This window comes from Protomyctophum bolini, assembly GCF_963924005.1.
Source record: "Protomyctophum bolini genome assembly, chromosome: 13".
In the NCBI taxonomy this organism is placed as follows: domain Eukaryota; kingdom Metazoa; phylum Chordata; class Actinopteri; order Myctophiformes; family Myctophidae; genus Protomyctophum; species Protomyctophum bolini.
The window spans coordinates 20,311,493-20,455,239 of NC_137874.1; the positions used below are offsets into that span (position 1 = coordinate 20,311,493).

At 41.9% G+C, this 143,747-nt stretch overlaps 9 protein-coding genes across 14 annotated transcripts; 5 read left to right on the top strand and 4 right to left on the bottom strand.

Annotated features, from left to right (window-relative positions):
* Nucleotides 1-4,177: 4,177 nt before the first annotated feature.
* Nucleotides 4,178-15,288, bottom strand: LOC308326789 (lysosomal proton-coupled steroid conjugate and bile acid symporter SLC46A3). Of its 3 annotated transcripts, none has more exons than XR_013965127.1 (7): nt 15,160-15,288; nt 14,457-14,677; nt 10,207-11,089; nt 9,028-9,111; nt 8,692-8,848; nt 5,947-6,547; nt 4,178-5,808 (listed from the first exon to the last, which is right to left on the bottom strand). XR_013965127.1 is itself a non-coding variant. In XM_080779818.1 (6 exons), exons 2-6 carry the CDS (start codon nt 14,649-14,651, stop codon nt 6,436-6,438), a joined length of 1,431 nt encoding a protein of 476 aa, XP_080635944.1. In that variant the 5' UTR covers nt 14,652-14,677; nt 15,160-15,288; the 3' UTR covers nt 4,179-6,435. The 3 variants fall into 3 exon arrangements, 1 of the variants encoding a protein (XP_080635944.1); XR_013965128.1 differs by having other exon boundaries at nt 4,179-5,993; nt 6,080-6,547; XM_080779818.1 differs by having other exon boundaries at nt 4,179-6,547.
* Nucleotides 15,289-16,141: 853 nt separating this feature from the next.
* Nucleotides 16,142-56,271, top strand: synj1 (synaptojanin 1). 4 transcript variants are annotated; one of them, XM_080780310.1, is made up of 29 exons: nt 16,142-16,207; nt 17,753-17,909; nt 18,482-18,568; nt 19,448-19,715; nt 20,121-20,346; nt 20,523-20,606; nt 26,619-26,680; nt 30,196-30,292; nt 31,358-31,533; nt 32,168-32,249; nt 33,841-33,993; nt 36,178-36,343; nt 38,524-38,715; nt 38,841-38,925; nt 39,054-39,194; nt 39,720-39,912; nt 40,566-40,724; nt 41,330-41,486; nt 42,366-42,483; nt 42,702-42,914; nt 43,682-43,760; nt 44,209-44,374; nt 45,094-45,276; nt 45,989-46,117; nt 47,425-47,474; nt 48,489-48,672; nt 49,661-50,007; nt 51,909-52,659; nt 52,705-56,271. In XM_080780310.1, the coding sequence occupies exons 2-29, from the start codon at nt 17,786-17,788 to the stop codon at nt 53,034-53,036; spliced, it is 5,004 nt and encodes a 1,667-aa protein (XP_080636436.1). In that variant the 5' UTR covers nt 16,142-16,207; nt 17,753-17,785; the 3' UTR covers nt 53,037-56,271. The 4 variants fall into 4 exon arrangements, with proteins under 4 accessions (XP_080636436.1, XP_080636433.1, XP_080636435.1 ...); XM_080780308.1 differs by adding an exon at nt 16,679-16,727 and having other exon boundaries at nt 16,156-16,207; nt 51,909-56,271; XM_080780307.1 differs by having other exon boundaries at nt 51,909-56,271.
* Nucleotides 56,272-56,484: 213 nt separating this feature from the next.
* cfap298 (cilia and flagella associated protein 298) lies at nt 56,485-59,638 on the top strand. The gene is made up of 8 exons (XM_080780737.1): nt 56,485-56,601; nt 56,995-57,168; nt 57,639-57,806; nt 58,014-58,081; nt 58,202-58,360; nt 58,992-59,123; nt 59,266-59,361; nt 59,505-59,638. The coding sequence occupies exons 2-8, from the start codon at nt 57,030-57,032 to the stop codon at nt 59,613-59,615; spliced, it is 873 nt and encodes a 290-aa protein (XP_080636863.1). The 5' UTR covers nt 56,485-56,601; nt 56,995-57,029; the 3' UTR covers nt 59,616-59,638.
* A 2,082-nt stretch (nt 59,639-61,720) lies between these two features.
* eva1c (eva-1 homolog C (C. elegans)) lies at nt 61,721-67,744 on the bottom strand. Its single transcript, XM_080779862.1, has 8 exons — nt 67,172-67,744; nt 66,402-66,604; nt 65,753-65,876; nt 64,956-65,102; nt 63,878-64,021; nt 62,877-62,954; nt 62,518-62,622; nt 61,721-62,131 (listed from the first exon to the last, which is right to left on the bottom strand). The coding sequence occupies exons 1-8, from the start codon at nt 67,287-67,289 to the stop codon at nt 61,722-61,724; spliced, it is 1,329 nt and encodes a 442-aa protein (XP_080635988.1). The 5' UTR covers nt 67,290-67,744; the 3' UTR covers nt 61,721.
* Nucleotides 67,745-70,059: 2,315 nt separating this feature from the next.
* On the bottom strand, nt 70,060-75,021 carry haus1 (HAUS augmin-like complex, subunit 1). Its single transcript, XM_080779858.1, has 9 exons — nt 74,905-75,021; nt 74,367-74,541; nt 73,150-73,285; nt 72,477-72,611; nt 72,063-72,186; nt 71,634-71,699; nt 71,342-71,413; nt 71,206-71,253; nt 70,060-70,509 (listed from the first exon to the last, which is right to left on the bottom strand). The coding sequence occupies exons 1-9, from the start codon at nt 74,923-74,925 to the stop codon at nt 70,459-70,461; spliced, it is 828 nt and encodes a 275-aa protein (XP_080635984.1). The 5' UTR covers nt 74,926-75,021; the 3' UTR covers nt 70,060-70,458.
* A 373-nt stretch (nt 75,022-75,394) lies between these two features.
* mis18a (MIS18 kinetochore protein A) lies at nt 75,395-88,154 on the top strand. Its single transcript, XM_080779710.1, has 5 exons — nt 75,395-75,841; nt 77,729-77,795; nt 78,786-78,908; nt 79,380-79,479; nt 87,570-88,154. The coding sequence occupies exons 1-5, from the start codon at nt 75,598-75,600 to the stop codon at nt 87,630-87,632; spliced, it is 597 nt and encodes a 198-aa protein (XP_080635836.1). The 5' UTR covers nt 75,395-75,597; the 3' UTR covers nt 87,633-88,154.
* A 5,480-nt stretch (nt 88,155-93,634) lies between these two features.
* On the bottom strand, nt 93,635-108,387 carry hunk (hormonally up-regulated Neu-associated kinase). Its single transcript, XM_080780020.1, has 9 exons — nt 107,807-108,387; nt 104,560-104,852; nt 102,901-102,956; nt 102,200-102,335; nt 101,695-101,822; nt 99,567-99,693; nt 98,641-98,809; nt 97,866-98,019; nt 93,635-95,921 (listed from the first exon to the last, which is right to left on the bottom strand). The coding sequence occupies exons 1-9, from the start codon at nt 108,026-108,028 to the stop codon at nt 95,137-95,139; spliced, it is 2,070 nt and encodes a 689-aa protein (XP_080636146.1). The 5' UTR covers nt 108,029-108,387; the 3' UTR covers nt 93,635-95,136.
* Nucleotides 108,388-111,986: 3,599 nt separating this feature from the next.
* scaf4a (SR-related CTD-associated factor 4a) lies at nt 111,987-132,871 on the top strand. The gene is made up of 20 exons (XM_080780954.1): nt 111,987-112,122; nt 116,034-116,117; nt 116,274-116,318; nt 117,011-117,172; nt 117,279-117,417; nt 117,602-117,738; nt 121,008-121,304; nt 121,723-121,811; nt 122,379-122,469; nt 122,876-123,052; nt 123,333-123,406; nt 123,794-123,984; nt 125,587-125,687; nt 126,070-126,180; nt 126,420-126,576; nt 126,987-127,105; nt 127,902-128,052; nt 128,264-128,410; nt 128,833-129,495; nt 129,760-132,871. Exons 1-20 carry the CDS (start codon nt 112,093-112,095, stop codon nt 130,197-130,199), a joined length of 3,405 nt encoding a protein of 1,134 aa, XP_080637080.1. The 5' UTR covers nt 111,987-112,092; the 3' UTR covers nt 130,200-132,871.
* Nucleotides 132,872-135,108: 2,237 nt separating this feature from the next.
* Nucleotides 135,109-140,582, top strand: sod1 (superoxide dismutase 1, soluble). Its single transcript, XM_080779478.1, has 5 exons — nt 135,109-135,267; nt 138,027-138,123; nt 138,202-138,271; nt 139,349-139,466; nt 140,135-140,582. Exons 1-5 carry the CDS (start codon nt 135,196-135,198, stop codon nt 140,240-140,242), a joined length of 465 nt encoding a protein of 154 aa, XP_080635604.1. The 5' UTR covers nt 135,109-135,195; the 3' UTR covers nt 140,243-140,582.
* Nucleotides 140,583-143,747: the final 3,165 nt, after the last annotated feature.

The window sequence follows — 143,747 nt, forward strand, 5'->3', positions numbered from 1 at the left end:
CACACACACACACACACACACACACACACACACACACACAGACAGACAGACACTTATTGCTCTGCTCACACTGTGCATCATCCACAACACATTGAGTTACATACTGTATAGTGTAGGTTATGGTGAAGAATGTTATGGTCGAGAATGTATACGTTTGAGGGATTGCACGCACACGCACGCACACACACACACACACACACACACACACACACACACACACACACACACACACACACACACACACACACACACACACACACACACACACACACACTCACACATCATTCATTACAAACCCACAAAATGGTACACAAAGGGTTCTGTGCCTGAGGACAGACACAGGCCAAGGTGTGGCACAGCAAACTTAGCCACGGTGTAAAGCTCTCACGGTCTAGGCCATAATCCACTTGCATTTGATGATCTGATTCAGGGTCAGTGTAGGCATTTGTTTAACCTTCTTGACCAGGACAGCCCTGCATGTGTCATCAGGCCTGTTTACAGGGAACACTGCAAATTAAAATGTAAAAATAAAACTCAAATGTATACAGACGATCTCCGGCAGAGAGCCCTGATCTAATTAAACCGCTTTCGTGTAACCAAATCAGTTGGCCGTGGGTGTTTCTTTTACTTGAACTCCGGCACAGAATCACGCAAAAGCCACGTCAAATGGGTTTATATAGATTATAGAGAATTACCCAGACCTATACGGAGCAGATGGGATGAGATAAAGACCCGAATTGTTACGGCTCCCTGGACCGACATCAGAGGAGGGGGGTACGGCTGATGTGATGTGGTGCAGCGAGGAGGATCGCTCGCTCTGCTGACTCAGCCTCTTTCGTAACCAAAGAAACTAAAGACCCCAATCTCTTGTCGCCATGCTGAACCCTGCTCACGCAGACTTCCCTTTTATCCTCAGAAACCCCCAGTGAGTCCCCCCCCCCCCCCCCCCCACACACACACACACACACACACACACACACACACCACTACCACCACCATTTCCATCTCCCCCATAGCCTGTTGCCTCTGGCAACTGTCTGAGTGTATAGCAACCTTTATCATCACTGCTCACCACACCCCAGTCTTATGTCTTTTCCTTTTTCTTTTTATAAACCAGAAACCTCATGTTCATTGCCAAGCGAGTCCTGCAACAAATTATCGTCCGTGTAACCTCCGGCACTATAGGTTCAATTCTAACTCCATATTGGCGTCACCTTACAATTATCTCACAGTCATGATTCTCCCCAGCTGAGGGTGGAAATCGAATAATTACATGCTACAAATGATCAGACATTATCTGGGTTTCTGTGCATCAAGACCGTCCACGCATGCAGGCATGACCTCCGCAAGCAGAAAAGGGGGATATTAGACCTACAGGCATTCTATGTCTGCAGACTCTGCACTTTTATGTCATGACATGTACTGTATGTCTATAGTTTTCTTTTCTTGCCCTGTCAGGACTAAGGTTTGTTCAAATAAGAGCTCGACATGTGAGTCCCGTAGCAGCACGAATGGCCCTGGCCCCATTCATTGGGTGTACATCCCGCTGAGCTCTTATCGGGTTTAGGGAACGAACCACGCTCTCGAATGTGGTCTTCGAATGCATATTTTGTCTCAGTCTATGTATGGACCTACAGAAGTATACAGCCAGTCCAAAGTAACACCACCAGTATCCATGGGGGGAAATAAACCAGGGTTCCTGGGGTGAGTACAGCACAAACACTAACAGTATAGGCCTAGTAGTTCTATCATAACATTGATATGTTATCTTAAATCTAAATCCATCACTGATTATATGTGTATAGACAAAAAACCCATCAGTAGTACTACTCTAGTTCCACCAGAAGAGAATTGAGAACCTGCTGATAATCCATGTTGTGTGATCTATCATTTGTAATCTGCAGTTGTGTATTGTGTCCGTGTTGTGGACGGTTTACTGGGTGCAGATCCACCCCTGTGTAAGGGAATTGGGTTCCAATGCATCACAATGCATCACAGTGGATCCCCTCTCAGCTCATCCATCTTCTGCAGTGATGCACAGTGGTTACATATTGTAGGCCCGAGTTTCACACAGATATATCCCATGGCCATGCTAACTAACCGGCCACGCAATCTGATTGGAGCTGCGCCAGGACTTGTGTGAACAGGGCAACATGGCTGCCATGCATTCATCATCCATACAACATGCACGCACCCATGCATGTGAACCAACGTGCATGTGAGTTGAGTATACAGTACACTATACAGACAAACGAACAAAAGTACACACTTGCCCAGATCTCAAATCTCTCTTCCAGACAGGGTGGTTCCAAGAATAATATGGTGATATACATACTGTATATGTGTACTGTGGCAAACCAGGGGAAACAGCCAGGCCTATTCCCCACAGAATGAGGCTGGGGGAGGTGATAGAGGGAGTATATCACCCGGTACAGGTATTGCAGCCAATGGGAGCCTGGACATGGACGCACCTGCAGCCAGTAAGGCAATCACCAGAAGCTGTTAAAGAGCCGACGCCCAAGCTGTCTGGTGAGTGAGTCTGAACTGCTGGAGGAGTGAGGAGGGAGGAATCGCTGTGCATGAGGAGGCTGGTATGAGGGAGATCTCTCAAGTGAGTACAAGACCTAACTACAAACTTTGGACCCACGTGGATGTGCTGTGCGTGTATTGTGGCTCACCTGGTATCGTTCTCTCTCCCTCCCTCCTAGGCCGACTGAACTCCTCAAGGGAGAGCCTACAGCACCCTCCCCCAACTAAGTCACTAGCTCTCTCTCTGCTCTACCCACAGGACTGCAAGTGAGAAGCCTAAGCCCCTGAGAAGAGGAACCTTTATGTTGATGTTTTGCCCCGTTTTCCCCTTTCCCTAAGACTTTAAATAAAAGACGATTTAAGTTTATGTTGCCTCTGACTCCGAGCCTCTTACTTTATTGTGAATCTGTACCTATTCTCCCCTGGGTTGCCACAGTACATACGAAAACAAACCTCCCTCTCTAGGACAATGATGAAAGATGGCAACTAAAGGTGAAGGGGACCATTACAAACCATAAGAGCAGAATTTAGACCATTAAAGTTGACTACAACATCAGCAGTCCTTCATTTTTACAGAACAGTACACTGGCATCAGTCTGTCGACTGTGGACATGAATGGATGCATGAAGTTATGTAGATGGCTCATCAGTCCACAATCTGCCTCTAAATGGAACAATTTCACGGTGGTGTTGGGACCATGACATTATGTGGAGACATTACTATAGTCATATGACCATTGGATATCATGATGTCTGCAACAACAACCTTTATGCTTTGAGGTCCTTACACACTAGGAGCATTTTTACGGCAAGGGTCTATCTGTCAGTGTGTCCAGAGTTAATTTCACAAAATGCTGGACCAATTACTAGTGACAGATACAGATTGCTTCTGCAAACCGCACACCATCCCTCTACTACAAAGCAAAAGTTTACCCACTGTCCACACTCCACTGCCCAAGTCACCGTCCCTCACGTGTGCTCCCAGAAGACCCTTTTGCCACTGTGACAGAAGTGAGCGGTCAAATTTCTAGTTTTATACATTTAAAAAGGTTATAATGGAAGTCAAAGGGGCTTGGATCTGGCTCAAATCCTGCCTACATTTGGCGTCGTATGACTGGCCACATGAAGTCTGAGATCTACATTAGAGCCGAACCTGAGATTACTTACTGTTACTTGAGATCCATATGATTTTTTTCATGCTATTGATTGACCCAAAAATATATTTTCTTCAAGTTCAAACTGATGTCTGTGTAATGAGTATCCACGCAGAACATGAACATTATGCTGTGATAAAGCGACCAAGGTCTATTTTTAACTGCAAATAAAGGCATCAACTTGCAAGAATGAGACATCAACTATATTGTTAATGTGCCATGATTTCCATCATCACGACCCTTCTTATTGTGTGTAAAGAGCATACTGCCTAACCCTGCCTGGTCTTTACTTCATAACACAACAGTGTTGTGAGCTTGTAGATCGGCTATCTTACAGTATAAAATAGGAATGATGTTCAAAGCAGGACCTCTTTTTATTTCCATGGAGAATAAATGACAGTTGCAATATGGGTACAAATAGGCCTACATATTGTATTTGAGGCAAAGTAATAGACTATTATATGGTGGAGACTGAGTAATGGGAAACAGGCATGAAGCGTTTTGAACCAATGGTTTCAAGAATAGGTGTGCGTAGTATGCCAGTGACTACTGTATATTGAATAATTGCACCAAGTTCTGTATTTTTGTTTTTTATTCAAAAAGAGACAGTCTCTAAACCAATGTGCATTCATTCATTCCTTCATGTTCACTCTCTAGTGCCTGCTGTGATGTTGCCCCATTATGTCTACTGCTAAAACCCTGGACCAGGATTGACCCCTAGTGGCCAATATGAAATTAACATCAGATGGTCTTCAGTTTTTCCCATCCATACTTTAAAGCAGTGGTGGACAAAGTACTCACATGTTTGACACCCATGCCCAGCTTGGAGTGTTTGTGTAAACACAAACATTGAAGACAAAAGTGTGTAATTGAGTTACTTCCCACCACTGCTTGTGAGTGTGTAACGTTTTTGTAAAAAAAGGTTTTCAAATGAGCCTCATGGTGACGCTATAACAGGCAAATACCTTGGCTCATAAAGCAACTCTCCATATAGGCCCTGCCCATTTCTGCCTGACAAGATTGTCCGGCATTAATATAATTTTCTGTAAAACAAACCTTATGCTGCTGTTTATAGAAATGTTGTCCAAACCTCACACAAATCATTACACATTATCTCTGGAGTCATGTGGTCAAGATGTACTACGAGTCACATGTTTCATATTCCATTCCAACTGGTTATGACTGACTTCAAAAGTTTACAAGACCTGGGTAGGCAACCTAGCATGGCCGTGACCTGCGCCCCGAGGGGAACACTTTTCTAATTGATTACTTTGATTAAACATTAACCATATAGTATGCAGTTGAAAGACAATTATTTAAAGAAGCTATTTGAAAATAGGGGGAAAATATTTTTCCAAAGATAGGTGAGCAAGTCTTGCTCTGCCACATCCCAGAGGCCTGGCAAGTCAACCCAGTTGTTATTTGCCATATAGCATACATTGTCTATGGAATGTCAAATTCTGCCGTGATGGCTTTACCATTATTATTTACTACTACAGTGGAAACGAGGTGTGTGTCTGTTGCATGTGTTTCTATTACTGTCTTGTCCGCCCCATTCTTAGCTCCCTAAAATTAAGTGGGTCTTTCTGGCAGGATATGGGGCTCCCAGAGACAGACAACCTGATTCAGAGATGTGGAACACCTGTGCCTGCCAGGGGACCTTGTTTAGAACATAATGCCAATAGTTATTTTCTTCCAGTTTTAGGTTCCCTCTTTTGTTTGGGTTTAGACCATGTTTGGACACTTAAGTGAGCACTCAGGTTGTCTATCTTTTTGAAGTTCTTTAAAAAGTTGCACAAATGTGTCTTTTAAAAGCCCTTATTAATTCCCCTTTCCTGTTTAAACATTCTACTAATATGCCATGAGAAGGATCACATACAACTTGACACCAGAGCAGTGGTAAGTAAGTACTAAGTAGATTATTAATGGATGAAACACATATAAATCTTCTATTGTATATCCAGTTAAAGGAATACGATTAAACATTTTAAAAAAAAGGTCAAGTGACTGTAATGTATATTTTAGAGATCTGTCGCTTTGGGGGTCTGTTGGTGCCTCAAACACAGGAAAAACATCCATCGTGACAAAGTGCAACTTATCTGAATTGATTCACAGAATGTGTAACCCTTTTAGGCCTGACGTCGAAATAATAATAAATCATGACAATTTTCTAAAAGATTTGAGGCACATTTTAACGATTTTTCAAAAATAGCAGACCTACAAGCTAACCACCAAAAGGGGTTCCCGGTCAAAATGGGTTAAACAAACAGTTTGAGATTATGGCACATTGTAAAAAACAAACACAAAAAACCTGCACGCACGCACACGTACACACACACACACACACACACACACACACACACACACACACACACACACACACACACACACACACACACACACACACACACACACACACACACACACATCTTTTTTTAAGTAAATACATCTGAGGTCAAATCAATAACCAAGAACTTGCACTAAATCTTTGACTCCTGATCTGTAACTGCTAAAACGTGGACCCTGGGTACCGGCATGTAACTTGCAACCTGAGTCAGTCAGTGACTTGAATTATTCTGTACAGTCTGTAAGGATTTGTAAAAAACACGATTGAGTCCTGTTGAGCTTTGAGTTCATCTATAAAAGTGCTTTGAATCAGTTGAATGTAAGACAAAGAGCTGTTTAAAAATAATACAAAAGAAGTATTACGAAAAACAAGTGCTGGAGAGCTTCCAGTTCTCCCTTTTTGTTCCTCAGCTCATGACTGGAGCGTTGTCATTCTGGTTTTCACCTGAGAGGAGTCTCTCTGTCTCTGAATCCTCCTTCTTCTCTAGGGAATGGTCTATTCCCAGTACACACACAACCCTGAAAGCAAAGACATATTCATGTGAAAATAGAAAAATAACAAATATCTCTGAATATATCCAAAAGAGGAAGTTTCACAGTGCAGTAGAGAGTGCACTGTGAAACTTCCTCTTTTATTTAACCATTAAGCATTATTTAAAACTTAAGTTCATGATAAATTGAGGCAAAGTTTACAGCGTTACAGAATAAATATACTGTATTTACCACACAGATGGTATATACGGTATAGCATTTAATGAACGCTTTAATTAGAAAGCAGATATCCGCTGATGGTTTTCAGTGCTTCTGTTGCAGACTGTATGACGGAAGCCTTTGAAAATTGTCGGAGTCAAAAGTCTGTATATCTGCTAACAAAGTAGCTAATTAATTAATATTTGATCTTGAACAGAATATAGCTATTTAAAATGTGTGAACGTTAATGTTGCTCTGAAATGTTATTGGACTCAGAACACAGACTGTTAGAGTGTAAGACCAACATATACCAACATTTGTAATTGTTCCTGTATGATCTATTCTCACAAGTCACAACTCTGCTACCCGCATTAATTTCCCCTGAAAGCCTGTGACCACCAACTACAGAGCATGCTTAAAGTGCACAACTTCCCAAGTCTAGTTTCCTCTTCATACAATCCTGATCTTTGTGTCGATTTTTGCTCTGCATAATGTTTATTTGTACACACCCATCATACAATACTGATACTGATCCAGTCCCAGGTAGAGATATGCATCAGATGTCACAAGGCCGCATTTGAAAACGTCACGTCGTGTTACAGTATGTCATGTGTCTTACTGTATGTATGCCCGAAATGGCTGAGCCATCTCATTTCTGTGTCCCACTTTGGCTAAGAAAAGGTATACTACTACAATATGTAATGTAATAAATAATGGTTGTAAAAAATAGTGCCTCCTTGAAACACAAAAACATACATGTTCCTCTACTAACCCTCTTGTAAAAGGAATTTTATCATTTCAGGACCAAGGAATTTGATTAGACAAAAGACATTCCATGAGTGCTGATACACAGCATAACGGCACTGGAATGTTTCACGGTCGGTAACGTACTGTAGTATCATGTGATGATCCGATCCGCACACTATAATGCTCCACAAACACCTGTGGCCACACTGGCCCTGCAACCAAATCACAGCTGTGCTGATCTACTGTAAGTGTAACAGTACTGTGATATTGCTTAATTCTACAGTATAGTAGTCTGCAAAGGACACTTGTACATTGACTGTAGTGACAGAGCGAGAATCAGCAAAGCAAGGGGGTCCTGTTATGTCAAACATAGTCTCGCATAGCTAGACAACTATTCCACAATCTCCGAATTCTATATAGAGTCTGGAACTACACCTCCCGAAATCCGAGTAAGGAAGCTACCATTTCATTAAAAAATATATATTTTAAAATATCTTTAGAGCTTATTTTTTTATTTCCTTTTCTGATAAGCAGCAAGCTATATATGCTTAGATGATTTCTATTCATATTAGGATAAATGTGCGCGACTGTAAAGACGAAAAGGAAGTGTTGAGGAGGCTCCACTGTATGATGAAAGCATTTGGAAATTGCGAGAGGCAACATTCTGGTAACGCGAGATGTCAAAGACTACCTTCCATGTAGCTGAGAGTGCATTGCATGTGACTGTGTTTTGTTAGTTCACTCAGACAGTTTCAAGTGTCACGCTATGCTGCCCCTGACTCAGCACTTTGACTAACACAACAACTCAAGATACAGCATGCCAGATGTAGGGATGTTCTTCATTTAGTGATATCTTCTTAGACCTTAGTGTTTTATGACCACCAGGCAGATAATATGGGAGATGCTTTAGTATGGCAAGTATGGCAAGTACACAGGAATGGATCATTACTTATTTGTTTGGTGTGGTCTCTATGGCAATTTTGCTCATAGACAGATTTATTTTACACTACAACCAAAGCAAATCATAATATGATACGGGAAAGTCCTATTAAAAGGACTAGTTTTCTGTGTGGGGTTTGCATATCCTCCCCTTGTCCCCTAAGGTAGGTACCCTCACAAAATAAATGAGGTATTCCTGGTTAACATGACACTGCTGTAGATATATTTGGGGCCTTTTGGCCAATTATTTTTGGACCATTAGCAATGTGATAACATGTTGAACTTACCCCAGCAGTACAATGGGAATGGAACAGAGTCCTGCAGCCAGTATAAAGCTGAAACCAGGGTACCACGACACAGTTGCTGCATAGATGGTAGTGAAAACAGTATATGCTAAATTGCTACTTAGGCTATCCACGAAGGCAACACAGGCAAACAGAGCTCCTGTAGAACAACACAGGAAGGGGAGAGAAACACACAATAAATTAGTAGTGACATAATGCACACAGGTATCATAGAAGGAGCATAGACCACTGACCAGAAAGGAAAAGTACAGTACTGTATGAAGCCAACAAGCAGGACTTGTTTGTTTTACTCCATTATATGTACTGTAGCTTGCTTACCTTGCTCTGTCTTTGAGACAAGCTTTGACATCATACCACGTAGAACTGGGAATGGCATGATAGCCAAGAGCATTGGTAGTCTCACTGTGGTCAGGAACAGACAAGAGTGGATGTTATTAGAGCACATTACTGTCTTGGAACAAGTTATCAACTTTATTTTAGCAATTCATAAAACATTTATTCCAGAGCTAACAGTATAACATGTTTTTCATTACCCGTATTTGTCCAAATAGTAGCCCGGTGTTTAATATGCTAAATCGATTTGGACCCTGGGCGTTTAACCCATTTTGAGCAGGAAACCCCTTTTGGTGTTAGCATTATGTTATGCTTTAGCTATTTTTGAAAAATCGAAGAACGACTGACATAGAAACATAGCTTTTTCAGAAAACTGTCTGGTTAAAAGGAACTGGTTAACTGGCTTTTTTTGCAGTAGGCTTTTATTTATTTTTGCACCAAACTGGTTACAGTTCCTGTTGAGCATGTTTTAGTGCAAAATTATAGGGTATGGTGAACATACATTGCAGGCAATGCTGCTAATATATCTCCGCTGTATCTGTATGGCAACTTTATTTAACTTTGAATGTGCCATAGAACACTGTGTAGGCTATCTATCGTTTAATGTTCTCTCATATACGATTACAAAGGACATTTTGTCTATAATTCATTGCATAATTAGGCTACCTGGTCTGAACATGGTTCAGAACCGTTTCACTCTCTCTCTCTCTCTCTCTCTCTCTCGCTGGGCATTATTATAACCCAACGTTCCCATCTCTCTCCGAGTCGGAAAGGCATATAAAACATGATGTATACACTCAATGATAATATACACTTCACGGAGTATAGCTCACTATGAATTATAACAATCGGTTGTGAATTGGCTGAGTATGGCGCGAGTTAAACCTACAACCTTTTTTGGGGGGGGGGGACGCAGAGCTTTGGTGTAGTGGTGTTCTATACTTGTGGTTGTGAGGACCTTTGCTAGATTCACGGTGAGTGGTGCACCAAAAATAGGAGAGCTGCGGACGCGACACTTGGAGACATGTAGATCTTCTATTTTCGGCGCAGGACACCGCCATTCAACAAAATATAAATGAGGCTGACTAACATAATAATCAGACCCCTGGCGTTTATTAGGTAGTGTATAACAATTTCGAAAATGTTAACTTGTAAACTTCTCACCCAGGAACATCAATGTAGTGGTGTTGGCGAAAGCCAAAAGGGTCATCCCTGCCATGACGGAGAGGATCCCTATGAGGACAATTAGCAGCGGTGGCACGCCACAGTACATCAACGCTGACACTCCCAGAAAGCTTGTCAGGAACACCGAAGTGGACAGGGCCGAGCCGTAGCCGATCAGAATCTCGCTCCAGCAGAGTGGCGCCTTGAGCTCGTACAACGTGATCATAGAGAGTCCACCCACATAGGCGAAAGAGAAGGTGGCGAAGATGAGGAGGATGAGGACTATAAGGACGTTTCGTCTGCACGTGGCCCCTGCGTACAGATGGTAGATCCCATAAAGCATCTGCTTCAGGTCAGAGCGGCGAGGGTGCCTGTTTACGGCGGCATCGTCTTCCGGGGGCTTTTTGACGGTCTCCTCCAGGATGAACACGGCATACAGGAGGCAGAAACACTGTAAAATGGCGCCGGTGAAGAAAGGCCAGTTGAAGCCTGCGGCCCTCAGGAAATAGCCGGAGGACAAGGAAGCCACCCCAGACACCAAACCGATCACCATGTCCACCCCGGCCATTCGCAGTGTCCTCCTCTGCCCGTCCTCGCACAGGTCAGCAACATAGGCGAAGCATCCGCCTAGGAACGTTCCCAGACCGCCAAACAGCGAGCTGAGCAGGGAGGCGCCGATCAGCAGGTAGACGTTGAGCTCAAAATAGGACAGGGCCAGGAAGGACAGGGTGTAGATCAGCGAGCCGATCAGAGGCAGGATAATTGTCATCTTGCGTCCTCGCTGGTCACTGTATGCCACCAGCAGGAGGGTGACGGTCAGGGATGGTATGATGCTAAAGAGCTCAGTGTAGAGGGAGAAAAGAGACGCCTGCCTCTGCACCTCCTGCAGAACACAGAAGACAGAGAATGCATCAGTGCCAACACAGGGATATAGGTTGCTGTAGTTGTCTTTTGCTGTTTTTGTGTATTCTAGACTAGAGCATTGGCATTGCCCAAGACACCAATGAATGGGCAAGTCAAAATCTCAAGATTGTATTCATAGCTAAAATAGCTGATCTACAGTACAAGCTTACAGGTCCAAAAGCTGGTAGATCTGCAATTTTTGTTGTTTTTGAAAATGTGTGTGGGGGGGGGGGGGGGGGGGGGGGGGGGGGGGAAGAAAAGAAACAATTCAACCCATTCTTTCATTTCAGTAATTAACCTCATTAAACCGCAGGAAAGCTTTTGAAATGTGTTTAGTGAAATACAATATGCTAGCCAAGACAATGAAATAAAGTAATGTTTTGTTCACAAGCAGAAGGAAAATACACGCTTTTCCAGATCAACGGCTCAGTTCTCAGTTCCCTCATTCAAAGCGCTTAACAATAAATTCACCTGGTCTACCCTGTCATACTTGCGTCACAATAACAACATAAGCCAACATGAAAAAGAGGAAATAAGCCAACATGGTGACACCTGACACCAGAACATCCAGCATAAATTCAAGACGTCTTTTCATATTCTATTGATTATGGCAACACAGCAGCTAACTGTGGTTACTGTACCTGTTTTGTTTCATTTCTTCTAACCCGCAATATGACCTGAGCTTTTGTAGGAAATGTTCCATGTGAACATACTGTGCAAAACAGAAGGAATTACCATGTATTATTATTTTTTTCCCCACACAAATAGATACTAAAAAGAAAAGTGTATTATATAGGCATGAGAGATAATGAAAAGTCACACCTGTGTGAAGTAAGTGGTGCAACTCTGTGTGGGGGTCCCCGGAACCAAATGCAATTTCCGTGCTCAGACACACCCAGCCACCCACCCAGCCACCCAGCCACAGGCACACACAAAGTTACTTAAAAATTAAGATGAAAAATTAACAAATTAACTTGATGACTTAAGCATGGCTTTCTTTGTACTGTATGTATTTTACTTGTGTGTTGAAAATCAGTGTGATTCTAAACCAAATTAAGTTTATCATGCTTTTTGCTTTCTTGTGTGTTTGTGAAACCAGGTAATCAATTAACCAAGGATAGTGGATTGACCCTGCCCATGACCGGCTTGCCACGTGGTTGTCTAAAATAAGCATGTATTAGTTCTTAATGTATTATAGTTATTATCTGTCACTTATCACTCAAGTGAGTTTGAAAGCATAAAAGTCTCCCATACCTACTGGGAGAAATACAAAAATCACACCCGTGTGAAGTGAGTGGTGCAACTCCGTGTGGGGGTTCCCGGGGGGAGGGTTCCAGACTCACAGGAACGCACCCAGGGTGCCGGCCCGGTTCCGGCGAGCCGCCCCGTGTCCGAAACGGTTGAGAAATGACAGAGTTACCGTGTGCCGGTCCCTCTACTGTATACCCTCTATTGTACTGTACTGTACTGTCACTGTGCGTGTGTGTTTGTGTGTGTGTTGTTGCACAGGTTGTGCACAGGTGGTGAAAAACAACCATGCTGTTTTCGTGCTCATACCCAGCCAGGCACCCAGCCAGCCAGCCAGCCACCCACACACATAGCTCCGTAAGGGAGTGGTTACACCACTAAAGAAATGGGCAAACACAGCAGCATGATTTGTGAACTGTTGCGATAAAAGGTTAACCGATGTTTCCTGCACAATCTGTACCGTGTGAACCCCTGCCATAGACCTACTGCACATATAAACAGCTGCTACCTTTAAATACATATTAAATTAGATTTGTTTGTAGACTTGCAATAGTTTGGGGGAAAATTCTGCTAATTGTCCCAAAAGTGACTGTAAATGATTGCTGCTATTTGTTTCAAAAATCTTTATACCCTGTATATACTGTATAACATGTATATAACATTGCAATGTGACATAGCTCTGTTTAACACAATGCTGTGTTATTATGTTTTGAGTGATTGATTGAAGTATTATTAACAGTTTGCAGAATTACAGTACATTTCAAGCACAACTCAATACAAAAACTGTTAACTGTGAGTGGACGACACCAGGCATAAAGCATTGTTTACAAGAGGGTTTACACTTGTTTACAAGAGGGTCTGTAAGAGGAGTTTTGAAATGAGAATACTATCCACCTGTTGGTTGTCTGTCAGAAGACCTATTCTTACAGGAGGCCAATGTCTGACCATGTTTGACCACTACTGACCACACCTTCAATGTATTCTCTGCTCTCATGTGTGTATAAAAGAGAGCAATGTAAAGTGCCCAGGAGGCTTGCATACGTGCAGTCTCCCTGGGCTGGTGAACCCTTGTATTAAAAAGTATCATTGTTTCAGTCCACTCTCTGCCCTGTGTAGTTCTTAATGACTCTGATATGAGTTCTAAAAATATCTACCACAGGTCCACCATTTTCATAATATTTAGAGACATACAAATATACACTTCTATAAAGCCAAAAACAGGAAATCATCATAAAGGAGATAAAAAGGCTTGTTTTGTTGCTGCTCTCATTTGCAATGGGTAAAGTAACTAAGTACATTTACTCAAGCACTAATGAGCATAGACACTTGTATGGCCCAATCAATCAACCCCTTTGAAGTTCAAAGGGATCAATTAAGAGCTTCTGCTGAACTTCCCTTCCCCCCTCCTCCCCCCACAGACAGACATGTCCCTGTCAACTGTGCCAAGGGATGCATGTCAACATAAACAGTGGAATGTCAACATAAACATTGGAACAAAACCAAAATACACCTAGAGGGATGTGTGTTACTTTTTTTTATATTTTTGAGGGACAGCCAGCCCTTCCTATATACAGGTTAAATGTTTTTTTTTGTTAAAAAACATCAAAAACGCCATGGACCATGGACAGAGTTTAATGTTTGTTTATTCACGAACACAAACTAACACTAACTAACTAACACAAACACACCATTAACAATAAAGAGAGTTTAATGTTTGTTTTGTCTGTGTTTGTTTTACATCACCATAGTACATCACCAGCAACATGAGTTAGACTTTAATATATTAGCGCCCCTCACTTCACAAGGGTGTGATTTTACTTAATTACATCTCAGAGGCAAATATTGTACTTTTACTCCAATTATTTGAAAACTTTAGTTACTAGATGCTTTGCACATATAAATTATTAGTTTATAAAAGGTACATAAACCATGCACTTTATCCATATTTTATACAAAAGGTCACAACATTTGAGTACTTTTTCTTTTGGTACTTTAAGTATATTTTAAGCCAATACTTTGAATTATATTGTGGTATTGCTACTTTTAAATAAGTAAAATATCAGTACTTCTTCTTCCACCACTGCTCATTTGTAACTTACCTCGTTTTGGTCTGTATGGTTGCTGCTGATGTTTGTTAATGCACATATGGAGGCATTGTCAGAGACAGGATAAGTGGTGTTGGTGATATCCTTCCAAAGTCTTCTGTATACATACTGCTGCACCAGAGGATACACCAAAAAACTGGCAAAGGCATATAGGCCAATGACAGGCTCTATGAGGAAAAGACGCTTCATCCTGATGGCTGTATCGAGAAAAGTCCCTAAAATAGCGAGGAAAAATGGAGAAAAAATGTTTTAGAGCTCGCTTGTTGTCAGGTGATAATCGGGTGAAGGTAGGACAACTGTATGTATTAAAGTTGATCATCCGCACGAGTCCACACACACAAATGTAATTATTCTACAGTAATGTGATTCAAACTGTGGATTAAAATGAACGACACCGAGAAATTACAGTTTGACGACAGGATCATAAAATAGATACTGTGGAATAACAACCTGGAATCATTTATAGCCTGTTATGACCCAGCTATTGTATTTGTTATATTATAGTCTAGTTCTCCAAACTAAAACTTTTTCTTGAGATGAGATCATGAGAGCGACCTTGTGATCAATCATCAAACACAGATATAGGTTCTCCCCAGTGACAGTGACGATCTGTAAACAAGGCAGCATGAAAGGTTGCCTTTGATCGTCAAACTTGACAAAATAAAAATGCACGCCCTGGAATAAATACGTTACGTACCTTTTAAATTGCAGTTTGCCTCATTGTGTTTTGGTCTCACTGACGCATAATAATGTCGGTCAACAAATGCATGTTTTATCTGTCGTTAACAATGAGGTCGTGTTTTGATCTCTGTCTGTTTAACTGCCGTGTCTTATGAAATTATGCTTTGCCGAGTCCCACCCCTGTTCTCCGATAGGACAGCGGTCCATCGTGATGATTTACAGTAGGCTACAGTCAATCGTGAGGACATTTTGTGACTTTCTGTGACAGGCTGTGAAAAGACTACATAAATGCACTATTCTTATGAAATGTGAGTAGGAGTAGGAACAAACACATTGTTTGTGCAGTGTTAATCAATGACTTGGCATAACAAGCAACGTTAGTTGTTTCGTACGGTTTTGGGTCAAGATCACATAGCCCGGAGGGACGGTCGCACTGTAATTTGCTGGTTTGGTTGTCTAGCAACCGCGTGGCTCTGGAAACCGCGCAGGTTGTCCGTGCCGTTAACTTATTAACTTACTGCGGTATTTAATTATTGTCCAAATGTGCAATCTACTTGTGAAAACTGATGTTTGTTCAGATAACACATCATAATCATAAACGTATATGTTTAAAGCAGAGTTATACGTTTATCATAACGAAAGGGACTGTAAATCCTGTAGTAAAAGCAAGTCTATAAAAATGTGTTATTATAATAAAGTATTTACACTGAAGTGCGCGCGCACGCACGCACGCACGCACGCACACACACACACACACACACACACAAACACACACACACACACACACGCACACACGCACACACACGCACTGACTGTAACCGTCCCACGTGCACGGCTGTCCACAGTCTATGGTCCAGTCCACACTCCACAGTAGCCAATCTCACCATCCGGACGATGGGATCATGTCCAGAGAGGGCGTGTTTTGTGGCGGACTGTACCATTGATCGTATGGAACGTACCATTGGCGATGAGACGGGAGGGGTTTTGTTGTGACAGGACAGTCCACACACAGCAGCAGCCTGTGTGAAAAAGAACCCGATACACCGGCGGCGGCGGGGGAGACGGTAAGGCGAAGCACCAGTGCCCTTCCTCACTGTTTCTTTAGGCAAATGAGACAGAGCTTTCATTTAGGAACACATTGAAAATGCGTTATGGGTTTACAATGCTGCTGGTTTTACCAGTGCAGTGAGTGCACGGCTTGCTGTACAATCCAGAATGATAAGCTAACCTCGAGCTAACAGGAACAGCATCATAATAATGCTAGGAAAGGAAGCTAGCGAATGTTAGCTAAGCTATATTTTCCTGTTGTGCTGGTGAACATTGATAGATGCCATTAGACAGCAGCTTATGTTCATATTCGTAGCATGTGGTTTGTTCAACTGTCCATAATAAACATGTACACAGATGCGGTGTGGTTCACGTTAGCTCTTCTGTATTCTGTCGCTGTGTAAAGTCGTGACTACCAGTGGCAGGTACGTACTATGCTATGGGATCCAGTCCAGTCCTTTGGCCTAACCATTAATCTCCACCTGCAGAACTGGTCTTCAATAACGTTGATCTGAGCAAGCAGCGCCGACGTGTTGGGTCTGTGATTATTACAGCATAATGACAAATGTTTTGCTACCGTTGAATCAATGTATTGCATATTAGAGATCCGATCAGAGACCTATGACATACACAGTCAGTAATATCATAACAGCATCACCAATACACTGTAATGCAACGATTAGTTGTGGCAATAATAATGCTAAAAGACTGCTTTGAATTGTTTTAATCATACTGATATTTTTTGAATTATAGAATCACATATAATTTACAATTTAGGCATTTAGCAACACACACTTATCCAGACAGACCAACACATGAGAAATCAGAGTAAGTGGCACGAACCTTAGTCAACAAACGCAACGTCACACAAGTTGAGTGCAAAGAAAGTTGAGTGATTCAAATAAGAAACTATAGGACAGGTCGACAGGATAAAAACCTTAGCATTTGTCAAAACATGGCTCTAACATTCTTAGCATTTGTGCTCAGGCAAAAACTAATTTAAATGATAAAACATGTGTGAACAAGTAACCAGCTATATCATAGAATATAACTACTAGCATCTATCAAAACTAGGCTATACTTTTATCCATGATCTATCTTGTATGTTTTTTTATTAATTTTTCAGTAATAACTTCCCTTAACTTCCCTTTTAAAATATTTGCCATATCAAAACTGTCCCATTACTATAATACTTACTGATTAATAATTTATACTGAATTACTAATAATTGAACTACATTTTGAACTAGTAGTAGCCTGCAGTTTGGTATTGCAGTGTTTGTTTTGTACTACTTTGTGAGACCTGTGAAAGGTGCTATATAAATATGTACTTACTTATTATTGTGTAATTCAATGGTGACATTGCTCCATAGTAGTAACTCTCAAACTGAAACTACAGAAATGTATTGCATCATAGAGAGTAGGGATGCACCCAATGAGAAATTATTGGCCGAATATAGGAAATGGTTTGTAGCTGTATCTTTAATTGTTGCATAATAATGGCAAAAGACATGATTACATGTTCTGTATCATCATGACCATGGTCTGCTAATTGGTTTTCAGGTGTGACGTTGGTTATTTCACCTAGGATCAACAATGGCCTTCAGCAAGGGATATCGAATTTACCACAAGTTGGACCCACCTCCCTACAGTGTCATAGTGGAAACCAGGAACAGAGATGAATGTCTCATGTTTGAATCAGGAGCCGTTGCCGTTCTGTGTAAGTCACTTTGATTGGTTGGACTGCCACAGTGTTTGTATAGTAGATTCAAAACACATTGACTTCCTTGATGAGATTTGGTTCCATTTCACACAGTCCTACACAAAAACTGAACACAACAGGAAAACATACACTTTTTGTATTAGAGGTATGGCTTTAATCTATCAATAGACTAGTATGAAACTATGAATTGTGTTCTATTAATAATGCAGTTCTACTGTATATATGTACTTGAAAAGGTTTGAGAATACTGCTTTATAGAGATACTCAGTGAATGCTGCTGCCTAGGTGGAAGTGGAAGAGTGGTGGTTAGTCGTTACTGTCCTACAACAAGTAAAATGTCACAAGTTCAGTCCCAACTACAGCCAATGCCATGTGGTCTGTCCTGCCATAGAGTACTTAGACAAGACAGTGCCACTGAGCTATTAACATGCTTGCTTATTGTGAGTTGCTAGTACTGATTCAAGATAGACAGATAAAATATGTATCTGTTGGACTAGTATCGCAGTGATGGACTGGACAAGCATCTAAAGCATGATCTGATCTATTCCATTTCCTCTTCTGACTTATAGCGGCAGCAGAGAAGGAAGCAATTAAAACCACATACACCAAGATGATCGATGCCTATGGGATTCTGGGCGTCCTTCGTCTTAACCTGGGTAAGTCACTAAAACCTCTCCTGCTTACCTGCAGTACACTGCGATGAGGGGAAGATACTCCACAGACCCCACAAGAAGAGCCTAGGCAATGACATGACCACCTTGTTCCATGAAGGCCCCTTTGACTGCTTACCAGTAAGCTGCTTTCTCTTGCCCTCCACGTGACCTTAAGGGACTTCGTTATCACAACAGGGAGAACGCCGTCCAAAAGATTACAGCTCTCTCTCTGAGATCTGGCTGGCCTGTATTTTTCAAATAATATATAGGAAAGAAATAATTTATAGGAAAAACAGCAAAGCTGTATCAACCATTACAAAAATACAACTATAAAAATATACCGGTAGTCTGGTTGGTCGCTTTTCAGATGTATTTGAAACATTGTACAATAATAGACAGACAAGACATACAGTAATAGACAAGTTTAAAAAAGTCCATGCACAACACTTTAACAAGTTTAGTAGTGGTTGGCATTCAGTGCTGAAACCTGCCAATGGGTAAAGCAATACACTCATTGTCTGGATAATCCTATCAGTTTGCCTGAAGATTCTCACAGGTTTTCTAGTCAATAGAATGGAGCTCTAAACCAACAATTTAGCTTGTTGATTTAACAACGAACACAATGCAGTCTTGTCTTCATGTGTGGCCTTCCCATACCATGAAAGGAAGGAGAATTAGGATACTTTCAACCATAGACCGCAGCTTGAAAACATTATGCACTATATCCAAAAAAGATTATTTAGAGGCAGTTTCATTTATGTGCGGGAACTCCTTCATTTTGGTAAAGCCTGAGAGACATCTTAGAAAAGCTGGGACATTATTGTTTGAATCATGCAGTGCAGTGATATGGGCTTGAGCACCTCCTGTGTTTCTCCCTGGCAGGAGACTCCATGCTTCACAGTCTAGTGGTGGTGACGGGGTGCAGCTCAGTGGGGAAAGTCCAGGACTCTGAGGTGTTCCGGGTCACACAGACGGATTTTGTGTCCCTGAAGAATGACCCGGGAGATGAGGACCGTATCTCTGAGGTGCGAAAGGTGTTGAACTCTGGACACTTCTACTTCGCCTGGTCTTCCACCGGGGTCAGCATGGACCTGAGTCTCAATGCTCACCGCAGAATCCTAGAGGACATGACAGACAACCGCTTCTTTTGGTAGGAAGCACCATGGCTTTTTCCATTTTAGGTTCAGCTATTGTTTTTTTTGTATATTCTTTTCTTTAGAAAGCAATTGTCACTGTCAATTAGATTGACATTTTGGAGACAGGAAGGAGAAATTGGATTTGGAGAGACAGAATGACACCGTCAAAACTGGAATCTTGAGATTTGTGCTTATGTGGTATGCAGTTTGTTTTGGTCAGAATATGTTGATTTCATGCGTCACATTTTAATCATGAAGCTGGCTGAAAAATCTGATTGAATTGCATAGATAAGCCTGCTTAAGCTTGTTGGTACATGTTTCTGTAGGTGTGTGGGCTGATTGATTTGTGGTTTTGTTGTATTGTCATTGTTTGTCCTGTCTTTCTTGATTTCTAAATCATCTCACTGTTGACTGAACAGGAACCAGTCTCTTCACCTGCACCTGAAGCACTATGGGGTGAACTGTGACGACTGGCTGCTGAGGCTGATGTGTGGAGGGGTGGAGATTAGGACCATCTACGCAGGACACAAGCAGGCCAAGGCCTGCATCATCGCCCGCCTCAGCTCAGAGAGGGCGGGCACCAGGTTCAACGTACGGGGAACCAATGACGATGGACAGGTAGCCAACTTCGTAGAAACGGAACAGGTGGGTCAGAGCTCTACACACGGTTCCTGTGCGGGGGGGGGGGGGGGGGGCAAATGTGTATGTTGTTTTCTAATTAAATAAATGTATCGGTCGGGTTGGAGGCAGCATTAATATGCAGCCATAGATCAATTACAATTGTCCCCAGATAAGCATTGCCATCTGTCTGCTTCCAACAGGTGATTTTCCTGGATGATAAAGTCTCGTCATTCATCCAGATCCGTGGATCCATTCCTTTGTTCTGGGAACAGCCTGGAATTCAGGTAATGGGAAAATACTTAACAGTGCGATCAGTTTGATCACTTAAATGATTAATTAGAATGATGTACATTACAAAACACTTTGTTAATATAGTGTAGTACTCATTATATGGAAACTGTTTTTCTAACATCAACAATAAATATTATGTTGCAGCGGAGGCTTGTTCATTAATTTAGTCTTGAACCCTAGCGTCCCTGTTATGGGTCGTCATAGCCATAGCTGAGAATTGAAAAATATATTGGAAAAAAGCCAATCTACACAGTGTTCCATTGGAATATGAGCTTGTATACTGTATATAGGGCTTAAGTGGTTAAAACATCTTCAATGTGTATATATACAGATGCACAAATGGATCGTACAGAGCATTCATCAGCTATTTCAAAACGTTTCTAAAAGGAGACCTGAATGTTATCTAAGAAATGTTTGGCATGTCGATGTGTGCCTGTTTAGGCAGTGTAAACAATGGTCTGCATTGCTTAGGGCAGGGTACAGTAGGTGCAGGAAACATGCAGGAAATGGGCCAGTGGCTATCAGCACCACTGTGTCTCTGCTAGAAGTAGTAGTTCCAAACACTTAGCCCTCGTTTTCGTTTTAACAACCTGTTTGTTCATGCTGTGTGTTCAGAAAAAGTCCATTAAGGGTGTTTTGTTGCACCTGAATGAGAACCGACACCCTAAGCCTAAAGGAACGGATGAGAACCCCCACCTGGTATAACAAATCCCATATTTATATTGTTCTTTGCTCTGCAACTCTGCTGGTGATGGCTTCTCATACTGCCAGAAACGGATCCCCCTCTGTGCTTTGCCAAAGGTCAATGGGGGTCAAGGTCAAAGCTCTCTGTCACCCAATTCCCAAATGACTTTTCACTTTCACAATACCTACCTCCCTCCTCCAAATTGCTCAACCACATTCAATACAATTCTGGTGGCGGTGTGCGTGTAAATTACCCACTCCTAATGTCCTGTTAGTCGGCCCCACTTTCTCCTGGCATGGCACAGACTGGTTGGAACACACCTGATAATGGGAGAGGGTGACACTAGACGTAGCATTTGGTAAAGGGCCTTTTCTCTGTTTTCCTCAGCTCCCCGACTTCATGGGTCAGGTAGGAGTCAGAATTATTCTAGTTTAGATTTTAGAATTTGATATAATAGCATAGTTTAATTTTTTTGTTCAATTCAGTCTTTATTTCCCCTGAGTGGGCTTGCTCATTTCAGTTTAGTTAAAATGTAATTATTATAATATTTGGCAGGGACCATATTTAAGAAATTCAGAATAGTTATTACAATACTGTAGCTATTGGCTCACAATCATGTAGTCGTCCCAGTCTCAATAAACAATGCTCCTCGGGAGAAGACATACAGTACACACTATTGTCTCAGTTAACTTGAATATTTCAGTTAACTGTTTAGTTTCAGTTAAATATTTTATCACACCTAGTAGTATTAGTTTAGTGTAGCATTAGTGTAGTTTAGTTTTCGTTAACGATAATAACTTTGGTGAGAGCCAGGTCGGAAAGCATCCCCCTAAAGGCTCATTCATAGTCTGGATTTTCGGTGGTGAGGTGAAATAACGTTGAGCGGTGGTGAGTAAAAACAGAGAGAAGGGCTGGGGCGGTGGCGGTGGTTTGCTCTTCACCGCGCCTCGTGACGTCTGTTGTAGTTCGGTGGTCACCTCACCACCGAAAATCCAGACTATGAATAACGCTTAACAAACTTTCCCTGAATCATTTATACCATTGAGTTTCTGTAAGTGTGGACTTGTGCTTTTCACAGCCATTACCTGAGGATCCACTATACTGCTGGCTTCTATTCTAGATGTCTAGATTGGCAGTATTTTAAGTAATGAGGTGCACCAGGTGAAGTGAATGCATAACTAATTGGTAGAAAAGAATACTAGAAGTAGTGTTGAACTCCAGGATCAGAGTTTAGTACCACAGGCCCAACGTGTGTTTTAAGACCTGTTCTGTCCTTCAGGCCTTTTGGGTTAGGTCTCTAAACACACAACAGTAGACTTGGGGGGATGTTTTCAGATAGGGAACAGCAGCTCTTCTGCTTTCACAGTATTGTTCTCTAGTCCCTAAAAACCCTCACCACTAGTCGCTCCATATGGTAGGATTATTTTTCTCCTCTCCGTCTGTCCATTTCATGGTTGAGTAGGTTGTGGAGCCTGCAGCCTGTTAGTTTTCTGTGCTCAACAGAACGGCCTGTACCTGATGTGAATGGATTTACAAATTAAACCTCATTAGACTACAGTAGCTGCCAAAGTAGCTGGGGAAGACACGCAGCAAAGGTCGTCGGGATCTGGACTCGAACCCACGACACGGTGTCAAGCTGGTTTACCAGCCTAGGTGCCTGGACCGCTCGGCCGGCCCAGGCCGCATAGAATTATTTGACACAGCTGAAGATCATGGCCATAAAAAATGATGACGTAAAGAGCAATGCAGTCATAAAATCCTGTGAATGCTTGAAAAGATAAGTTGCATTGGCAGATATAAAATGGCCTGGGTCATTCTGTCAATTAGCAGTAGGGTTGGGTAATATTGATATTAGATCGATATTGTGATATGAGTCTAGATCATCTGGGTGTTTGAATATTGTAATATTGTGATATATTGCATACCTTGCATTTCTTGGTTTTAATCACATAAGCACTATTTTTATACCTTTTTTATGGCAAAAATACCTGATCTACAAGCTCACAATGCATCACATAACATATTGTGAACTTGAAGATGGACTTGTCTTGCTATTTTAGAAAATGTGCAGGAATACAATTATACATATTGTCACGATATCGATATAGAGGTATTTCGTCAAAAATATCATTTGATTTTGTCCATATTGCCCAGCCCTAAGTTAAGTGTTAGCCTCTCCATTGTCAGAAACGTGATCTGTAGCATCGTTAGCTAGCTCAGCACCTCATGAAGAATGGCTCGGCAGAGTTTGGCTGTAACCTGAGCAGAAGTCATCCTGGGAAGTTATTAAATATGCATGGAACAGACCTGGGGGGGGGGACAAAATGGCAGCAGCATGGAGCTAAATGTCTGGCCCTTGAAAGAACAGGAATGGCTACTGTAGCTTATATACAGTATTTAACTGTATACTCTTACTCCAGCCAATGAATACAAATCGGGTTGAGAGAGAGAGAGAGAGAGAGAGAGAGAGAGAGAAAGATACAGTAGGAGTGTGAGATGCAGAGAGACATACAGTGAGAGGATGATGCAAGGAGAGCAGGGATAGTCCAGCTGGCCAGGAGTACTATTTTGACTCTCCAGGCCACAAGAACACACCTTGCCCACTTGGGCCAGTAAAATTAATGCCTAACCCAAGTTCACATTATTTTCCTGTGGTACTGGTGTTTTCCAGAATTGTCTGGTTCATTACAACAAAGCGTTCTGTGGGGTCAATTCTTGACTGTTATTTGTCGATTCAAAAATAATGTTCCTGGCCCAGTAGCTACAATGGTGAGGCAGTGAGAGGGTGAGATGCAGAGAGAGACATGAACCCGGTCTCACCCACTGTGAAATAACATGGATTGGCAAAACTACTAGAAACCTTACACTGAAATCCTCCCTATAGACCGAGACGGAGGTGCGCTGTGTCTGACGAACTTGAGCCACGAGAGACGCCACAAGTGCGTTAAAGCGTGCAAGTTGCCGTGTCGAACGTTGCGAAGTTCGGTAGAGCCGACTCAGCCCCGTCCGAGTTGTAACCCAATAGCACAGAATCGTAAATAATGTCAAACCCGATCTCACCCAAAATAAAAAATAGCACGGATTGGCAATTCCGTCCATACAGTACTATTGAAAGCCACACCTCCTTCTCGGTCAAAACAGTAGTAGTATAATATGTACAGATTTTGGTGTTTTCTGGGCGAGTGGGCGTGTATGTATGGAATTGCCAATCCGTGCTATTTCACCGTGTTTGGGTGAGACAATGAGACATGCAGTGTAAGGAGGTAAGATGCAGAGAGACATACAGTTGGAGAGGGTGAGATGCAGAGAGAGATAGATGTACTGTGAGAGAGAGGGAGAAACAGAGACATGCAGTGTGAGGGGTGGGATGCAGAGGCGTGCAATTCGAAAGGGTGATATGCAGAGAGAGATGGATGTACTGTGTGTGTGACTGTGTGTGTGAGAGAGAGACACAGTGTGAGTGTGTAAGATGCAGAGAGAGGCGTACAGTTAAGCCAAATTCCAATACCCAACATTTCGGCCACTTGCTCACTCACACTCGGTCACTCCAGCATGGTGGTGTTACGGTGAAATTGGTGACCTGCAGAAATATGTGACAATCGTGTAGACAATCATATAATGTCAGTGTCTGAATGTAATTCTTTGTTTATTAGCAGAGTTCAATGTAGCGCTATGGGCCACGTATTTAAATACCTTCTTGTGAAGTCCACAATATGTTCACAAATTTCGGCAGGTCACCAATTTCACCATAACACCACACACCTTGCTGGAGTGACTGACTAGTGAGTGAGCGAGTGGCCGAGATATTGGGTTATGGAATTTGACTATCGTATAGAACCTCAGAAGGTGACAGAAATATTCCCATAGGAACCGCAGTGATGATGATAATGATGATGCATGACTGGTTGGAAAAACAAAATGGATGTTTGTTGTTTATGGCCCATCTAACCTGAGTGACCGAGAGGGACAGTAGAGAGATGCAGACGGTTAATGTATGACTTTCAGCTGAAAACAACATAGGTCACTGTTAGAGGAGTGAAGGGAAGAAGGGGAGGTGTGTGTGTATGATGGCACAGAGGAAGGACAGACTCAAGTAGAGACCTGCCCTTTCTTTGTTCTGGGAAATACGCAGTGAGCCGGCCCCACCCCAAGGCCTGTTGGTTTCATTATCACCAAGCTCAAAATATTTGGGAAAATGTTTGTGTGCTTTTCTTTTACTAGCAAGAAACATTTTCACAAATATATTTATGTTTGATATATTTTAGGTACATTCCCTCCCACTCTTGAGTATATTTTCTCCACTACATGTCTGTCTTTTTCTGTATGGGTAGGGTGGTTGCGTACTGTACGTATGTGTGCGCATGCTTGCAACACCGTGGCCCTGAGTCCTGACTTGACCAATGTGTTCAGAAGATGAGAGGTAGCTGAAATGTCTGGCTAAAAGGGCCTATTAAGAGAGATATAGAGTTGTTCGATACCAATACTAGTATCAGAAAATCTGCCTAAAACGCTGATATCGGTGAGTGAGTATGCCAGTCCGATACCATATAATTTGTCACACGATATGTAATTTACAGTCATGAATTATTTTGTGTTGTGAATGCTTCAGTTGATGTAGCACTACTGTTTACATGATCTTTTTACTAACTTGTAGCTGCACTTTAACCAATAATGGGATTTTAATTTATTCCTAGATCAGTGGTTCTCAGACTTATTAATATTAAGGACCCCCATAACTCTATTTATACACTCAGAGAGTATCTGTAAGGGTACATTTGGAACCCCCATTGTGAGAGCTACTGTCCTAGATGTTTGTTTATCTTTTATGACACACTGGTATCGGATCGGCACTCTGTATCTCGGTATCGGGAAGGACAAAATGGTATCGGTACATCTCATGAGAGATCAATAAAGCAAAGGCACTGTCATTGCTTTATTGATCTCTTAATTGGCTTTTCCCCCCAGATCAGCTACCTACAGTATAAAGAAACGGGTGTCAGATAGGACAATCAGACATCTGTCTCCCTACTGTCTTTGTCTCTGTGTGGTTAGACGTTCCATTGCTGCCCCCCCCTGTTTATTGCTTTTGGTCACATGAAATGACTTCTGTTGTTATGAAGGTCTGTGTTCCTCCGACATGCAAATCCCGTCCTAAATTAATCTTTAATTTTCTTTGGGTCACCACACCAGATTCTTTGTCCCGCTGCAATGTGTGTGTGTGTGTGTGTGTGTGCTTGCGTGTGTTGAAAAGAGAAATGGTGAAGAACAACATTGTGACTTCTCCGTTTGTCTCTCTGTCCATGTCATGTTCCTCCTGCAGGTTGGCTCTCATCGTGTCAAGCTGTCCCGTGGCTTTGAGGCCAATGCACCAGCGTTTGAAAGGTAATTACCAATGTATCTGTCTGTTTCGCACCTCTCGGCGGGGAGAAACTGCAGTATAAATCAGAGCGATAAACATTGAGTGCAGCAAAGTGGCGCTGTTCTGCCAGCTACCTCTTGATCTTATAACGTCACTGTGTGTGTGTGTGTGCGCGCGCGCGCGGGTGCGTATTTCCATCTGCTTTGACTGCCCTTCAACAGAAAGCTACTGTATCCTAGCCTTCATCACCAGGCTATAACCAACCAGGGCCCAGTATTCATCACCAGGCTATAACCAACCAGGGCCCAGTATTCATCACCAGGCTATAACCAACCAGAGCCCAGTATTCATCACCAGGCTATAACCAACCAGGGCCCAGTATTCATCACCAGGCTATAACCAACCAGGGCCCAGTATTCATCACCAGGCTATAACCAACCAGAGCCCAGTATTCATCACCAGGCTATAACCAACCAGGGCCCAGTATTCATCACCAGGCTATAACCAACCAGGGCCCAGTATTCATCACCAGGCTATAACCAACCAGGGCCCAGTATTCATCACCAGGCTATAACCAACCAGAGCCCAGTATTCATCACCAGGCTCTAACCAACCAGAGCCCAGTATTCATCACCAGGCTATAACCAACCAGGGCCCAGTATTCACCAGGCTATAACCAACCAGGGCCCAGTATTCATCACCAGGCTATAACCAACCAGAGCCCAGCCTTCATCACCAGGCTATAACCAACCAGAGCCCAGTATTCACCAGGCTATAACCAACCAGAGCCCAGTATTCATCACCAGGCTATAACCAACCAGAGCCCAGTATTCATCACCAGGCTATAACCAACCAGAGCCCAGTATTCACCAGGCTATAACCAACCAGAGCCCAGTATTCATCACCAGGCTATAACCAACCAGAGCACAGTATTCATCACCAGGCTATAACCAACCAGAGCCCAGCCTTCATCACCAGGCTATAACCAACCAGAGCCCAGTATTCATCACCAGGCTATAACCAACCAGAGCCCAGTATTCATCACCAGGCTATAACCAACCAGGGCCCAGTATTCATCACCAGGCTATAACCAACCAGAGCCCAGTATTCATCACCAGGCTCTAACCAACCAGAGCCCAGTATTCATCACCAGGCTATAACCAACCAGGGCCCAGTATTCATCACCAGGCTATAACCAACCAGAGCCCAGTATTCATCACCAGGCTATAACCAACCAGAGCCCAGTATTCATCACCAGGCTCTAACCAACCAGAGCCCAGTATTCAATATGAGGCGGACATTGCAACAAAAAAAATCTAATACTGAGAGGAACATAACTAATATCAATGCAGTGAACTGTATCCTACTTGGAGAAGAATAAATAGTAGAATAGATGATAGACTGTGACCTAAACTGTGCTTGAGAGAGAGAGAATCCCAGTAGTCTGTGTATTTGTGTAGAATAGGATTGCATGACTATGGCTACAATTTTAATCCAGATTATTTTGTTTAATATCATAATAATCACGCTCATTGTGCTTCTTTATACTATGAGATTATTGTGTTTGTGAGCCTGGTGGCTGGAGAGATGAGTTGTACAATGTTTTGGTATTTGTGTAGGATAGGATTGCATGATTAAGGCTCCAATTTTAATCCAGATTATTTTGTTTAATATCATAATAATAATAATAATATTGTGTTTGTGAACCTGGTGGCTGGAGAGATGAGTTGTACAATGTTTTGGTTATCTACGCTTGTGTAATGGTGAGGAGAGGTGCGTGCAACCACTGACCAAATATTACAGCCAAGTTTTATAATTGCATGAAGCTGTGTCATGTTTTTTAATTGTGCAGCAGTAGCTCAGAGGAGGTTTATACTAGTTGAGAACACAAGGGATTACAACACAATACAGGCATTTAGCAAACTTTTATGCAAAGTGACTTGCTTTGTTGCTTTGTTTGCAAAAAGTCAACAAATGAGGGTACAGTATGTTCTCATGTAAATAGAGTGCAAAGATAAACAAACAATTGTGGAAAAGTGCTATTAAGTAACTACTAGGATAGCAGGTAAACATCAAACCTAGAATAACTAGCTGAATAATATTCTAGTATTTGTGGACAAGCAAACAGTATGTCTATCTAAATAACTTACATAATATTATGTGAACATGTAACCAACCTATTATAGTATACTATAACTAGTATCTATAAAAAATAGGCAACAAGAAGTGATAAAAGGAACGTGCTAGGCCCTAGCACATTGCTTTTATCACCCTCACCCCGGTGCGGTGGAAATTATGGAGTGAGTCTGCAATCCTGACTGGGGGGGGGGGGGGGGGGCTTGGGAGCCAGAAAGGAGAAGACGAGTCTAGGACGCTTGGAGTGTTGGCCAGCCTGAGGGTGTCAAACGACACTGGAGGGGAAAGTCATTTTGCTTCACTGTAAAATATAAACAGAAATACATTCAAAATACAAATGTAGCTTGTGGTCAATTATGAAGAAATAGCAGCTCTAAATTGGATTAGCCTGGGCCCTCATTTATCAGCATGACTGATGTTGAGGTGAACTACAACACCTACAGTACGTGTAAAAATCCTCACAAACGGATGAAATAGCTGTGCATTTAGCAAGACATTGCATTTTGACACATTGATATGGATATTGATAGCAGAGAACAGGGTGTGAAAATAGACAGCGGTACTGTACTGCTGTTTGAGAGGGAAAGGTGAACAGTCATTCTCATTGCAGTACAGCGCAGAGGCTGACAGTGGAGCTTCCATCACATTCTACCAGGTTGAGTTATGACACAAGTGGTAGTTAATGAGATGCCCAGTCATGTCTGCAACATTCCAATACCCTATCTGCTTTCCCTGTGTGCTTTTGCAATGCTAGTCTATAGTACCTTGTTTAAACGCGTTTATCTTTTCTGCATCTCAGTTACAAAAAGACCTGCCGAACATCCCCTTCTGCCCTTCTGTGCACACGGAACTGCTTCACCCCTAGTGTCACATTCCAGGAGGACGGCTCTGGCAGGCTTTTCTCTGTGGTGAGAAATGGTGATCGGCACTGGCACTGCCTGGGGAGGGCGATAATTTACGATTATGTCCCTATCCGTACATAACTGGAACTACGCTGAGTTGGCTCTAGCGACTTTGCTCGCCAAACGGCTCGATCGGCAGTGCCTCGTTGCTCAACCCCGCCAGAGACGGCGTAACAGGCCCAATTACTGCTGTATGTAGTCTTTTCTCACCAAGTGGGCCGAGTGGTTTGCCTCACAGGGGGCGACAAAAACTATGCCTAAACCATAAACCTAACCTTAATCCCTATAAAATAATGTGCGACAGATTTAAGATAAGATAAATAAGCGAGTTATTTCACATGATCCGCTGTGAGAGGCAGTTCCACGCGCGTCACAGAAGGGCGCGCGCCAAGTTGTTGACAAGGCAACGAGCCTATATGGTGAAAACAGCCCTACAACACTAGGCTAGGATATTGCTTTACTTTACACCTGTGTCATGCGTGTTTGTTGTTGTTTTCCAGGCACTTCATTGCTCTGCGGAGGCTGTATGGTAAACAGGTGATCCTCAACCTGTTGGGGAGTAAAGAGGGAGAGAACATGCTCAGTAAAGCATTCCAGGTGAGAGGAGACATTTTGGATGTAAAACAACACATCTGGTTTTGCCTAAAGCAGATTTTGACAGGACATATGGTAGGCGTGAACGATGCTACCATCCAAGCATTGTCGCAAAGAATGCAATGATAGGTTCGGTCCAAATGGATTGACTTTGAAAACACCATGACCGTCAGAGGTTGTTAGCTGTCACATAAAACTTACATTTCATCCATGTTGGAAGACCTTTGTTTTCTTGGAAGGCACTTGGTTGTCCTAGTGCCTTCCAACAAAACACAAGTCTGTTCCAGATGCGTTCGCTGGTGTTGTTAATGCTCCAAACACCATAAAACAATTACAGTAGACAGTTGGCTGCTTTCCACCTCGTGAAAGAAACAACACTTAACTGTTGTTGATAAGGAGGGTGTTAATGCAATTGCAACACTGCTATAAGTGTAATGTAAGATAATATCTTGTAATGTCCTGAATCCCGTCGAGACACTTGTATTCATTCACAAATGATACACCCAAGCAAAGCAACATCATTAATATCCTGTTGGATATAATGGACTTGACTGTTCTAAATGGTAAATGGTGCATTTATATAGCGCCTTTATCCAAGGCAGAGATTGTGCATTACATTCACCCATTCACAAACACATTCACACACCGATGACGGAGTAAACCATGCAAGGCACCAACCTGCACATCGGGAGTCTTGCTCAAGGACACTTCGACACTAACTCTGGGGGAGTCAGTCCGGGTTCAAACTGGGAACGTTGCGGTTCCCATCCGGTCACTCTACCCCTGAGCCACTGCCGCTGTTCTCTCAGGCCTTGGCTAATAAAATAATTACAATACATTTACATGTATGGTTAAGCCCAATAATATATAACATTTTTATTTCGTTTGTCATTCTGCAATGATGCTGACTGCCTGCAGTATTTTTTGCACGGCCACAACATTTGATATTGTGTTGTGTGTACTACGGTTACCCAATCCCTCTAAATTAATATGATCATTTCTCACCAAGTATTAAGTCACACGTAAAAAGCAGCTCACTGTGTGTTCTCTCTCACCACCCCTCCTCAGAGTCACCTGAAGGCGTCAGAGCACTCCAGTGCCGTGAAGATGATAAACTTTGACTACCATCAAATGGTGAAGGGAGGCAAGGCGGACAAGCTCCACAGCGTCCTGAAACCCCAGGTCAGCAAGTTCCTGGACGACTGTGGCTTCTTCTACTACTCGGCAGAGACCGGCATCGCCAGGTGATCACCTCCAGTCCACACACCCCAAAACCTGTTGAACCCACACACTGGTCCAGTGGTCCAGTTGACGTTCACTGCATTGCAATGAACCATCACCAGCGATCGCTTCCACACACCACAAAATCCATTACATTTCTCTGTTTTGGGATAAAAGTGCAGACTTGCATCATAGAGCGCTCCTTCCGGTCTAATGGCAGTGACTGGATGTGGTTTTGCAAGTATTATACATTTCAAGAGTGAGAGATCACGGTAAAAATCCAGACATTCTTCTTCCATACTGGGAGAACAGCAGCAATTTTACACCCGAGTGCAGTGGCAACTTTTCCATTGCATCTTATGAGCGGCCGGGTTCTTTTGGTGCCGGCCTGGCCCCGCATACTAACAGGATCTTATCAATGTGAACTTGTCTGATAAGGGGTCTATACAGTTTCAAAATAAGTGACTACTCAGAAGCTTAATGTGCTACAGCTCAACTTAATTTGTATCGCCAATAATGGTCATTTAGTTAGTCTAGACAAATTGTTTCAATCCACATAGTAACAGATTACATTTTTACATGGGTTACATTTGTACACTCAGATTTAGTCTATGCACACACTCGGCTCACTGTGAGACCTCTGGTTTGTCTTTTCAGGACTCAGAGTGGAACCCTCAGAACCAACTGTCTGGACTGTCTAGATCGAACCAACAGTGTCCAGTCCTTCTTTGCCTTGGAGGTAACACCACCTGTCACGTTTTAATATAATGTATTTATAAACATTGTAGACAATTTTTTTTATTTAATTTCAACAATCAAAGTATATTCATATGTAAACGGCAACATATTGTGTCGTTTGACTTTGTATCGTATCGAATTGTTTTTCAATGCAAATAATCAATTCTATCATCATCATAACTTTTATTACAATAAGTACAATTGAGGGGCAGGCCCTCATTTTCAACATAGCCGAATACAGAAACAAAATCAGCTAAATACAACAAATAAGAAAATTTAATATGCATCGGAATACTGAAAACTAGAACTATAAAAGATAGAGAATTAATTAAAACAGTTACAATGTTGAACTAAAATCCTGGAAATCATTTCCCTGAATTTACCCAAGGAGGGCAGAGATTTAATTTTGAAGGATTTCTGGAGCTCATTCCAATCAGATGGAGCACAGAGAAATCTGCCTTGCCCCACTTTGTGTTAGCAAAAGGAACCTTGAGGGTCAAGAAGTCACTCGAGTGGGTCTGATAGGCACCCGCTATCAATATACTTGAGCAATCTCTAGTGTATTTATATCTTTAGTGATTTATCTGCCCAAACAGGCTTTCCATCTCAGCTCAGCAGTAGACATTTAAGATCTCTGGAGACCTGAGCTCACATCCCGGAAAAGGCATAAATCTTACAGCAGCTTTGAATACTCCTTTACAATCACATAGTAGCCTGTCTATTATAACAGTATTTTACAGTGAATTATGATCATGAATGCTCATCATTTTCAGTCTTTGCTAATTGACACAGTGTGGGGTTTTAAAATACACTTTAGTTAAAAACATACCATTTCATTTTCATTCCAGAAAGTTGATGTTGATCGTTTTTTAATTAAATAACTTGTACATGCTCTCACATGCACTTTCTGACATTGAAGGTTCAATCGTAAGTCCTTTTTAGAATACAAAGTTGACATTTTATACTGCGTCTATAATGTTCTTTTAATTTTGTTGGGGACCTATAAACATTGTTCCAAAATAGGCAAATAGTACTATTTTGATATACTAAAACCTTTTGACCTCTTGTCTTGTTTGATCTCTTTACAGCCTGTTTGTGTTCTTATATTTATGCTCTTTATTAATGTTTCTCTATAATTTTCCTATATATTTTTTTTATCTTCGAGTGCTTTGTAATGAATCCCTGCATTGGAGTCCAGTGGGAGCTGACACAAATCTTGCGTGGGCAGGTGGTTTTTAAATAATTGCGGGCAGGAATGAGTAGTCAAAAGTTTTTATTAATGCATTTCTGTAATGGCTAAATGCAGATGAAGACGTCATTTCAAAACCTATGTGCATAATGCATCTATTTAATAACCTACTGTCAAGCCGTAAGTCTAGCCGAGCCGACTGTGTCTCTGACCTTGTTGCTGTAATGGCCGTATCTCTGGCTCTCTGTTTTATAATTATATAAACATGTTTATTACCTGTTTGTTACACCTGCAACAAACACGTTGACATTGAGCGTATGGTGCAACCACTAATGCACAGATGTACTGTTGTCATTCATAGCCCCCATGTAATTCATTGTTATCTTTCTTCCCTTCTTTTTAGATGTTGCCAAAGCAGTTGGAAATAATGGGTCTGACCGAGAAGCCCCAGCTGGTGGCCAGGTTCCAGGAAGTGTTCAGGACCATGTGGTCTAGCAACGGAGACTCTGTCAGCAAGATCTACGCTGGCACTGGGGCTCTGGATGGCAAGGCCAAGGTATGCACTGAACACCAGGCTTAACACACCAGAGACCTTTGTCTCTCTGTGTGGCAGACCGTGACCAGCCTGATTCTGAACAATAACTTTAACATTAAATAATAACAATAACATTAAATGCATGGCATTTGCTGTGTGAAATTGCTCCTCTGTATTTCTTACCACCTGAATGTTTTATTTAATAACCGTGTATTAATTGTTTTGGACGCCAGTCGAAGCAGTTTGAAATTCAGCAGGGCCAGTCTGCCTATTCGATAGATAACTGGAGGGAATCCTGCACGCACGCACGCACACACGCACGCACACACAGACACGCACACATAAACACTAGCTTTGGTCAGATTGGTGTTATCGTAGTACAGTATATCAATATCCACATATGGGACTATGTCGGTCTTTTTACTTTATTAGAAAATCTCTGCATGCCTAGTGGGGATTAATCACAAACATTTGCGTCAACTCTCCTTTCCATGGTTCAGCCATCTCAGTTCTCCATATGCCTTAAAAAAAACATTGCTCTACGCTCCATAGGTTATGACTAGTTAATGTTATGCTTATGATTTGTGATATTAAAGCTAATATAATGTTAAATGGGACATGATCCTGTGATAAGCACAGACAGACAAATGGGAGTCTGAATATAGTCAGATTTCTCAATAAAGAAAGTATTTTTGTACCTGTGGTGTGCGGGCTCCATCCATCATCTGCAGTCTGAATAGAGCCGACATCATTATTAAAACGATGATTTTGTCATCTCGGTAAAACCCATAACAAAAAGTGATGGTTTCGTTTTCCTTTGACATTTAAAGATCGTCCATGCTAAATTCCTCTGAGCTCAGAGGACCTCCTGTAAAAGACAATGGAGGCGTATTAACTCCAATAATGGTCTTTTATTAAAGTCTCTAACAGGTTCACTTCCAAGTCTCAAATTAATCTCCCGGTGTCCCGCAATTACTCTAAGCTTGTGATCTTTACTGTATATCACACCCCCTACTCTTGTCGCCCCCTGACAAGTTGATCATTTATCACTGATGTCTAATGCCACAAATCACAATATGAAAACACACACACAAAAAAACCGCGCACACACACACACACACACACACACACACACGCGCGCACGTGTGTGCGTAATTGTTGTGTGTCCTACCAATTCATCCACAGGCAAACACCCAGAGACCTAAAAGCCTTTTCGCATTCACACTTAACCTAACCCTCGTTAAATATTCCATTAACAGTTGTGCGTGAGTTCTTAGTGTGCAGAAGTGTGTATCTCTGTTTCTGAACTGTCACTGTGTGCTATTTCTTCTCCGCTGTCCTCTGGACCTCTCTCTTCCTGTGTGGTAAGTCAACCAAACAGTTCATGTCGTATTTGTTGCCGAGCGTTTCTGCTGCTCTGTTGATCCCCTGTGGTTGAGGGTATTGTTTGGGTTTGCGTGTGTCTGTGTGCACGCACGTGTCGGTCTGTGTGTGTGGATATGTGTGTGTGCACGTGCAGCGCACACGTGTTTTCCGCACGTGTGTGTGCGCGTGCGCACACTGGTAGAATTAGGTACAGTCTGTCGCCGCTGATTTGGGTTCTCCTAATGAGGGACAGCCCTGGGAGAAAATGGAAGGTCTCTCTTCTGAAATACTGTATTAAATGAAAAAAAGAAAAACTGTCAAAACCTATATCACACTCTGTGAAGTACACGTTTGTACAGGGTCACTAATTCATCAGTTCCTTAAAAACAAAACAAAAAGAAAACCTGTTAATTTCTATGACATTGTAGACACTTGTAGGTAAACAGATATAACATTCATTAGTGTTTACAGTATAACCCATAACGTGTACATCATTGACTGTGTTGACCAAGCCAGACCGTCATTGTTATTTCAGTATTCTGCCCATTTCCTTACTGCAGCACCATATCAATGATGGAAAATGAACATTTATGATATGATTTATCTTTTATATAAAGTGATGAATCGAACCAAACCGCTCCATGCACCAGTCATGTCATTTAACTGGTCTATCACACATCGTGTACTGTATTCATCAGCTCTCATGAATGAAATGGGCCAAAAACTGTCATCTTTTACTTCTTTTTCTCCTCCTTTGTGTTCATTTTGTGGGAACGGTACAGACTTTACTTTGTACTCCTCCACACATGAGTACAACTGATTTTTGTTCTCTTCTCTTAGGCGGGGAAGCTAAAAGACGGCGCTCGCTCAGTGACCAGAACAATCCAGAACAACTTCTTTGACAGCTCCAAGCAAGAGGCCATAGACATCCTAAGGCTGGGCTCTACGCTCAACAGTGACCTGGCAGACAAAGCCAGGGCACTGCTCACCACCTCCAGTCTTTACGGTAAATCCCACACAGGGTGCAGATCTACACACGACACGACACGTCGGTGCGTTGTTGTGTATTTAGATCGGATCAAAAGAGATTTGGTGTAGAGGGGAAAATAGCAGGGGGCCTAGCCCAAACCCTGGGGGATTTTATTTAAATAGAGTAGTGTAGTCAAAATTAATTTCATGGTTTGTCACACATGAGTGAGGTTTTTACACATTGAGTGCCGCCTGCTGGACGAAGGTGGTATGGCGTTTCAGTGCCGGGGATTTCTGGCCATTCCACTATAATGCGCTTCCATCTTAGATGCTAAAGCATAGCGTCAATGCTACCGATCTAAAATGAGGTCCATACTACTCTAGAAAAACTCTAAAACAGAAGCCAGTGTGGTTGAGTGAAAACAAACGGTGCGTGCGGGGCCCTAGCAACGGTGCATTTAGCAACTGGAGCGGTTGAAACACAGCGAGGCAATGTTCTAGCGATATTAAACGCCTTAAGACGAGCCTGCTCGTCATGCGTACCCAGCGCATGGCGCAAAATGAATTACTCAGGACGAGTATACCTGTCATACGATCCCGACGTGTTAATAGCATAGTGTTAAAAGACAAGTATGAGTTAATATTATTGAATGCTCATCACCTACAATCTTTATGGTAATTTATAGTATGAGTGGGGTTTTTAAATGGCACATTATACAATTTGTATAGTTGTGTGTATATATAGTATTAATTTTATAGTATATGTTGACTGCCTTCCATTGTATATTCACAATATTGTAAATCACTGAGCTTCTACATAATTGTGTAAAACAAGTGTTATTTCTAATATAGTTCATAGTTGTGGGATACGCTGTGCTGTGGCACTCCTGTTTGAAGCCAGAGTTGTAATCTCTTATGAGTCAGCAGTCTGTCCTGGATAGATTAATGCTGACTCACCTCTGCAGGCATTATCTGTTTAACACGCCCTTCTCTTCCTTCTCCCTTATGCTGTCGTTCACAATCTTAGTCACTGAGCCTGTCTTGCAATCAGGTATAGTAATCACCAGAACTGTCCCCAACACACAGATGGCTGTAGTGTTTTCATCCCATGACTTAAGGCTAATTTATGCTTCTTTACTTGCAAAAGTGTAATTCAAATGTTTGGCGAGCAACACTTGTCGAGAGTTGACGAAGCATACATTTGCATAAAAGTTCCTCCAGACCCAAACTGTGTTCCCTTTTCCTGGATGTTTTTTCATGTCAAATATTGAAGTTTTCTCTCTGTTTCGGTTCATCCTTTTTGATAGTGTTTCACTTGTTGTGTTTTGTCCCCCTTTCCACACATTAGTTCATTAATGTTTTTGTTGGTTTTGGTAATGGTTTAATTGTATTGTGTAATGCCCCTCACAACGTAGGGCACTCGGGTTGTTACATTTTAGAAAGACACTGGGTAATGCAAATGTGCTCTGATGTTTACTCCACTACTTTACTTGTATGTAAAAATGCAGGCATAACTATATTGTGGCTTTAATTCATAAATTGAACCATTACCATCACATCAAAATTTCTGTTATTTTTATCGTGTTTTTTTTTTTTACGACATTTGACCCCCAACACCCACAGTTATTTGATGTCTCTCTCATTGGTTTCATTCTGCTTGCTACATGCACACCATTGGTTTTAGTCCTCACTAGGCCTGTCAAAATGATCACGTAGTCAAAATTATCACATAATCGCCTAATCGCAATAATTTGAGATAATCGCAATTATCTTAGCATAATAATTGAATACAAATTATTGAAAAATAGCAAATCTACAAGCTCACTATGAGTCGTGATGCAACACTTGTAGAGCTTGTAGATTGGTTGTAGATTGGCTGTTTGTAAAATAAAGTATACAATTATTAAAGTCATTTCTTTATATATACTTTTTTATTCCTTAAATGTGCCCTTTGCAGGTTTATAAAGCCTAAAAGGCAAACAGAAATGCAATTTTTATTCATATGTTCCAATGTTCAATGTTCAAAAACACAATTAAATCATTAATTGCAATTATTTGTGTGACAATAAATCGTCACGTAAAATATCATGATCTTGACAGGCCTACCCTACACACACACACACACACACACACACACACACACACACACACACACACACACACACACACACACACCTAGTTGAATGCAACTCACCCTCCTATCTCCTTATCCTGCAGCCTCTCCCAGAGTGTTGCTAGGGATGTGTCAGAGTCATCGTAGATACACCCGGCCCAAACAGATCAGGGTGGCTGTTGGCACCTGGAACGTCAACGGAGGAAAACAGTTCCGCAGCATCGCCTTCCGCAACCAGACGCTCAACGACTGGCTACTGGATGCTCCAAAGAAGGCAGGATACGTAGAGTTCCAGGGTAAGACACTGCGAAAATACAGCTTGGATTTAAAAAATGTCAACCTAAAGTGTCTTGTCACTGGTAAATATGTCTGATTCAAACCATATTTATTTGTTTCACTTTTTTTTTAAATCCCCTCACAGACAGCAAAGCCAATCCCATAGATATCTTTGCCATCGGCTTTGAGGAGATGGTGGAGCTGAATGCAGGGAACATTGTCAATGCCAGGTATGAGGTTTTTTTGTAACACGTTGTAAATTGTTTTGACAAGTAAATTAAAATATGACACATTGCCTTTCTATCAGACATCTTCTGATATCATGTTGCCATTCTAATTCTCTCTCTATCTCTCTCAGTACCACCAACCAAAAGCTGTGGGCTGCTGAGCTACAGAAGAATATTTCTCGAGACCATAAGTATGTGCTGCTGGCCTCGGAGCAGTTGGTGGGAGTGTGTCTGTTTGTATTCATCCGCCCACAGCACGCCCCCTTCATCAGGTACGAATAATAATTACGTTTTATTTGTTTTCTGTGACCCGGGCTCTCCTCCGGACAATACACACATCTTTGATTCAGATTGAGCTCCAGGCATTGGTATTGTCAGTACCAGTACCACTGAATGTTGACGACGGTACACCTCTGTAGTGTACTCTACAGCAGGTGTACCTTATTAAATTGTAACACTGGTGGTGATTTGAGACCAGCTTTTCAGTCACTGCCTGAAATCTGCCCAAAAATATATTTCTTCAGACAATTGTGTGTTACAAGCGCATCCACACAGAGTGTCTATATGAAGTGATGTAAATTGTATTGCGAACGAGATCTATTTTTCACCACTAATAAAAGGAACCGTGTAGTTGAGGCATGAACTACACTCCGGTGTGTAAAACCCTTTAGTGTTGAAAAGCATTTTCATGTTGAAGAAGGTACAGATAAGGTTGACTGAAATCAGCTCACCAATATACTTACACAACGTAAAGGTGCACTGTATCATATATGTATGCGCGTGTGTGTGTGTGGCAGGGATGTTGCTGTGGATGTGGTGAAAACTGGAATGGGCGGGGCTACAGGCAACAAAGGGGGCGTGGCCATCCGCCTGTTGTTCCACACCACCAGTATTTGTTTCCTCTGCTCCCACTTCGCTGCCGGACAGTCTCAAGTCAAAGAGAGGAATGACGACTACAACGAGATCACACGCAGACTCACCTTCCCCATGGTAAGAAGAACACTTACTGCACCCACCGTAACATTAACGTAAGTCGGATTGGGAACAGTCGGCAACCGAACGGAGATTTAAAAAAATCACACCCGTGTGAAGTGAGGGGCGCTCTTATCATCATAGATCATCTCATTCCTCCCAATCACAATTTGCGTCCTCACTTTTCCATCCTCACTTTTCTGTCTTCACTTTTCTGTCCTCATTTTTCGTCCTCAATACGTACTTTGCTCAGCCAATCAAATAATCGCTATTCGCTATGGGGTGCTGCTCAGCCAATCAAATCATCGCTATGGTGTTTGCTACACACAAACAGACAAAGCTAGGCATAGGAGGGGCTAGCGGCCCTCAAAACAGCACGGACATGTGCCATTTCTCTCCCCCTCTGTTTTGTCCACTCCCTACGGATCTTTTGTAATTGAATGGCCGAATATGTATGGATCTTTACAGATGCTCCCTTTATGGGTATCAAAAAATATGTTAATTAATCTTTCTGAAACATTTTATACTATAAAAAGAAAAAGCTGATTCATTCGTGCTCTGTTGATCAGGATGATTTAAAATATTTTCAGTTGTGATATGTATTAGCGATATACTGTACCAAGCAGCACCAGTGAACACTGGCTCAATGTTTTCTCCTGCCCTGCTCACAGGGTCGTCTGATGGACTCTCATGATTATGTCTTCTGGTGTGGAGACTTCAACTATCGCATCAGCCAACCCAATGAGGAGGTCAAGGAGCTAATCAGACAACAGGACTGGGAGGCCCTGACCACAGGAGACCAGTTAGTGGAACAGAAGAACGCTGGACTGGTATGACTGACACACACACCACACACACACACACACACACACACACACACACACACACACACACACACACACACCACACACACCACACACACACACACACACACACACACACACACACACACACACACACACACACACACACACCACACCACACCACACCACACCACACACACACCACACTGTCACACACACAGACCAATGTGTTTTGTAGTAACGCCACCTTCACTCGACTACCAACAACGGTTACGCAGTGTAACAGGCCTTAATATAAACATGCAACTAGGATGTTGACAGCTAAGACATTTCTGTACTATAGATGGCGTTCATAACTTCATATGCATTACATACAGAATAATTTTGCATAGCAGTGGATGTAGCAGTAATGCTCTTGCTATATAGTGCTAAATAGCACCACCATTAGTTCTTTGGCTCATAATCATAGAGAACAAATATTTTTGTGTGTTTATGGCTGCATGCTAGTAATTTTTGCTAGTAATCTGCTGCACTCTTCTGCGTTTAATCCATCATAGTCCATCCTTCAAACATCATGATTTGAACAGATTTAGTAAATGTCTCATTGTAAACGTCCCGTTTTGTCTCCACAGGTCTTCAAAGATTACATTGAAGGGAAGCTGGACTTTGCCCCCACCTATAAGTATGACCTGTTCTCAGACGACTATGACACCAGCGAGAAGTGTCGGACCCCGGCCTGGACCGACCGCGTGCTCTGGAAGAGGAGGAAGTGGAACTTTGACAAGACCGGTGAGGCTGGCGCCGGTAGACCGATGCGTCTGTTGATCCCGTTACTGTGAAACATCAGGAGTGAAACATCTTCACATCTGTGCTGCATGTCAACCCTCTTTAACACCCTCGCTTTCCTGCCAACCTCCATCCTGTCTCAATTAGAAACTGAGGAAACGTACCAGATTTAGTCCACAGAAACATATACGACTGGCGAGAGGTATAAGAAGTCAATAACTTGAGGATGAGTAATGTCTGAATCTAGATCCAGGTTTTTCATAGTGTTCCTTTGTTCAAGTTGTTCTTTGGGCAATGACCTGTGAGAACATCTGGTGGCTTTCTAGGGTCCTGCAACTCTGGTTGAGAAACGTTTCCCTAGAGTCTGCCAAACATTCATTAATGCATGCTTTCATGCTTTCTTCATTGTTTTGTTAACGCTTGAGTTTAGGGGTAAACATGCTCACCAATACCCAGGTTCTCTATCCAAAACCAGCATCTATTATACAAAATAGATAGTGATTCATACACTGTTGAATGAATAGTTTATGAATGAATAGTTTATTTCGATGTTTCTTACAGGTATTTAATCTGACATCATTTTGAAACTGCATGGGCTCTTTGTCAGACACAGACTTCAGATGTTTCAATCTGACCAGATGCACAACCACTTGTCACCCCCCCTGTCCTGACTCCTGCATTTCCTGTCTGTCTCTCATTGTATCTGCCTGAAATAAAGCATCATATGTAAAAAAAAAAACCTTTTTATACACATTTTATAACCTACACCTTCCATTTTCCTAACTGGATTTCTCCTGGGATGAAGAAAATCTTGTGTGAACGTACAATGCCTTACCTTAACTTGTCTTATGCTAACCCTGCATATACCTGTGTGTTTGACAGCTGAGGAGATGAATGTAGTTGGGGTAGCTCCTGAGAGCGAGGGCCACCCTGAATGGCCCTGGACCCCTGGCACCCTGAAGTACTATGGCAGAGCCGAACTCAAGACTTCAGATCATAGGTACAGTACAGTAGACTGGATTGATGTTAGAACCATAGAGAATGGCTATAAGAGTAGTCCCATTATCTGTTCACATACAACAATAATGCAAATACTGTATATTTCACACACAAACAATGTGAAAGAAAACATATTTTATTGTGATATATTTTGAAAAAACATTTCCACGGTCCGAAATCTACGTTGTATTTTTGAGTTGTCTCCGATGCTTTTCCCAGGCCTGTGGTGGCCATAATAGACGTGGACATCCTGGAGGTGGACCCCGACGCCAGGCACCAGGTGTATAAGGACGTCATCAACCACCAGGGGCCTCCAGACGGAACCATCCTGGTGTCCCTCTGTTCCTCCGGGCCCGAGGACTACTTTGATGATGCACTCATCGACGAGCTACTCGACAAGTTCACCGAATTCGGAGAGGTCATCCTCATCAGGTCATCATCTTATGGAGTATTGGAGTATTATGAAAACCGCTCTATGTAGAACTATTCAAATCTAAAAACAACTAGATAACATTTCTACTACTTCATGGGCTACTGAGGGACCATTGATTATAGAAACCTCCAAATACAGGTGTGAAACATTATGAAAAGAAACAATACAGGGATAAAAGCTGGATGCTTTTTTTTAAGGTGGTGACAGTGATATCTTGGCAGTTGGAATGACTTTCAAAAGGGCTACCTCGGGCATATGGATATTGATCACGTTGGAAATGTTACATAATTTTGAGCAAGCACACTTTAAACAATAACAAGCGTGATTTATCAGGAGATAATAGCACTGGTATTCTACAGTTATAGGCATGACACATAAGATCAGCATACCAGTGATTTATCTCATGGTATAGCATGACCTGTCCTAGATTGAATTGTTACAATTATACCACAGTTTTCACACTGTCTTTCTATGTTTTGTGTTGGGACTGCGGATAAAATTAGCATCTTTGCTAAATCAGGTGTATTTACGTTGCATTCATAATATGTAATGCCCATTAATATGCAATATCTCGTCCAAATAAACTAAGTAAAGTTTAATCAATAATATTTATGATTAGAATGCAAGAAAGGTGGATGTGTGTGGAGTGATGCTATCGTGCGATATTGGTGCTCATTAAGTGACGTATAGCCTCTGAGACCACAGGTGTTAAGTGAGGTATAATGCTCATCAAACTATATCTATCATATTGTCCTCGTCTTTTCAGGTTTCTTGAGGAGAAGATGTGGGTGACGTTCCTGGAGGGTTACTCTGCTCTGGCAGCTCTCACTCTCAGCGCCTCCACTGTGAGTCATCACAGACTATACAATACTACTAAGTACTAACACACTAACATTCCAACACTACACTGGGTAACTTGGCTAATTACAGTTGCATGCCTTCGGCTTTTTAGCTTGTAGCTCTTGTAAAGTGAATTCAGCTATTTTAGACAGTGTCCAGTTTCAATGGGCACACTATGTCCTCCATGGACACATAATTGAATACCACTGGTTTAGACTCTTACTATAACCTTTTATTGCCTGTTTTTACACTAAGAGTCCATATAATAGTCATAAATGCAGTATTATAACTTAAATATCATAATGCAGATATTTGCAGCATGCAGAGCAGTCTGTTGGGGAAACTACTTTTACAAAAGATACCGGTAACCGTCCGGAGCAATCTGTTGGGGAAAATACTTTTCATCTTAGATGGATTAAATCCTGGTCTTCTCTCTCTGGTTTTGTACTGCAGGTCCTTGGTAAGGTGATAGACGTCCGTCTGAAGAGTCCTGGGTGGACAAAGAGCCTGGAGGAGGAGATGAGCGTGGACTGGATCTGTGGCAGCATCCCCACCTCAGTCAGCTCCACCCTGCTAGCCGAGGACACGGACATGGGTGATGACGACTACGATATGGAAGGTGAAGTGAAAGTGACTATAATAAAGATCTCATTTGAATCCTGTCGTTCTATTTTGAGGAGGACATCTGACACTGAGCTTCCTCTCTGGAGCTGTTGGAAAACGTAAAGGTTACACAGTACATTTAACAGCAGGCGACAGCCTGGCGTATTTTCCGGAAGTACGTCATTTGTCTATGGGACAACTACTGGCGATAGTAGGCGAAGAGGCTGTAGTCGAAAAGTGGGCGGAGGAATGTCATTCAAAAACATGTAAATATTGGATATCGTCCGGCGATTGCCAATCAAATTAACAGGTTGCTTTGTTTACCCTCCACGCAGAACAGTGATACGTTTACATTAGGTAATGACACTCTTATCGCCCAGAGTTGCCGCTGATTGCCCGCTGTTAAAACGTAGGGTTATGTAAAATGAGTGGGTGGAGAATGCAGACAACATTGAAATGTTATGTAGGCTGGTGGAGTTTACCCACAGTTACCTACCCTCCAAAAACTATTATTTACCCTTTCTAGTGGTCTTTGGTGAAAACCTCTGACTGGACAGTAACAGGAGGTTTCACACATCATAATGTATAGTATAATATTTAGAATGTCTTCGTGTAATTCAGGGCAGGAAACAACCTTTTTTCTGTCCACAATGGCTGAAGGATTCCACTATTTCAACTCTATTTTAATCTCAATCTTTTATCATTTGTCGCCATACACCCATTCTCCTGTACCAGGTGATGTGGATGAGGAGGTGGAGGAGATTCTGCCCCAACACCTGCAGCCCGGATTCGGCCTCGATATTGGTTCCTCCCCCCTCCCCTCTCCGGGGACCAGCCCTTGCCACTCTCCCACGCATGGAGAACCCTCTGCCCCCTACAGACACACCCGGGGACCGCAACCCTCCCGACCACAGCAAGGTAATGACATGCTTTAATACACACACATTTGAAGAAGTAATGTCCTACCTTTCTCAAAGCACAGTACTGTAATCCTCTCAAGCAAAGCTCCTACACCCCCTTTTGGGGAATCTAAACCCCAATTTTGCTTTCTTCAACATAATGCATGACAGGAGGTTTAAGCCCATTACCAAGTAGAAAAGCAAGTGATGATGCAGGTAACGTGTGGGTGTGGTGGTTTGCCCTATTCTAGTTATTTGTGACCTGTAATTAGCTGTTGTGGTGTTTTTTTATGGTGAGTGTGTGTGTGTGTGTAGTGTTGAAACATTATGCATTATGTACAGCACTGACAAAGTACCGGGGAATAAGGCACTGATGCTGACACAGCAGTATTAAGAAGAATGTTGAGAGAGAGGAAAGCAAGCTCTCAAAATATTTGTCTCAATGCTGTGTCAGCCTCTTGATGCTCATAACCACATGAACCCTAGCGTCGCTATTCTGGGCATGTCACAAGACAAGAGGCAAACATTCGGCCCAAATAGCTGACCATGTCTACAATGTGTTGTGATTCAGATTTGTCAGAGTGCAAAATAACAATCCTACAGAGGTGAATTTGCGTTCTCACTCATTTGTGTGGACAGACTCACCAATGTGTGATTTTACTCCAGAAATCCGGTTTCTGCCTCTGAAACTGTACTTGTTTTAATAATGTACACGCTCCCATCTCTCATAGGACCTCCTGTTGACTTCCAGCCCGGTGCACCCCCGTTAACAGGCATGGAGGCCAAACGCCCGCCTCCCCCCCGTCCTGGCGCCCCGCCAGCCAGACCTGCACCCCCCCAGCGCCCTCCACCTCCTTCAGGTGAGGCACACGATCACCCTCTGCCCTCTGAACAGATGACCAGTGTCTGTTTTTCTAAATGCTGAAATCACTCGGATGGTGCTGAAAGGTTTAACTATATGCACTCTAAGATTTACATATATTTTTGCACTTAAATTGGAGATATCGATTCGAAAGGTAATAAATACATTAAATATATACATTGAAGCTGACAGTCTTAACTGAGATAAAGCCATAGACAGACTTAACATTGGTACCTTAATGTCACTCCACCCCATCGTACCTGAAGGAGGGGGGAGTCCTCTAACGGGTAGAAAGGATATGGGAGGTAATGTGATCATTGTCAACATATATGCATGTGTGCGCACGGCACATGGCTGATGTATGGTTTGCTTACACATGTACATTAAGTGTAGCATGTGCCAGTAGGAGACGCCATTTTCCACAGAAATACTTCTTTGAAAGGAATGCTTTATGGCCGTCAACAGCAAACCCAGGGCCTGCTCGCTAATGGGTTTTGCTTTTTGCTTTTAAGTCAAATAAAAACCATGAATTACTTTAAAAGCCTATTCTCCATTCTAGAATCTAGTGATGCTTTGCTGCCCCCTTACCACCATAGCATCTTAGTTGCAGTGCTGTCCCTTTTAGGCATACAGTAAATTATTAAATGGAATGTGGTTTATTTTGTGCTGCGAAGGACCAAAAAGCCCTGCCCTCTCCCGACCAGACAGTGCTGCAGGTGAGTAGTATCACCAGCGATGACAGAGCTGCAAACTGGACTGTACATCAGTCAGTGTACAGAGCAGAATGTGACTGGTCCTTGGTTGGCAAGCTGGGTTATCATGCTTGGCTGAGTCGACAGGTCATGTGTAAAGTTGAAAAGGTTGAGCTAGAGGCTGTAGTGAAAGCATAGACCGTCTGTCTGTCTGTCTGTCTGTCTGTCTGTCTGTCTGGGTGGGTGGGTGGGTGGGGTGGGGTCTTGCAGAACAAATTCTGCTTATTTTCCAGACCTCTCCTTCAGTTCAGGAATAGATGAGTCATTGTTCATAATGCAGCCAGCTGGTGGCTCAGCCAGTGCACGGACCAGATGAGTCATCATGACTCCCGATATGTCTTGCATGACTCTCTTCTCTCTGACCTCTACACTCTACTATCCAATAAAACAATATCACAAAGATAATACAGTATATAAATAATGCAGCCAACCTTGCAAAATCTCGGTTGTGTTTCTGTGAGGTGTGAAACATGAGAATGGTCTCCTATGAATCTTATTTTATTTTATGAGTGCGATTAGTCGTGCTGATGTCTTCCATGCATCTTTGTTCCAGGTCGCGGCCAATCAGCTGCAGGTGCTGGACCTGGGGCCGTTCCCAGACCGGTGAGTTTACAATTTTGATGCAATTTCTCTGTTTCTCATCTTACTAGATTGAATTATCTCTCCTTTTTTTACTATCTCCATAGTTTACCTTTTTATCTAGTTGTTTGAAGCCTTTTATAGAAAAATCTTTCTTTTTTTTATACCATTTCTAAAAATGTTATAGGCATGTGCAATGTCAGCTTTTATTTGACTGTTGAACGTCTTTGTAAGCTGCTATAAAAAGTGCTACACAAATACATGTTTTATAATTTAAAATATAACGAGACAAGGTGGTTTTATTTGTCACTCACACATACAGGTGCAAGCAGTGGAATGTTGGTGTGGCATGACTGCAAGACTGTACAACAACAATATAGTATACACGCAAAATAAGAACAACAAAATAAACATAATATCAACGATAGAAACAAGGTTGTGGGGGGGGGGGGGTAATTTAGTATAAGATCTATAGAATGTGCTGTAAGATGTGTACATCTACAGTATATAGAAGATATGTACATCTATACGTTACAGTCTTAAGTAGTATTATGCATTCCAGGTGTTGCTTCCATTAAGGTACTCCAGTCAGTGGAACACAAACGCGTGAGAAGTATATACAGTAGCGCCCTTGGATTTTACCATTTCCCCCCCTGTCATACAGCAAACATTACTCGTGAGTCTCCACCGTTCTGTCCATAGTTGATGAGTTAATTTAGTCTCATGTCTCATTCCGCGCTCGTATTAATCTGAAATCATCGCCCTCGTTTTGATATGGATTGATTGGATATTTTCCAGCGTTATGCTGTGCGCTCAATGTGGATTTGACTTAAGCCAATATTCATTGGTCCGTTCAATGTCTGACACAATCCTATATCCAAAGTGTACAACGGTCACGTGTAATTATTTCTGATGCTGCAAGGCTTAAAAAACAAGTACAAAGACAAAAACACAGCCTATCATACCAACCGCAATGACAAACAGCACGTGCCTCACCGGAGGTGGAAGTCTATATTATTGTCTACCTTTGTCTTACAGAATATCCCTCCTCGAGCCGGGGTGATCAGTATGCCCCCCACCCAGGCTCGCCCGCCGCCCCCCTCCCACCCCGGAGCCCCGCGGCCCACTCCAGAGGTACATCCTGGGGCACCGCGACCAATTCCTGACAACCACCCTGGAGCTCCACGACCGGCTCAGGGCAAACCCCCTGACCTGCCTCTCGGTGAGCAGATCCACACATACTGTATTCACACACCACATACTGGTAGAGTAATAGTCAGTCATACTGAACTAACTATGCTATGGCTCAAATGAGCTGTTTGATATGCTCTCCAATCGTACATCCCATTGGAGCTGAGTCCCCTTCCCCATTGTCTGCCATGTTTTGCTTACAGCATTAAAAGTGCTTCCTGTCTTGAATCTTTCTTTGTAGTTATTAGACCTGACCTCGATTAGTCAACTAATTGATCGAGGGAATCTGATTCGACTGCCAATCTCTCAGTCAAATCATGCAGCAGCATTATTCAACTGAGAGATTGGCCTAATTTGTTATGTTAATTACTGTAGCTAATAGTTTACCAAAAATAAGATATATGATTTTTGGAAGAAACCAAGCAAGTGTATGTTAAATCAGACATTAAGCACCCCCCACAGCCTGGTGCATGCAATGATCCTAGTCTATTCCATAAAAAAATAACAAAGTGACAATTATTTAAAAAAAGAAAAACAGTTGAATTCGGCTAAACAGTTGACTATAGGCAACATTTGGCCAATCAGATTCAACTATATAAATTCTTAGTCGAGGACAAGCCTAGTAGTTTTGTTTGCAAACTTTGCGTATACAAATATATATTTCTAAGTGAATCTCTTAGTTAGACCAGCATTGATGTAACCAGCACCGTTGTAGTAGCAGTTTGTTTATGTTTAATGATTAAACTAAGAATCCTTGCAGCAAATCCGCAGGCGAAAGTCAGGAGCTCTTACCGCAGTTTTTAAATCCTTAAAAAAAAGCAGCCCAGCCACAAAAACAAGTTATTTTCTGAAAAAGGCTCAGAACATGCAAAGAGAAAAAAATAATATAAATTGTTTTATAACACGTTCAATCGACCTTAACAGATGTAATATATTTTAGTAAAACTGCATAAAAATGTCCTTTATAAAAGGTACCATAAGAATGATGAATAACCCAGATTGTTGTGTTCTCTGTACAGGTCCTCCACCATCCGGCCCCCCTCCCACTGCACCTCCTCCAGGGTCTGGCCCTCCAACTCCCATGGGCCAAGCTTCTGTCAGAGCCCCCCAGGTCTCGTCCCCCATGCAGGCCCCCATGCAGCCACACCCCGCCCCCTCCGTCCAGTCCCAGCTGCCAGCGCCCATGCTGCCCAACTTTGCCGCCCCTCTCCAGCCACAGCCAGCCGCCGCCCCGTCTCCCCCGGCACCTGCTGCTACCGCTGTGCCCCCACAGGCCCTGGCCTCCCCCAAACCCCCCCCTCGCTCCCGCTCCTCTCATGCCCTCCCCCCCGACGCTGCCAAATCTGAGACGGACCCAGTCACAGAGGTTGGTGCCACGCTCACATTGTCAAAGTCAAAGTCATACGATTTGTCACAAACGTTACCGCAGTGAAATTTGTTCTCCGCATTTGACCCATCTCTTGGAGGAGTGAGCCGCAGCCAAGGAGCGGTGAGCTGCAGCCGTGCCGCGCTCGGGAATCATTTGATTAGTAGATTTGACCCCCCAATCCAACCCTTTGATGCTGAGTGCCAAGCAGGGAGGCATTGGGTCCCATTTTTACAGTCTTTGGTATGACCCGGCCGGGGATCGAACAGGGCAGACACTCTAACCACAAGGCCACTGTCTGACTCCAGCTGTTGAACCTACAGCGATAGTGATGTTGTGCCTGATTTATATTGGCTGTGCGTCATGCCGTGCATCAAAAATAGCAGATCTACAGTACACAGAGTACATGCTCAGTCACACCGCATTGTGAGCTTGTAGATCTGCTAATTGCAATGCGCAATACGACTTAAGTATGAAACGGGCCTTAGAGTACAGATCCATGTACATTCAGAACTCTCTTCCTGGTTGGTTCTTGCAAAGTCGTACTCTAATTATTCATACTCACATTGTTTTACCTCTTTGTTTTAAGACAATCGACTACGGAATGTAATGGAGTATGATATGTAAAGTTTAGGAGGTAGAGAGACGGTCCGATAGGATAGCATGTCTCTCTCTCTGTCTCTTCTACTGCTTTATCTCGCATCAGACCAGTCTGTAGCTATCTGTGTTATTCTTTCTGCTGCTCTCGTGTCTCTGATGCATTTGTCTCTCCCTCACAAGCCGGAGAAGCCCTCAGGGTGACAGGTATTTTATTTATTTAAAAAAACCACGTTCTCTTTCTCCCTCTCCATAGCACCGATGTATGACCCACTCTCATTCATACATGACATCCAGTAACCTCTGCCCACTCCCGCTTTCCCATGTTTCTAGTTGATTTATCCTCCTTTCTACTTGTTTCTATTCCTCTCCATTTGGATGTCATTAGTTCACTGCACGCCTGTTAATGGTGTGTTGTTTTGTGCTAGGCTCATAAAATGGTGTATTATATTCGTTTTGTTAGTTCTTCATTCTATTTGTTGGTCAGCATACCCAGACCACATGTTCATATTACATGACTATAGTAATGTGATGTTAATTGTTAGTCATTCTTGCGGTTATTCTGCAGTCCTTTCATATCTGCGAGATCAGCGAGCACATATGCAACGACTGAGGCCTGAATTCAGAGTTGTTTCACAATATAATCCAAAAGATATTTGGGGGAAAGGATCCTAATATTCCAACCAGTGATGTGCAGATGCTTAATTCTTTATTGCTCAGGACTAGTCATTTTTCAAATTGCTAATTTAGTTTTTTAACAATTGCCAAATTGTTTTATTTATTTATTATTATTTGTGCAGATAACCATACAGTAGAGAAACTGTTAACATCTGGCAGACGTGTTACTTTTAGCAAACCCCACTCTGCATTTGTATATCCCTGGAATGTGAAGATATTAACCAAAGTCTGAATTGCAGAGAGCTGCACTTATATGCTATGGTATTAACTGCCGTCCATGTGTGCGTTTATCTGAACTCTGAATCCAGCCCTTCATGATTTTACTTCACAAGACATCTACATTCTGTGTCATTATATGTGTTAGTTCAGTGTTTTACATTTAATCAGTGGCTTATGTGGGTTATTGTTCAACTGTCATGCATTAGTATCATAAAATGCTTTTGAAATGCAAAGCAGATTTTTCAGTTTTAAAGAAAATGTTACAACTAAAAACAACAATGTGTTGTAATGTGTCCAATTAAACTATTTGTTCAGTTGAGTAAACCTGTAGATTGTGGAGCTAGACTGGATTAGGTATTACTACTGTACCTCTGATTGGTCAATTCCTTATTGTCTTTCCTCCTCAGACCAATGGGATGAATGGAATCCAGAGAGAAGCACAATGGAAGCCTGACCCCTTTGACACGCTCACACCTGACCTCCTCTCCTCCTCCTCTTCAACATCCTGGCACAACACCCAGTCCCTGAACAGAGGCTCGTCCCTGCGCGCGCCTCCCTCCGTTCCCTCTCGTGTGTTCTCCTCCTCAAACACGCTCCCTTCATCCCTCCCCTCCTCCGCTCTGTCTGCCCTGCGAGGTCTCGACTCGTCATCTTCCTCGTCCTCCCTCTCCACTCCCTCCCCCCTAGCCTCAGCCTTGCTCCCGCCTCCTCCTCCGGTCTCGTCCTCTCGCAGCCATTCCCAGGAGATCTTGCGTTCCTCTCCCAACCCCTTCCTATCCGACGCTGCTCCTCCCCGGCCCAACAGCACCAACCCCTTTACGCAGCAGCAGCCACGCCCTCTCACCCCGGACTTCAGCGCTCAGCACCAGGCTTTCAAGCCAGACCTCCAGAGGACCACATCTGCCCTCAGTCAGACCCTCATCCCCACCCCGGCTCCAGACCTCCAGAGGACCACATCTGCCCTCAGTCAGACCCTCATCCCCACCCCGGCTCCAGCACTGAACCCAACCCCAGCAGCAGCCCTGGCGCCCACCAGGACCATGTCACTGTACGGACCGCCGTCCGCTGTCACCCCCTTTCCCGCTCATTTTCTCCCACTTGTCCCTACGCCGGCCCCCGCCCTTCCTACGGCACCACCCTCATCCCTCCCCGCCACAGGCACTGCCCCCATGCGCCAGCCGCTGAACCACGGACAGGACACAGGCACTGCCCCCATGCGCCAGCCGCTGAACCACGGACAGCGGTGGGTCACGTTTGACGACGACCATTTCTCTGTCCCATCCAAATCGCTGCCATCTGCGCCCTCCTCCGTCTCCGGCTCTCTGTTACTACACCCTCAGACGATGCTCCTCCCCTCGTCTGGCTTTGACTCTGACCCCAACTGGGCGTTGCCGGGCACCACGTCGTCATTAGCTTCCTCTTCTGTATTCCCGTCTCTCCCTCCTCCCGTCCCCTCCCGGACTGCCCCCAGTAAGATCCCAGACAGACCCAGCGATGGCTGCTTCGCCTTCCCTAAGGAGTTCACCGAGAGATAGGACGAGGACACATCTATTCAACTGTTATGGGGCATATCCAGATATGTATAGATCTATGATAAAAATATATATATCGTATACATTTGATGTGTATATCTGTGTATGGTATGTACAAAAGAGACAGTATTTAAGTATCAACCACTCACCCCCTCTGAATTAGATGAAAGGATGAAAGTACATTGCACCCTGGGCATTTAAGCAACACAGTGAACGTGTAGGCCTAAGTTGCTGCGTGTACTATCTTCATGACTGGCATCCCTTCGTATGGGATATAATACAGTTGTTTTAATATGGATGGTTATGATGTTTATTTTTTATTTATGGCAGGAAACGTGTGCCTGTGTCTCTATAGTTATATAAAGTATATCTTGTACACGCACAGTAATGTGTGTAAAGCGTCCTGTGCAATATCAAACGTGCAGTCATTTGCGGGATCACCACTGGTGATCAGTATGATGTCATACGTCCGCACACGCTGTGTAGTTTCCCCCCGTCGCCCGTTCTGCATAATGACATTGTTGGCTATGCATCACAGGTATGTGGTCACCATAAAATGTATTTGTTGTCTTTATCAATTACTTTGAGTTGCAAAGAATTACCGTCTGTTTACAGTTTTGTGCTTGCCGTGAGTTAACTCTCATGTCTTGCTATGCTTTTTATCGACGTTGCCAGCTCTGAAGCGTTAAACCAGCTCTGAAGCGTTAAACCGTGAAACCGTTTACTGCCGCAGAAACAAATGTTCTGTGATATCAACTCGCCGGTCAAGTGTCGAATCAAGCCATTTTTCTGTTTCCGCTTCATTATGTGACTTTCCTTCACGTGCACGGGCAGCTTTGCTTAGCTGAATACATTTTTGTAAGCTATATAAAATTCCTATACATAGTGATTATGTATGTACAATTTCCAAGGCAGACGCTACCCTGCCACATGTGTTTGTGCTTACTTTCTGTGGTATGCACAGTGTAACCAATATGCACTGATATGATGTTACCTGCTGTCTTTGGGTTGAAGCCAGAGACTCGTATGACAAAGTTACAGAGACCTGTAGGCTGAAACAAGGCAAAGGGGGCTTTTTATTTTGCCCTGCTTGAAGTTTCTCCTCTGTGTTGAGGGCTTTGACTCATGATTTGATCCAAAGCTTCAAATCATACTGCTGTACATTTTAAAGAATGTGGTATGCGAGTGTACGTGTGTGTTTGTGTGTGCGTGCGCCTGTGCCTCATTTATGGCAAGTATTTAGTTCACTTGTAAAAAGGGTTTGACAGCAACTCCCAAGAATAAAGGCAGTAACAATTTTGACTATTGCAGTTCCCAAACAGACATACACCGGGGGAAGCATTTTACACCATTAAAGCTTTTGACAAAGACACCATGTGAAAACGCAACAAGCTTCTTTTTTTTATCTGTAAAAAAAACGAAAGTATTTGCTCATATTGGGAGTTGATGTCATCCCTTCACATGGATCCTTTTTTGTCATTCTAATTTCTTGACGAGCATCTCCATCTTGGAATTTTCTGATTTGATAAGCGTGGGCACACTACTGCGTTAACTTGATCAGGGTCAGTGCTGGATATATCAGACAGTAATACAGTGGCAGATGTACGTACCAGACACGTACAGGACATGGCAAGAGGGAATGTTGCTCAATTAGAGGAACTAAACGTTCATTTCAGTTGTGAGAAGAGTTCTCTTGATAATATATTCCTGGTGCTGTTGTGATGTGCTGTGTTTGAGGTGTGTGATGTCTGTTGTGTGTGATCGTGTCTGTACTTGGACATGGCGTGTGTGTATAGTGTTTGGCAGTGGAGACAGCAGCCTGTGTGATCGTGTCTGTACTTGGACATGCGTGTGTGTGTGTACAGTGTTTTGCAGTGGAGACAGCAGCCTGTGGAACCAAATCTATTCCCTTTGTAGGGTTTATAGGACAGGGTACTCGTATCGTAGAAATATGCCCAACATGTATTTATGTTCTGAACTAGGAGTCACTGTTAAGTCAAAAAACAGATTCAACCGGTTAGACTAATGGTGTAGGCTCATATCTAAAGTCACCAGAAAATCATATCCCAAAGTGCTACATATCATGCAGTCTATCTAGGCACGCACGTGTGTGTGTGTGTGTGTGTGTGTGTTGTATGCTAAAAACAGCGCTGAGTTTCGTTTCAGGATTGTGGAATCTGAGAATCGATGACTGTGTTATCACTTTAGCACTTGGAGAACCATTATCACTACACTGTTCCCTCAAATTAAGTAACTGTAACATAGCTGCGTGGAGTTCTCAAGCCATTGTTTGGGTGCGTCTGTGGTGATGTCAGGTGTGACATTGTATTTCAGTCTTGTATTGCAGTCTTTTCACACACACACATCTTACCCAGTTTGGCCTTGCTTTTGTGTTTTTGAATTTTCCCAGGTACCTGTCGATGACACTGGCACATTGATGGCGATACATGCAAACTATTAAACACGGAGGTCCTTGAGAGTAGAATCCCTCTCACACACACACACACCACCCCTGATGCAAACATTGTAATATTATTGAACCACCCCCCACACACACACACATACATATTCAATCGAGGAGGAGGAGGAGAATTTAGAAGACATACAGTAACTAACTGTAGGTATTGGGAGGCTGGTGATCAGGGTCTGTATAGGAAAGTATCTGCTAACTAAAGCTTCTCTCATACTGGGCTCCCATTCAAACACATAGAAAAATAACTGTCAATTAGCACTGCACGGGTTCAGATGTCACTGTCACTATACTATACTGAATGCAGTGGCATCGTTTTCAAGTGATTCAACCAGCCGCCAGCTGCTTACTGCCCTGTGCTGGAAGTCGATGTGTAATCCTATAAAAATGCATTTATGTTGTTCAAATCTGTGTGCAGTAGATGCTGTAGCTTAAGCATTTCTCAATAGCTGACTAGCCAGCGCTTATGTGTCATGTCATGTTCAAGATGAGGTTTTATAGGAAACAACAATTTACTCAAGTCCTTTTTTGTCAGGTTGGTGTCCCCTTTTTATGAATATAATCCAATAGTATATAAAATTCTCGTGTCGTAAGACCATATTCTGTATGTATTAAAGAGAAAAGTGTAAAGCTGCAATTCATGTACTATGTAATAACCGAGGCTCCATATTGTAAGTGCACAGCCACAGAGAGCTCACTGCACATTCATGTCAGAAGCAATTTGTGTTGTATGTATGCAATAATAAATGTCAGTTGACCTAGATGTCACCTGCTTGTCTTGTATTATTTATGCTGCACACTGTGCCTACTAGTAAAGTATCTCTGATTCCCATTTCCAGTTGTAAATAAATGGACTGAGGGGGAAAAGACAAACCCACTGTAATCCATCTTCAAAGTTCAGCACTTCACCACTAGGCGGCAGCAAACTGTTTTGCAAGCGATAAGCCTGCCGAAAATCGGAGGAAGAGTCAAAACGACACTCTTCTTCTTCTGTTCTTGTTGTTAGTTACTATGAATCATGTGTTGGTAAGAGGAAGACCTGCGTGTTTTATATCACTGAAGTGGACCCAACCTATTAATTGCAGTTTTACGTGGCAGGTATGTTACTATTTTCAAGTAAATACAGAATAGTGTTGAGACGAACAGGCGTCAATAATGTAGAAACGATGTCAACAAACATACTGTACCAGTGTTATTGGTGTGGCGTTAATACGCGTTATTATACCTAAATTGGTAAGTAAGCTATTACATAATGTGACTTGTTGCTCTGTTATAATTATGTATTACCGGTATTAATATTATTGTTACAGTCACGGTATTCGAGTACTAGTTTCGGTGCAACAGCGATCAAAGTTAGCTGTTTCTGGAAGCGTCCATGCAGTGTTTGATGTTGCTATGGATACCACTGACCGAAGAGAAGCTTTACTCTAAAAAACAAACCGATTACAAACAGATCCTTATGTTTCCACCTTTATTAATCTCATATTTCAGGGAGTAAACACCAGGCTCCTTCTGTTGACTCCAAAATGGTGCAATTGCATCTGAAGCGAGGAGATGAAAGTCAGTTTCTGTTCAACACCACGGTGGAAGTACTATTGGACACCCTCATCCAACAGATCTCAGCCATTTACAACGGGAGACTCAAAGTGGACAGGATATGTTCAGGTAAAAGCTGGTGAGATCATGCTGGGGACTGGGAGCACTGCTGGGTTCATGTAATGTTTTTAGTCACCCCCCAAAAAACCTGACCTGACAGTGAAATACCAGACAACGCTGAGTCTGCCTAGTGCACTGTAAAATCAGACTGAAAGACCCTTACAGTTCCATTTGGTTCCATATACACTCAGTGAAATTGATAAATGAACACGGTGGAGTTTACTGTTTAAATATACTGTTCTATTAAGGTACATTTATATTCAATTCAACCTGTATTTGTATGGCAATTGCGGCCCACTTTCAAGATTTTCATGTGGGCCCTGTAGAAAAGAGAAAAGGTTGGGAGCCAGTCACTGCACTGTAGCTAAGGGTCTGTTCACACACCACACACTTGTTGTGAGGGTCCAAGTCACATCCTTTACATCACAGAATGTCATAGAAATCATCAACCGTTTGCGTCTTTTCATTGAAACTCTCAGAGATCCCAGAGCTGGCGGACCATGGCATCACACTCCCTCCCAACATGCAGGGCTTGACCGATGACCAGATTGTGGATCTGAGACTGAGAGACGAGTGGGAAGACAAGTGTGTCCCCAGTGGAGGGCCAGTGTTAAGGAAGGACGAGATGGGGCGGAGGAATGGACATGGTAAGGCAAATACATTTTCATGTCAGGGATGCCCAAATTGACATTCTATTGTGAAATGGCTGAATACTTTTTAAAACATGCATACAATATCATATAGCATGTTTTTGGTTATTGAAAGAGGGAATGTGATTTTGAAGAGTGTCAGACAGTACATGCTATCCATATGAGCGTCTCACAATAAAAACATGTCCGCCTACTTTCTAACAGCTCCAAACGAGAAGATGAAAGAGGTACTGTTGAAGACAATGGAAGAGTCAAGGGCACTGATCTCAAAAGTAAGTTTTGCGTTTATTGTGGAAGTAGCAGTTGCCCCCAGTTATATATTCAGTGTTTTATAACATAAAACACACACTCACAGCTCCAGAGCTTTCATATTGCATTATTTTGTTCTTCAGAAACAAGTGCAGGCCAATGTGTGCAGCACCATGGAGGTGGTGAAGGAAGCCTTAGACCTGCTGAGGGGTGCAGTCATGATTGTTTACCCCATGGGTCTGCCTCCCCACGACCCAATCAGGATGGAGTTTGAGAACCAGGAAGACCTTACAGGGACTCAGGTAAATGGCTCAACAATGTTTCACCAATGTTTTCTCATGGGGATCAAATAGGTCTAATTATTTATTAGCTCCAGGAAAGGCATTATGAATGTAGCTTTACTAAAACAATATTGTGGTCTGATCCATTTTATTCAGCAGGGAAGACTTGTTACTGTGTGTGTTCCAGTCAGGAACTGTTGTTGCTGGGTTCAACCTAGCCTGGCTAATAAGCCAGACTAATATCACACAACACTGTCGCGGGATGCATTTTTTTTGCCAACGGCTGATTCGGTCTGGTTTATTAGCCAGGCTAGGTTCAACCCACTGCATGGGAAAACACTGCATAGCATGCAGGAATCACAAATTATATGGGATATTTAGTGGGTAACATGTAAAATCAGTGCAAATTTAAAAGAAAATACAGCTTGACACCTCAAAAACAAATATAGCTGATCTATCAAGCTCACAAAATCTCACAATGTTTATTCCTGAAATAAATGTGAAGGAATTTGCACTTCTGTGACTGCATAATGGATTTTGTGGGGAGGGAGGGAAATCCATTTTATTCTAGCTTTTAGTCTAGTTCTCTCTGCCAGTCATTCTCTCTCAATCCATCAATCTCTACTCCTCCCATTATTGTCTCCTTCTCCAGGCTGCTCTGCAGGTGATCACAGAGGATGAGTGTCAGCTATGGTGGGCTGCCAAAGAGATGCAGAGAGGGAAAAAGCTACAAGACTACATTGGCAAAAATGAGAAGACCAAGATTGTTGTTAAAATCCAAAAGGTGAGGCCTCTTACAGCCTAAATGAATGTTAACTGCCTTTAGTCATAATACAGTTAATTTGTCTGTTTGAGGTATTGTGTGATACATACTGTAGTCTGTAGTGTATATTGACATGTACCGTATGTGCGGCTGTTCCTTTCAGAGTGGCCAGGGGTCGCCTGCGAGAGAGCCTCTGATCACAGAAGAGCAGCAGAAACAAATGATGATGCACCACTACAGGAGACAGGAGGATCTGAAGGTGAGGGCAGGGCAGGACCAAGCAACATGTTCACTGAAACATTACACGGGTTGAAATGCAATGTGGACTGCAGAGTAGTCAAATCCATACTCCTGGTTGTGGCAAATGTGGTTCTGAAAGTTGGTGACACTTATATGTTCCAGAAACTTGAGGACGCCGACGATGACAGCCATCTGGATTCGCAGTGGTCGGACAGACAGGCTCTGAAAAGACAGTTCCAGGGTCTCAATAACATCAAATGGGGGCCTAGGTAGCGGATGAACACAACACACGTGTGCACGCTGAGGCCTCACTCACACCTTCGCATCTAGCATACAACATGATGTAAACAAAGGGTAAGTGTCATGGCCGCCCCAATGCATTTCCAATGGAAGGCACATGGTTTGACACAACATTTTTGTTGCATGGCTTTCGGCTGTGTTTCGACTGCCCCCTCCCCCTCATACAACAAAAATGTTGTGTCAAACCATGTGACTCCCATTGGAAATGAATTGCGAGCTTGCATCAGTAAACAAGTCTCATGCATCAGCTATACAACAATCTGTTGTGCAGGTGTGAGTGAAGCCTGAGGCCTCTGGAGCCACTGCACTCTGGCCTGGCCCACCACAGGGTGCTCTCTATCAAATCTCTGTCTGCAGCCCTCCATGGCCACACGGTAACACTAGTGATGTCAGATCACATGACGCGGAGAGCCAAGAGTATGCAGGGTGCCGTTCATTTCAAACGAGCATTAAAAACAGCTGGTTTTACTGATTAACATACTTTTAATCACAGAAGAAGGAAATAATTAGTGAGATCATCTGGTTTAGTGTTGGGATCACATGATTAGACCATCCTGCCTCAAAACAGTGCACTGCTTTTTTACTTAAAGGTCATATTGACGACAGAATGATTTTAGCTTTGTAAGATTATGAGTGATGACCACCAATATACATGTGTGTTCTGTTCTTTGCTCTGGCTAATGTGCTTGTTCCCCTAAGATTACCTTAGACGGAAGGGGGAATTGGCTAACCAAGTCCGACATCTAGTGCGTTAATGTTGTTTCTTGCCCATTTAAGTGTTTGGCAGATTCCTCTCATAACCTTTCACTGCATGTGTTCAATTATAGTCAGACTGTACATAAACAGTTCAGCCACAGTCTGCACATTAATCTGAACATATAGTAGACACACAGTCTACTATAACCTCAGGTGTGTCCCTTGTTAAATTGTTTCCAAACATTCACAGTGTAAACGTGTTTTTATTTAAGCTGTGCAGTGAAGTATAAAATAAAAGATCACATTTTGTGAGATCACCAGTAAAGTCATACTTTGATGAATGTGCTTAAAACTGTGTACCGGGGTACATGTGTATCTACGTATCTTGAGGATGCCGTGGCTTGGAATCAAGTGTGGTTCAACAAATGTAAGTAAGTTGACCTGGGAGGGTCCATTTGGTTACGTGTGTAGTTGGGTGAGGACTCGCCTCGGAGTCGGGATGCTACACCTTTCCTTTCTTTGTGCCCCTCCCTCGCATCCATCCTTGGCATGCTGCTCTTAGGCAGGATGTTGCCACATAGCGGAACCCTCTCCCCTCTGGGGGACGTTCTAGAGTACACAGTGTGCATGTTCTCCAGCATGTTGTTGAGGAGGACGTCAGTTCAGGAACACATGACAGTGCTTTTTCCTCAGCAGGGAAGACTTGTTCCTGTGTGTTCCAGTCAGGAACTGTTGTTGCTGGGTTCAACCCACTGCATGGGAAAACATTCTGCTTGGCATGGCATGCAGGAATCACAAATTATATAGGATATTTAGTGGGATTAACACTGTAAAATCCTCAGTGTTCATTTAAAAAGAAATACAGCTTGATACCTCAAAAACAAATATAGCTGATCTATCAAGCTCACAAAATCATGTGACATGTTTATTCCTGAAATACATTTTTGGTAGAAAAAACAAAACAAACCCCATAGAAATGTGAAATTAGTAATCATAAAAATGTAACAATCACTGTTGTCCCTATAGTCATTACTACTAGTCCCACCAGGAATTTGCACCTCTGTAACTGCTCTTTATAATAATTAAAGACATGGTTAGACGTATGGTCATTTGACCAGTCACTATGCTTTTACAGCATAAAATCCTGTTCAATCATACAAAATTCCAAGCAACTTTTAAGATAATTATGTAAACAAGCAAGTCGGCACACACTTGAACTTGAATCAATCGTCTCTTTTTTTTCCAAATTTCTGCACATTTTTAATCGATGTGTCTTTGGTGAATCTCCGCAACACCTTTCACGGCACTGAGCGACGTCAGCAGGTCACAGATCAGTGTAGTCCACAGGATGTGCCGTTCTGAGCGACGTCAGCAGGTCACAGATCAGTGTAGTCCACAGGATGTGCCACAGGATGTGCCGTTCATGTAGTAGGCATTCATCCAGATCTCCTGTATTACCATTTCCCTACGTTCAATCCTCTCTGCACGTTCTGCTGCCTCAGTCACGTACGTCACTTCCTCCCAGTCATACCCCGACTTCCTGTCTGCGGCCGAGATCAAAGAGCTGCCTGTTCCCTCTTCTTCATCATCGTCGTCGTCGTCGTCGTCGTCGTCGTCGTCGTCGTCCTCCTCCTCCTCCTCCTGGCTGGGTTGGTGGGGGGGCTTTGCTGTGGTTGTGCTGTCTCTGAGTAGGCGCCCCCTGCAGCTCACTCTGACGGATACAGCCAGCAGGGTGAGCAGTAGGCCGACACCCACGCTAGAGGTGAACAACAGTGCAGCCATCTCTGGATGCTCTGCAGAGCAGAGAGGACAACTTACTGTATAACACAGGTTTTCAAATGTAGACAAAAGAGCAACATTTACAAACTGCCATTTCGCAATGGGGACGATGCAGCAAGAGGCTATGACTACATGGAAGCCCTTGGCATGGAAAGGTTTGGGAACCCCTGGTATATATAGCCAATGCACAGTTTACCTAATTTGCAGATTTTGCATTAGATTTGCACCAATGTGTGATATTTTTGCAAGTGTATATATGAGCACAGTACAGTATAGCCGAACTCTGCAAAGCACTTTTCACTAGCCGTGGTTATAACTTATATTGCAAGAAAACTTCTAATATAATGTAATTCACTAGCTTATACATAAACATTGTACTTGTGCATGTTAGATTGCCTACCTTTGATATAAGCATAGGTAATGAGAGAGTTGCTCATCATTGCTCCTGAGTTGTCTGGTAGGCGAGAGCCTTTGGGAAAAGGCCGCTCCAAATCTGTTGGAGGAACTGACAGGAAGGGGAGAATCATGTGGGTTAAAAGGAGAGAGCAAACTTGAAGGGAGGCATTTTCTCATCTGTCAATACTTAAAAAACACACCTACTTTGTGGGGAAAGGTCTTAAAGTAAACTCATAATATTGAATATTAAGTCATAGGGCAATAAACTGCCAGCAATGAATGCCAACATATTCAAATAGTGAACATCTGGTTTTGGAATGAAACTCTTAACTGTGGCTGCAGTGAAAGACGTGATGATATTACCTTCTTCTATGTCCAGTGTGGGAGGTGAGGGGGACCCGAGAAGGGCCAGATCTACCTCTTTGAGTAGGGTCCCTGGCACTAGTTGGTAGGGAGAGAGAGAGAGACTCCACTAATGACATTCCATCAGGGCAAACACACCTAACCTGCAAGGCTCTCCAATCTCAAAGAGCACAATTACATATTCGGAACAACAATGTCTGGGTCTACAAGGCTAACCAACATTGTTCTGTTCTGTGTGCTCAATATATTGAGCCAACTTTATGTGTCAGAAGAATTGTGCCACCACTGGACTGAAGTCAAATCTGAAACAATTGATGACCGCTAACATTGTCGCTCGATGGCCTCGTTGGCATTTGGGCCAATTACAGGAAGTTTGGCAGGAAGTTCTCCCTGATTCTCCAAGCTGAGATCAGAGTTTATTGTTTTCTATTTGTGTTGCTGGGTGTGATGTGAGCTACTAATGGACCCAGATCACTTGATAGGGAACCTGAATAGAACACTAACACAATTAAGTACTGTACCCCAGAGGTATAGACAGTCACAAAGCCACGGAGGAGTGCCCTGGGCACAGCCATATTTGAGGTGTCACATTAAGCACACAGCATTGATTGCCTACAACTGGCCTGCAGGGCACTGCTCCATGGATTCATCTATATCCTGACTATATCAGGGCTATGGGTGTAGTGACTACAATGTGAGGTAGAGTGCCTTAAAAGTCTGTAGCCATGGTCTGGGCTGGCTCCTAGGATGATAATCCAGCCTGACAGCGTGTGCAACGTGGTTGCCAGTGATTAGCACTGCAGCCAGACAGTGTTAACCAAAAAACATCATGTTGCTAACCAAAGCCTAGCGTAGCAGTGAGTGGATTATCATCATTACACTTAAGAACCCAAGGACACTTTATATTGGAAAAGAGTTTAAATAACACAAAACAAGCACAAGTCCTCCTATAACATAAAAGAGGGTCTAGAATCCCCAGCCCCAGTCAGGAAGACACCTACCACAGGCATAGAGCACAGTGAGGTACTTCCTGGTTCCTGGGAAGCAGGGGTCCTTGAACGTATGGTTGCCGACAGCGATGAGACACCTCTGTTTGCCGTAGCATGACTGTGTCACAGTGTGTACTGCCTCATGGTTAAAACACTCTGAAAGAGATGAACAGAGAGAAAGCAGAAGAAATGAAAAAAAAGAAAATCTGCACACCATTTTATGCTCCCAATTATATCTTTACTGAAGTGGTAACGTTTCGGACCGCAGCCCTTCCTCAGACCTTCCAAACAGGAAGGGCGAAATGTTACCACTTCAGTAAAGATATTCTGGGAGCATAAAATGGTGTGCGGATTTTTTTCATTTCTTCATTTGTGACTTCATTTTGATCCAGCACCCAGCCTATATAGGTATATTGATGTGCGTGTCCTTTTTGGCTGTTTGTTCAGCCTCTTCTACTACAGAGAGAAAGCAGAACATTAGAAACCATGGTACGGCAGTGGCTCAGGGGTAGAGTAGAGCATTCACTTCTAGTCATTTTTACTAGTTGACTAGTTTTTTTCTTTGGAAATAAATATTTGTACATTTAAAAACTGTGTAGATTGGTGACTATAACTTGAGGCCTACAAAATCGTGAAAAACGTCTTATCAACTAGTCAACTAGTACCAAAAAGGTTGACTAGTGGATATACTAGTTGAATAGTCGACTAGTTGCTTAAAGCCCTAGGGTAGAGTGACCAGTTCAAACCCGGGCTTCCCCAGAGTTAGTGTCGAATTGAGCAAGACTCTGAACCCCTAATTGCTCCCGATGTGCAGGTTGGTACCTTGCATGGTTTCCTCTGGCATCGGTGTGTGAATGTGTGTTTGAATGGGGGAATGTAAAGTATACAATCTCTGTAAAGTGCCTTGGATAAAGGAACTATATAAATGCACCATTTACCATTTATGGTACAGTAGTTGTGTACAGTATGTGTGTGTGTGTGCGTGTGTGTGTGTGTGTGTGTGTGTGTGTGTGTGTGTGTGTGTGTGTGTGTGTGACTGTGTGTAAAAGTCACATGCATGCTTGGCTACATTCGGGCAATCTCTGCTCACCAAACGGGGTCTGTTGTAAGGAGGGGCAAGTGTGGGTCTGGTCTTGACCCCTGCCATAGACAGCTGCGTAGATGTTCAGCACCTTGTGGGGCTTGCAGCGCAGGGCCAGGCTCTCTCCATCGCACGCCACATGTCTTCTGTGCTCCGCTGAGTCAGGGCACAATGAGGACAGAGTACAATGAGGACAGAAGGCGCAGTGATGAGGTAGACTTTAAGTGAGCACTGCATGGCTGACATAAACAACAAAATACTGTCCACACACTCAAGTCTTCAGTGTTAGTCAGGACCTGATGAATGTCAGGTCGCATGGGCGAAACGTTGTGTACCTGATTAGTGATTACTGTACAATGCACTTTTTTCTGAGCTACAGTACAGCTGTGTGCAGACGTCTTACTGTGGCTATTCATTTGATTAACTTATTTGACCTTTAAGCAAGATATGTAAAGCGATTTCAGTAGCTGTTCTATGCATAAAAGGCATGATGCAAATATTGTACAATATATTGTTTTATATATACATATATACACACAAATTAAAATTTGTCATGTTGCTACAGTATTAGTCACTATTTGATCATAAATATAAGCAAATTACAGCAAGTAGGTGGTCCTCCTAGTAGCCCCGTAACCTTGGTGGGCCCTGGAGCGGAAGACCTCCCCTCTTAATCCCCTACTGACTGTGCTAAAGCTAATAATAACGTTGGGAAACCACACACACACACACATTCCACGCTCATCAGTGAGCTATTGTTGAAAGTAAAAGTCAGGACAGGTGGGGTTAGTCTGTACAGAACTCACTGGGTTTACACTTATAGTCCACATGGAGGTACTTGGTGGTCCCAGGACAGGGGTCCTTCCCAAACAGCAGGTGATTGACAGGCAGCTGACAGTCTCTGTGGCTCTGGCATTCAGACAGCAGCTTCTGACCAGCCATGAACAAGAACAGTCACTCAGTATAAAAGGCTTTACAGATCAAATCATCAGGGAAAGAAAGGCCTGTCAAATCTACGATTGTGATCGTCAGAGTAGTAAAAATTAACTCACATGCAGTTAACATTCAGGATTTTACTTTGCAACATGTATGTTATATCTCAAAGTGCTAAAAGCACAATCGGATCGGCCTAGAGGTGTTTAACTCAGCCCAGGTCAAACAAATCCCTGATTAGACAAATAGAGTAACAAGGAATTCAATGAACGTCCTGTACTCCTGGTATGTATAGGTGAGAAGGATAAGTGGTGAAGTCCAGGACCCTAAGGGTTCCTTTAGGGGGTTCCAAATGGACCCTTTTACATGTAACTCAGAGGGTGTACAGTATTTTGTACACTCCCACAGTTATGGGAGTCCTTGAAATTAAAAGGTTTGAGAAACCCCTGCCCTGCAACGTTGGAAATCACTGGACTAGTAGTGTGAGTGAAAGTGCTGAATCACAGGCACATAAAAACACACCTGCAGGGCAGTGAAAGCTGAGCAGCTGTGGTTCTTGGGCCTGACAGGTGTGTCAGTGTGCGCCGCGCCGCACAGCAGAGTGCTGCCGCTGCCGTAGAAGGCAGACTGGATGGAGATGGTGGAGTGACGCGGACAGTGAAGACGTAGTGGCTGTCCGTCGCATGCAAGCACCGAATGGCCGGTGATGATCCTGGACAGGTAGTCTGTTCCGTTGACATAATAATGATACGGTTATCATCTACTCCAGGTGGTGTAGTGACCATCATCAATATCAACATCATATATAATTTCCATCATCATAAACATTATTCTAAGCCAAGCACTGCTTCTCAAAACTATTTCATATCAAGCAACCCCCCCCCCCCCCAGCTCCGGTCCATAGCCCTAATGCTTAATTCTGCCAATGCAAAGCATTAGGGCTATGGACCAGAGCTACTCCCTCCCTCACCCACCCAACCACCCACAAAACCCTAGCACAAAACATTTTGTGCTAAAGGACCCCCATAAAATATTAGTGTTCTTAAATTGCTTCCAAATTGTTCCATATTTCTCACAGCTTTTTAAAGATTTTTGAATAGCAACAGTATAGGGTTAATTCTAGTACTACTAAATACGTAGGCCTATTCTATAATTCTCCATCATCATCATCATGGCTATATTATTTATACTCTTATCATACATACTTGATACTTTACATAATCTTCTTCTTCTAGGCAACGGCTATTTATCGAATATCGACATCAATAATTTTCGTCATCGTCATGTCTTACTTGAGAAGTCTGCCAGTCCATTGAGGCGTCTGACGCACAGCAGCGGTATGAGGTACAGGAGGCAAATGACGCGACAGCACTCCAGTCCATAGTTTGCATTCCCTCTCTGTGAGATCATGTTAGGGGCGCACACACACACACACACACACACACACACCACCACACACTTCACGACTGGCTACAGGAGCTTCATACAACTTGGACCTTGGTGCCAAAATAAGCAACAGCAAGAATCCAGAAAAGTAGTTTTGAATATCAGGCGCATCTTATTCTTTCCCTAAAGAAGCCTGTCAATATAACCTTTTTTACTTATCTGTCCCTATAGGAGTATAGCCTACTATAGGCTCTAAAACATCCTACTGTGCAGAAACAGCACCATTTACTGCGTCAAACAGAATGTTCAGTCTCTTTTAGTAGTCTCTACAGCAGTGCGCACTTTAGTAGGCGACAACAGAGGAGCCTAGAAATAGAATCTGCGCAACAACTTGTTCCAAACAGACAGACGATACGCTAGAATCCGACACGTGTAGATAGATAACTCCTAATCCTTCTCGCGCTTGTCGAATTGTTTCAATCACGGATTTGTGAATGGATACGAGTGGAATGCGCAAGCAAGTTAAAGTAGCCTAACAGCTGAGTGGGAATTATGATGTGGGCGTGGCACATACATCGAGTTTTTTTTAAGGGAGGTTGGTCCAACTTGGTCGGCTCTCAGTCGTGTCGTGTGAGGCAATGCTGGCCAACTTTTTCCCACGGAACACGTGTTTACCTTTTGGATTATTTCCAAAGTGTGTTATTCCCCTCTCCATTCTTTCACTTCCCCATTATGTTTTTGTAAAATATTGCCCTTTATTCCCCTTCCTTCCTTCCTTTCTCATTCTGGCGATAATGTCTCGTGATTATTCTTCCAAAAGAAAAGACTAGATTTTTTTGTATGTAGTTTGACAGCTATAGGTATGGGCCTACTTGGACGCTTTATGATGAAACCCATTACCCTACCACATTACATTAATTTGCCTATTGATTCTGAACAGGCACTTGGACCTCAAATTGTCTTTTTACCATAAGCCTATGATCCTCAATAAAGTTCACAGCTGAAGTGTCCTTGAGCAAGGCATTGAACCCCTACCATGAAATGTTCTATGAGCAGGGCCTGGCTGTAAACAAGTTATTGTGCTTAGTCCAGTTAACCTGGGTAAACATAGTAACTTTGCTTTGCTCTCTCTTCGTCTTCGTTACCGTCAGGAAAATCCCACTTTCTCTCTCTGAGACTCTGACCCTTTTAAAATATTTTCTCAAGACCCAATAATGGATCCTGGGCCACTGAATAGCCATGCAGTGCTTATTCGTCTTCACACTAATGGTGCAACATTAATACTGTGTAATGTATTGCACAGCCGTGCATGCAGCTATCTAGTACTTACTAGCTGAGCCTGAACTTGGTAACATTTACGAACTTTACTTAAAATATAAATATATGCAGCTAATGAGTAGCCTATAGACTACACAGGCTGGTATATTACGTAATAAATATTGCATGTTGAATTATGTCATTTAGTTTAGTGATCTTATTAACGGTCTGTATCCAAGAACATGTAATATGGAACTCTTTCAATGAAGATCAGGGGCCTTTCTGGTAAACAACCCGTTGGTATAGGCTACTGTCATGCCTGCACCCAGGGCCCACAGGCCCTACACCATGGTAACCACTAGCGAGTCAATCTTCATGTCAAACTCCACAGAAGGAGTACAACAGTCAACTGACAGCAAGGTCAATCTCCCAGTACTGATCCACTGGGAGAGACTGGCAATAGGAAAGGAACTGAGGGGCGATATTCTGCATACAAACTGCAGCACAGGGCCCCTGGAAGGTTTCATTCTCTATACTAGCTTAAGCTTTAGGCACCAAGGGAGTAGTTTTTTTAAAACTCTTATGTGCCGTTATCCTTCTAAAGCTGGTGGAATTGCAGTACAAACAAATATATTTTATTAACGCTGCATGTGTTTGGACCACTTTCACTTAACTATTATGTCCATAAACCCACCTGCAAGACTCAGCCGAGAAAGTGAAATTGTTCGGGTCTGTGACAGTAAATTATTTCCATCAGGAAAATGCATGTTGAGATTTGTGTTTGTTGATGGTGTTTGCCTATACTGTAAGTAGCTATTGACTTCAGTAGACACATTGCTCACAAGACATTAGGGGTTATAAAAGATTTTGTAAAAATTCCAGCCCAATCGGATTCAGGTGCAAGATAAAATAATTACAATTACTTGAAATACTATGAAGTATCGATCCATCCAAGTAGAAGCCTTTGAATGTACCACAAAATCATCCAATCTAGTTGAAGTCTCTACTCTTTACTTTTTCAGAATGCAAATCTGATCAGTTCAAATGTTTCCATAACATTGTGCTGGCAATGGTTAGTTACAATGTCACTAGGGGTTGAAAACTAAGGCTTAGAGCTACCATGTGATTAATAAAATGTAACCCCAACCCATTTTATTCTGATAAATGTTTTAGTTGTGGTAGTACTTTGTAACCAAATTTTACATAAGGGACATTTTAATTTTCTATCAAATGTTTTTTTGGATTATTATTATTTCTTACCCATCCGACTCCACCAGTTAATAGGCTAATGTTGTTATATTTAGCTACTTATATTATGGGTCAGCATTTTCTGAACTAGGCTGTCCATGGAACCCGTCACTGTGCAGGACCTACGTAAACACTTGGGATAGGCAGATAATTGCATCAAAACACAAAGCAATTATGGTGTGTGCAAAGAAACATGTGAATAAAGATGGTATAGATATTTACAGTTTGGAACTATTTCAAGAACAGAGACACAACATCTGATTAAAATTAATGACGCTTTAATTACGCTTTTCATAAACAGGAAGTAGGAGAACACAATCAACCATTGTAAACAAACACCCTGTTTTGATCATCTAATGAATGATAACAAGATAAGATTAAGATTGGCTCTGGAAATGTATCGCAAAGCCTATTTCCGAATCAAATTGTGTCTTGCATTAATCATTCATCAGAAAACAAGTTTTTCTCTGATGCATAATTCTGTCAAAATGAAATAGGCTTCCCTGTATGCCAAGTATACATAGGAAATAACCAAAAATATAATAGAGCAAGTGCTGAAGCTAGAAGATGTACTGTACCAAAATCCTCCACAATGTTATAATGAATAACACAACTTTCTTAATTATTAACAATACATGAACATTTCTAAATCAAATCATTTTATTAACAATTATGATCATTTCTATTTCTACTTGTACAAATGTTCCACGTTCATCTCAATCCGAGCATCGATAGCAGCCTGTAATAGGGAGCAAAATAAGAGCAATTTAACATGGGTGCTGTTATTCACTTATTTTGGACATTAAAACATTCTGGAAAGATGTACATTCAATTATTCAAAATGTAATGGTCAAACTTTAACTCCTGTATAATGTGCTGTGTGTATATGCTATCTATCCAATGGGGCTGTCAAAGTCAACACATAACGTTAATCCCGATTCATTATTTTATTGTCATTAATTGTCAAATTGGCCATTTGCCCTACCCGTAGTTTAGGACAGTGATTCTCAACCATTTTGGCTGGTGACCCCCCCCCCCCCCCCCCCAATACTTTGACACGTATTGTGACCCCACTCATGCTGATCTAAAAACAGGCTTGTACATAACAAACACGCATGTGCACAGTCTGCACACTGAATGTGCGTGCGTGCACGCATACAGATTACTATAATATTAGGCTAAATAAATCAGCGAAACAACTACTAGCTATTAAAACTTTTTCTTAAACAGGGGTTTTGAGTACCATTATAACTTACTCTAACCATGCATCCAAGACGATGCAGCTGCAGCCTGGCGACCCACATTGGCCCTACAATTCTGCTTCTTTATGTTAACCACTTAAGCCCTATACTTAGTTGACTGGAGTCCCGGGGCTCCATTATAGCCACCCTCCTTTTCACCTCTAGTAAACAAAAGTAGATTGGCATATACTCACCAGTTCTCTTTTTGCCTCTTCTACTTTCACTTGAGCAAGAGATGGATTCTGTTGGTGGTAGAAACACTTTCAGCAATTTTATATACAAATAAATCTAAAGCAAGCACACTGGAATCAAAATAGTTGAATAACATACTGGACTCAAATCAATATATGGTTCCAATTTCTTCTTCAAGGGATCAATTTCCTTTTTTAAGTTCATGACCTCCTGCAGAGTACAGAGAAAGAGAAATTAGTATCGATGCTGGGCATGCTAAAACCTGACTATTATTCATGCATCTCAGTTTTATTTCATTAATTCATGTGCATACCTACCGTTAGGACTTCACATAACAGAAGAGATACATGCCATGTTTTAAAATATTATATATATATATATATATATATAATCTTCTTTTAACCTTCCGCCTGCCCCTCCAATTGGTTACCTCTGATAGCTCCATCATCGCCTCATGCTTAAGTGTCTCCTCCATGTTCCTGGATGACAGCAGATCCTGCATTGTTGAAAGAAAACAAACAGGGCTTTACAGGCACACATTTAAGGAAACAAATGACACCTCCTGTCCTTAAACCCTCAACCAGGTGATGAAAATCTGGGAACGCAGTCAATATAAAAAGCTTTAACCTAAAAACCTGTCAATCCCTTTGTTTTTCCTTTAATACATTTTTCAATGTAAAAGGTTGATTGTTATACAATAAAAACTGTGTCAGGTTCGCCTCATGGCCATGGGAAATATTGATGAGCACAACATTGTTCAAGTTGTCCAGCTATTATAGCAACTTCAGAATCTGAACAATGGGGTCATTATGATTTCAAAGTTAAAGTCATACACAAACAAAATATAAGCAATACATACCCCAGCCCTCTTTTTCCTGAACTTCAGCTCTTGAGTCTTCTTTTTAACAAAATCCATGGTGAGCAGTCGCTCCTCTGCTATAGCACTTGCAACCTGCTGCGCTAGGGCTGCTTTACCAATGTCCCTGTCATTTGGTAATAGATTGGACACATTAGTTTCATGTCAAGTACATTAGTTTCATGTCAAGTACATGAGTGATCTGCTTTAATGAAGGTCTGAAGTATGACTGCACAATGCAGGGGGTAAAAAGTGATCACAATATGATTTTAAAATGTGTGGCCATACATACATTTGTTTTGCAAAACAAAAAGGTTTGAAAGTATAAAGATCAACATGAAGACACTTTTACCCATGACAGTTATATTCGCCTCAGAGTACAACTGCACCTTATGAGACCTTAATACATTTTCTTACTCCTCCAAGTTCTTTCGCAGAACCACAGTGCCACCCAGTCTCTTGTTGAGGCTCTTGAGCTCCCGGTTCAATCTCCTGTCGTCCTTCTCTGCTTTCAGAAGCTCATTGGTTTGGTGATTTATTGCTGGGATAAAACTGCAGAAGACACAGCCCAGCTGTGAGAAGTGGCACAGATTTGTGCATCATGTCAAAACAAATCTCACCTCAGCAGCAATGTGACTGGTGTAATTACGATCGTACTGCAACATATATATACACTAGGTTGTCTGTATATACCATGTGCGTGTCATCCGACTAGTAATCTAATTTGCTTTAGTCAAATCAAATTATTCTTCTCACCCTGATTATTATCCAACAAGCATGACTGTCGGATAACCCTCAAATGTGTTTTTTCTAGTGTGGCCTATAAAAATTGTGCAACACGATTTAGTGCTGCACAATTAATCGATTAGTCAAAGCACTCTGAGCACTAGTTGGCTGTCCAATTCATTTTAGTTACTCTTATGTTTTTGTTATTTTCATGGAAAGAATTGTGTGAGAATCGGGAACTCAATTCTTGTGGAGGAAAATCGAGATTCACATTTGAGCAAGAATCGTGCAGCACTAACACGATTGCTCTTACGAATGTGTAAGAAAACAGACGTGCACTGGTCTACCGACTGCAACAGCCTACCTGCTCAGTGATGTGTCTTCAATTCCAAGTACCATTGCACTGTCCACTAAAGCAGACACATAGTCGGCTGCAGACTTTGACAAACTTGCACTAGTCAGCCCCACCCCCAGTAGAAGAACATCCTCCAGATGAGCAGCTAAGAAAGATAAGCAAAGCAGTTAATTTAGGCAGGCAAATATATTAGGGTCATTCAGTGCGTCATGCTGTATGCCCTAGAATGTCTCTGTTGTTACATACATAACATTGCAAGTATTTCACATACCAGAGCCATAGAACACTTCCATAGACATAAGGTTGCGGCGGCACAAATGTGGTCGGCACTCTGTGTGTACTAAATAAATAATTCTAGAGATATGGTCCTCAACTTTCATATCCATGTGAAAGTTCTGGCATAAAAGGTTTGTTTAGTCAAATATCTCCACTTTTTCCAAGAGCTGCACCCGGACATCTTTCTCTCCGGTCAAAGGGGCAGCTTCATCTGAATTCATCAAAACTTCCTCTGATCATCACAAACGTCATCAGGGAAACACAAAAGTTTGGGGCACACAATTGGCAGGTGGTGTGATTAAGTACCCAGCATCTATCGCAACGCACCTGCCAATTGTGTGCCCCAAACATTTGTGTTCATCATTCATCACCATCATTGGTGATGATGTTTGTGCTTCTCAAAAGGAAGTTTTGTTAAATCCGGTCCATCGGTCATTCCGGGCCACTCGCCCGAGAAAATGTTGTCCGTGTGCAGCTCGTTAAAACGTGGAAATATTTGACTAAACAAACGTTTTCTGCCAGAAACTTTACATGGATGTGAAACTAGAGGACACTATCTCACTCCACGTCTTTGGAATTATTTATTGGGCGAGTACAAATACATTTCATCACATTTATGCTGCGCATGTTTCATTGCAACCAGGAGCGGGTGCAATCGATCTATGGCTGTGTATACAGAATTTACGATAGTATATGAATGATCACAGACATTCTAAGGCTAGTCTTGCTGTACATTTTACGTTAAAGCTTCTAGTACACGACACGTATTTCTCTTTTACAATGTTATGTTGTTCCAGTCTACTAACTAGACAAAGGGTTCTTTTCGACCAGAGTGCTACTGGTTTTCATTTTAACGACCCAACTGTTGTAACTTAGTTTAGGCCAAGACTAATAGAATAGTATAGCAGAGTATAGGAGCAGAGTTTACAAACTAATGTGGAGTTACTTACCATCAGCCTGGTACTCTGATGCTTTGTGGTTGAGGTCATTAATAAGATGAGTGGTGGCACTGCATCGTGCTTTGCTGCCCTCTGCAAGCTGGTACAGTATGTCCACTGTCCTTGTATTGACCTCAAATGGAGGTACATACTGCTCTCCAAACACACACCTGAGCCACTGGTTCACCTGACCCACCACACCACAACACAACACACACACACACACACACACACACACACACACACACACACACACACACACACACACACACACACGTTATGGAACAGTCTGCAATAGTTACTCATTTATGGATGTTAGCGACAAAATGATAAATTACTGTACACTGTAACATGGTTGTGTGTAGCCCTAGAACGGCTCTTGTTGTTACATACAGTATGTACAGTTGAACATTGAACATGAACATTTACGAAGTATAATTAAATGATCACAGGCATTCTAGGTCAGGTTGTGTGTAGCAGTATGTACAACATCCTTCGATCACAATAATATAATCCGATATAAAATAAAACAGAATGCTAATTCCATTACCTTGTTCAACTTTTCACACATGGCATCGAGAAAGACAAACTGCTCCGACTTGTAATAAATATTGTGTTGTGTTTTCTGGCGCCCTTATTTATACATCCATGCTCGCTTCCCTTAGCTGTCAGCTAATGTCAAACGTCACATCCGGAAACCGGAGAATAAGTTTATTCCGGTGTTACAACGAAATTGTAAACCTAGCTAACCCTGCGTCTTCTGCTGCTACTAGGCATACTGTATAGGCCTGTCGTAAATGATGTCCAGGCAGTCCAGCCATGTGTCCAGCAGGCCAGGTCCCAGCCCAGTATATCTAGTAGTATTTAACATGAGTTAATACATCTTGGGTAAAAGTCGAGCGCAATGGATAGGCTGTGTGCTCATATTGAAATTTGAAATGCAGTGACTCCAGTCACGTGAGTAACATAGACTGTAAAAAGGGTGAGTAACGTCATTTTATACTAAAACAATGAGGTAGAAAAATACTATAGGAAAAAGACTCGTAGTGCTATATAAAATGTTCTGACTGACAGACTCAAATGTACTCGAAAACCAAACCATGCCGTTTAACAGCGACTTGTACGGTCAGTCATGTTATTTGTTAGGTCACTAGGTTCGGTGTAACATGTACGTTATCCCCGCCTCTTCCTATTCTACACTGCAAACAGTCACCCGCTGAACTTAAAAACAAACAACGCAGACATGGCTTCTTTAAGTTCTTTCCTCAGTGAATCAGATTCCGAGTATGAGGGGCCTTATAAGACATTTTCTGTCGCTGAAGAGTTGTCTAAACACACACTGACCACAGGACTCTCTAAGCTTGCATTAGATGACAAGGATCCGGACAGTCCCGTCGTGTTCTTCTGTGATAAGTGCAAGTTGCCCATTGGTGACTCTCTGTCCTGGGCTGGAGCAGATGAGGACCAGAGTCAGATCGTTTTGAACCGTGAGTATGTTCATAACTCTTGAGACTGAGAGCATACTTGTATAATACACATTTTAGCAAGTGGAACCTTACTTACAGGTCAATATTGCTTGTGGCACCATAGTTTATGTTGTTTGTACCCTAGGGAATGGGGAGTCAATGGAGGGTATTGCAACTCTAGATTCATCCCATTATTTAAAAAATCTAGAATTGCAAATTGCGGCTAGTATGGTACCATCCCTAGAATGGATGTGATATAACATTAATTTATGTATATGTACATGAAATGTGTATTTTATATGAAAAATGTATGATATTTATCATACAGCCATTCTATATATATTTTTTATCCCACGATTTTGTAACCCATTTTTCACCCTTGTGTCAATCATCTAATGTGATCCTGGGCTCTACACACCCTCCACCAACGTAGTCCCCCATATATGGGGGACATGGGGAGAGCATGCAACGGACTTGAACTCATGCTTCCTTCATGCCTGAGTGTCCAAGTTGCTCAGTTACACCTGACAGGGGGGAGTTTCCCTGGTTGGACCATAGACTGTGGTTGGACGTAGCGCGTGGAAGGAACACGTTATTCCAACCAGTTCCTTCCCCCTCCATCACAGCCATTCTATAGTGCTAGCTACATTTGTACTATCTCAGATTAACACAATAATAATAACACTGTAATGGGCCAATACTAGCCCTAGTAAGTTTAATGTAAACATGAAATCTATGTATACTATAATACATGAAGTGTATGATATTAAAAGTATGTAATATCACAGCCATTCTGGGGCCTATAATAATTCAATAGTATACAGCAGTATGTGTAGCCTTGGATAGATATATTTGATCGAGTCTAACATTTGCTTACATATCTATGATAGATGTAAGCAAATGTCAGACTCGATTAAAGACATCTATTAAAGGCTAGTGTAAAATATACCATAAATTATACCAACTACCAAGCCACGGCACGGCCGATGTTAAGGGTGCAACTAAGAGTATAAACTCTACCGTGGATCAGGGTAGCCAACCTTGGGCACAGGTGCCAACATTGGCACACTGGCATAAGTGTGAGACAGAGACACTTTTTCTTTTAATATTAAATGTTCAAAAAAAGTTTAGTCATTTAAATGAAGTCCACTCACATCTACAAATTACAAGTGTACATTCACTCATGACTGGGGAGGGATTCTGGGAGATAGGTGGGTTATTGCTCTGAGTTTAATGATCATTACATCCTGATGTGAAAACATTTCTAAGGTTGTGTATCCTATGAACAATCAAAATCAGCTGGGAATATTTCATTTTGATGTGGTGTCATAATTATATATGGCACACCGACTAACATGAAAACATGAACGTGAAAAAGGTTGCAGACCCCTGGTGTAGATTATACTTTTTTGGTATTCTCATTGAATATTTGAATAATTTAGACCATACAATTAGATTACTGTCAAATAATGTACAAAATATTGGTAATTATGCTCATCATTGGGGTGTAAAAAGTAATTAAGACTACTAGAAATGCAAATTTAACCATGTAATTAATCGGTTATCAAATATTGGCCCAAATATTTGTCAGCAGAGGCTGCATTTTTTCCGCAGACTATTGTGTATTTATGTTTGATTTTATGTGTTTGATGTTTTTCTTATACACGTACTACCTGAGATAAGGTATAAAGGTGATTGAACACAGCAGGCAGGCAGATGTATACTGTGCATGATATATTTATTTTATTGATGTTAGTTAAGGTGCTAGAAACACACATACACAGTCATACACGCGCACACACACACACTTTAATTTTTTTATTTGGATCTACACAAAAGCACAATTCTTAAGTAACCCAGCTGCCTTTGTTTAGTCTAACAAGTCTAAAATTTGTGTTTTTGATTTAGGTGTCACTGACAATGTTTTGATTGAAAAGGAAAGTCACCTGTACGAACCAAGCAAACAGTCTCGTTGGTAAGTACATTTTGCCTGACGTAATAAAAAAAGTCAACTAAAGAACAAGATTCCTTTTACAGGATCTCCTCACTGGTCAACAAAAACACCTTGAAGACCCTAACAGGAGCCCTCGTACAAGGTTTCTTTGACTATGCATGCACCTCGTGGTACCACAGCACCTCAAAGGCCCTTAAAACAAGGCTCCAGACTTCCCAAAACAAACTGGTCAGGCTCCTACTTGGCCTCAATCCCCGAACCCACCTCACCCCTGCCCACTTTGACAGACTGGAATGGCTTAGGGTCAACGACAGAATACAGCATCTTGCAATGGGTCTGGTCCACAAGATTCGATACACCACCCATGTACTGTACCCGTCTAAATACTTCCTTCCACACCCACAACACCAGAGGGAGTTCTACAAACCATGTGCAACCCAGATTCGGCACAAACAAGGGACTAAATTCTTTTCGCTTCTATGCCACCAAAATGTGGAACGCCCTACCAACAGTCATTAAGACATGCAAATCCCTTGACTCCTTCAAAACCGCTCTCAAAGGTCACCTACGGATGGCTGCAAAACGAAACTGCCCCCCGTAAAATCTGAACCCCACGCCACCACCCACCCCTTTTCCCCCTCACTGTATATGTTTCTTTTCCCTTTTTGCCTCCTTTATGATGAATTCCTGTTCTCTCTTGTTTTGGCTATATAGAAGTGTCTATTTGTACGTCTCTAAATGTTTTGATGATTTGAAAAAGGTGGACCCTCTTGTAAAGTGTAATGCTTTATTGGGTCGTCCACTCACAGTTAACAGTCTTTGTATTGAGTTGTGCTTGAAATGTTCTGTAATTCTGCAAACTGTTAATAAATATTTCAATCAATCAATGTATAAGAGGGGAGACTCAGATAACTAGTTTGTTAGCTCACAAAATATAACTGGAGTTAGTACTCTGCATTAAACTTTGTGTGAATTGGTTTAAATCTTTTCTGCACATGTTTACACTTGCAGTAAGATCGCTCATCTTTCCTGCCGAGGCTGTCACTCTGTGCTTGGACTAGTTTACCGTTCTACACCTAAAAGCATCGACCATAAGAGAGAGAAGTTTTTTCTAAATGCTGGAGACCTTGACAGGTAATTCTTTGGCCTTGAACACAATTGTTGGACCATGGGATCTTGAGTCAGGCCAATAGCATTGGTTGGCTGATATAAATGAATAAATAAATATGTGTATTCTCTATTGCATTTTGGCATTATTTTATATATTTTATTTATTTTTTGTAATTTGTGTGTTTCCTCTATGTGCAATTAATTATGTACCTGATCTGAGCTCAGTGTATACAGGAAAATATAAGAGGTTCCTTCTAGTTTGAATAAACACATAAACAAAATCTATGCTGGAAAATGTGTATTGTTCATTCCAGCAGGAAGAATTGAAAAGGGCACCAGTAATAGGTAGTCCATTTATTTGCATAAGCCTTACTAACAGTAATATACCTAATTAAAAGTTAGATTTTAAGTAATTTGAGAACTTCATAATTTATATTTATTTACCGTACTTAATATTTCTATATAAACAGCCAATATTGTCTGTGGCTCTTTCAGCTATGTTCTGGGATCTGCAAGCCAGCAGGTGTCAGCAGAGACCAAAGAGAAGCTGGTCACTTTGGAGGACAGAATCACTGTAGAAGAGCAGCTGAAACAGGTAACTATTCATTTTATGTCTCACACACACACACACACATATAAACCTCCCAACGCCTGACTTTGTGTGTTCCGCCCGTGACGTAGTGTGTGGCCAAGTCTATGGACGATTTTATGTCGAATTGTCTTCCGTATGTCAAAGTCGATGGCAAATGATGTAAGTGGGTGACTTCATCATCATACATGTCATGGTCACTCATCATGATAAAAGGCGCCCCTCACTTCACACGAGTGTGATTTATTAAACCATATCTGTCTTGTACTGTATGAGAAGAGATGCACACAATCCTGAGACTCACTCATAGATGTACAGTCGTATCTTCAGTGCAGTTGCCTCTGTGCACTGTATCTGACCAGAGAAGCACTGTATCTGACCAGAGAAGCACTGTATCTGACCAGAGAAGCACTGTATCTGACCAGAGAAGCACTGTATCTGACCAGAGAAGCACTGTATCTGACCAGAGAAGCACTGTATCTGACTAGAGAAGCACTGTATCTGACTAGAGAAGCACTGTATCTGACCAGAGAAGTTGGATTCCATTATTTTCCACTGTGTCATTCCTCCAATGCACACTCCACATTGGCAATCAATATGCTGGCTGTTTCTGATGACATCACCTGCTTTGTGGGACGCCCCAGAGCAGTGACACAATCTCTTACATGAGACAATGGCTGAGAATGACCTCATGTCTACTTTATTTTGTATTATTTCTAATATGCTATGCTGCGTTATTAGATTAGATACCTAGTTGTATTAGAAATACATTGTTACATGCTCTTTACATGCTTAAACTGAATTATGAAAATAATAATAATAATATTATAATATATTTATTTTTTACTATTATTATAATTAATATGAGGAGGGTGTTAAAACTGTAATGTTTTGTCTATTGTATTATTAGAATACAAAGGGTAAGTCCTGCTTGAAATAGCACAGTGATTCCGCAAGTTATTCGAACACAAGTTCTTTGTTTATCAATGTGAGGAAAAAAACACCCGCAATACCCTTAATTGGCCAGTAGGTGGTGATGCTAGGCAACCCCCTCCATACTTGAGCAACAGGAACAATAGCTGTGATAGGAGGCATGTTAAGGAATCTTTGTTAGAAGGGGAAAAACATGTTTTGATCATGAGGTCTGTTGGATTATGATTTCAGCCGGTAAATGTGCCATGTTTGTCTGACCTACTTATGAAGATGTTGACTGTACCTAATGAAATGACATATGAAATGACACATGACATGACCCACCAATATTTGATATTATTAGGTTCTATGACTATAAGTAGAAAGAAAGAAAGAAAGATACAACATATTACAATTAATCCCTTTTTAAATCATAATTTAGTTAATGGGTGGTAATATGGAATAATCTCTCTTTATGCCTGAAAGTCTGTAATGATTTGTGATGATGAGTCTTTTCTTGGATTTATATTAGATCTTCTTGACTATTTAAGGGATTGAGCGCCAATGGCTGAAACCCTATTGTTTTTGTATTTACTTTAATTCTCCTGCTGCATTTTTGCTAATTCCTGAGATATGGTAAATTATAGAGACATGCAATTTTCACCAATGGCTGAAAGTTATACTCGCACAACAAATGACCCCAATAAGCCTGATGAGGGTGCTATAATTAATGGTTAAAAAAAGAAAAGAAATGTGAAAAGTCATAACTCTGTGAGCCTGATTTAGTAAAAAAAAGAATACAGACAGAATCTAGCCTCATGTTACAAATTTGTCTTAAGACTATAAAGTCCATCTGATTAGATTTTCAGTCCAATTGCTATCAAATGTTCTATTGGTGGTTACTAGTGAACCAAGCTTATCAAAATTGTACATGCATCTAGTTGATGTCCTTTATTTATTTTTGAAAATATTGACCAAGGAACTTGAAAAGGGTGTAGCTCAACACATAAATAGATCAAAGTCAACAATTAACCATTAGGCCAATCAAAACACTATCTCTACCATATGCCTGAAAAGTATCCCTGAAACTTTCATTCAAATGGAAGAATGTATGATTATATAAATGCTACAAGGTTCAAGGTTATCTTTATTTGTCTCCCTTGGGAGAAATTTGTCTTGGAGACAGAGTCACAGCTGCATACAAATAACAGACATGTTGTTCACATACGAAAAGAAAAAACACCATGAAACACCCACATACACAAAACAGAGATATTGCACACATTCCCTTGATAAAGTGCAACTATAGTCATTAAAGTGCATTCGGCAATCCCTGATTGAGCATTTTAGTTGACAGGGGAACAAAAGAGTGTTTAAATCTATTATATACACATCGTGGAGTTCTATACCTCCTACCGGATGGCATTAGCTCGTACTCTCGGTACAGTACATGCAAGGGGTCAGATACAATATTCCGAGCCTGTCTCACCACTGCTTGTTCAAAGATGGTCTGGGGAGTGATGGGTGGGGTGGACATGCCTATGATCTTCCCAGCCATGTTTGCTAGCCTATTTACTTGAGACTTGTATTTCACAGTTAGATTGCCAAACCACAACAAACAACATGTCATAATAATACAAATCTGACTCTCTCTATATATAAGTTCCCATTTATGACACAACTCAGTCTATAGTAAGCTTCAGCAGCAGTGTTATTAATAATAACACTGCTGCTGAAGCAATGTGCACAATTATTTTGAAATCACCCAATCAGACTGCCAACCGTTCCAAACACATACATGGACCCGGGGCAAATTTCAAAACATCACTGTACTAGATTGAATATGTTTAACGGCGCTGTAAGTGATATTTATTTTTAAATAGATCTATAATTGGACAAACAATGGGGTAGGAGCACCCACCAATAGTTGGGAGGTGTTATAAAAGAAAAGAAGTCGCACAACTTTCGACAAATAAAATGAAACACTATAACTTTCTTCAGGGTCATACCCTGAAGAATGCATTTTAATTGTCGAAACGTTGGTATTCAAATAAAGTTGATGCCATCGTAGCTATGAGTTGCGCAACTTCTTTTCTTTTATAACAAATATATTCCCATAGCAGTCAATGTGATAATCTTTGTTCAGTAACAGAGGTCTCTACAGTAAACACTAAACACAATTCATTTTAAGATTGGTTACCAATTTTCATCCAAACAGGACAGTGGTTTTCAACCAGTGGTCCGGGGACCACAAGTGGTCCTTGAGGGGGTTCCAGGTGGTCCCCAGCTAAATGATGGACAGTTGGTAACCAAATAGAAGCTTATAGTTCTTTACCTCTTGAGAGTGTAAAATTAAATTTTCATTTTACACTCAAGAGTTAAATTATTGTTAAACAAATTGTATTACAAAACTTAATTGTTATTTTCATCAATGCCTGTCCTCTCCTAATGGTACCACATAATGCAGCATGTATTGAGTTGTCAAAATCTCAACCAACGACTACAAAATATGCTTAGTCTTTGGTCTGAGAGGCTAAATCTCATAAAATGGTGGTCCGTGGCTCAAATGCCCATTAAATAATGGGCCTTGATGTGAAATGGGTTGAAAACCACTGAAACAGGATAGAGGACTCATACAGGATACAGGGATAAACAAATTAAATTGAAGCTGGTGAATGGGTTCTCTCTGCTAATTGGATGAAATTGGTGACCCACATGAAAACATATTTTGTGTTTACCAAAGAGCTGAATAAACAGCCCTGTTACTGAACAAACACTCAATTTCAATGATTACTATCAAAATACAGAGCTTTAACCCTATAACAAAACTTATCACAGCACCTTTGATTAAGCAGTTGAAACAATCCACAAAATGAAATTGATCAGTAGGAGGTGACAGCATTGGCGAGTCTGACAAATGACGTGGTGCGGCACAGATGGGGCCATAAATGAAGGAGCATTGTTAGAAAAAGGATATGACTTCTGGCATGAGATCACCACCTAATCCGGCATCACGCCAGCGTGATGTCACAGCATGAGGTCACCTCTCTATTTAAATACATACTGAACCGGCATACAGAACAGATATAACCAGAGATACCGTACTGTGATTTATGTCCTAGTGACACAGGCTGGGTGTATCTCTCCCATCACAGTGAAGGGGACACTCGGGTCAGGGTTAAAGCAGCAGTGTTTCCAGTGGTGCAAAATGTACTCAATTGTTTTATACTTATGTGGTATTGAAGTACCACCAATATTACAATATAGAAATACTCTGTTTAGTCTGTTACAGGTAAAAGTCCTGAATTCAAAATGTACTTGAGTAAAAGTATATGTGTTGGCATCAAAATGTGCTTAAAGTACAAAAAGTCAAAGTACTCATTATGCTGAATGTGATCATTTCACGTTTTCAAATGTATACAAATCTTTTGAAAATATCAGATCTACAAGCTCACAATGTGTTGCATCGTGACGCATAGTGCAGATCGGCTATTTTCAAATGGCCAAAATGTATACAAAGTAATTAGTACCGGTAACTAAAGTTTTCAAATAATTGTAGTGGAGTAAAAGTACAATATTTGTGACTGAAATGTAGTGAAGTAGAAGTATTGTAAATTGGAAAGTAGTAAAGTACAAATACCTCAAAATTGTACTTGGTTACCTTCCACCACTGAGTGTTTCCAACCTTCACACAATGTGCATTTGTGTTTATAATGTTCTAAACTAAACTCAAGCTATCTACACGCTGCTTAAGTACAATCACCAGTCAGTGTCACATACTCTACCATACAAATTGGACAGAATAAAATGTTATGTTTATACATACTCCAGCAGTAATAAATATACCCTATGTCACAAATGACCATATCCAAGCTGTGTGCATCTAAACAAAGGGATATGAAGTAACTGAATGGTTGAATGAATGTGCTTAGCCCATATTCTGTTTCATTAGCATACAGGCCATATGTTAAATGCACATCTTTAACCTTGTTTATTGACTGTCGCTGCAGCAGGCTTTAGCTTAATCTCACCATGATCCCACACTGGTTAATCTCAGATTGAAAAGAGACCTCTGGCACAACCTAGTGAGATCGTGAATGCCTTGTGACCGGATCAGGAACAAAATATTACAGTAATGAATACTAATGATGTTTGTGTCAGGCCTGTTCATTGACAGCCTGTAATGTCATCATTTTTTGAGAATTGCCCCAAGGTGTTTGTTAACTAGGGCAGCAACAACTACAGCTACAGGGATGATCTTGATTAGTGAAGGTGTTTTTTTTTCCCCAGTAACATGGGTCACCACATGTCTCCAGCTCTTCAGTAAAATACATTGTCAGGTCACTAGAGGTCAGGTCACCAATTTCATCCAGTCAGAGAGGACAGGACAGACTAGTGCAATTGGATGCATCATTCATGATGGCGCGTCAATGTTGTCAGTTACTCTGAATTCAGAAGTCAAGAACTTTCACAGAAAAGGAGTTTGAATCACAAGAAGGGAAAGTGTACCAGATTCCCTGGTTGAGTCATCATTATTTGGAAATGATGACAGGATTGGATGCCCAAACTTAACTGGTTTATTCCCCCTTTCTTCAAGTACACCATCTTTCATTCTATATTTGATATTTATTGCTTACACTTTTTTGCCATATTGCCTGTCTTTGGTCATTGCACACTGGAGTAAGAAGCTCAAAATGTGTGAATTTGATTGCTAGGCCTGGGAAACAGGTTAAATATTTTGGAAAAGATTTATTGGTAAAAATGTGTGGAAACTGGAAACCCTGGATTCTAGTATATAACCCTTGAACCAGGGGTGCCCAAAAGGTAGATCACGATCTACCATTAGATCACAAAGGCTGTGCAGGTAGATCACATGACATGCCCCTAAAGAATATTTCAATTAAATATATAAAAGACAATTCTTGACATCTGCCACTTGAATTAAAGGTGACTTGATTGATTGATATAAAAAAGCGCCTGTCAGCTCAAATCCACAATGCAACATTTTGTTTTCAGTGTTGCTGTGCACAAACATCGGTAGCATTCTAAATTAAATACAAAAACCCTACCTATTCCATTTCTCCCCCTCTATTTCCCATTCCAAGTGCATTTGTCTTATATGTAATGCCAGCACCGCTGGCATTACATATTAAATACATATTTAAACTATTTTCAGGTTGGTAGATCTTGTTGAGCTGGTCATTTTTAAATTAGCTCTCAAGTAAAAAAAGGGTGGGCACCGGAGTAACTGTATGTATGCCATATAATATAACTATACCATACCTTGCTTCATGACACAACTCATTATATAGGCCATGCCCATTTCTGTTTACCTATATTTTCCTCCATTTAGCAAATTCTGCAAAAAACACTTATTGCTACTACTTGCTCAAAACGGGGTGCAGACTTAGTTTAGACTAGTTGGTTAGACATGTGTTAAGGTTAGGTTTAGGTGTGCTGCCCCGTGGGAGGTTGGGTTTAGGGTGAGGGTTTGAGATAGGTTGTAGTTGTAGGACTAATGACTGGTCTAACCAATGACTAGTCTAAACCAAAAACTGTCTAAACTAAGTACTGCACCCCCGTCATGCAATAAACAGGTATCATACGATTTTCCATACCATTTTTTTTTGTTGGTGCAACCATTCCAAGGAACGTGTTAACCTATGTGACTATGTATGTGTGTTAACCTATGTGACTATTAGTACCAGTAGGGGCGCTGTTGTGCCAGAAACGGAGAGAGAGATAGTGCTGCACTGTTGCCTGCTAATGAGAGAGAGAGAGAGAGAGGAGGGGGGGGGGGGGAGTTGCACCACTCAGTTCACACGGGTGTGACTTTTACCTTTTATTTAACCAGTAAAAACACATTGAGACTGCGTCTCTTTTACAAGTGGGAACTGGCCAAGAGGCAGAAATAAAATTACACTTCAATGCTACATCGTACATGTCAAATTACAGAACAGCAAATAATACATCCATGATACATCAGTACCTATCAAGTACCTATGAGATATATACAACAATTCACCAAAGTGCTACTCTTTAAAATTATGTCCGATCAACCCCAAATTTAAATCACGCATTACAGGATCACTAAACATCGCAGACTCACAGAGCCAAAAGCAATTTCACTTCTGAGGGTGCGCCACTAATGTGAAAACTTGAACCATATGTCATAGAAAAGCTATTTCCCTCTGCAGCTTTCTCAGGTTCTGCAGACTGCTGTAACCCACAACTTACACAGTCCCGAGTATGCCGCCTGCCGTTGGCAGAGATGCGTATGTGGTCCACGACACGTAGTGCAACCTTTCTAGTTTGCATCTAATATTTACCTGTTGTTCATTGTCAGTTAGAAAGGGTACTTCTAAATTAAATGTATTATTTGTATTACAATTAATATTGCTCAGATGTCAATATTACTCGTCAATTGTGGAAGCTGGCTGTGAGGGAAAAATAAAATTACACGCTTAAATGCTTGGCCCTGTTGCCAGCCCTCAAAAGCAGAAACAATAAGCCTAAAGAAGCCTCTCCAGTGAGGCTGATTCTTATCTTTAACAACATTACCATGACATAACATACAAAGAGTCGTCTCCTGGAGGAGTAACGAGAGTCTTTGTCTGGTCACAGCTACGTTCAGGAGACGGAGCCCTTCACCTCTGTCAGCCTCGGTTAATGTATTCTGTCTGCTCTCGCAGACACTTGTTTAGAATTTCCACCTTGTACACAAAACGACCTGTCTCTTCGATCGTCCCCCACCCACTCCCATGTTCGTCCCTCTGTCCTCGGCCCAGCCACCACCCCTCTGTATTTCATTAGATTTTCTACACGCCCTCCTCTCCTCATCTTAATTCTCCATTCTCCTCCTTTTCTTCCCTCCTTTCCCTCTTCCTCTCTACCTCCCTTCCTCTACCCACCTCATTTCTCCCACCTGTCTGGTTTCTCTTTAAATTTATTACTCTCCCTCTGTCCTTCCCTGGCCGGTTCCTTGTAGACATCCTCATTTTTCACTTCCTTCACTGATTCCCCAGCCTCTGCTTTTGTACCCATCCCATCATGCGCGCTCTCTATACCTTCTCATTCTCGCACCTTCCTCCTCATCGCGTCCTTTCCCATGTCTCCCCCATCCGTTCTCTACTCATTTCAACCCGTTTCTAATCTCTCCCTCTCTCTCTCTCTCTCTCTCCCAGATGAAATGTCTGATGGTGAACATGGCAAACAGGCTGACGAAGATCGAGAGCAGCCTGAAGTAGTGAGTGTGTGTTATGAGCACACAAAAACGGTGGACATATCTCCTTAATATCTTGGTGTTCCGGTAACAGTTTGTACCCGCACCGTGCACAAGAGCGTGTGCGCGCGCACGTCCACATAGCTTCAATTCCTTTGTTACGATCAGATGCAGCTAAAACAAAGACCGAGGGCTCCTGTAATCAATCAAACCTGTCACCTCGGCTCCAGTGGTTCACAACAATTTAGTGAATGTGTGTGGGCATGGTGTGCACTGTGTCAGCTATGTGCACGGTGTTGTATTGGATTGAATCTGTCTGCACACTCAGCACAATGATGTATTGATCTGAGCCACTCGTTTACCTCCTCCCCCTTTGTCCGTTTCCTTGAGCAACCAGCCTTTCAGGAATGTTTGTGGTTTGGTTGTAGGCATCCTTTGTTTAGATCCACCCTGTGTTTTGTAATTATTATTCATAATAATCAACAGTTACTGTTTATCATAATTGGCTTTTTTTGTATTTCATGAACTGATTTTATGAACTGCTCTGATAAACAAAACAAAAAAGGCAAAATACTGTGTCCATTTGTTTATTTTACTGTTTTAGATAGATTTTTTAAATTAATTTTATAGTCATTAATATGTTTAGGACTTTGGGGTCATGAGAGGTTATCGATGTGCAATAGCTGAGGCGTTTGTTTATCAACTTAACCCCCGATGTGCACAGCAACACTTTCTACCCAGGGCGGGAACAAAAAAAGAAAATTCTGCTCCACGCCACGGCTATGAGTCGCCCTCCCTCAACCCACGAGGTTTCATCAGCTTCTCCATAACAACAACAGTGGGAAACGGCCAACCAGCATGCTGTATCCAAGGGCAGGTTGCGATGGCAACTGAGAGCGTGTGCTGCTGAGCGCCTGTTGCCATTTCGTCATCCTGTTCGCCGCTGAAGGAATCAGCCAGCCGGCTCGCTATAGCGACTAGCGAGCCCAGCATGCCTGTCAACATGTGTTACCCCCCGCCCCCCTCCTAACGGATGCCCCCCTCCTTGTTTCCTTCCATCCCTACACCTCTCTTTTCAGTGTGATCCTCTAATCTGTGTGTGTGTGTGTGTGTGTGTGTGTGTGTGTGTGTGTGTGTGTGTGTGTGTGTGTGTGTGTGTGTCTGTGTGTGTGTGTCTGTGTCTGTGTGTGTTGTATGTTTTCTCCACCTCCCTCCCTCCCTCTCTGCATCTCATTATCTCATCCCTCAAGTGCAGGGAGAGAGAGAGAGAGAAACAAGTACAACACATGGTTTATGTTGTATGTTGTTGTTGTGTTGGTCGTTGTGGGGTAAGCAGATCTTGCTGTACTCCTGTAGCGGATTACCTGATGGCTAAATGGCTGGCTGGCTGGTTGGAAGGCTGGCCAGATGTTTATTGTTATTGCTTCTCTATCCGACTCATTCAGGAAGAAATAATGTCCCTGTTTATTTGCCTGACCAGTTAAATCATGAAGGCTTGAATGGTATAAGCTCTGTCCCTAATGCCAAGTCAGCAATGCTGTGATTGACTGACCATAAGTCTGAACCCATTGAGGGTTGGTCTTATACATACTTAAATAAACATTATATAGACAGTGTTGTATGCTGTATGCATTGCACTTCTACGTGCAATTATTGCAGCGGTTTCACCCCATTCACCCCTCCCTCGTCAACCCTTCATTACCACTCACCTAAAGCAAGACAGACACACATAAGAGGGGCTCATGCACATACACACCGCTCAATACATCTACACTCACATTCTACCAGCGCTCGGGGACAAAGGATGAATTATGCAGAGATGGCGTCTGAGTGAGTCTCCTCCCCTTTCTGCCTCCTTCCACCTCCCTAAGCAATAAGGAAGCAATGTTGCCATGGAGGCAATGAAGCCCCGGCTCACAATCAGCCAATTACAGCCTTTCCTGTATCGGAGCACCTGGCCAATGGCAGGTCGGGCTGACGCTGCTGTTGCCACAGACACTCGCATGTGATTGGCTGAGCTCTGCTCTTTGATTGGATTGCTGGTCTTGTTTTTGAGAGGAAAATATCTCTGGGAGTGCCACCTGTTTTCAAACTTAGAAAATTATTATGTTTATTTTTTCTTTCTTTCTTTCTTTCTTTTTTTGAGGACAGCAGAGCTATATTGTGTTTGGTGTCTGGGCTATAGAGACACCAGGCAGAATTTCTCAGAATGTGTGACTGAAGAATGTTTTTGTCATAAAAATAAAATAGAAATAAATCTAATTCAGTTAATAATCCTGCCTTTGAGGGTGGATTCTGCCAGTGCTTTTCAATGGGAATGCAGCTGGTTTCCGCAACTGGTAACAAACCGCTCCGTTACCATTGAAGGCACTGGCAGAAGCATTGATGGAACCAAAGTTCGATGTGACTTCCCTTATCCAGTTTTTTTATGCCAGGTGCTTATGTTTGTGCTTTAAATAGTCATTTTCCACATGCGCGTTTCCTTTCTCAGCATAATTTTTATATACGAGTCATTCCATGAAAAGTAAAATATCACAACCCTGGGGTTGACATAACCCCGTTATCATTTTCAACGCCGGCCCGTTATTATATTATTCTATATAAAAATATGAATTGAATGCCTGAAATGGGAAAATGTTTTTCCGATAGTTAAAGATGTCCTTAATATTGTGGGCTATTCAAAAGTAAACCTTTCGGTCAAATAAAATAACAAAAAGTAAATGGCCAAATCGTACCGGTTTCGTGGAATGACACACACACACACACACACACACATACTGTATATATATTTGATCATTATTCATGGTTTGGGGCTTATTTTGATTTATGTTTATTGGCAACATTGTCATTTCATCTCATTAGTTAATAAATATAATCGTTAGCTGTATTGTTAAATCAATCTTGTTGACTTGATTAATATGAACACCTCAGCTATAGCTTGGCTATTCCAATGGTTGATCTTTTATGGCTTTCTTAAACATGCAGAAACGGAATCTCCTTTACAGACCAAGAATCACAACAAAATCCTGTCTATGTGCCACATTGGCCAGACAGACAGTAGGTCAGTCCAACTCATCTGGCACCTTTTTAATTTCCCTAAATGAGCTCAGAGTTCAGTATCATAGGCTATCAGTGGTTCTCAGATCATCGTCATTCCTAATAATGCTGGGCATTTTCTGTGCCGATAACAATTGAATATATGTCTAAGAATATCTGTTAATCTAAAGCCTCCCAAAATCATTAATCACCTGCAAGTGTGTCAGTGATCTAATTGTATTTAGTACTGTAGTCGGTCAGTCGGTCAGACACAACAACCCAAATCCCCTATGACCATCCAATGCCTTCTAGTTGATTAGAAACATCTGCTTGGCTGTTTCCTCATCATGTCTTTGTGAGTGGGTTGCAAGTCAGCCTGGTAGTCTGAAAACCACCTGCTTCCTCCCTACCCCGTTTGTGAATCAGAGAAAAACAATATGTTATTCAATGGAATACTTACACATTTATAAATTAACCTCTTGGACCCTGGCATCCCTATTTTGGGCATGTCATAGGTGCCATTTTTTAATAGAAGAGATCAGCTTACGTGTTACAATGTGACGTGACATGGGCTTAATAGTTTCTCTCAGACACAGACTTGCCCTGTTGTCAGCAACACACGACACCGTGTGTGTGTGTGTGTGTGTGTGTGTGTGTGTGTGTGTGAGTGTGTGCGAGTGTGTGCGCGCGCACGCAGGTCTTGTGCGCATGCATGGCTGTGTGACAGGAGGACTGCAAACAGGATTAATGTTGTTTGGATGTAAAGCTGAACAGACTGACAGAAATAGAGGTGGCTGGCCTGGGCCATGGCTCAATGGTCCAGGCACCTTGGCTGGTAATCCAGTCTGACAGTGTGCCGCGGGTTCGACTCCCGATCCCGACGGCCTTTACTGCATGTCTTCCCCCCATCTCTCTCCCCATTTCCTGTCAGCCTACTGTCTGTCCCTCCATAAAACATATAAAATAAAATAAAAGGCGAAAGCCAAAAAAAAAATTAATAGAGGTGGCTCAACAGTAAGTAAGTGGTCAGTTTGGCCTGGTGTTAAAGGTGAGCATAGTGGCTGTGTTGTGTTTCCGACCTGCGGCACACTGATGGTTGAACCTGTTGCTGTATTGTACTACCCACATCCTTCACGTCCATGAGCTTTGAGACCTGTATAACATGTGTCTGATGTCTGCTTCCTCTCTACATCCAGTCTCCATATCAAAAATTAACTCATAATTACATACATTTCTCTTTGTTTTCCCTTGTGGTGTTGAACAGTGCATGGCCATGAGCATTCATATTCCTATCCCTGTCCACTCACCCAGTCTCAGAAACTGTGAAACAAGTTATTTCTTGAAATAGTATTTCATTGATTTATACTTCCTATATACTCTTTAAATTGTAATGTGAAAACAAATGTTATACTGCCCTTAACTTAAACCGTAATATTTCATACCATATGGTAGTGGCATCATTTTGTTCTCATGAAAAAGGGTATCCATACACTATGGTGCATAATTCTGAAAAATAAACAATGCTGCCAGTAACGTCTGAAGATATTCTGATGGGGCCAACTTTATAGATATTTTTATATTAAACATTTAAAAAATTAAATTTCAAATTCTACAGCTCACATCACAAGAATGTACACATCCATATTTCCATTCATCGTTCATTTCCATTCCAGTTACTTGTAGGCCTATATGCATGTTGGGAGTGATTAAAATATATATTGTTCTCAGAATATTTGAAAAGTATTATCTTTTAGTATTCCAGCTTCATTTAGCACCATAATGGGACATCACAATTATGTGGTTGTGTGCCCACCACCGTGTTACTCTAAACATCTGGTTTTCTTGCAGCTCTGTGTCATCGAAGGTTTTGAACTTTTGAAAGGAAACGTTTAGCTTCCACAGCTTTCTCTTGAGCTTACAGGAGATCAGCGAAGATTGGAAGCTAATACGGTTTTATTTAAAAAAAAACATACGTTTTTGCTTTTGTTGATGCCCAAACTTGTCTGGTTTGTACTGTAGTTTGCAATCATTACACATGTAAAGTTTGGGAAGTTTAACCTGTATGTCGCGGTGGTGTGTGTGTGTGTGTGTGTGTGTGTGTTGGCCTTTTGCTCTGAGCTGTGGTTAAGCCATAGGTTTCCTTGTCATGGTCTGTTTGTCTCAATTTAGCTGCTGGGGATTTTTAGCTAACTGTCCTCCTTCCTTTGGTAAACAAAGAGCTCTGTCTGTACCACATTTTAGAGCCACTCTTTCCCCTTGGCTCTTATCGGCTTAGCCACGCCGGTTTAATCACTGAGCCGTTTTCTAGTGTGTGTGTGTGTGTGTGTGTGTGTGTGTGTGTGTGTGTGTTTGCCCCGCAGCTTTGGGGACCCCCCCCCCCCTTTGTCTAGTCAGGGTGGTTTCACCAAGAGGTTTATGATTGCAACTGGGGGGCACAGCTCAGTGGATGGTAGATTAGATGTGTGGATATGTGTCAGTGGCAAAGGGTCATTCAGCTGTTGCAACTTGCAAGTGTTACATTACCACCACAGGTGTCCCCTGAGAAATGTATAATTTATATGGAATGTGAATGGAGTGGCATGTTGGCACATTAGGGTGAGGCTGGCTGTATACATGGTGCTGGAACCACCCTGTACTCCTGTAGCCACACAAGTCTGATCCTCACAAGGTCCCGCTACTCTTGTTAAATTAGTGAAATGTTTGTATATTTTCATACAAACATTTATATATTTAAAATTGGAAGCAGTGTATTCGTGCACAGTCGTGCATTTACGTTTGTGACAGACACACACACACACACACACACACACACACACACACACACACACACACACACACACACACAGTATAGGTTTGAAACCAGACAGTGAGCAGGTGTGACTAAAAGAGCAGACAGACACATAATGGGTTCGGTATAAATATTTAAAATATTTTATACAGCATAAAATCTCTGGACACTCAGACAAAAAAAACACCCATTAGAAAAGCTTACAAAAGATCCCCCCCGAGTCTGTATCAATCTCAGTATCAACAAAAAAAAAGAAGAAAAAATTACAAAGACATTAATTCAAATGTTGACAATAAATGTCAATACCTAAAAATGTGCATGCAAGGATTAAGTTTGACAGAAAGAGCTTCTATCATAACAGTGAGCAGCCTTGTGTGCACGTGGAAGCCTCAATAGTCTTATGACAGCTAATGAAGTGAAAATGCTTTCTTTTTTTCTTTTGAGTGGACACTTTCCTTGATACAGACACCACTGGAGAGAAGTAGAATGGAATCATATTTACAGTTACAAACTTCACATCACGATCCTGCCCAGCCCACCCCAACTCACTTGCAAGTTCTTGGCAAATACGATGCGTTTCCAGTTAACACTTAGGACTATTGCACAAACTACGCCATTAAGACAATATAATGAATGATGCGGTTTTTCTTTTAATGGATGTTAAAATGACACTCTCTCTCCACTGCCATGATCTTAGCAACTGGCAAGGTTGCTAAGATGAATAAGGCTTCGACTTCATCGTCTCTCCATGGATACGCAATGCCTTGCTTTGAGCAGGACATGGCCAAAACATTGACACTTTAGTTACATTCTATGCAACAAGCTGTGGGTCATTGAGGTAGCACAACATACAAGTGGACACTATGATTTATTGAGGTGAACGTGACTCATTTCTCCATGAAGGAGGTGCACAAGAGTAACTACATATCATGTGTTAAATGGCAACTACTTCTATTTTGTCTATTTCGTGTCTTGTCTGTGAATTTAAAGGCGCTATATGCTCAAACACTGCACGCTATGTGGAAAAATCCACACAAGCCCTGTCACCATCAACTGCCTGGAGCTTTAATGTACACACACAATGCAGTGAGATAACAAGCAGAGGAGCACAGACCCTGGTGTTCTTCTAGGATTTGGTTTATAGAATATAGTGCAGTGAACATTTTGTTTTTTGTTTTTCTTTTACACAAGTTACAGCATTGAGGATATACAGTATAGTGGCAGTTGGTCGGTATGAAAAGCCTTCACATCTATGGTAATTGATAATACACCTAAATTGGTCCCTTGACTGGTGTGAATACGTCTACGGCAGTTATAGCAGTATTATATAAGAGAGGGGGGTATCCCTCGCGTAATCTGTGATACAGTGTTCTTGGTGTGTGCATGTTACCTGTGAGTGTAGTACAGTATGTACACCTCGCACTCGAGGCCTATTTTACACAATGTTCCCCGTCCACTAGGGATACAGTGGGGTTTAGTCAAAACCCAGGGCTCAGTTTTAAATCTCATCTTCTTAGTGTCAGTAATTTCTTTAACAGATAAGCATTCATTTTAAGTTGTTGCAAAATCATGTCGTTTTTCATACAAATAAAGGAACAGTTCACAGTTCAGAAGGCCACTCGGAAAGACCACTCCAACTTTACATAGAACGTTCGGAGTGGACTCAAAACCAGTCTCACGTACTCTCTTTTGTCCGTTGGACTCCTCAGCAGAGGGTCTTCAGTGCACCTGAGGCACAAAGGAGGGTCTGCATGGGGTAGGGCGGAGGGGACACCACTTCTTCCACCACCTGCTCTGCTCGGAAGCTGAACGGCTGCAACATCTGGACCTTCTTCTTTAGGAGCTGTCCGATGCCCATGGACGGAAACTTACTGCGGTGCGTGGGGCTGTCTGGATCACTGCTGCTCCCAGTGGAAGGAGGTTTGAACGCAGAGGTGGGGTTGAGGGGGTGGAAGGCCGACTTTGCTTTGGGGGGGCTGAAGGCCAAGGCCGCCTTGGCTTTGGGGGGGCTGAAGGCCGAAGTTCTGGGGGGGCTCCCCACAGTACTGGGCGGACTACCGCTAGTGTCAGAGCACCAATCACTCGACGTGCTCTTCTTGGGCTGGGGGTTGACAATGAGGACGGGCGGGCTGGGGATGGTGGCCTTCTTCAGATAAGACGAGTCCGGATGGAAGGCGGAGACGTGGCGAGGCGGTGAGAAAGTCCCGTTGGTGAGCTTGTACCACGGCGTGGGCGGGGTGTCGTCTATTTGCTCTGCTTTGGACAGGGAGCCGAAGGAGTGCATGCCGATGGGGGACGGTGCTGGAGGGGCGGGCATGTTGTGCTCCGGGCTGGTGTTGACTTGTGGGAGGGTCGCCAAGCGCCTCCGTTGCTGCGGCGTGTTAGGGAAGAGAGGGTGGATCTCCAGGTACTCCATGGAGGATGAAGCCACGGTGCCAGGGGGCGCCAGCGGGGAGTTACGATGGCCGCCAGTTAGAGCGCGCAAAAGACCTGAGGGGGAATGATCGGACAAAATGTTAGTCTTGAGAAATCTGGCCATCTCTGACACTCACATTTCCATATCATCATATTTCACATTTGTTATGAAACATGGTTTGGCGATTGCAGCTCCTCACAACCCTAATGTTTGCCATTATTCCTGGGGCAGTCATATCATTCTCAAGTTTAAAATAGCAGGACACATGATCCTCAGATAGATACCAGAGAATAGTAAACCTTTCTCTTTTTTCCCCCTTAACATTGTCTATTTGCATTCTTGCAATAGTCAGGACTATTTTAGTCAGAATGGCCCACATATTATAAAACGTGACTATTATTTTTGAGGGATTGTCATAATAATTACACTACAGACAAGATATACATTTATTCTTAATTGCTTCCATACACAGATAAATAATATATTTACATACTGTAGACAATGTAGAGACAGATAGTAATTGGATTATGCAAGCAGACAGGTGTAAAAACTTAATTCAATTAAAATGTCTGCTTGCACACAATCATTTCATCTGAATAAAAGGTAAAGCTCTTATCACGCTAGCACAAGCTCCTATTGTTCTTGTGTACCATTGCAAAGATTCCACTCCCACCTGCGGTTAATGCCTCAATTTTGTGGTTGCCGTTGCATAGTTATTGTGAAACACATTGTGAAACACAGAAGATGTGCCAGTCACAGATTGTGTAACGAGGTCACATCTAAAATGCCAATCTTGGGGAATGTGTTTGTGTCTTGGTTTAATTTGTGAGGACATGCCTGCACTTTATAACATGCCACGTCAAGCATGGCTTATGGGCTTCATAGCAATTAATGCAGTCAGATGATGCCATGGAAAGATGGCTCAACCTGTAATCATATTGTCAATCAATTGACAAACATTTAACTAGCTTTCACATTCAAAACAACATGAGTACTGTACTCATGTTGATGTTGATGTTGTTTCTTTGAATGTAAAAGCTAGTTGAATGAGTATGCAAGGCTGGTTGGGGTTCAGGTACAGAAGTCTATTTTATTTTAGTTTATTCTCATTTTCTATTCTCTTAAATAATGTTTTTACCCCTTTTTAATTACAATTTAACTAATTAATGCCAATTAACCCATGCCACACATTTATGTGTTGCCACTGTACCCTATACTGGTTCACCTACCAGTGAGGAGCCCCCACTGGGAGGACGTGGTGCCTTGGCCCTACTCCTCCAATTTAACATCACCTGCTAACAGGCGTTGTCCCAGCCCGTAAGAGTCGCTAACGCAGTGACATAAATCACCCTCCTTGTCTTGATTCCCTCCCCTGAACACGGCCAATTGTGTTCATAGACAATCAGCCAAGCTGGATGGAGCGTGATAGATTTGAACCCCTAGAGGCCTAGACTCTGCAGTGGTGGACAGGTACCCCTGTGCCACCCAAGTGCCATTTTTTTAATATATAATTTTTATCCCACGATTTTGCAACCCACTTTTTTCACCCAGTGTCAATTATCTAATGTAATCCTGGGCGCTACACTTCCTCTGCCAACCTGGGGGGACTGACCTCATGCTTCCTCCTATGCATGAGGAGTCCAAGCTGCTTCTTTTCACCTGACAGTTTCACCCAAGTGTCCTGTTAACACTAACCCTAACCCAAATTGTATTAAAATGTTTGGTACTGTGTTAATACTTTTAAAGTTGTTTGGAAAGCAAAGGAACCCTCTTCTGTTACAGGACAGTAAGGGCCGATTTATATTCCTATTTTACCACTGTTTCGGCGCTGTAGTGCCGAAATGATTTCACATAATGACGTCACATTGTAGGCTCTACACAGAGCCGAACCGACTTTTATTCGGCTCTAAAATAGGAGTATGAATCGGCCCTAAGTGTACCCTGCTATCAGCATGGTTGGGAGTGAATGCTTTGTGTTCAGGCTGCTGTTTACAGCTCTGACACAGGTGGTTCCTCACCTGTCCTGTGTTTCTTCTCCTTGCTGGGCCCTTTGCTGACCGCCAGGTAGACGGGTGTCTGCTTGGGTGGGATGGTGATCTTGTCCACGTGTTTCCTCCACTGCGTTTGGAAGTACTCATTTTTCTCTGCCTTTTTCTCTTGATACTGCATCTCCTGAAACAAAAAGAAGGGGGAAAAGATTACAACAGATGCTTTCTCATTAAGCTTCATGATATTGTGCTTCTAATGCTGTTTCCTGTGAGATTATGTGTTGCTATGTCTTCCTTGATGGCATCATATTATAGAAATAATGAATGCTCTTTTCCAATATCTTTGTTTACAGCCACACATAAATCATATATGCCTTTTTTAATAGAATAAGAGAAAACGCACCCCTCCTATACAAAACCATTGAACTTTAAAGTCCATTTTGACCATGTTAGACTCATTGAAAACACACATCCCTGGTTTTGGTGACAGAAATTGTCTGTGAGGGGTCTGTAACTCATTTAATTTCTTTAATGAAATAAATACCGGTAATTGAAAAAAGGTGGCTCGCATTAGAAGGACAATATCGGTCACTAGAACCAGTGATGTGGGTTTTGGTTAAAGATTAAGTTCAATATGAGGGGGACGTGTCTGATAACATTAATAAAGAATATCTAAATATTGAATCAGGCACCTTAAAAACTGTCTGAGGAGCACACAAAAGCACGGGTAGATGTTAAAAATAACCCCAGAAGTGTTTTTTTAAAGTTGAAATGTAACACCCCTTTAACACAAAGGTTCACCTACTCTGTATTCCTTGGACAGCCTCTTCATCTTGTTGTTGAGGAGGAAGTAGACAGCGAGTGTGTGACAGGCGCGGTTGGTGAGGACAGCACTCAACACCTCACTGTGTTTGTAACCCATCCTCTCTGTCATGTGGAGCAACACTGTGTGGTTGATCTCCTCAATGTGGATCCTGGTACAGGAAAAAACAGATTATTATCACTCAATAATTAGAATATTACTTTACGTACAACAAATAGCGAAAACAGTGTATCTACGACATCACTACATGTGAGATTGTAGATTGGCTATTATCGTTACTTGTTTTACGTAAACATTTTTAAATTTTAATTTAAAAAAGATTGTTTGAATATATATATATTTTTTCTTTTTTCAATATGACCCATCTCTGCAATTAATTCTACGCATATACCGGTATATTTGCCTCTTATGGTATATATAATGTCAATTTTCCCATTAATTATTTATTGTAAATTTATTTTATATTGTTAACACCACATGATGCCACATTTCACACTGTATGTAATCGATTCATATTTTTCAAATTGTTGGATTTATTAATTACATGATTTATTACATTTATTATTATTAATTACATGCACATGACCACAATATTTCAATTTTATTTCCATTATTTCCTTTTAATGAATTCCCATTGAAGTTTCCACCTTGAATATAGATAGAGGGTATGCGCGTGACATCATCAATCATACCCGTAAGTTATGCGGGAATGCCTATTGCCTACTGAGTGGCAAAAAACTACTTTCTGGCCTTGACCGTGCATACATCCAAACAGAAAAGTCCTATCTGATTGCATTAAACGACATTAAACTCACTTTGCCACTCACTGTATGCATGCGCATACCTTCTATTCTTGAATTTTACATGCCTACGTGTGTATGATCATGTGCAGGAGATGGTGGGCTCACCTGTTAAGGTAGGGATGTCCGGTATTTTTGTTGGCCAGCTGTAGCCAGGAATCAGCCATCACCTGGTGAATGTTGGGCCGCTTGGCGGGATCAGGCTCCAGCAGTTTCTTCAGCAAACAGATGGCAGCTGGGATGAAGAGAGATAGAGACGATATGTTTTCATACTCTTTCTTACTTACATTCTTAGTGACTTAGTCTATTCAAAGATAGGCAACTTAAAATTGCCAGAAAGCACGAAACCATTCGACTCAATAGAGCAAACCACTCCACAGAATCATCTGTACTGGCCTATGCTGGTGAACGTTTACGTTTATCTTGCCTTTGTCTCGCTCACCGCTCAGATGTGACTAACCCTGAAAGATAACATGTGTTGTGTGTCCCACTTGAACATCAATTAGTTTTGACGGCCAACACCACCGTGTGATGAATTATGAATTAGGCATCAGGCTGCACACCAGTAGTGCACTGATCACGGACCACGTCCCCAGTTAAGTCTGTGTTATAACACCAGACGCAAGTCTTTAAACGTTAAAAGGAAAAACATTTCTTCACCACCTCCTTTCCTAATTTGCATTTAGAGACAGTTGTGAAGGCGAAGCGTGTAACACACAGCCAAAGCACAGCATTAAACAAAGAATGGCATTCTGATGGCACGCAAGTGTTGGTTGATTAATGAGCGTAGTTGTTCGGTCCAAGAAAGCATGGATGACATGACTACTTTGGTGGTTTGAGTTTCTGCTGGGGTGCTGCATTAATGCAGTGCACTACTATGGTATGTGCAATCAACTTGCCAACAAACAAACAGTATCTATGATAATGATGTTTGAGTTATATCAACTATAATTCTAGCAAACTTGAGCTCAACTATTTGCGTATGTCTTCTTTGCACAATAGCTACGGCACAGACTTACATCAATTTAAAACAATTTGTGCTTGTTCACCTGAAAATAACACATTTTCAACTGTAAAATTGTTTTACTTTCATCAACACAGCCTTGCTACAAAGAATAACCCTCAAACTGAGATAACCGGTTCTTAACGATCAACCAATTGTGACATTTTAATATAGGTTACTCATTGTCATTGCACAGATGCCCAAACAAGTTCAAAATTGACTATCATCTTCCCATCTGGTTTCTCACCACCTCTAATCAGCTTTTGTTCAACCTTTTGATCCTTCAATCTAAAGAAACGATACCGCCTCAGTGTTATCTAAATCCAACCTAAATCCTAAAGTACCAAGTAAGAATCAACATTTTTACCTACTTTTATGCTTGCCTGAACCTGTTATGGTGGTAATCAAGAGTCAACAACTTATATATAACTTATATTATATTAATAAAATATTGATGAACGCTAATCATGACCATCAAATGGCAACATACGAGAGAGAACAAAAAGACACACCGATAAAACATTCCGTTCATAGTTTAATTGGTGAGGTTTGAGGTGTCACTCTAACTGCATAACACTAAGTGAAAGTTCTGTTTTTGAGTTTGTGCACATTTCCAAGCTCCTCCAGAACCACACTTTGAGCAAGGCGTATTTATTTAACCATGCTCCAGAACCAAACGTCTGGAGTGGAACGAGGCACTGTTGTTGATCCAGTGAGAGGTCTTATAGCAAAGATGTTTACAGCTAACCAGCTGGGCAGACAAAAAGGCACGGGACTATAATAAGGCAACAAACAAGGTCTGCCTTCATGAGTCACCAAGGAGCAATCTGCTGCCTGTTTACAGCCACAGAGAAGGCTGAAGACTTTGTCGTACAATAGTTTCAGGGACTAAACTGAACTCAGTGGGTGCAGCAGCCTGCAGCTGTACAACGACACTGCTATCTGAACATGCTGTGTTTTCCTTATATGCAAATTAAACTCCTCACGTTGTATTGTCTTCTATCGTTTGACCTGGAGGGTAACTGGAGCGTTTACTTTTGTCTTTAATGTAACCACAGACCACAATAATGATGGGACAAATTCAACGTGTGTGTGTGTGTGTGTGTGTGTGTGTGTGTGTGTGTGTGTGTGTGTGTGTGTGTGTGTGTGTGTGTGTGTGTGTGTGTGTGTGTGCGCGCGCGTGTGTGTGTGTGTGTGTGTGTGTGTGTGTGTGTGTGTGTGCACGGCGCCTACCTGTACAGAGAGAAGGAGGAAGAGGGTTCATCTCCTTATCCACCATCTTCTGATGCAGGGCTCGTAGACTGAAGGGCTCCACGGTGAAGGGGAGAGTTCCAGTCAGCATGGCGTACATATTTACCCCTCTGAAGGACCAAACACACACACACACACACACACACACACACACACACACACAAATGTTACATTAGGATACAATCAAGTACTGTAAGTATATTGCATCAATGGAAGTGTTTATATGTGATCAAATGTTTAGCTTGTTTGTTTGTCCTTTGTTGTCATTTTTTTGTTCTCTATTGTCTTGTTCATACTATGTCTGTCCTTTTTTATCCTTGCTTGGTTACATTTACTATTAAAATTATAATTAAATCTAAACTAAACTAAACAAAAACCTTAAATGAAGCAGTATCACTGTGAAACTTTACAGCTGGAAACTCTCACAGTTAAAATAACACTCAAGTTTATGACAGACATTCCGAGATGTATTGCGCTGTAAACTCACATGGACCAGACATCCACCTTGGGTCCGTATTTCTTCCTGGATAGCAGTTCTGGGGCGGCATATGCTGGGCTCCCACACTGCGTGCTAAAAGGGTCGGAGTAGCCCAGGATACCGGCACAGTTACTCAGGCCGAAATCTGAAAGAGGGGTAAAGGTCATCGATGAGCGTGTGTTTTATAACCCTCAGGTACCTTGCCCCCCCTTCACCCCACTGCATCACACTTCAGCTCATAAATTGAGAGGGACACCCTTACCATAAAGACAAACCCACAAACAAGAGCACACTTCACTCTGAGGTGAGACCTCATTAGGTTTTAACAGGATGACTAATTGCCCTCAACACCGTCAACACATGTGGAGCAACACAAGCAAAATCTGGAGTGGTCATTTTACTACAGAAATGCACCCGTAACACCAATGTTGAGGCTCTGAGATGTCACATTTGTTCAGTTGCCGTATACAATGCATATAGAACCACCAACATTAAACAAACAGCAGGGGTCGCTCTAGATTTTAATGTCTCCAGCGTTCCCCGCTACAATATGTGTTCTAATGTTCTTTTATATAAATATTCATATATTTGTTCTATGCTGGTTGAATCTGAGTCTTTGTTGTCAGTGTCAACTATCATTCAAGTGAGGGGAAAAAAATAAGAATTAAAGACAAGCTCAGTTGGACAATGGGTGAGTGTTATCAAGTTACCTATAAGCTTTATGTTGTCCTGCTCATCCAACAAAAGGTTCTCAATCTTTAGATCCCTGGGGAGAAAAGGAGAAAAGAGAGAGATGTCAGTCCCTACACAGCTACACGGTTTACATTAGATCACTTATCAAACCGGTCATCAGCAAACACACAAAAGGGATGGATAACATAACAACACCCGGCAAAACTGGGATGGGGTCAAAATTGCACACACACACCCTTTCAATGTGGGTCACACTGACTGATTTCAGGTTCTATTGTGTGTCTACTCTCAATGCTTGTCTCTCGGTCTTATATAAATCCTGTTTCACAGTCATCTACATAGGCCATCTCACCACACGTTCCATACAAATGTGCATTTTGTGTTCCAAGAGTTACGAAGAAGGGAAAAAGTTTCTGAGAACAGACGCTTTTGAATGATCATTGTTTTCATCCGAAATTTGATTGGCGCCACACTAATACGTTTCGGTTTCGGTTTAAAACGCATAACTCTTTCTATGTTTATGCCTAGCGTACAGCAGCATTTTCAAAACCCTAAAATGGTAACTTTTGAAAATGCTACTGACCCCGTTTTAGAAAACGGGATTGCATATTTGCGTTTAAGTCTGGTCGGGCAGAAGGGGATAATTTAAAAAACAATGATAACTGGTCTGGAGTGAATTATTGTCTTATATAAGTCTTTAAAAAACTAAATTATGAATCATATTTTTTACAAGAAAGTAGTCCCTGACTGCCTGCGCAAACCAAATTAATTATTAAAATGTATGAAGAAACTTCCGTCAGTCTCATTGTGCAGCTCTGCCAGTCGTCCATTGCCGTTTCTGATATTGGCAAAGAAATCTCACAAATTCGCTATTTTCCTGACATCAGAGCATTTCCCAGCCCTGCCCAGTATTTGTCAGTCTCATCTTCCTGCAGTTCTCCTTTAATTTGAGAAATGAGTTTAAGTAAAACGGTGAAGAGGACATAAATAAATATTTTTTAATTGAATACACCATTCATAAAATGAAAATGTATTAGGCAAAGGTTGAATGTTTTCAATTATGAGGGTATGGGCAAAGTGTTTGTTAGATAAGAAAATAATTAGAATGACATCCAAAACTTAAAGTTGTACTTGCGGATGGTATGCCACTGTAGTCTAATTCTCCAATACATACCAGGTGGTAAAAATTGCAGTGGTTCTCAAAAGAAAATTAGATATATAATAATAATAATAATAATTTTAAACTATTTGTTCCAGTGTTATCATTGAGTAAATACTGTAGGTTTCGGTAAATCACAGATGTATTGTAATGTGCACAACATGGGTTTAACCCACACTTTGTGAAAGAGGTCAGGATCATGTCTGCGGGTGCCCATAAGATCTTGCAATAAGCTTTAACCTACAAACAGCACAAAGCTGTATTAAGTCTTAAGTTATCATTGGCATATGTCTGTCCTTTGTCGAGACATTCAAATTAATTCCATTGTTTGTGTACACATTATGTGTAACGTGTGTGTGCGTGCATGTGCGTGCATGTTCGTTCCTGTATGCACGTGTATGTGTGTTCCTGCGTGTACATGTGTGCTCCTGTGTGTGTGTGTGTGTGTGTGTGTGTGTGTGTGTGTGTGTGTGCGCGCACACATACGTCCACACTGGATGTTTTGAGTCACTCTCACCTGTGCACCACTCCGGCCCTGTGCAAGTGCTCCACAGCCATCACCAGCTGGCGGACATACTTCTGCGTCTCGCGCTCGTCCAAGCGCTTCTTGTCGTAGATGCGGTTCATGAGGTTCCCGCCGGGACAAAGCTCCATCACTAGGTAGTAGCTATTTTCGGTCTCCAGGATGTCCAGGAGCTGGGTGATGTTGGGGTGGCGAATCATCTGTTGGATATGGCCCTCCCGACGCAAATTCTTGGTCACGTACGAGTCCTTCTTGGCCTTTCGCTTGTCAATTACCTTCACCGCCACCTGGAGGAGGAGTGTAGAGAGGAGGAGCAGGGAATTGGGATGGTAGGGGAGCAGAGGAGAAGGGAAGAGAGGGGGTTTCATTAGATGGAGCTCTGAGTTAGATGGAGCTCAGATCAGCAGGCACTGGCAGTTTGACATATGACCTCTGTGAGATGGGATATTGTTAATATCCATGGAGAATATAACACTGCTGCAGCTTAAATGAGAAATATGTGAGAGAGGGGGGGGGGGGCAGAGCGAGAGAGGGAAAGTAGTGGTTTTGTGTTCTCGCTAGCCAAACAGGTGATGGCGTAGCTGGTCTCCAGTGGCGGCTATATGAGTCGACTCGGGCCTCTCCCTTTCTCACAGCTGCTACCAATGTGGAGCAGCCGCTTTCACATGGTTTGGGGAGGCGTGTGTATGTGTGTGTTTGCTCAGAGTAAAGCCACCATAAACTGGGTAAAAGCAAATGTTACCCTATCTCTCATGGAGGGGCCATGCCAAATGGACGGTTAATACCCGCCCCCTATTGCCACATAGTTGCCATAAACCACTTAAAGAAAAACACACTTGGGGGGGCAGCGACAAATGTACGCTGCAGAAGGCTTTCTGAACTTTGACTCCTCTCATTTCCCCCTCCCGGATTCAATGGAAGGCAAAGAGTTGATTCTGGAAGATGGCAGGTGGGTCAACATTGTAGGAGTTCTCTCAACGCAGAGCCATCCACCTGCGTTTCCAACCGTGTCAATGACACTTCTCTCAAATGGAAATACAATGTCACTTTTGTTGAGTATAAATTAGCCTTTATTGCCTGGCTGCCACCCACAGAGGACAAATACATACCCACCTTCTCCCCACCTCTGATTTAACATGCGTAGAGCACGATGCTGTCCTGACACGCCGCCTCACAAATCACCCCAACGCAAGCCCACGAAGACAGTAAAAGACATCACCCACAGAACCAATCAACATGCAGCCATTAAGGCGTAGTGGAGGTCAATCGGAAGGGTCAGACTATAGATGGGGATGGGGGACAGGGTCTCTCTTCTCTCCTCTCTGTCCTTCCTCTGACTTTACTTTCGTCCTTCTTCTCCTCTCATCTCCAATAATTAATTTCAAGGGGGGTGGGGGACACCTCTGACACGTTTTATGATCGGCCATTAACGCACATGGGCTGTGTGTCTGTCTGTGTGCGCACTGAGCCGGTCACAATATATGACCAATGTTTATGCCAGGGGTGCTCTGCGTGTAGGGGGATGGGGCACAGTATGTACAGTAAGCTATAGGGGATATGGGGGATGGGGGTCTGGAGGGGGAGGGGGTCTCCCGCCAGGGGGCCTCTGTTGTTTATCCTCATCCCATCAGACAGACAAAGCGGGGGGTGGGATTGGGGTACAGAGGGGAAAGTGGGTTACAGACATCAAAACAAGTCTGTATTACAAACAATGACCCCGGGCTCTCCAGTGCCCCCCCCCCCCAAAAAAAACCCTGTATCTCACATCCCACCACCACCCACAAACCTGTTGACCTCTCTGCCCTGTCTTTAGATTTAGAAGGATGGTAAAAAATGATCAGGGAACCATAATTTACCCTGCCGCTGACCTCCCATCCCAACGCAGTCTGTCTGAATGAACTTGCTGCCTCCCTCTCTGGGCAGCATGGCTGCCGCACCTCGTGGTGTCTCAGTCTGTCACCCACAGAGAGAGACAGAGAGAGTCACAGCCATGTGTGTGCATTGCCATCATGTGATTGCTTGTGTTTGCATCATCCCGCAACAAAGAGAGCCAGGGCTGGAAGGAAGAGAGCGGAGAAGAGGAGTGCTTTCTTTTCTGCTCACAGCAACAGTGAAAGGCATATTGTGGGGGGTGTGTGTGTGTGTGTGTGTGTGTGTGTGTGTGTGTGTGTGTGTGTGTGTGTGTGTGAGAGAGAGGTAGTTGGGGGGGGGGGGGGGGGGGGGCTAGGGGGTGAGCTAATCCTGAATTAATTCAATCAGAATTTCATGTCACGTATAGCCTATGCACAGTGAGAAAACACATGGGCGATAACACACGTGGATGTAAATAGATAGCCATTCACACATAATGCATATAGCCATTCACACATGTAGGCTATATGGCTAAATATATATAGGGCCCATTGCAAAATGGGGTGCTTGTTTTTCCCATATGCAAATCCCTCTGGCTGCCCCTCAAAAAGAAAGAGCCTAGGGCAAGACAAAGGCAGCCAGTGGCCGATGGTGGTCCATATCAAAGCCCCACTGAATCCTAATGAGATGGGAGCCCATTTATCAAAGACATGGTTTCATATGCAAGCATCAGCTCTGCGTTCGCATAGGCCAGGCAATTTCCTTCCTTCACCTATCACAAGCGTGCGCGCGCACGAGTAGTGAGATCACCGCCAGCCAGGAGCCAGACAAAGCACACGTTCAGAAAAGGTGCGCGTGCGTGGAGTGCTCACGAGCATGATGCAGCCATGCATGCGCGCACGCACAATCGCACATACACAGTAAATATTGTCAGAACTTGGCTGGAAAATAGCATCGGCCCGCTGTGCTTATAGTCCAACATCTGGTGACTCCATATGAGCTCATTAATATGATTCTCAATATCAGTTATGTGCATCACTTTCTCTGAGGCTGATAGTATAGTTGACTGTCAAGGTATGTCGTTTTAGGACCGCACTGAGAACACGCCTCTCCTCAGTCTGCTGTGCTGTTACGCAGGTTTAAACAGCTGTCATTATCGTGGGTATTTCTCCACAATATTAAAAACGATAACGTGTGGTGGAACTGTAAATAGTAGCCTACACGTTTAGTAGTCCGCCTGTAAAGGTGTATAAAAAACCCTGGATAGGCTGTAGATAGCCATAAAAATAGATATCTGTTTTCCCCCCCTCTATAAACGTAAATGTCAAAAGTCTATAATAGCCTATATGCGTTAATTATGTGAAACACACAAGCATCTTCCAAAACGTACCTTTTCTCCCGTTAGTGAATGAAGACCTTCTCTAACTTTAGCAAATGATCCCTCTCCCAGCTTCCTTCCGATCAGATAGTTCCCGACCCGTTTCGTGTGATAAAAGTTCCTCAGGATGTCCGCGGCCGGGCTGCCGAGTGACGCCGGGATAACGTTCTCTTTCCCGGCGGTTTCCTGGGTTGGAGCTTTATTCTCATTTAAACGGTTACTGTCAACCACCATCTTGATGCTGTGTCGTTGTCAACTTCTGCAGGGTGCTGGGTCTCAAATACAACGTGTCTGTCCGGTGAATAACGGTCATCTAAAGAAGCCTATGTGACTATGTCCAGTATGCCACTAAATGGAAACCGGAGAGCGCCACCTGTTATCCCAAAGAATGTAGTGAGCGCACTCAGCAGCAGCAGTACCCCGATCTGGATATATTAACACTTAATTAGTGCACAACTGCCTTTTATAAGCTTTCAATTAACAGAGGAAAAACGAAACCCCTAGCAACAGTCCAAGGTGACGTAACCTTTCTTAAATGCATGAAAGAGAATCAAATGCTTTTCTCAGTCAGGAGCGTTCCTTTTCTCAGTCCTCACACATGGCCATCTACTGAGTAATGTAGACACGGCAGCGTGTTTTCTCAGTTTGAAGCGTCTTTCCCGGTCGTCTAGAATGGGCGTTCTTGTTGTGAGAGCACGGCGTGGATTCTCATCCAATGGGCGCCGCCGGGCGGAGCCTCGCGTCTCGCCACAGTGCGCTCGAAGCCTCGAACCCCTCACAGCGCAGAACAAAGACGGCGATATTTTCAGTGAGACTGACTTGAGTCAATCCAGAGATTTTATATAATAATATTATATATTATTAATTGATGAATTAATTAATTACTTCATTGATTGATTGATTGATTGATTGATTCATTCATTCATTCATTCATTCATTCATTCATTAATCAATCAATTAATTAGTTACTTCATTAAAAAGCCGTTTGCAAATTTTGCAATTGCAATTTTTAAGAAACTTTAGTGGCTGGCTGGTTAAATGGTCTAAATCGGACGTAGCCTAGGCCTACTCCCGAACATATATCTAGAGATTGAAATTGAATAATCTAATGAGTAATGACATTAAATTAATATTCATTATTTAACCATTAAACTTAATTGCTTTCGCTTGTTGAGTATTTTTGACTGCATGGAGTTTATGCAGCCGTTTCATTTAGCCTACTCGCTGTTTTGCCCAAATGGTATATCATACAATTGTGATTGTAAATTAAATTGATTTGTTTTCTGATTTAAAACCTGTTTTAACTCAAAGTAGGCCTACTGTAATTAAACTATACTTGACATAGGCATATGTGTCAGTGTCATTAAAGTGTTGTCATTGTCACAATGGGATAAATTAGGTTATGGTCGCGGACACCTGCTGCGACATGGATGCCTTTCAATTAAGATAATTAAATAAATACTTTTATCTAGGCTACTTTAAAACAGTTTCTATTTTATTAATACAAGCTCTAATTGCGATGGTGCTCAATTATCGGATGCTACCTCAGCTAGGTTACCTGTGGACAATTCATTGAACAGGTGGTGCTGAATTTGACAAATTAATTTAATATATAGATTTTTCTTTTTGGGTATTGACAATGACAAATATGCATCATTCAAATCGCACACACGCCATGCCCTGATATACAGAACAGAACCTTAATCATGTTTCTGGAAGGAGAAATGTAATCCATTGTTTAACATAGCCTGCAAACATGGCATGCACACATCATGCACATGTTCAGGCTACCGCTACCTTGCTTTGCACGTACAGTAGCTTACACATAAAACTAGACAATTAGGGAGCCAAAAATAAAAGTAGCCTATAGCACCATCTATTGGCATATTATGTAGCCTACAGAGAGCCATCTATCTAAGGCTCTTGCCTATATTACTATTACGTTTGTATTCATCTTCTAAGGCCCCAGCTGTCCTTCAAGTGATTTTTGACGGGGGGGGGGGGGGGGGGGGGGGGGTCATATTTTGTCATGATTTCACCCCCCTCCCTAACTAAGTATTGGACAGTATTAAGATGTTGATATTACTTTTGTATTCAAATGTATAGGGCTCCAAATCACACCTTAGAAAGAAGTTGATATACTTTTGTATTCATCTTATAAGGCCCCAGCTGTCCTTCAAGTGTTTTTTGACTGAGGGGGTCATATTTTGACAGCAGTAACTGCCTGTCATAATTTCACCCCCCTCCCTATTTATAAGTATTGGACAGTATTAAGATGTTGATATTACTTTTGTATTCATCTTATAAGGCCCCAGCTGTCCTTCAAGTGTTTTTTGACTGAGGGGGTCATATTTTGACAGCAGTAACTGCCTATCACAATTTAACACCCCTCCCTATATATCTAAGTATTGGACAGTATTAAGATGTTGATATTACTTTTGTATTCATCTTATAAGGCCCCAGCTGTCCTTCAAGAGTATTTTGACTGGGGGGTCATATTTTGACAGCAGTAACTGCCTGTCATCAGTGGAGTGCACAGACTTTTAGAGGGGCTGGTGCTCAAGTAAAAAAAAGGGCACCAAGTGCAGCACGTGGAACCGGCCGGTTGCCTTAATAGTTTGAGATTTATAGATTTAGGGGCATAAATAATATATTAGAAGCTTTTTTTAATCAAGAATGTATCAGTGTCCACCATTTTCAATGCATCAAAACATTAAGAGACGTATGAATATACACAACTATATAGTCAAAACAGGAAATCATCATAGAGGTAAAAAGGGTAAAGAAATATACAGTAGGCCTACAGTGAGGGGGAAAAGGGGTGGGTGGGGGATTCAGATTTTACAGAGGCCAGTTTCGAATTGCAGTCGCCCGTAGGTGCCCTTTGAGAGCAGTTTTGAAGGAGTCAAGGGATTCACATGTCTTAATGACTGTTGGTAGGGCATTCCACATTTTGGTGGCATAGGAGCGAAATTAATTTAGTCCATTGTTTGTGCCGAATCTGGGTTGCGGCTTGTTGAACTCCCTCTGGTGTTGTGGGTGAGGACTTTGTTGACATTAAGGAAGTATTTAGATACATGGGTATCTTGGTGGTGTAGCGAATCTTGTGGACCAGACCCATTGCAAGATGCTGTACTCTGTCGTCAACCCTAAGACATTCCAGCCTGTCAAAGTGGGCAGGGGTGAGGGTGAGGCCTGTTTCATTGTGCAATGTAAGTCAACAGGGAGAATATTTTTTTATGATTTTTTTAACAGAGCAACTCAAATTGTAATTCTTGGTCCAGGAAACACTCAGCAAAGGTTCTCCAGGACTTGTCATTGGGCTCCACTATACTGTAGCAGCACTGGTCATTGTGTCGACCAGGGTGAGGATGCTTTGGAGTGGTAGAGTGGTACCCTTCAAATTCAAATCAACCTAGAAATTAAACAGAATATTGTTATTATTTAATATTTATTCCAGATCAACCTGATTTAAAATTATTTTAATAACCAGTTTTTGGCAGTTCTTTGTAGGGGTAGATAAAACAATATGTTTACCAAGATACACATAATACTCACAGATTATTATAGTTGCTACTATAATATAATTTTTGGCAGTTTCACTAATTTACTACTAAAGTTTATAATGCAGCAGCAGAGCTGTATGCCTCCTAGCGACGACATGATAGAACACTCAATCCCATCCCATCATGCTTTGCTCCCTGCCCGGCTGCCCGCGGTCGTATTGGGTACTTTTTTGCCTTAAAAGTAACATTTTAGCAAGCTGTCAATTAAATAAAATGGAAACCATTGTCAATAATGCCGCTTGAAATCAATAACAACAAGACGCTTCCTGTAGACATTTTCAAGCAGAACAGTTTAAACAGTAAATAAAAGTGATGCTGATGTAGCAGCTCCAGTATGTTCCTTCGTAGGGAGAGGGCACATATGGGGCTGTTGATGATGATGAAATCATATAATTTGAGACCAGTCATTTTAGTACTAATGCAACATAATTTTACAGTTTCTTGCGCAAATTACATCGTATTCACTATTCTCTATCTCTTGGAGATAGGGACATTTGTTTTGTTGATGATCGTTGTGGATGGGTGATGCATGCATGATAATGCATCCTTCAATAACTATACAAGGGAAAAAGAATGACCAACATTCGCCGTACCGACTCCCGACAGCTACCAGGCTAGGCTACCTAGCGTTAGCCATTTGAAGCGGACATGTTGTACCAGACCTGCCCCAAATAAACATCGCTTTGATCGGGCAACTGGTTGTTTAGGGAAAGCCTCACATCGTGGGGCATCATGGATGCCGTCAACGCATTCAACCATGAGGTAAGGTGCCTCTGTACGGGGCTCACAGTTCATGTACTTCGAGTCTTGTCGGGATGATCATGCATAGAGGAGTCTGTTAGCATTGTAGAGCAGCATCACGAGAAAGGGCGGGTGTCACAGCCACATCGGTAACCTATCGAATTATGTGACCAGTGGTCGTGGTGGTTATGCAGTCCTTTGGTCGAGAGTTATTCGGGTGAAGCGAAGCCCAGCTCGATGTAGTTTTTTTTACTTAATTATTTGGAAAAAGAAGAGTCTTACGAGGATTATTTAGTCTGATCACATTATCTGATGTATTTGAAAAAAGGTTGCCTTTAATCAATGTGTAGGTCTTTGGCCATTGTGATCATTTTTATGCATTTGCCGAAAGTGCAGAAACGGCGACCTCTGGTGTTAAATAATTTAATGGAGACCAATGTCTGTGTAACACACTTGGCAGTTGAGTGTTTGTAGGGCCTAGCCAGTTACTCAGACTTGTACATTTTAATTTGCAAAATGAAAGTTTGCTTTCGCGCTGGCCAGTACCATTAATGAATGTGGAACTTATTAAACAAACGATATAACCAAAAATGAATGAGCTTTATTTGTGCTGTCCTTGTTACCACAGTAACCTACATAGCATGAAGTTTATGTGCTAATGATACATAGCGTGGTGGTTGTGTCACAACATTGGCAGGTAGATAATAAACAAATTCAGCCTTTATTTCCACACAAGTCGCCCCTGCAATTCTACATACAGAACTGCCATAAGGATCTGCAGCAAAATTCTGAGTGATTGACCTGATAAGATTCCAAGAGAGACATTTTTACACGCTCAGATTTAAACGTGTGTGTGTGTGAGTGAGCGCGCGCGCGAGGGGTGGGTTTCTCTGTGAAACATCTACAGTGCACGTTTTGAAAATATCCAGAATAATGTATCAAATTATTGTAATCAAAGATTAGGCTAATTGAAATGGTTTATACTGACCACCCACTAACACGACACACAGCCATCTAACACGAGAGGTCTGGTATAGTTGTGTTATTCAGTGCTTTTATGAACTCATTCTGTTTCTGCTGGAAGCTGTAAGTTGACCCATGATGAGCCATAACCTGCAAAAAGTTCACCTGCAAAAGTATCACTCGATGTGGTGGAAAATCTATGCATGATTGATTGAACATTTTATTCACAGTATGTACTGCTACAAACCAAAAAAGTGTTGACTTGTTTACATCAGGGTCCTCCATTTTCAATTTATCAGAACATTTAAAAACGTACAAATATACAGTATACACTTCTATTAAAAATGAAACCATATATACATTTAAAGAAATTTAAAAGGGCATAACACATGTACAGTATGGTAAAAGGGGGGAGGGGAACTTTGTCTTTTTTACAGGGGCCAGTTTCAAATTGCAGCCCCGTAGATGCTCTTTGAGAGCGTTTTTGAAGGAGTCTAGGGAATGGGGATTCATATTTCTTAATGGTGGTTGGTATGGCGTTGCCACATTTTAGTGGCATTGGAGCCAGAATTGTATTTAATTTGAGCCGAATCTGGGTTTGGTGTTGTGATTGTGGACTTCAACACTAACATATTGACAGTTTTGCAATTCAAAATGTAATAATATTGTATTTAATTTGAATATGAAATATTTTGAATAGGTAGCAAGTTAACATAAATAGGGCTTGTAGATCTACACAAGCCAATTGTATGTTAGCCATTTATGTCTTAGATTACAGACATATAAGATTTTGGTCCTTCGTTTAGAGAGTTGTGGTACCTCCTGGTACCACAGCACCTCAAAGGCCCTTAAAACTAGGCTCCAGACTTCCCAAAACAAACTGGTCAGGGTCTTACTTGGCCTCACCCACCGAACCCCTGCCCACTTTGACAGGCTGGAATGGCTTAGGGTCGAGGACAGAGTACAGCATCTTGCAATGGGTCTGGTCCACAAGATTCGATACACCACCAAGATACCCATGTACCTGTCTAGATACTTCATTAATGTTAACGAAGTCCACACCCACAACACCAGAGGGACTGCAACGACAGTCATTAAGACATGCGAATCCCTTGACCCTTGACAAAACCGCTCTCAAAGTGCACCTACGGACGGCTGCAAACTGGCCCCCATAAAATCTGAATCCCCCACCCACCCCTTTTTCCCCTCACTGTATATGTTTCTTTCCCCTTTTTACCTCCTTTATGATGAATTCCTGTTCTGTTCTTTGACTATATAGAAGTGTCTATTTGTACGTCTCTAAAAGTTTTGATGAATTGAACAAGGTGGACCCTTGTGTAATGCTTAATTGGGTCGTCCACTCGCAGTTAACAGTCTTTGTATTGAGTTTGTGCTTGAAATGTACTGTAATTCTGCAAACTGTTAATAAATATTTCAATCAATGTCTTTAGGTTTTGAACATTGTTCAGCTACCAAAATGTCTCCCTCAGCACACAGGCTGAAATGTTTTGTTTTTTACAAATGCCAGGTGACATCACACTTTAAAACAGAACAGCGTTTATCATTTTGCATTTTAGCGTTTGTTGTTTAAAGAAATAGCAGATATACAAGCTCACAGCGCGTCACTTGTGTTGAGTGTCACAAGTGACCTTGGGCGTGCATGTGGTGGGTTTGTTCTCCATCCAAATATCCAAGAATGTTGTTTCTCGAAGAGTAAATTGAAATGTTTCATACTAACCACTAATACGGATTGGCCATGTCAACCACTAACATCACTGAATTGATATCAGCCAGACAGCCACTGACGTCAATGGCTGATATCAGCCATTGACAACACTGACATTTATTAGCCACTAGCATCACTGAATTGATATCAGCAGATGGCGAAGACTGTCATCTCAACATAGCCCGGAGAGCAAAATGTTATTGTACTGTATATTGCAATATTATTTTACACCGGACATGTGGTAATAGTAATACTTCATTTGGTAATATTTTGTCACTGTATAGGTGGAAGTGGTGTGATTTCGGTGAAGGTAGCGCTCAAGGAAATGACGTTGACGCTTTACAAATCTGTTTACATTCTCCTTGAATGATGTGTTGTGATTAATCGAAAAATATCGTATCCGGAGGGAATACATCTGACCGATGTTCCGGCCCGACACTTCCGGCTATACACTCTCTGCCTTAGGTTGTGACCAGGCTTTTCTCTTCGCAGATGAGTTAAGGCTCATACATAGTCTGGATTTTCTGGTTAGGTGACCACCGAACTAGTACTACATCATGACGTCACGTGCCGCGTTGAAGAGCAAACCACCGCTCCAGCCCTTCTCTCTGTTTTTACTCTATAAAAAAGAAAGAACAGTAGTATGGATAATGCACAACATTGCATGAGGGTTGCATAAAATAAAATATGATTGCAGGACCAACTCAGAGGCTGAGCAAATGACACAGCATGATTATTGGCTGAAATGTTAAAAGAAAGATGAGACAGACGTCACCTTGCCAGCACAGTGAACCTGGGAGTAACTGCTGTCTAGTGCTGCCAGAATTGGCCAATTTGTATTTGAACAATTTTCGAATGATATCGAATGTATATTATTTTAATATGAATATTGCAGAATGAATAATATGCTGGAAAACGTTCTCTTTCTTTATCTACATGGTCCGGTCCTGTATGAGCCGCTGTTGGTGCTGAGAAATGCACTCTCTTGAGTCTTGCGAGATCAAATGAATGATTCATAATTATCTTAATAGCCTATTTTTTGTAAAATGTTTTAGTTTACGTGGCACAGTCTCGCCAGAATTCACACAGAAATTTTATTTTTTAAATTTGAATCTTAATTTAAAATATTTTATTTTATTTTTTACATTCGAATATTCATTTGAATATGGAATATTCGTTGGCAGCACTACTGCTGCCAGTAGAACTCGTCTCACAATGTTGTTCTATCTCCTGTCCTCTGTAGCTCTTCTCATTGATGGATTCCAAGCCACCAATCTCTCGGGCTAAAATGATCTCCATCACCAAATCAGCCATAAAAGCTATGAAAGTAAGAATGAGTTTGGCATTGTTTTGCATCACAGCAGTTTTAAGTATGTAGCATATCATTCATTAAAGTTCTTCTCCTGGTGGTGTATTGATTTTTAGCACACAGTTTGTTCAGATTTATTCCCATTGTTTGTTTACCCTGTGTTATCTTTTTCAGCTGTACAAGCATGTGGTCCAGATTGTCGAAAAGTTTGTCAAAAAGGTGAGTAGCACCATCTCAAAATTCTATTTCCATACTTCACTCCTCTTTCCACATTTCTGGATGTCGGGTTTCCTCAGCAGAAGCCGTTTGGCAGGAATTCCATTAATCGTGACAAATTGACAATTTGAAAACTAGAAACAGTAGAGCATAAAAAGCAGGCCTGTATGGAGCTTGTGATGACACTGTTTTAGAGTTGTATGCATGCATAGTAAGGCACTGATCATTAAAGTGCAATCAGAGTGACCGGCTGTATGGAGATTGTTTGAACGACCAAGTAATGGGCATTCAATTACCATATCCGCTAAGGGCAAAAGATAATTTTAAATGCTGGAAATTCTAATATTGTGAAAAACAGTATCTATGTTATAATTTGGAAGTCTCATAACAATTAACCCATTCTGGGAAACCCTTTTGGTGTTTTAACTAAGCGTTATGTTATACTTTAGCTATTGGAAAATAGCAGATCTACAAGTTCATAGCTTGTAGGTCTGCTATTTTTGAAAAACCGTGAAAATGCGGCACAAATCTTTGAATATGTATTCTTTCAGAAGACTTTATTTTATTTCGACATCAGGCCTAAATGGGTTAAGATATCCACTAAGTAAGATGTTGTGATGTCAGGCATGGCATCCTAGCTCTGAGCTCTAATAGCTGATGTGGTGCCCTGCCCTCTCTCCTCCTGGTCTCTCCAGTGTAAGCCTGAGTACAAGGTGGCAGGCCTCTATGTTGTCGACTCCATCGTCCGACAGTCCCGACACCAGTTTGGATCCGACAAGGATGTGTTTGGCCCGAGGTTCACCAAAAACATCACTGGAACCTTTGAAAATCTCTGTCTTTGTCCCATGGAAGACCGGGTAAGAGAAAGTGTCAGTAAGGACGAATACTATATCTGTCTGTCTACCTCTAGTCTATAGTTTCTATACAGTATCTCTCTCTGTCTCTCCCCTTTCCTCTCTGTAGAGTAAGATTGTGCGGGTTTTGAACCTATGGCAGAAGAATGGTGTGTTCAAGATTGAAGTGATTCAGCCTCTTCTGGACATGGCCGCAGCCTCCAGCAGTGCTTCTGAATCTGCACCCTACGAACCCACAGATGAGCCAGGTAATTTGCATGATATTATGATGCATTTCTGTATTTCCCTACAAGGGTCTGTCTTACTGTCAGATATTTAGTTTAGGGTTATGTTCAGGAACAGGTAAAGGTTAGGTTTGGGGAGTAGGTTGAGGTATATGCTAGTGGCCAGGGTTATTGTCTGCTGTTAACGGCTGTGTCCTTGTCCTGTCAGGTTCTCCCACGTCTCCAGACAAAGAGCCAGTTGCTGCGGTAACGGCAAACTCTACAGTCTCTGCCGTCCCTCAGCTGGAGACCTCTGAGGCCTTTGCCGCGGTGGCTCAACTCTTCCAGTCCTCACAGGGACAGCAGGTGTGTTTGTGTCTGTGTGTGTGCGTGCACACACACGTATTTGGACTCATGTCACTTTCTCTGCATGCTGTGTTTGAATCTGTTGAAATGGCTATGTTATTGTTCAGCAGCACATGGTCTGTTAATGCTATGAGTAGTGTGATGATTTATTTCTTTAGTCATTTAGGGCATAGCAGTTGTCTTATTCCATCATTCCAGACCCCATACACTTTTCCCATAGAGATTTCCAAAAATATTTATATCAATTATTTTAAGCCTAGAATCAAGCCATCCAGGATCCTGGTGAATCATGCCTAAAACATTTGATTCTGTGGAAAAGAACACAAAACAAAGGGTATTTATTAAATATAGTTTATCATAAAATTACTAGATATTAATTTTTGTTTTCACAGAATCAAATGTTTTATGGTCATGATTCACCAGGATAGCCAGTTTAGCCACTGCTATGCCCTAATAAAAGCTGACATAATTGCTGGAAGAAATCTCTAAATGCAAATCACGCTTCAGAGGCGCAGTTGGTGACTAAAATCATTCAGGTGATCGCATCATTATGAAATAATATAAACGTTGGACTTAAATATACAAAAAGAAACCACTGAATGCAATGGTTATGCATACTGTGTGTGAATATACTTGTAATAAATCCCACCACACCTGTGGATCCCTGGGACTTGAAGCCATAATTCTCAACCTTTTTCATTTCAAGGACTCCGTTTTATATGCATTAGGCCATGGTCCCCCATTTGATATGATGAAGATAGTTTAAAAATGGTTGAAGTGATACTTTTAACAACTTTCACCTTGACAACCCCTATTTTGGACATGCAATTTATAGGCCATAATGTTAATGAAATTTCAAATATATAGAAGTCTGTCAGGATTTTCCTGATGTTCTTTACCTTACGTATTATGGTAACTGCTGATGGGGACTAACAGCTCCCTGGATCCAAGAGTGTGGTTGCACTTTTTCAAAAATGATTAGATTTCTCCACGTCTGTCCACATTTGACATTTGAACCCAACATGCCTGCTTGGATTTTCAATATGATCCTAATTAAGCCCGTGGACGACGCTAGTGTATTCTTAACATAAAAGACTCATACTCTGCAGTGGTTGACTGATCAGTCTCATCAGTTAAACAGTTCATTATAAAATAAATGGCAGATTTGATTTGATTTAGGCACAGCCACAGGCCTGACGTATCATGACATACTGTATGTAATCTGTCTGAGATGTACATTCAAAAACATGCATCTTCAATACTCAACTCTTTAAAATATGATTAGGGGGATACACCTAGGCCACATAGTACATAGCCTTATTTTGGATTTATTTTTTACATTTTTGTTTTGGTATGTAGAAACTATGTATTAATTGTAGTAATAAATATGCTGTTCAAATGTTGCTAGAATGCACAGGGTTCATAATAACAAACGCAAACATCAGTGACAGTGATACTATAGAGGGCTAATAAAATATCCTTACTCTCATACCACAAATGCTGTGTCCTTTTGATTTATTACCACATCAATGTTCATTATGCCAATATTGGACTTTCAGCGTTGTTGATTTTGATGAGTTTTACTTAAATAATCTGCATTTCTGTACAGCCTTTATCCAAAGTGCTTTACAATGTGAGTTACATTCACCCATTCACTCACACATTTAAACACCGATGGTGGAGCAAACCATATATGGTACCGGGACAGTATCTTTTCCTGTTTTTTCACCCTGCTGGACAGGGTTTTGTGGTTGGGGTTAGGCAATAGGCATCATTTCTGTGAGGTTAGGGTTAGGCATAGTTTTTGTCAATTTTAGGTTGTTTAGGCGCAACCTGGGCAACACCAATGAAAGAGGGGGTCCCATAAGGTACCACTGTCATCAGAAGCAGTTAGAGGTTCATTTTCTGGCTCAAGGACACAAAGCCAGGGATTGAACCAGGAAGTACCATTTCCAAAACGGCCACTCTATCTCCTGAGCCACAGCCGACATTGCAGGGTATATGTACTCTTTGCACAATGCCATCCTGTTTATTGTTTTGTACATGTTATCTTAATAGGAGAGAATATCTTCATCTTGCACTATGATTGTTTTGATTTGTTTTCAATCATGCTGTGTGTCAGCTCTCCAAATTCAGCCAGCAGAGTGCACTGCAGTTATCTCATTTTACAGTTGGGCACCACAGTGAAATTATATCCTACTCCTCAGTTCAACACAAGCACTTTCAGCAAATGTCTTGAGAATAGAACTGTTTACCACATAGGCATAAATTACTATGTATGAGGACGCTGGGGGAATGTGAAAGGAAGATGATACAAGGCTTACTTTTGATCAGTTTGTTCCCATATATCAGTCCACTCCTCACTGAGATCTGAACTCACTGTGACACTCTGTGACTGATAGGATCTCAGTGCAGCCAAGATCCTCCTTTAGAGCACTCGTACAGTTTATGGGACCTTGCAAGTATCTTGAACATTTCAAGATACATTAACCTCTTAAGTGCTATACACTGTTGTACAACGAATAGCAAAACTAGCCCATCTACAAGGTCACTCACTACGCTATAAAAAGCTCTTCTTTGACATTTCTGAACCATTTAGAAATTTCTCGCCTAAAGATTGCATGCCCAAAATAGGGATGCGGTGGTGAAAGTGGTTAAAGGAGCACCTGACCTCTCTAATGCTCATAAGATGCCACCACCATTGTTGTCTATTTGGCTGTGTCTCAGAGGATGGCTGTGGTCAGTTCACATCATCGGTAGGCAGGTTTGGTCATTTCCAATCTGGGATTGGGAACCCATTCAGGTGCTTCTGTGTTTATTCCTACCAACGACACTACATGTTTAGAGCAGTGGTGCTGAGAGATTAGGTCATTTCAGGTAATGCAGGCGCAATGGGTTCTATTTCAGCATGCTAACTTTCCAGGAAGAGATGATTTAGTTTCAATTAGCTTGGAATCCCCATCGATGATGTCATTGGTAATCAGGTTTCTGAACTGTCCATAGCCTGACTTATAATGAGCTTTAGTGAAAACCAATTATATGAAGATAATTGAAATGTGTGATGTGGCCCTTTAATATATTATTATAGTTTTATTACTAATGGTAACGTATGTGTTCATCTCCTTCCTAGATAAGCATCACCTTCAATGCCTAGTGGTAGGAAGGGCATGGCATTTTACCGTTCCCTCTCCTGTAGCCAGGCTGCCCTGCCTTCTCTAACGCATAACTTTGTTCCTTATCTCTCTGGTTCCTCTGGATCTTCTTCCCAGCTTCAACAAATGCTCCAGAACTTTCAGGATCAGCCTGTGAAGCACCAGGTCCAAACACACACCCAGCCCCCAGCCCACCACCTTCAACCCCCTGCCCAGAGTATCACCCCTAGCGTGGGCTTGGGAGCTCCACACCTTCAACCCCCTGCCCAGAGTATCACCCCTAGCCTGGGCATGGGAGCTCACCACCTTCAACTCCCTGCCCAGAGTATAACTCCTAGCCTGGGCATGGGAGCTCCACACCTTCCCCTGTCCACACAGCACACCCAGCAGCAGCCGGCATTCGACAGAGTGACAGTGAGTTAACTTCCTATCACCTTTGTTATATTACTTCAATACTTCATAATACGATCAAAGACAAATCTTGAACTGCATTAAAGTAGACTGAATTGTGTGTTGTCAGACTAGTATCATTTCCTCTATTGTGCCTTTGTAACTTCAGGCTTTGGCACATTTCCCCATAGTGTATACTAGTTTGACAACGCATAACAATAACTGTGATGTATTCATGTTCTGACACCACTATGCTCTGTATTCACTATTCAGTGCCTATTTTATCCTATTTATTTTCAGGCCAGCTGATAGAAATGCAGCTAATTTATATTAGACTTTCTTTAAACATTTGGCCTTACTGTAAATGGACAGAAACACAGCTAATGAAAAACATGTACTCCTCCTGGTGTTATTCAACCTTCTAAAACCTTTTCTCTGTCAGAAACTCCTCGACCGTTTTGACTACGATGATGAGCCAGAATGTGTAGAGGAAACGAAGAAGGATGACTCTGTGCCATCCCAACCCCCTTTGTAAGACACTTGCTCCTCTTTACACTGATGCAGCACAGAGGGAAATAATTATGACATTTGATTCATACATAGAGTAAATCGCTGTTCAAAGGGCTTTGCAGTTGGCTCCAGTGCAGAAACAAAAAGACCAAACTGAGAACGCAACAAAACTTGAATTGTCTTAACAGTAAAACCTATATGTAGTTGACTGGATTTCCAAGAGCTCTAGTCTATACTAGGCCCCCTCCTGTTCGTTCTACACTAAATATCTTGACTAGAAATAGCTCATGTACAAGCTCACAGCTTTTATGCCGAATGTTAGCACTTCAATAGGAATGCTAGCGTTCAATTTGTTTTAAGAGCAAGGACTGGCTAAATATAATCAGTGGTGGTCACATCAAGAGAGGACAACAGATCAGTAGGTGAAGGAACAGTTCATTCAACAATAAAGTGTGTGTGTGTGTGTGTGTGTGTGTGTGTGTGTGTGTGTGTGTGTGTGTGTGTGAGAGAGAGAGAGACGTGCACACGGTGTGTATCAAAAGATGACCTCATCAATGTAAAGGTGACGATATGTGTTTGTTGTGACAGTATGCAGCAGCCACAGCCTCCAGTCTTCTCTCAGCACATGGAGCACTTTAAACCACACATGATTAGCCAGCCACAGGAGCCCTCCCAACAGGTAATGATACAGTATGTGTTGTACAAAACACACACACCAACTTTAGAACAAAGTAAAAGTGTGTAAACAGGGTGAAAATGTGTTTAAACCGAGTGCCTTGTGTTTGGGGTGGGGGGGAGACACAAAAGATAATCCATAATTTCAAGCATCCAGTATAGAGCAAGTGTCTTAAAAATATTTGACTATGTTTGTGTTAACTGTTTACAAAATGTTCAAAACGACTGAATGGATGTTGTTGCGTTTTGGCTAGTGATGTGTGGCATTGGCTGAATAGTTTTCTATGCAAATTAATTCAGGAAGATTGTTCAAATACTCCTTCAGAAAATGTGCAGAACACCCAAAGCTTTTAAAAAGACTTTGTCACACCGTAAATCATGTATATAAAATGATCTCCTCTCTCTCCCAGGGTTCTCTCCCCCCTAATGGGCAGCTACAGGGCTATGGGCTGCCACTAGGGCAGGGTTACCCAGGGATGGTTCCTCCTCTGGGGAAGGCTCAGCCAGGTCAGCCACTGTCAGGCTCTTCCATGCCTCCAGGCTTCGCAGGGGGGTATCCTCCCCACAATGAAACCCAGCAACAACAGGTGATTCATTAGCAAATTATTATGCAAGTTACTTTTATACTGTATTTGATGCTATTGTGTGTGTGGCATTGTAAAGACAGTTGAGTGTTCATTTCACAGAGCACAGCAACTATGCCAATTAGCTCACCAGCGTGAGTTATGAAGTTTTAACATTGCACTCTACAGTGTTTAGTAAACACTATTAAATGTTAACGTTTAAAGAATCTGGTTATTTCACAATAATTTGTGTGGGGTAATAATTTAAATCTGTTCTGACCACATCCTTTCTTGTTCTAACCAGGACATGTCTATGGACCTGGACCGCTCGTCCACGAGGGATGGCAGACATGGTCACAGGTCACACTCTGGCTCCAGGTAAAAAGCTGCTTAAGGATGAGATTACTTCCAAGTTAGAACATTTTGTTTTTCAATTTTCATTATTACATTTAGCCTCAAGAGCTGCACAGCACTTATTGGTGAATGGCTGCTGATACAGACTTTGAACTTCTATTCTGTGGAACATTTGCCGGCACTATGTAAACAGAAAAGACCTAAATCTGTCAATGGCTAGCTAGAAAATAACCTTACATGAACACTATTTATGATTATTTACTTACAGTAAGAGCAAACCCCCATTTGCTACTGTACTATAAAAGCAGCTACTCTTCCTGTTTTCTGCTAATTAATCTCACATATACCACATATTCTGTTTTCTTTGTGTGTGTATCTTTATATTGATTCCTCCTCTTTTTTACTACGCAGGTCCCCAAAGAGGAGGAGGTCGCGTTCCAACTCTCGCACGCGTCGATCCCGACACAGGAGGTCCCGCTCGCGCTCCAGAGAGCGCCGTCACCACTCCCCACGCTCGCGCTCCCGGGAGCGCAGAGAGCGGGAGAAGGAGAAGGACAGGAGGCAGAAGGGTCTCCCACAACCCAAGAGTGATACGCTAAGTGGTGAGGCATAGTAGTGTGTGTGTGTGTGTGTGTGTGTGTGTGGTGTCAAAGGTACAAGTTTAAAAAGACGTGACCTGGATCTGAAGGTATTTGGTAGGGATGTCCGATCCAATCTTTTGGGGGCGGATCACCTGTAGAATTATTTATTCACTATTTATTGTGTAGCATTGAAAGGTAGTATGTTTAAAATCATTGGCTTGCAGTTGAATTATTGCAAAATTATTCTTTATGAATTCAAGAAATTAAAACTAATATTGAATATCCTAACAAAAGGAAATCATTCTTCCAATGCATTTATTGCACATAGCTAAAACACAATAATATTAGGCCTATCATTCAGGATACCAGTAAGACGCCCTGAGGGCAAGAAGCGTGCACGCATCCGCTGGCGCTTTGGCATGGGGGGGTCAGATCAACATATGGAATGAATTCTGTACTGGAGTGTACAGGGTTTGATGAGGTCAGATCAACATATGGAATTGCAACACAGGAAGGACGGGGGGAAGCATCAACATATGCAATGTCAGCTCCATATATGGAGATCTAAGGATCTTCATGATGTCACGAGATGTCACGAGGCGTGACCATACCGGTATATGGAGGCGTGGGTGACTAACGGACGGACAGACGGGAGATGCAGGTTTTCATAGTAAATGTGACCTACTGTCGCAATAAAATACAGTAGCCTAGTGTGGCTTATAAAACAAACAGTGCTGATATGAACAAGCGCTCACTAAACACTTAAGTTCTGGTCGGCCTTCAAAATATGAGCGTTCATTGCGCCATGGAAAACTAAGCATTTTCAAAATGATACAATTTATTTACCAACCACCTCCTTTTTTTCTAAACGGATCACACGACTACTAGTCACACGGCTAGTCTGGTCATGCGAGGATAAAAGGCTGTTGCATCAGATGAAAAGTCAGTGTGCTATATTTTGTTACGCCACTAGATGGAGACAGCAGGCCTTGTGGATCACAAATGTAATGGAACAGACAATGCTCAGTTATGTGCTATTTTCGTTTTGTGTCTGTCTGTATTAACGACGATTGGTCTCAAAAAAGAGTCATGTACCACTCCTAGTTGACATCTACAGCATGTCATACGTTCTTGTTTCTTTTTAGAGGCATTAAAAAGGTCTTAAAAGACTTCAGTACTTCAGAAGTGTCCTGTGTGCAGACTAGAAATCCTAAAGGTTCTAGTATGATATTTCCATTTTTACCAAAAGAGACATACAGTAGACTACACTAGTGTACTTACATGCACACAAGTAGCCAGCATGTATAATGTGGCTTCACCACTAATCATTTTTTATTTGTGCAACATGACATATTATTCGAAATTGACCGCCTGCATATATGTCGCATAATATACAATATGCACATATGAACCTGAATATGGCATATATTCTGCATATACTTGCCATATATTGGCATAACATGTTCAAATATTTTAAATAAAACCATAGCACCACCATTAGCCTTTTCATGTCAGTATTTTTATTTTTGTATACACTGTAATGCCACTTTGAACCTGCCATCCATATTTTTGGGAATATCATTTTTGGAAGAAAATTAATTCTCTCTACTCTCTCGTCTACAGTTTGCAGTACAACTCTCTGGGTGGGCCAGTTGGATAAGAGGACACAACAGCAAGATGTTGCCTGTGTGCTGGAGGAGTTTGGAGAAATAGACTCCATCAATGTATGTGAGCAAATACCATACAGTAGACCACTTTTATGATTTTATCACTATAATTTATGTACCGTTTATGTAAAGCCTGTGCTTATATAAATTAAAGGACGATATATATAACATTTCATCTGTGTTACAAGCGTAATCTCTCAGAATTGGTCTAGCCACGACCACACTTAAACTAGTGTCTTACTGAGAGATTTCAGAAAATAGTTAAGACTGTACCCATTGATGACAACTATAACCTTATATTGTTTTTATATTTGATTCTATAGCATCTTTTTTGCACAGTGTTTTTATGGTCAGCACTAGGATAGTTTGAGGTGTACAGATGACGACACCACGCCAAAGAATGAATAATGATGATGTCGGCTCTTTCCACTTCATTCAGATGATACCACCACGTGGCTGTGCCTACATTGTCATGGCTCAACGGCAGGACGCCTTCAGGGCTCTGCAGAAGCTCAGCAGAGGGTACAAAGTCAACCAGAAAGCCATCAAGGTAAGGCAACGCCACAAAGAGCATTCAGAAGCCTACTGCTCCTCTGATACAGCCCTGGTTGTATCCAGGGTTTGACTTGATTTTTTATTTTATTTTTTAAGAGGAAATGTGATGTCTTGTAGATGCATACAGTATATTTATGGCTTAAGTGTTTCGTCTTGGTTTTTATTTCGGACCCTGGTTGCATCCTTACTAGATGCATAGTTATTCAAGTATCACCGTTGCTCTGGTTGTGACAGATCGCATGGGCACTGAACAAGGGCATCAAGGCGGACTTCAAGCCATTCTGGGACGTGGAGCTGGGTGTGACGTACATCCCCTGGGCCAAGCTCAAAGAGGAGCAGCTGGAGGAGCTGAGAGAGGGCGGCATGCTGGACATGGACACCTTGTCACCAGGTGAGAGGAAAGATGACGGCACAGAGTGCAATTGTTAGAAACACGGTTGGTTGGTTGCATGCATTGACACTGTAGCTCTTGAAATGGGCGTTTATTGCTTTGGGCTGCACAGCCGTCTAGAATCTACAAAGAATGCAAGCACAACTCTGTCACAAGTAATCTATTTATGGGAAAGGGCCCTGTGCCTTCCTAAATAAATACTACCTGAATGACACTTCCCTGAGTGCTGGCATTCCTCTGCACATCCTTCTCTCATTTATAAATCTCCTCAGGCACGCCATTAAAACGATGTACATATTGTACGTGAATGGGTTGCTAAAGTATTTCTCTTGGAGTGTAAATCATGTCTAGTATGTTTGAGACAAGTAAAAACTTCAGTAAAGTTAAATCTGCGTATATCATTTTCACAGAGTGGGAGGGAGCGAGGCACTGTCTGGAAAACCCAAAGGAACTGGCCCAAAATGGCCGCTCAGAGTCCCAGCAGCGTGACGAGTCACAAGGTGGGCCAGCGGGAGCTCCACCTGCACAGGTGAGGAATGTTCCGTTTTTGGGGAATATAGATTGTAAAATTATTCGTGTCCAAAAGGAAGAACATTTTGAAAATATGAAACCTCCCAGGGCCAACTACATCCCCTACCAGCCTACCTATCATAATGTACTTTCGGACCATATTAATCATAAATGTTTTTATTATTGTTTGATGTGCATTATATATTTGTATAATAATTACCGGTATACTATGAAACTATTGCCTTATTCTCTTTGCATTCTTTGAATTAGCGGCCTATAATAAGATGAAAAGGCAGGGGCTAAATAGACGTCATGCCCACATTGAGGCCCTTCTGTTCTTACCTTGAATTACCTTAAAAATGTGTAGCGCACATGCATACACACTATGGCACAGTAGGAGTCCATTTGTTTACATTAAGAGCTAGTCATTTGGGTTTCAAAATTATTGACCAGTTATTTTGTATGTCTGTGCCAAAAATAAAATATTAATCAAAATGACCATCACAAGCTGGCATGGTGATAACCCCTGCATTGATGCAGTAGTTAAGTAGAGCTACAGAGTTCTCAAATCCGGCAAGCTTTTAACCCTCCGTTTAAAGCTTGTTGGATGTGTGACTTTGAGGACATTAAGCAATTGGCTGGACGTTGGACACCACTGATTTATGTGGGGTTTTTTTTTTATTATTATATTATTATATATATAACATTGAATTATACAGTTTACCTTTTTTTAAACATTTATTTAATAAAGCAAAATGTATTATGTCACATTGTGCAAGTAAGTGAAATTAAATTTGCTTATTTGCTCCTCGAAGCCCTCGCAGGGTCCTCCACTGCCGATGGTTGGTGTGGGTTCTCCCCAGCTTCCAGTCTTCCCCGGTCCCATGGGCCTCCCTCCTCACTCCTTTCCCCCTGGAGTCCCTCCTTTCATGAGACCTGGCTTCAACCCCATGCAGATGCCTCCAGGTAACGCCTCCCACACCTGCTATTGGACAACTCAAAACCCATTATCTGATCCTCCCTGCTTCTCGATTACATACTGAAAACATCTGGGTGAATGTGTTTCGTAAAATACATATCCTGTCTGGCTCTATGAATGCTCTATGATGCTATCGGAAATAATGTTTCACGCACGCACTCACTCACTCCCGTTCTTCCCTCATATCTTCTGTCTCAGGGTTCCCTGGTGCTATGCCCCTGGGGCCCCCTCCATCTAAAGGTGGGGTTGAGGACTCATCAATGGATCCAGCAGGTCTGGCCAACAGGAAAAACGACGATGGTTCAGAGGGGCCCAAACTTTTCAACAACCAGATGGGTCCCATGGGTCAGTCACTCCCTTTCACAAAACACTGCCCTATAACAAGTTATTATTGTTATTTTGTTTTAATTACGACTTACACAAGATATGCTATCACTTGCAGTGCATTTTATTACAGTTGGGCTTCCTTCCTTTGTTGCTACTTGTTTTCTAGGCTTTTGTTTACTAAAATCAAACTGAAAGGGGAAGCAACAAAGGGATACAGGGGAAATAATTTGGGTGAATTAGTTCCTTCATGATGTTGAAAGATTTCCTTTAAAATACATATTTACATTTTTCATACTGATAGGCTTGAAAGGCTTTTGTAAAAGCAGTGAGGTTAAAAGAAGGTAAAATCTGTCTGTTGAAAAGCTTCTGAATTCAAATTGAATGCAATGTTCTCTTTATTACAATGTCGTTTAACACAACCTTTTCTGGTTCCATTGCAGGTAACCAAGGCGGTGGAACCATGCAGCCTCCGTCGGGTGGCCTGCTGGGGGCACGGCCCGGCATTATCCCCCTCCAGCGTCCTCCGGTACTTCCCCCTCCACACATGCAGCGTTTCCCACCACCGCATGGCCCGCGACCGCCCCACCCTCCCAACATGCCCCCCATGATGATGCACAGGGGCCCCCACCCCCAGATGATGCACCATGAAGGCCCACCGCCTCCTGGATTTGGGATGCCCCCTCCTCATGCCATTAGGGGCCCCTTCCCTGGTCCGCACGGCCCGCCTCCCCCCTTCATGAGACCAGGGGGCCCCAGGGGGCCAGACGGCCCGGAGGAAATGGATGGCCGTTCGTTCAGGGGAGACCGGCCTGGCTTCAGGGACAGGGACCGAGAGCCAGAGAGAGACTGGGATAGAGAAAGAGACAGAGAGAGGGACCGTGGATTTGGAGGAGGGAGGCGGCCTTTCGGCGATTCAGCAGGGAGAGGAGGGGGAGGCGGTGATAGAGGGATGGATGGGAGGGAACGTCTCGGAGGATGGCAGGAGGATGGCGGAGGTTGGGAGAGAGACCGAGAGAGAGACAGAGATCGTGAGAGAGACCGGGACAGAGATCGACGGGACTGGAAAGAGAGACGTAGCAGCATGGAGGGTGAGCGGGGAAGGGGTGAGGACCAGGAGAGAGAGAGAGAGAATGAGCGAGGTGGAGGAGGAGGAGGAGAGAGAGAGAATGAGCGAGGTGGTGGTGGTGTAGGAGGAGGAGGACGAGGAGGAGAGAGGGAGAATGAGCGAGGTGGTGGTGGTGGTGTAGGAGGAGGAGGACGAGGAGGAGAGAGGGAGAATGAGCGAGGTGGTGGTGGTGGTGTAGGAGGAGGAGGACGAGGAGGAGAGAGGGAGAATGAGCGAGGTGGTGGTGGTGTAGGAGGAGGAGGACGAGGAGGAGAGAGGGAGAATGAGCGAGGTGGTGGTGGTGGTGGAGGAGGAGGAAGAGGAAGGGGAGAGGGTGGGAGTCGAGGGCGTTCGAGTGTTGTGGAGGGGAAAGATACAGAAAGGCCGCGGCGCTCAGAAAGGCGAGAGCGAAGCACACGGTGGGACAAGGACGACCGGTTGGCTGAACTGGAGAACATAGACAAGTTGAGGAACTCTGATGGTGCAGAACAGCCACCTAATGAGGTCCCCGCCGGACCCACACAAACCAGTAAGGAACTTGGCAAGGAGCCTTCTCCCCAGAAGGTGATGTTGGAACATTCAGCCACGCCTGCTTCTGTGGCCGAGTCAGTGACCGAGTCAGTGACCGAGTCAGTGACCTCTAACCCCTCGGCTCCACCCCAAACTGACCTCACCGAGACAAAAGAGGAGGCAGAGTCGTAGGCTTTCAACGCCATTCTTTAATTCTAGAAACTGTCTTGAAATCCCCCTGCTACAGAGATAAGACGACATGTAAGATATTTACCAATCCTATGGAGAAACGATTTTGTACTGTAGGATATCCTGATTGAGACTTTGCCTTAGTTGATATGTTACGGTTTCTGGCAAGTATGAAGAAAATGATAACGGTATGAACATTTTAAATTTAATTAAAAGTTTGAAAACCCTTAGGGGTAAGTAGGCAACAAAATCGTGGTTTACAGAAAATGCCGATCTGACGTATCATCACCCAGAAACACAGGCTCACATGACAATGAAGAGTTGGATTTGGGGGGCTGCTGTCAAGTGTAAGGGGCCAGGGCTCAGGTGAGTCTCTTGTGTGAGGTAATTGGATACATGCAGGAAGCATAGTTCTGTCCCCTTACTCAGTGCAGTTTACTTATATTTTTCCACCTTTAACCTAGTGCATATAGGAAAAATGACAGAGAGAACATTTCACTCGTGGACCTTAATCTGTGTTATGACATCTCTCCAATGTTCCAACAACACTTTTTATTTTATGTTTAAAATGCACCAATATGTCACATCCGCAAACACTGAATATGTTCAATGACATAATATACATTAAATTCAATACCATAGTCGACCCTGAAATGTTAGGTTGAATGAAATCAATTAATACGCTGAGATCCCGATCCTCCAGTTGTCTTATCTGTTTTGTATGCTTTGAAAGTATTGGTGTGGCCATGAAATCAATGAATGCCTTTTTTTCCCCTTCAGTTTATCCCGAATCTTATTGGTTTGAGAGGCGTCTCATTTTCTAAATGTCCCTTAATACAAATTACAATACATAGGAATATGCTTCCACTTAGTTTTAGGAGAAAGGGATCCAACTATAACTACTCATCTGCCCTGGAATTCTTGTTGAGTTGAGTTTATTTTGTCTGAATTTCTGACCATTTTGGACGGCATCTACTCTAAATCATAGGATGCCTAAAACAAATCACTATCTTGCCTAAAAACGTTACTGCAACACCACTGAATCTAGCAAAAATAATTGGATGGCCTATATCCAATGTCTGTAAAGACTTGACACTCCACGTGAACATAATTAATTCCATTCCAAAAACGAACATAATACTTTACTTGCCATGTGTATCATGCATGTCTCCGAATTTTCACTGAGGTTAACTGAAAATGCTGGATTTTTATTTTGTTAATGTTTAAATTTTGACATTTCCTTCTAGATAGACACAAAGAAAGATATTGTACAATTACCACAGCGCAGTGTGTCAAAAGGTGCATGTAGTATTTTTTTTTTGTTGCAACATTTTCCACTGATTGACCAAGAGACATTCATGACATCATTGATCTCAACATGAATGGAAATGATAGTAATCATGGCACTACGAGTGCATCCATCTACCCAAGATGGTGTAAGTGGAGTGGACTGTCATCATAGCTTATGTTTATGTTGCTATAGTGTGGAAATCAGTATTGACGCTGTTTAAGTGCAACTAGCCTGAGTAAGTGGAAGCTGCCACTCCCAGGTTCCATTTTCATGGCATTATACCTGTATGGTGTCAGCCATTTTATGGCTGTATTTGGTTGTATGTCAAAGGTAAATTCTGACATGTTAGGAGATGCAGAACAAAGCTTTCTTTTTCTTTTTTTTGCAAGCTACCAAGCTTAACAATTTCAGTCTCAAACTGCGTTCAAATTCGTTTTGAAGGGATTTTTTAAAAACATTTTTAAACTCCTAAATAAATACAAAGATGAAATTTAATTTTTTTAAATCGACTCCAAAAACAATTTTTACTCCAAATGTATACTGTATAAATGTGTAGGGTGTTCTCCATATTGCAAGAATAGATTGAGATTTTCACTCTTGGATCTACAATACAAACGGATGCATTTCGAACCAATACGTATTTTTTAATGATTAACCACACAGCATAATTGGAAAACAACCCACATTAAACATGTCAAAGATGTTGTTTCTGTTGCCACTCTGTTTAAGTTAACACAGAATTCAGTTTATTGCGTTGGCTAGGTTGATAAAGCTGGAATATAGTCACCCCATAGCAGAATTGAGCTTACAAAGGATATCTGTGATGGACACAATGCTTAATTAATGTAATGTTTGGTAAGTTTGGTTTAAACTCAAGACTTACTACAAAAACAGGACATAGGCTCCTTCCCTATGGATCCATAGTAATTATGGACCACATTGTTTAGCGAGGCTTACTCGGTTTAAACCACTTGAAATCGGATAACGCCCTACTTTACCTAGCTACGGCAATGCTTGGATTGTTTTCTTTAATTTTTCGTTAACGAATAAACCAAGTGCACATTTGAATAAGATGAAAGAAAGAGTGTAACTTATGACACGCTGCTGTAAATATGCTTTCATCACTTGAAATTCCAAGGTGTAATAATTTTCTTTATAATCCCCCTTTTTGTTTATCCTTTTTGTTGATCAAAGAGAGAAACCAATTGTCACAGAAGGATAAACTATGAGTTCCTTTGCTTTAACTGTTTTTTTAAAACCCTCTCATACTTGGGCTAACAAAATGTTTGTATGATTTGTTAAAAAAAGAAAAAAAGATTAATACAAATGCCCTGAACATGACATGTCCAATACTTCAGCCATAGTAAATTGTTTTTAATAAAATATTTTTGTACCAAATCTGTTTCATTTTTTCCCCATTTCTGTTTGTTTACAATTTAGGCATTTAACAGACCCTTAATCTACCCAGAGAAACTTGGTTAAACAGGAATAAGCAGAGTAAGCATGATAGTACAGTAATGTCATTTGACCTCAAACTAATTGCAAAAAAACAAACCGAGCTAATTTTGTATCTTCAATATATCCTGAATAATAACAAGAAAATTTGCCTGGAATTGTCTGAGGGGAAAGTTTTGAAAAAGGAATGGCCACCATTGACAACCTATATAAGGCAACATTTTCTAAATTTCATTATGCTTTAAGTAGCATGTGACATGTCAAACTAGGGGGTTTTCATGATTCTGAATCCATTCCAAGCATTAGTTTAGCATGAAAAACAGTCCTTGGGCTAAAAATGTCTATGAATTTAGCCCAATGAGTGTTTTTCGTGGCATTAGCCTGGGCAGCATTCCTTTTCGGGTTTATGATCTGGTCGGGAGCGGATGATATCGCTATGTCATGTTGTATAGTCATCAGGCAGGAACCATCAATCTGGAACTTCCTCAAACCGAATTTTCTCAATAAAAGCGGAAGGATACGAGAGTTTTTATTGTTATTCTTCCAATTTAAGGAAAAGGAAGTCCCAGATTATGGTTCCTGCCTGATACTACAAAACAATGACTACAACATGACGTAACGATATCAGCTCCAGACCAGTTCACATAGAAATTTTGTAACACAGACCAGGCTTTCTCGTCTAGAGTGGCAGACGCGCAAGGAGCAACCGCTGGAGAATATTGGTTCACAGATCTTTTCAGATTTTTGAACCCTGTACAATAAATAGTAAACTGCAAGGTCACAGGTTGAATCCCCCAGGAGTCAGACCAATGTCAACTCTTAAACTAACAAGACTGAGTATTCACTATTCAGTGATATACAGGGATGTATGTATGTTGAACTTTATTCCTTGAAATGACAAAGACTTATTGGCGTGAAAAAGCATTACATTGCCAATTTTCCAAAGCAACAAAACTGAGACATTTCTGACTACAATTAAAAGGGAATAAAGAAACATGTTAATAAAGCTATGTCACATAATTGCAACTTGGAAAAACTGCAATAGCTTACAAATTCAAATAATAGAAAATTAGACCAGTCTGAAGTGAGTGGTGCTGTACTACTCATCGTGTGTGTGTGTGTGTGTGTGTGTGTGTGTGTGTGTGTGTGTGTGTGTGTGTGTGTGTGTGTGTGTGTGTGTGTGTGTGTGTGTGTGTGTGTGTCTGTGTGTGTGTTAGGCTGCGCAACACTGACACTTGGTAGGCTATTTCCATACTCGGATGGACAGACAAACACAGAGACAGACACAGCCAGCCAGGGACACACATCTAGAGCCCGTCTAGAGTTTGAATGGACAGGGCTTGATGAGGCCAGATCAACATAATGTCAGAACAGGTCAGCTCCTTACAGTATATGGAGATCTAAGGGCGGTACCGGGGACATTCTCTTGAGTGTACAGGGTTTGATGAGGGCCCAGGTATGGCCGGGCCTTAATTTTCGGGCCTGTTGAGAACTCAAGTTTTCGCCGGCTGCCAGGTGAGGCTGCACTAATAACTTTGGGGCAGACCCATCTAGAGTTTGAATGGACAGGTGGGCCTGTTGAGAACTCTTGTTTTCGCCGGCTGCAACCAAACCATGGCTAGTCAAAAGGGAGACATCGAAGAGGAAGGAAGGATCAACATAATGGAATGCCAGAACAGGTTCTGACAAGGTCTGAGTTCAGATAACATGATTTATATTGAGGCCAATATTGATGGCCTCAGGGATCCCCATAGACCTATGGGCTTTACTATGACATCAGGGATATCCATCACTGATGATGTCACATGATGTCACGCGAGACGCTCTAGATTTTGTCCCCACATGTCTCAATATTTGCTATTGACAATGAATTGACAATGAATTTAACCAACCAATCACATAAATTCAGTTGTTCATGAGATCATAATGATGATGTATAATAAGAGCGCCCCTCACTTCACACGGGTGTGATTTTTAATGTGCAAGGTAGTTGCTCAATTCTTGTAAATCCGAGATCAATGCACGACATCTATGCCAATCAAAACGTTGCGTATGTGGTGTATTTGTTTGGTATTGGCCAGAGCCATCTAATAGAAGGCTCTGGTATTGGCTGGATAATTTGGATTGATTGGACAGCAGTGCAATAAGCCCGCCCACCAAGCAGATACAGCTTGGTTGTCTCTCTCGCCCGGCAACGAAGAAGAAATAAGAAACTTAGACGCGGAGTCGAGTGAGGAGGATTCTTTTGCAAACATGGTGGTGAAAGCAGTGTGCGTATTGAAGGGAGCGGGAGAGGTCGCCGGAACAGTGTATTTCGAGCAGGAGGTAATGTGTGAATTGTTCTATCTTTTCTAATAACTCCGGTAAAATGTCACGACGAACACGCTTTCTGACTCTGCACTCTTCCACCCGGCCTGGCCGTGGCTGGAGCTCAAGTCACCAGACTCACTGCCATATGCACGACCCGCACCACGAGACCACCGATTATAGCACCGACCTGGCTAAATTAATGTTTACAGTACACAAAATAAAATATCCGTAATACGGTACCACTATTGTGCTGCAGAAGTCAACGTTAGGTCATGTTTGCATTGGGTAGCTGACTGTAATATAATAATCTACTGTCTAACATAAATGTCACCACCTTTAAACAAGCCAGGGCTGCGCACGCACCTTATGCACCTTTGATCATCAATTGATTAATTATTAACAACGCGTAACATAAACACCATGCCGCTAAAGATACTACTTTGAAATAGTCTGTTCTGTTGCATAAGCTACATTCAGTAACGTTACATCAGTCTGCCAGCTAACGTCATAGCATAGCCTGGTGGCCCTGGTCCCTAGCTGATCAGATTAAACTCATAGTTAACGGCAATGACCACATAACCATTTTATCCTAAATCACATATCATAATTTTTACTATTGTAATGAGTCATTTCCTAATGTATTATGTTCAAAAGAGAATAATGTTGTAAATGCCCACAGCATGTCTTCTTATTAGCCCCACATATTAGGTCTCATGTCTCATCTCATCCTCTCATCATCGTCTGTTTTTGTTACTTAATTTTCAAAATGTTATGTTCCTATAATCCTATGCACATCTTATCTAGTTCCTCTACTTTACTGTAGTAGATTGTAAAACAAGGCGGATTCAGTTGACTGAATGGGCTGCAGTTTTAAGATAAAGACTTCTTCTGCTTCAAACTGTAGATTATTTTTTGACCTTATATGAGGACACTAGTATGAAGCACAAGCTGCTCTTATCTAATGTTAGTTCTTGCATAGGTTTTAACCTACATTCTATGGTTTCATCATGCCCATTTAACCAAAGAGTACTAGGCTACTAATGTTTTTGCTGAGTCATTGTGATGTCCTCTCCCAACCCGATTTCCCCTGACAGTGCCCTTGCATCATACAGACAAGGAAAGTTGTTCATTTTAAGTCTTAAAATGTTAAGGTTCATTTTAAGTCTTGAGAGTGTACATTATCAACTATACAAGTGTGCACCTTGGAGTGCAGATCCCTGCCAGGGCAGGTTGCCTAAAGTTACCCATACGCCATCATGAGGCCTATTTGAGAAATGAAAGGTACCAGTTCTTATATTTGGCCTAGTGGGACTGTGCGTGCAACGTTTCATGACAATTTTGTGCAAAACGGAGAACGGATCCATTCTGCATACTCGGGAGGAGTAGCAAAACAGTGTTTTGCAGAAAGTGGCCAGACAATATGGCTAATTGGTTTTCTCGCACTGGCAGATCCGTCTGGTCTTCTAGGCTAGTTCTTCCTTGGTCACCTGGGAGTTTTTGGGGTAGAGGTTCTTCCTTGGCCTCTAAGTAAAGCAAAGTTCTTTGTTTACCCAGGGAAGTGGACTAAGCTCGAGATGCTTGTTTACAGCCACACCCTGCTCATAGAACATTTCATGGTAGGGGTTCAATGCCTTGCTCAAGGGCACTTCAGCGGTGGTAATTTTAACGTGCCGGTTCGGGGATTCGAACTGGCGACCTTCCGGTATCAAGACCGCTCCGCAAACCGTTCGGTCACCGCTGCCACCGCATTCTCTCTGGAGTTTACATGCAAAGTTTTATACCGGTCGGTTTGGTTCCGCTCATAATTCCGACATCCCATTAATCCGACCGTAGGTTAGGGTTAGGAATTGGTTATAATGGGGACAGACGGTGAGACAGCATAATGGTCCATCGTAGTAATGTCTGTCTGTTCACAGACACGGGGTGCAAAAAAGACAATCGGTTGCCTTTGCTTTGCAGTGTCACGAGCATGTGTCATGGTGTCACAAGCATGTGACAGTGACACTGACTATTATGCTGCGTTCACACGGGCAGATGCAAAGCTACAGTAGCTTTTGCAGCAGCTTCAAATGTCGCTGGCTTCCATTGACAATGAATCAGGTAGACTGTAGCTTTGCATCTGTGAATGAGCTGAGTGGAATATGCAATATTTAGCTTTTTTGATACTAGAACATTTTTAAACTATATTAACCACAAAGTTGGATCATGCACGTCAAGCCAGCCAGATAACGGCAGTCTTTCTGACATAAAAAAATAAAATCGATATTTGAGTTAATACATTTTTGATTAAATGATGAATGTTTTGAATCAACACAAGTAGTTCTCCAAGGATAAGGTGTCCAAGTGTAGGACGAACATAAAAAATAAAATAAAGTATGCACACTGGTTTTCTGCTCCACTTTGTAGTTCTCTCCCACGCCCTATTGGAGTTGTCTGGTTTCTCTACTGTACTGCTGAACATTATCTTGCTGACTGAAACAGATGAAACTCTGTTTTCTGTCAAGGGTTTGATTCTGTCTCTGTTGTAGTCTTATGTCTGTGTTTGTTGCTAATTGAATTAAGTTTGATGTTCGTTCTTTCCCATCAGAGCTGTAGGCTTTGGAACAAATTGTCAAAAGTCACGACTATGATGTGACTCTTTGTGATAACTGTTTTGTATTTACTCGTTTTGAAATTATTTTAGGTGTTTCTTTGTTTTTGTATAAAGGAACCTTTTACAAAATTGTTATGTAATAGCCCCCCCTCCCCCTGTTCTCCTCATCCTTTATGTACAGAGTGATTTAGGCCCTGTGAAGTTGACTGGAGAGATTGCTGGTCTTGCCCCTGGGTTACATGGTTTCCATGTCCATGCTTTTGGGGATAACACCAATGGTAAGCATTCTGACAGTTTCTCATGATTCCAAAATTAAGCATCCATTCTGAAAAATAAATTTAACTTTCCTTTCCCAGGGTGCATCAGTGCAGGCCCTCACTTCAACCCCCACAGCAAGACTCATGCTGGTCCTACTGATGTAGAAAGGTAAGTTGGGTCTGACTTGAGGCTCACATCCAGGTGTTAACCTGTAGCAAACTGTCTGATAATACCGCTATGTTCAACATGTGGTGAAATTCTTCGGCTATAGGTTGTAATCAACTCAACTAAATTACATTTCACTAACCTGACCCTCTTTATACCTGCTTTGCATTACGGTACTTTCATTGTTAATCCTGGAGTTATTCCGTTTGTGTCACCATGAAGATATTCTGTTAAGGTAATTTGGTGACACCATCCATGTCTGACTGGTGGTCACATACAGTAGTTGTGTTTTCTATCATTAACGTGACCCCAACCTGTCACATGCCCTATACTCTAAACAGGAGTGTGTATGTCTGTTTTTTTACACATAGACTTATGTTTTGTTTTTCCTGGGGGAATGTAAATGCTTAGTTTAAATGATCTGCATTAAATCATTGTGGAGGGGAAATTGGAATTTGCTGAATTTTAACTGAATGTTTTGCTCTGACAATGCACTTGCTTTGTAGGCCTGATAATCTGCAGCCCTAGCTTTATAGTCACAACACTGTATTGTGTGTTGGTCACACAAATTTAAGCTTCCAACTTGCTGTGTGTGTGTGTGTGTGTGTGTGTGTGTGTGTGTGTGTGTGTGTGTGTGTGTGTGTGTGATATAAAAAAAATAACATTGAGCAGATAAGCATCCTAAATAATAGCCACGTTGATAACATTTGTAATAAACCAAACTGTTTGTAAATCTGTCAAAACTTGAGCGAATTATGAGTACCGGTACTTTTGTTTGAGCTGATCACCAGCTACCACAGAACTTACTGTACTGTAGGACTGCAACAAGATGGCTGCCCGGTGAACAACGTCAGAGACTCCGCCTTGAGCCATTTAGTCTTTATATAATTATGTCTGTCTATGAGACATACTCCATGGTCATGGCAGAGCCGATTTTTAACACTTTATTTTTATTGGTGAATAAATGAAAAAACATATGTGTACATTTTGTTGTATCCGACATGTCATAAGGCCTTTTTTAAACATGTTTGTACCTGGCATGAGTTGATAAGTTAATATTCCTTGTTTTTGTTGAAACAGGCATGTAGGAGACCTGGGGAACGTCACTGCAGGTGCTGATAACGTAGCTAAAATCAGCATCACAGACAAGATGCTTACCCTAAATGGACCGCTGTCCATCATCGGCAGAACAATGGTGGTAAGGACTTGTTTCTACCTCTGTCATTCCCATTCGGTCGATTATGTATCCCCTTCAATATTACTATTAATATATTTTATATCATTGTTGTTGATTAATCACCTTTACAATGAGGTATTCTTGAGGTGTTGTCCTGGGACGGCCACTTCACGGTCTGTCTTTGACCAAACCAGTCTTGCAGAACTTGGTCTTACAGATTTTGTCCAAACATCATGCAAATCACTCAACATTATTTCTATAGTCATGTCATCACGTCGGACCTGTCCGATTATTCATACTACTTCCTGATTTCTAAAGGCTTAGAATGACTTCTATCTACTACCTAGCTTTGCGGAGACCTGTGCTCTGAGGATTTTTCTAGTATTACTTTTACACTGCTTCTTTGTCAAGTACATGGCCTACTCAATTATGACAGTTTGTATTTGTAACACAAAGTATTGTATGTTTGTGGGGTGGGGGGCTCAAACGTTTTGAAATTACTTTGAATAAATCGTATGCAAATGTTTTAGTCCTGCTTAAAATATACTAAACGGATTGTTGCATCTTTAAAAAGCCATTTTAATGATCCATGATTGTCTTTTTCTTTGGTGTGAGGACTGTTGCATTCAGATAGTGTGTCCATCTGACTCCCAGACACTGTTCACTGCTACATTCTCTTCTCTCTGTAGATCCATGAGAAGGCTGACGACCTGGGAAAAGGAGGCAACGATGAGAGTCTGAAGACGGGCAACGCCGGGGGACGTCTGGCCTGTGGCGTCATTGGCATTACGCAGTAACATCCCTGTGGTGTCATCGGCATTACCCAGTTACAACCTACCCTGCTATCTTGCGCACAATCTCCCAGCACTGGAAACCACTGCTGCCACAAAGCGTGTAACCGAATAAGCTCACATAACCGAATGTTCTTAGATTGCTGTGTATGTCTTTGTTTGACCACAGAAGAAAGCACTTAGAGAATTTAGATGGCTTGCTTTATTCCCAGTTCTCTTTTATGTCTGTCTGTATGAGTGAGTATGAGTAAGTTCACTTATCAGTTTTGTTCCAAATAACTGGTAGGGTACTCTGTGAAGGTTTGTGCAGTTAAATGTATGAAAATCAATAAATGGCCTCTCTGTACACTGACTAAATGTCATGTCTATCTAGATAAGTATTCAGAATTATTACAGCGTTAACCATTTTGTTTGCAGTACGATACAAATGCTGTAATCGCAAAAAGCCAAGGGCTTGTTTGCGTTGTGGAACATTCATCATATACAGGCAACGATGCAACATACAAACTAAATATCATGCCGTTCAGAATTAAATGTTTAACTTAAACCAAGACCTGGTTGTGACTGCATACTATAGTATGCATTTTTACCCTTGCGCAACTTGAACTTGGGGACTTGTGTTATTGAAAACGAATCCAGAAATTAAGCTACACAAGTCATTAAACCTCGATACATTTTAAGAAAAAGGGTAGCTTATGGAAAGAAATGTGACTGTAGACTGTTTATGTTAATAAACAGTAGCCTAGTCCAATATTTATTATTCCATCCTGTTGTTGGTTTCCTAGTGCATGGGATGGAACCCAGTGCTATTGCATAATTTAAATCGGGAACATGTTGCAATATTCACACAGTATTTTTCTTTTCTTTTTTTCACTTAATTTTTATTGGGAAGAAAAAGCAAAAAACAAAACTAAGGCTACAAGGAAAAAAGGTCTGCATTTTTCCATATTGCAATATAAAAAACAATGTTCTCATACATTAGCAATGGGCCGGAGGGAGATATCCCACTTTTCCCATGTTTATAGAACTTGTCCTCTGACCTCTTGTAGTGTAAGAATGTTAGTTTTTCCATTATGTATCCTATTTCCTCTATAATGACCATCCAATTGTCTTTGGTTGGTGGTTGGTCCTGTTGACTAGCACTGCAGTATATTCTTGCGGTCAATCAGAATCGGCTTGGTCACATTACCTGTTTTCAATTGTAAAGAAGTGGGTGCCTGGGTGGAATGAATGTGCCTACGTTAACCACTTTAACGCTATTCTGACTGCACTGATCGAGAACATTCGGCATAAAAAGCTCAAAACGTCGCAATCATAGGGGTCGCACAGTCGCACTCGCAATGCGATATGTACCAGGCTGTACCCGTACCCCCTGACCTTAGAAGAGTATATGACCCGCCCGCCGCATTTATGGTCATGGAGGAACTGTTAAATGGAAACTTAGAGGAGAGGTAAGAAAATAATATTTACTCCCTGTCAAGAAGTTAATTGCATTCTCTTACGAAATGCATGATTATGTTTACGTTCCATCCTATTTATATCCTAATTATACTAAAGTAAATGTAAAGACTTGTTTTTCGACTACCGGTAATTGATACATGATAACAATATAAATGTACTTAAAATATATACAATAACAATTGCTAATCAATCCTTTCTGCGTAGGCCTACTCTGGTGCCTGGGACACTATTGAACGTTCTCATGTTTTGATGTGATTCTTGGCATCTGCCACTAGAGGGCAGTGCAACTCTGCATCGCAAATCAAAACCAATGCTTTGTTCCATCAACAGCAATATTATTTTCTTCGAACATTTTACTCACCATGAGGTCTTATTTGTGTGTTTTCTAGTTAAGTCTTTATGGTGTATAAGTGTGTCTTTTAGTTTTTATTGAAGTTGGTGTTCTTAAGTGTATTCAGTCAGTTTCATAGAACCAAATAGGCCTATAGCATTTTCTTCCCATGACATAATGTAGTCAAATCCATTAAATATAAACATGAGCTGTCATGACCATATCAAAAAGGTGCATGGTGGCCAACTTGATGAAAAATAAATGACATTTTATGATTGGAAGTTTTCATTTGAAATTGGAATGATGGCCTTTGCTCTTCATCTGTGATATTCGCCCAAACAGCTGTGGCCTGCCCTGTATTGTCAAACCCAACGTGCACGTTTTACTGGCAGTGACACTCAAGTACACACCCTTGTGTCTACAGATGGCCAGTGTATGTCTGCTGAAATTACATGCTCCAAAAGCCCACTCCTTTTCATGGGAATGGATGGAGGACGCCCCCCATGTGCAGTAGCTTGGCACTGGTTCCTCTTCTCCAGGGAAAATGAGAGATTGGAGCCTCTTCAATGGAAACAATACCCCCAGAGAGGTTCGTTCCAGCTATAGTGTGTGTGTGTGTGTGTGTGTGTGTGTGTGTGTGTGTGTGTGTGTGTGTGTGTGTGTGTGTGTGTGTGTGTTTACATCCACACAGATGATCTTTGCAGATGGGGGATTTTTCAACCGATCTTTATCAGAAATGTTTGCTGGAACAATTCTGCTAGTGTAATATTGTAATAACATTCTTAGCAAAGCTCAGCTGGACCACCAATCGAATTAGTTTACATTGAAAACTGCAAACGGGAGCTTTTCTCCCCTCCATCTGTACATGACATCCTTTGAAGTGCAAATGGAGATGACTGTGATGATTCACTGTCTCACTGTTTGAACAGATGTGGTTGGGAGTCATATCATATGAATTGCATTTCACAATGACTGCATTTGGTGTGGAGTCATCAGTGATCTTCTTTATCCAGTAAACTCAAACTCTGTCTCAACTCAGGCCACGAGCAGAATGCATATAACATAAACTATGCAAAGGTTTGTGAACCCCTTGTGTGCGTACCTGCAGTGTCTTTGCAGCCTCTTTCTGCTCCTAAAGAAGTGGTTTTCAACCCTTTTTTGTATCAAGTCCCGTTAGTTATTCTGTATTTGAGCCACGGATCACCAAATGACGAGATTTAGCCTCTCAGACCTGAGACAAAATAATATTTTGTTGTCTGTATTGAAACGTTGATCAAAATAACAATTCTTCTACATTCTCTAATTGTGTAGTCTTCTTGTAAATCACGTAATGCAGATGTTTAACAATAATTTAACTCTTCCAAAAATCCAAATGGACTTTTACGGGTCCATTTGGTTTCATGTTACTCTCTCACGAGTTCACTAACTAGTAAGGGTCCATTTGCTTACTCTCCATCACTTTATCTGCAGGGGCCCACCTGGAACCCCCTCAAGGACCACTGGTGGTCCCCGGACCACTGGTTGAAAACCACTGACCTAAAGGAACTCATAGCAGCACTCATGTGAGTGGATGAGAGTTGAAATGGTTGTATTGGTGGTGTGGACAGATGAAGCCAGTGGAGCGTGCAGACAGGCTGAGTGTAAAAGCTTGATATAAAAATAGCCTGAGAGTGTTTGATGGCAGTAGAGTTGTTGAATAATAGAGCTGTGGAGGGGAGA

Excerpts from the sequence above, each read along its gene's own strand:
- LOC308326789 (XM_080779818.1), bottom strand. The coding sequence starts at position 14,651 with ATGAAGCGTCTTTTCCTCATAGAGCCTGTCATTGGCCTATATGCCTTT. Across the intron at positions 11,090-14,456 it reads ACCATACAGACCAAAACGAG|GAGGTGCAGAGGCAGGCGTC; the intron begins GTAAGTTACAAA and ends TGTGTTCTGCAG. Across the intron at positions 8,849-9,027 it reads TGTCTCAAAGACAGAGCAAG|GAGCTCTGTTTGCCTGTGTT; the intron begins GTAAGCAAGCTA and ends GTTGTTCTACAG.
- synj1 (XM_080780307.1), top strand. The coding sequence starts at position 17,786 with ATGGCCTTCAGCAAGGGATATCGAATTTACCACAAGTTGGACCCACCT. Across the intron at positions 39,913-40,565 it reads GCAGACTCACCTTCCCCATG|GGTCGTCTGATGGACTCTCA; the intron begins GTAAGAAGAACA and ends CCCTGCTCACAG. Across the intron at positions 47,475-48,488 it reads CTGGGGCCGTTCCCAGACCG|AATATCCCTCCTCGAGCCGG; the intron begins GTGAGTTTACAA and ends TTTGTCTTACAG.
- cfap298 (XM_080780737.1), top strand. The coding sequence starts at position 57,030 with ATGGTGCAATTGCATCTGAAGCGAGGAGATGAAAGTCAGTTTCTGTTC. Across the intron at positions 57,807-58,013 it reads GGGGCGGAGGAATGGACATG|CTCCAAACGAGAAGATGAAA; the intron begins GTAAGGCAAATA and ends ACTTTCTAACAG. Across the intron at positions 58,361-58,991 it reads AAGACCTTACAGGGACTCAG|GCTGCTCTGCAGGTGATCAC; the intron begins GTAAATGGCTCA and ends CTCCTTCTCCAG.
- eva1c (XM_080779862.1), bottom strand. The coding sequence starts at position 67,289 with ATGATCTCACAGAGAGGGAATGCAAACTATGGACTGGAGTGCTGTCGC. Across the intron at positions 65,103-65,752 it reads GGACTATAAGTGTAAACCCA|CGGAGCACAGAAGACATGTG; the intron begins GTGAGTTCTGTA and ends GCCCTGACTCAG. Across the intron at positions 62,955-63,877 it reads CACTGTGCTCTATGCCTGTG|TGCCAGGGACCCTACTCAAA; the intron begins GTAGGTGTCTTC and ends CCTACCAACTAG.
- haus1 (XM_080779858.1), bottom strand. The coding sequence starts at position 74,925 with ATGTGTGAAAAGTTGAACAAG. Across the intron at positions 71,254-71,341 it reads CATATATTGATTTGAGTCCA|AATCCATCTCTTGCTCAAGT; the intron begins GTATGTTATTCA and ends TACCACCAACAG. Across the intron at positions 70,510-71,205 it reads AAGAGGCAAAAAGAGAACTG|GCTGCTATCGATGCTCGGAT; the intron begins GTGAGTATATGC and ends TCCCTATTACAG.
- mis18a (XM_080779710.1), top strand. The coding sequence starts at position 75,598 with ATGGCTTCTTTAAGTTCTTTCCTCAGTGAATCAGATTCCGAGTATGAG. Across the intron at positions 77,796-78,785 it reads CCAAGCAAACAGTCTCGTTG|TAAGATCGCTCATCTTTCCT; the intron begins GTAAGTACATTT and ends TTACACTTGCAG. Across the intron at positions 78,909-79,379 it reads AATGCTGGAGACCTTGACAG|CTATGTTCTGGGATCTGCAA; the intron begins GTAATTCTTTGG and ends TGGCTCTTTCAG.
- hunk (XM_080780020.1), bottom strand. The coding sequence starts at position 108,028 with ATGGTGGTTGACAGTAACCGTTTAAATGAGAATAAAGCTCCAACCCAG. Across the intron at positions 104,853-107,806 it reads ATTCACTAACGGGAGAAAAG|GTGGCGGTGAAGGTAATTGA; the intron begins GTACGTTTTGGA and ends CTCCTCCTCCAG. Across the intron at positions 98,020-98,640 it reads GGCTGTCCAAGGAATACAGA|GAGATGCAGTATCAAGAGAA; the intron begins GTAGGTGAACCT and ends TTTTTGTTTCAG.
- scaf4a (XM_080780954.1), top strand. The coding sequence starts at position 112,093 with ATGGATGCCGTCAACGCATTCAACCATGAG. Across the intron at positions 117,739-121,007 it reads AGTCCTCACAGGGACAGCAG|CTTCAACAAATGCTCCAGAA; the intron begins GTGTGTTTGTGT and ends TCTTCTTCCCAG. Across the intron at positions 128,053-128,263 it reads CCCCATGCAGATGCCTCCAG|GGTTCCCTGGTGCTATGCCC; the intron begins GTAACGCCTCCC and ends CTTCTGTCTCAG.
- sod1 (XM_080779478.1), top strand. The coding sequence starts at position 135,196 with ATGGTGGTGAAAGCAGTGTGCGTATTGAAGGGAGCGGGAGAGGTCGCC. Across the intron at positions 138,124-138,201 it reads TTTTGGGGATAACACCAATG|GGTGCATCAGTGCAGGCCCT; the intron begins GTAAGCATTCTG and ends TTCCTTTCCCAG. Across the intron at positions 139,467-140,134 it reads TCATCGGCAGAACAATGGTG|ATCCATGAGAAGGCTGACGA; the intron begins GTAAGGACTTGT and ends TTCTCTCTGTAG.